The 144,179-nt window shown below is 38.0% G+C and overlaps 9 protein-coding genes and 1 long non-coding RNA gene across 11 annotated transcripts; 6 read left to right on the top strand and 4 right to left on the bottom strand.

The window, feature by feature from the left end:
- The first annotated feature begins 6,117 nt into the window (after positions 1-6,117).
- Positions 6,118-8,965, top strand: LOC116195537 (receptor like protein kinase S.2). Its single transcript, XM_031524788.1, has one exon. The coding sequence runs from the start codon at positions 6,218-6,220 to the stop codon at positions 8,747-8,749; it is 2,532 nt and encodes an 843-aa protein (XP_031380648.1). The 5' UTR covers positions 6,118-6,217; the 3' UTR covers positions 8,750-8,965.
- A 214-nt stretch (positions 8,966-9,179) lies between these two features.
- LOC116195538 (protein PHR1-LIKE 2) lies at positions 9,180-15,717 on the bottom strand. The gene is made up of 6 exons (XM_031524789.1): positions 15,324-15,717; positions 12,360-12,436; positions 12,234-12,288; positions 10,971-11,052; positions 10,814-10,883; positions 9,180-9,779 (listed from the first exon to the last, which is right to left on the bottom strand). Exons 1-6 carry the CDS (start codon positions 15,538-15,540, stop codon positions 9,384-9,386), a joined length of 897 nt encoding a protein of 298 aa, XP_031380649.1. The 5' UTR covers positions 15,541-15,717; the 3' UTR covers positions 9,180-9,383.
- A 17,520-nt stretch (positions 15,718-33,237) lies between these two features.
- Positions 33,238-34,556, top strand: LOC116197294. The gene is made up of 2 exons (XR_004155019.1): positions 33,238-33,397; positions 34,354-34,556. It is a non-coding gene; the product is annotated as an uncharacterized LOC116197294 (long non-coding RNA).
- Positions 34,557-46,078: 11,522 nt separating this feature from the next.
- Positions 46,079-48,309, bottom strand: LOC116195162 (probable pectinesterase 29). Its single transcript, XM_031524145.1, has 5 exons — positions 47,946-48,309; positions 47,562-47,721; positions 47,248-47,454; positions 46,641-46,888; positions 46,079-46,537 (listed from the first exon to the last, which is right to left on the bottom strand). The coding sequence occupies exons 1-5, from the start codon at positions 48,209-48,211 to the stop codon at positions 46,369-46,371; spliced, it is 1,050 nt and encodes a 349-aa protein (XP_031380005.1). The 5' UTR covers positions 48,212-48,309; the 3' UTR covers positions 46,079-46,368.
- A 14,519-nt stretch (positions 48,310-62,828) lies between these two features.
- Positions 62,829-64,213, top strand: LOC116194914 (F-box/kelch-repeat protein At3g06240-like). The gene has a single exon (XM_031523832.1). It carries the CDS (start codon positions 63,029-63,031, stop codon positions 63,683-63,685), a length of 657 nt encoding a protein of 218 aa, XP_031379692.1. The 5' UTR covers positions 62,829-63,028; the 3' UTR covers positions 63,686-64,213.
- A 112-nt stretch (positions 64,214-64,325) lies between these two features.
- On the bottom strand, positions 64,326-67,304 carry LOC116193770 (pentatricopeptide repeat-containing protein At1g04840; the record flags this gene model as incomplete). Its single annotated transcript, XM_031522520.1, has 4 exons — positions 64,326-64,522; positions 64,626-64,753; positions 65,269-66,706; positions 67,067-67,304. Coding segments are annotated over 2 exons (1,071 nt in total), but the record flags the coding sequence as incomplete, so codon positions are not given.
- Positions 67,305-82,010: 14,706 nt separating this feature from the next.
- LOC116194666 (PLASMODESMATA CALLOSE-BINDING PROTEIN 3-like) lies at positions 82,011-87,243 on the bottom strand. 2 transcript variants are annotated; one of them, XM_031523532.1, is made up of 3 exons: positions 86,665-87,199; positions 85,868-85,901; positions 82,011-82,583 (listed from the first exon to the last, which is right to left on the bottom strand). In XM_031523532.1, exons 1-3 carry the CDS (start codon positions 87,002-87,004, stop codon positions 82,328-82,330), a joined length of 630 nt encoding a protein of 209 aa, XP_031379392.1. In that variant the 5' UTR covers positions 87,005-87,199; the 3' UTR covers positions 82,011-82,327. The 2 variants fall into 2 exon arrangements, with proteins under 2 accessions (XP_031379392.1, XP_031379394.1); XM_031523534.1 differs by lacking the exon at positions 82,011-82,583 and adding an exon at positions 84,149-85,480 and having other exon boundaries at positions 86,665-87,243.
- A 28,419-nt stretch (positions 87,244-115,662) lies between these two features.
- Positions 115,663-117,331, top strand: LOC116193642 (small EDRK-rich factor 2-like). The gene is made up of 3 exons (XM_031522385.1): positions 115,663-115,816; positions 116,091-116,193; positions 117,025-117,331. The coding sequence occupies exons 1-3, from the start codon at positions 115,810-115,812 to the stop codon at positions 117,116-117,118; spliced, it is 204 nt and encodes a 67-aa protein (XP_031378245.1). The 5' UTR covers positions 115,663-115,809; the 3' UTR covers positions 117,119-117,331.
- Positions 117,332-127,604: 10,273 nt separating this feature from the next.
- Positions 127,605-137,083, top strand: LOC116195070 (26S proteasome non-ATPase regulatory subunit 1 homolog A-like). The gene is made up of 13 exons (XM_031524037.1): positions 127,605-127,922; positions 129,321-129,390; positions 130,772-130,877; positions 131,102-131,213; positions 131,293-131,461; positions 132,068-132,540; positions 132,645-132,780; positions 133,103-133,351; positions 133,434-133,654; positions 133,794-134,052; positions 134,606-134,838; positions 135,343-135,850; positions 136,287-137,083. Exons 1-13 carry the CDS (start codon positions 127,774-127,776, stop codon positions 136,611-136,613), a joined length of 3,012 nt encoding a protein of 1,003 aa, XP_031379897.1. The 5' UTR covers positions 127,605-127,773; the 3' UTR covers positions 136,614-137,083.
- Positions 137,084-138,504: 1,421 nt separating this feature from the next.
- LOC116198007 (60S ribosomal protein L13a-4-like) lies at positions 138,505-140,680 on the top strand. The gene is made up of 4 exons (XM_031528304.1): positions 138,505-138,889; positions 139,750-139,866; positions 139,961-140,048; positions 140,334-140,680. The coding sequence occupies exons 1-4, from the start codon at positions 138,618-138,620 to the stop codon at positions 140,475-140,477; spliced, it is 621 nt and encodes a 206-aa protein (XP_031384164.1). The 5' UTR covers positions 138,505-138,617; the 3' UTR covers positions 140,478-140,680.
- Positions 140,681-144,179: the final 3,499 nt, after the last annotated feature.

Here is a 144,179-nt window from a genome sequence, read left to right as displayed (position 1 = left end):
AAAACAATAACCATGTCAAAATAACTATTCTAACAGAAACTTGTGCCCACCAGCATTTATAAAATTTTAGTATGGTTATTTAGCAAAAGAAATTACTTTCTTTGACCTCCTCGAACAAAAGAAATTACTTTTTTTTTGTTTGACAAAAAGAAATAACTAAAGGAAACAATACATTCCTTTTCATATAAATAGCACATATACGTAATAAATAATTACAAAAAAAATGAGAGACGATATATTATATCGAGGAAATTACACTATTCGGTAAGAGATTTTGAATTTTTTCAACACATAGCAAATATCGCAACAATTTCACCATAAATCACAATATTTGAAAATTTTTCACCGGACATCACATTGTCATTTTTCCATCAATATGTGGACAGAAAGTTGACATGGCACAATTTTTTAGGATCTCTTTGTAAACGTAGACAATTGTGGGCCCCATTCACACAATTAGCTTTTTAATCTACAACACGATAATTTGACTTTTTATTCTACAACACGATGATTTGTTTTTTTTTTCCTTTTTTTACCTTGCAATATTATAATTTGGCTTTTTTTACTATATAACACGATAATTTGACTTTTTCACCGTACATCACGATAAATTGACTTTTTTCGCCATATAGCAAGATAACCGTTACCATTTTCTTTGGGGGAGATTTTCATTGTACAATATGATAACTTGACTTTTTTCAGAGTACAACACGATAAATTGACTTTTTTTCAAGGTATAACACAATATATTATGAAATTTCACAATACAGTACGATAATTTGATTTTTTCACAGCACAACATGATAGCTCTTTTGGGAAAGAGGGAATCAGCCCAAATGTCCGTGTTTGCATAAGGACCCCAAAAAATTGCGCCACACCCGCTTTTTGTCCTCCCATTAATGGCAAATTGACGATGTGCTGCATAGAGAAAAATTTTCAAAATAACATGTTACGTGATAAAATGGAAGCGATATTTGTAATGCAGTGAAAAAGTTCAAAATTTCTTATTGTACGGTCTAATTTACCTTATTATACTCTAAAAGCATAAACGATACAATTAACATAATAAATTCAAACAAAGGAAACCCACGAAACATAGAGAACCAACATCCTTTTCTTTTTGTAAGATTTTCCTTTTTTTTATATTTTATTGATGCATTAATTATTATTGAGAAAAGTATGGAAATCGTCCATTCAAATCATATCAATAACAATCATCAATACTACTTTTCTATCTTTGGTACCCTAACTATTTTTTTCAAAGGAGACCCATTAACGAATTACTGTAAAATAGAAATTTTAATTAACTAATAAAATGCTACAAGCAATCTTAATGACTAGCGATCAAATTTGAAATCTCTTGATTACCAAGCAAGAGTGTGTACCACTGCTCTCAACCCTCTCTAATTAGTCCCCAGCCTTTTTTCTAGTTAACTCTATCCAAAAGTTATACTTGGTTTGATTACATAATATACTCCCAGTTTACTCGACTTTACTTTATTTTTCTCTCAATTCAATAATACAATCATTACTTTTGGTGATTTTAGGCTGGAACGCCAACTTGTGTTCCATGATAATACAATTAATATCGGCCATTGGATCATTCAACTTTGAATTATGGCAGTTCGTAATTTATATATTTTGCCCCTAATAATTTTGGTCCTTCACATTTCATTTTCTGCTTTTTCTGTCCACAATATTATCGCGCTCTCACAATCCGCCTCACCACATGGACTAATCATATTCCACTACGTCACCAACTAATAAACCAGATTAATAAACCGGTTTAATATCTAAATCACACTTATCCGGTTTAAGAGTTGGCCAAAAAAAAGAATCCGGCAAAAAAAATCCAATTTAAGATAACAAACTTTCGAGCTTGAGTCTAACGACAGCATCAACAACAAACCCTCGAGCTCGAGCCAAAAGCCACGTCATCAAACCGTTAACTTTGTAAAATTTGGATATGACCCGATGAATATGTGACGTGATTGAAAGTTCTATGGGTAAAAATGAGTTTTTCCATATTCAGAGGACTTAAAAAAAAACAATGTTCCGCCATTAAATATAATTTGTCTTTCCATCCTATAATTTGCCTCATTACTTTTTTATTTTTTTCTTCAATTTAATAATAAATTCTCTTATATATATTTTTTAATTATTATTACAATTAAATTTTTTAATACTAAATTCTCTAAATTTTTCAATTTTTTTGGTCATTTTCTTCAATTTTATAATAATTTTTCTTACATAATTTTTTTAACAATTATTATAATTAATTTTTTAATAATAATTTTCTCCAATTCTTTTATCTCTATCTTATGGAATATACACTGCTCTAAAACTAAACGTCCACTGACTTTTTCCATTCAATCCTTCCGATAATATTTTCCTTACGCGTTTCATTTTATTAATGCGGCATCTGACGAACCTTTTGGAAAACTGAAAAAGAAAAAAGGACAAATATCTCCCGGCGCGACTCTCTTTGTGAGTTATTCCAGGTTCTTCGTGATTTCGTGCCGCAGTGAACAAACAAAACCAAAAAAAAGAGCCGTTTCTTTTTAGCTTATTGAAAAAGAAAAAAAAGGAGTACCGTCATACAATGGCCGCCTTCAGCTTTTGGGATATGATGGGAACTGCGGCCTCATGATTCCAAGCAAAATGACACTCATTTTCAATATTGGTTTTAGAGCACTAAACCTCCCTTCATTTATTTTAATCTTTAAAATTTAATTTGAGGACATGTATGGTGCACCAAATTCTTAGTCAGCGAATAGGAAATGATAGCAAGGAAATTATACATAAATGTGTTTGCGTGTGAAATATAGAAGTAAAATTGATGGGGATATATATGTCAAAGCGACCTTGCAGGTGATGCTTTGCTCATCCACTTTTGACATTGGGCAATTTAGGTTTTGGTAAAGGTTTTTTAAATCTCTAATTTCGTGGATAATTGCTCCTTTTGATATATGTTAATGATGAGATCAAATGTGAAAGGATGTACCATATGATTGATTTTCGGAACATGTATGTCATCTGTCGTCATCAAACCGTTTTAGATCAAGACTTTGTGGTGCTCTGCACCAAGCATGATAGCATCATTTTAACTACTCCGCTAGTAGAATTCTAATTTCTTTTTATTATACAAAGGAAAATACATAAAGGGGTGTTTTTTTTTTGTTCTCTTTCTTGGAAACGAGATCCCGAATCCAAAAGGAGAGGAAGGGGAGGCAATAAGTGATGCAAAAAGTTTTACTAGTGTGAATTAAATTCAGGACATCATAATTCTAAATCAAGCCTGATATTATTGCATCAAGTTACTTTTCCTTTTAAAGACGTATAAGGTATACAATGGAATAAGTAGTAAAATAGAATTATGAATATCATTAATATCATGAAGACATAACATGACTGTGGTTTGTACTTCCTTTTCATTCTTTCTGACATTCTAACTGGGCCATGGGTGCACGGAGACAGCTAATTATATATATATATATATATAAACTTTACTGTTTTCGAAGTAAATTGAGGAGAATACGATTCGAATTTCGTATTCTCACAACTGTGATTTATTTTTGTTTATTTTTTTATTATATTTTTAATAAATTTATTTTACTTACAGTGTAACGATACAAAATAATATTACAACTAGGTAATTAATTTCGATTACAAAAAATAATACACATTAAGACTAGTGGCTACGATCTTATGGGAAAACTTTTACGAAAATTACAAAAAAGAATAAAGAATGTAGGGGGCAAAGGAGCTGATTAACCAATCAACTTTTGTTTTTGTGTTAGTCTGATGAGGAAAGTAAGAGAGGGTTCGAGAGACAATAAATATATCTTTTAAATAGTTATAGATATTTTTATAATATTAAATCAACCACTAAAATAAAATAAATATATGAACGAAATTACTTATTTTTTTATCTTTTAGGAAATGAGTAAAACATAAAAAAAATTTCATAATAATATCATTAATAACCGTGCGTAGCACTGGTCATCACCTAGTTATAAATATATAGAATATTGATATATATAATTCTGAGAATCGATGAATTCTATGATAAGATGACATTTATTTAATAGTTTAGAGGGAAATCTAGCTTTTGGTGCAGTTGACAGATAGAATGGCCATGGAGGGATTATCATATTGTCATCTTTTGCTCAGTTAGATCGCTCTAGGACAAGCCAAAACTCAAGATAGAAGAAAGCATTTATGTTAAAATCAAGATGCATACTAAACTACAGAAAAAGGAGATGTTGTGCAGGCTAGCATATACGTCATCACCTTGAAATTTAGAGGTTTTAAGTTTATATAGGAATTTTCATGATCGAAATGCCACCATCTTCTCTTTTATCTATTTGATGAACAAGATCTTAAATTTACAGTAGCCCTTCCTATACACGGCTTTAAGCCCATCTCCAGTACAAATCACATTAGGTGATAAAATTTTATATAGATTCAGATATTTTCTTTTCTTTATCCGGGGCAGGACATTTGCTTTCGACTCCTCAATGCAATTATATGTGATCTGCTTGAATCGATTCAGATAGAGAATGATTGGATTGGGGTTACACTCACGAGACGACGAATCCCTGCCCCACAAATAAAAGAAGGGAAATAGATATGGGTCCAGATTATAGAGCAGAGATCCACTCTACACGAGGTCTTGATTGAGATCTCTCGGTGAATCGGCGCCCCCACCGGCCACAACCCCAAAATTTTTCTAGAAGAATTACATTTTTTTTTTTCTTTCTGTACGTGAAAATGTGCAGAGACTACTTTTCTACTGGGGGAGGCAGGACTCTGGGGCTCATGCCCGAAAGATGGGAATAGGGGAAAAGGCATAAAGTCCTTATATTATGATCCCAGCTGGGGAAGACCAAATCTGAACTTGAAACCTTATCTTTTCTTTCTTCGCCCGCCAAAACGTTCATCTGGAAAGCAGATATCACCTTTTGGTTTGGAATAGAATCTTTTGGAAGTTATCCAGAAGCTCAGGCGCCGTAGGAAGAGAATTTTGTGCCGTTGAAAATTGAATATTGAGACATGCCAACACATTGTCATCTATCTGCCCGCGGCCGGTCCTACAATGTTCCCGTTTAGCAAAATTACGAATGCTGGAATTACGACTTAATTCTTCCAAACTGATCTTTCGTAATCCTCGTAAATGCCGTGGATTTCTGGTTGTCCGAGTGTCATTTTCCTTCCTCTAGTGCGTAATTTATATTGACCGAATCTCGTTAATTAGTTTTTTTTTTCAGTCGAACGTACAATTCAATATTCGCGTGTAAAAGATTTTTCCTTGGAGTTAAAATGCCAAAATAACATTATATATATATATATGTATTTATATCTAAACAATCATCGGAACAATATGCAACCCATTTTATCCCACAAAAGTACCAAATCCAAATCATTTTAAAAGGTCCCACAACTCACATGCTAGCTTGTACTTCAGTTGGCAATTACTGACCCTTTAACATAAGACAATTTAAAACCCTGAATTTCAACCATTCTTCCAGAAGCACGAAAATGCGCGCGCGCACATATATATATATATATATATATATATGAAAGTCTGAATAAGGAAAAGTTAAAAGACAAAGCCTAGTACAAGTTGGGCATTCTTTTTTTTTAGTAAAATGGTAAGTATTTTCAATTTATCGATTAAGACTAATCATGTTCAGATATCGATTTAATCTCTAATGACTATGTAAGTCTAATCATGTTTAGATATTGATTTAGCCTCTGATGACTATGTACTTCCAATAAATTTTTAGCTGTTCGTTGAAAAAATTAAATTGGATGTTAAGTCGCATTCACTCAATTATATTGATTGTGCCATTCCAAATTATATAAGAAAGGGCACATGAGAAACGACATATATCTACATCTATCCATATATATTTATTAATTCAATAGAAGATGGGGACACGGGAATCTTCTCTAATGACATCACAAAGGGTGGGGTTAGGTTTTTAATTGGCCGGTGACCAAAGAAGAATTGAATTTTTCAAACCATATGCAACCTAATAATGTTGAAAAACCTCTGAAAACAACACAACGCGACAGGCCCACCCCCACCTCATCTGAACGCATACATTTATACTTAACTTGTCCCTCAAATTTTCCATCCCCCCTCAAACATGTTCCATTACTTCACATCATATCCCCAATCCAACCAAATCATTAATTCCCCCTAACCTCCATGCAGCTCGACCATCGCTTGTGCTTCATCCTACCGCCCGACTCCGGCGACCTCTCTAGGCTCGATGCCGAGCAACCCAAACCGTTGCCGAAGGTTGTCAAACCGAAGAAGAAGCTAGTTGAGCACGATGATCATAACCACCGGGGTTGCGGGAAGCAAGTACAAGCTTTGCTTCGGGAACTGTTGGCCCGCATCTATGACTCCAAATGGCTCAGGTTCCTCCACCAAGATGGCCGGCCGGGGAAGGACCGTTGCTCGGGCCCGTTCTTCGACATGGATGGTGTTCAGTTGTCGGACAAGGTCGGGATGGACAACCCGAGGATCTTCAGCTATGCGGAGCTTTATATTGGATCGAAGGGGTTCAGCGACGATGAGGTTCTCGGCAGCGGAGGGTTCGGGAGGGTTTATCGGACCGTTTTGCCCAGTGACGGGACGGTGGTGGCAGTGAAATGTGTCGCGGAGAAGGGGGAGAGGTTCGAGAAGACGTTCGCGGCTGAGCTGGCTGCTGTTGCACACCTTCGCCACCGGAACCTTGTCAGGCTCCGGGGTTGGTGTGTACATGAGGATGAGCTTCTCCTTGTCTATGACTACATGCCTAACCGGAGCCTTGATCGAGTGCTATTCAGGCGGCCTGAGAACGATAACACTGACATGGTACCGATTAGCTGGGATCGACGGAGAAAGATAATCAATGGGCTCGCGGTGGGTTTGCATTACCTCCACGAGCAGCTTGAGACCCAGATCATTCACCGGGATGTGAAGACGAGTAATGTGATGCTAGACTCCGACTTCAACGCTCGACTGGGCGACTTCGGGCTGGCGCGATGGTTAGAGCACGAGCTCCAGTACCAAAGTGCAGCCCCACGTGTTTCCTTGAAGAACCGCCAGTTCCGGCTCGCTGACACAACTAGGATTGGCGGAACGATCGGATATCTTCCACCTGAGAGCTTTGAGAGGGGAACCATTGCGACAGCAAAATCGGATGTTTTTAGTTTCGGGATAGTAGTACTGGAGGTGGCGTCGGGTCGGAGGGCGGTGGACCTCACTTACACCGAGGACCAAATCGTCTTGCTTGATTGGGTTCGGAGGTTGTCTGATGAGGGAAAGCTCTTGCAAGCGGGGGATAATCGACTCCCCGACGGGTCTTTCCGCCTCTCGGAAATGGAAGAGATGGTCCATCTCGGACTCCTCTGCACGTTCCATAACCCACAATCCCGGCCGAGCATGAAGTGGGTCGTGGAGGCTCTCTCCAGTAATATTGCCGGAAAACTTCCAGCCCTCCCCGCTTTGCATTCACATCCACAATACATCTCCCTGTCCTCAAGCTCAAACACTACCATCTCCACTGCTACTTCAGTCACCTCCAGGTCCACTACCACAACATCCACTGCATCATCGCAGTATCATACGGCCATCCGGGATACGATATATGCCACTGCCGAGAAAGGATATACGGATTCCAATTCCGAATCCACCACTAATGGTCTCCAACGTCGACGATCGAACAAATTTTTCATTGTTGAGACTCCCCGTGAGATATCATATAAAGAGCTCGTCTCTGCCACGAACAACTTCTCAGAGTCTCGGAGGGTGGCGGAGCTAGACTTTGGGACTGCCTACTATGGGATTCTCGGCAACAACCACCATCAAATCCTCGTGAAAAGGCTCGGGATGAACAAGTGCCCTGCCTTGCGGGCAAGGTTCTCAGATGAGCTCCAGAACCTTGGACGGCTCAGACACCGCAACCTTGTGCAACTCCGAGGGTGGTGCACCGAGCAAGGAGAGATGCTCGTGGTGTATGACTACTCAGCGACTCGCCTTCTGAGCCACCTCCTGTTTGATCATCATCACGAGCGGAAACCTGCTCGCCCTGTCCTGAGATGGCATCATAAGTATAATATTATCAGATCGCTTGCCTCTGCGATTCTCTATCTCCATGAGGAATGGGACGAGCAAGTGATCCACCGGAACATTACCTCCTCGGCCATAATTCTCGATCCCGATATGAACCCAAGGCTCGGCTGCTTTGCCCTTGCGGAGTTCTTGACACGGAACGACCATGCACACAAGTCAGCTAGTAAGAAAAGCAAGTCGGTCAGAGGAATTTTCGGATACATGTCCCCTGAGTATATCGAGTCAGGGGAGGCAACAACAAAAGCTGATGTTTATAGCTTTGGGGTAGTGATTCTCGAGATACTCACGGGGCAGTTGGCGGTTGATTTCCGAAGGAAGGATGTACTGCTAGTGCGTAAGGCTCATGAAGTAGAGCCGAGGAGTTTAGAGGAGATGATTGATTTAATGCTAATCGAAGAGGGTGACCAAAGAGAGATGGTGAGGTTAGTGAAGCTTGGGATTGCTTGCACTAAAAGTAATCCTGAGTCGAGGCCAAGCATGAGGCAGATAGTGAGCATACTTGACGGAAACGATACATGCTTCACAGAGAGTCGGGATGAGAGCATGGATGAGTGGAGGCGGAAGAACGCGACGGCTCTTTCACTGATTAGAAGCATGCAAGCCCTGGGAATACAGTAGAATCACAATGTAGGGAGTTCGTTGGTTGTGTGTTATCTTGTATTAGACAGAGATTGAGAGAATGCGCTGTGCATAATATTGTGAGGAGCATATATATGTAGATTTTTCTTGAATCCATTGCAGTAGCAATGAGCATATATATGTAGACTTTTCTTGAATCCATTGCAGTAGCAATGTTTTAATTCGAATTTGAAAGCCGAAGCACCTTTCCTCCAAGGCGTTCATTCACGCAGATTAGAAAGAACTCAATTCTCAGTTACTCAAAACTCCCCATATGAACATTCTTCATTGGATGTCTGAAATTGTAAAGATTGCATAAATTTACGTTATTTAAATCGAAGAACAAACTAATAGTCTAATATAGGAACTTGAAGGAAGAGTGTGAAGAAAGCTGCAAATTCAAAGAAAATTCTGCTAAGACAGCATTACGTGAGGTCCAAACTTTTCCCCTGAACAAAGCAAATCAATGGCGACCATCGATAATTTCAATTACCAAGTGTTCACATGTTCAGAGATCCTCTCCGAGGATATATATACACAAAGACAGTACTACAACTACGGAACTCAGAAAGAACCTAGAAGAACTTCGGATTAGTCCATTCTTGATACGGAGATGATTAGCCCGGAAAGCAATTCATATATTGTTCATCATCCACTCTACTTGTTTCTGCATACTGCTCTCAAATGGTCTCTTCCTCATCGCGGAACTCCCCAACCCGAGTCCTGTTGGGGAGAACTGGTTCCCGATTGAGCTCTCCAAAGAACAGTCACCAGTGGGCATGTTCTTGGATTCTATTGAATTTGCTATCTCAGACAAGGTGATTGTTTTAGCGGAAGGGCTCAAATGTGAGTTTCCCGAAGAGTCGTTGGGAACTTTGTTGGTTAGTCCAGAGAGGTCTTCCCCCACTGCTTCAACTCCAACCCCAGAATATGCAGCAAACTGCTCATTAAGGGCTTTGCAGGCTTTCTCCAGTATCGACTGTAGGTACTTCCCCTGTGTATCGATCCTCAGTTGGAGGCGGCGCTGGACCTGGTTCAAGTAAAGATTAATCCTATTATAAACAGTTTCTAAAGATATCTATCTATTTCACGAAATTGGCTTTCCGGGGGGGAAAACATTTTCCAATAATAGTAGCTTATGCTTCCATAATGTTAAGAGCAAATAACCAAGGCTGCTGCTGCACACTTTGCTAAGCTGAAACCACAGCTTGCTAATCTGGGACAATGGGATCCTACTGGTGGTCCCTTCAGAAATTGATTTAAGTCAGCGTAGCTCAAGAAATATTTTCACAAATAAAACCAACTTTCCTAGTTGACCAAAACGGTTGTGCTTGATTTTTGAGTTCTAAGCAACAATAACAACAGAAAGTTCAGACATGACTTCCTCTGTAGCAAAAACAAAACAGATGTATGTCGAGCAGCATCTATTGATCTGCTTCTCGAAAAGAATTAATTCTATCTGTTTTTGATTGTTAGAGAATTTTACAATGATCATCTGGCTATTACCCAAATTACAAGGATGACCCCTACTCAGGGAAATTATATTAGCTTTGTTTGTGTCAAGCTTGGCTATTACTCTTCGATAGCTTTCATTATTCATTACCCTTCACAGCTAAAGAGTGGCTTTGACAGAGACTTTCCCAAAGATCAGATTAGATTTTTGAGGTGCACGGGTACCTCATAATTCGGTAGATACTAAGGAGAACGATGGTTGCTTATTCGACAACACATATTGGTACTGAAACTATTCTTCTGCAAATTGAGCTTTAAATTCTATTGTTGTGAAGACAGTTCCATTTTCTGTACCTTGCCTAATAAATTGAATCAAAGCTCCACTTTTTATATGTATTTTTATTCATGCTTGCATCGAAAAAGACAGCATCTAAAGAGCAACCTGGGGTCCTATCATCTCATTTTTCCTAATCATTTTTCAATATTTTTCAAGAAAAAGAAAATGGTAAACCAGATTTGACAACTGAGACACTAGGGCTAAAACCAGACACACTGAGGTTAGGTACTATTACCATGCACAAGTACCACGATAGATGAAACATACAAACTCACCTCAAGCTGCTCATGAAGTCTTCGTTGGACTTCCATTTGCACTCTCAGAGCCTCGGTAACTTGTAAACCACTAAAGGCAAGGAAAAATTATTAATACAGAGACCCATGTATTGCACAGATATTCATAATAAGAATAGAAAATTACTGAAATGCCTACTCATTTGACTTTTGCTGGCTCACTCTTGATGGAGCTGAAGATGAACTCGTGTTCTGGCCTTGGCCCTCAGCATTGCAAGGAGCTGCAATCAATCAATGACATACTCTGAATAATCAACACATGAATAGCCTAATGGTTCTAATGGTCTTTAATTTGGTTCATTTACATCTAGAGGTCCATTCAAGCAAAAAGAAATGGCAGCAATGTAGAGATCAGACTTCAAATCTTATCAATTACTCCAGACAAAAAGGTACATGATTTTGTGGATACTCTTATCATATATATAAGTGGATTTTCTGCAGAGTACATCACTCAAAGTGCATCACTCGGAAGCAAGAAGTATTTGGTAAATTGTTCCTTAAAAGTGAAATATAAACAACTTTTAATGTAAACACTACTGGCTCGTAAATCTCTAATGGGAAAAAGTGTTTATCCTAAGTATTTAAAAATAGATCACAACCAATAGAGATATAAAAGAAAGGGCACATTGGGGAAAGAATAACAAATTGATCATGTGAGTTAGGATGAAATAATTGAAGAAAATTTCACGATGGTCAGAATGAAACCAAATTGAAATTACATAAAAAAAAAAACACAAAGTGAACCAGGTCATTACCTAACTTAAATATATAATGCATGTCAGCTAACGCGGTACCCTTAGGAAGAAACTTATGCTTCAACTGTTGAATAGAAGGGTAGAGAGCCACAGAGTTTTTGTTCTAGAGAGAGAGAGAGAGAGAGAGAGAGGGAAGCTAAATTGCATGTTACCCTAAAGAGCAATATGTTGCATAGGGAAATGGATCGTAACACTTTCATTACTGGAAGTACACTGCAGCAAAGACCGAAATTCTGAAACATGTTGAGCGCTGCTTTGAGAAAGCAACCCCTTTGACCATGCAAGGAGTTGAAGGAATTCAGTCATAAATAATTTATCAAAAACCATGAACTGGATTTCCAAGCATTTGCAATGTGAAAATGCAGCCACAATTTCCAAAACCCAGCTTTATACTTGTTTAGTTTACATCTGGTATGACTACAATATGAATGGAATAATAGTCACTTAAGATGATGTTTCATATAGTTATTTCACTGCAAAGTGCTCTTTCCAAACCGAATACTAAAGCTCTTAAAACTGGAAATTTTGCATGTGCATTTTGGAATCCTTCACAAATTATCAGTAAAAAGGATCTCCATTGTCAACAGAATCTAAAACCGAATAAAGTAAGTAATTACATATTTACATGACAGGAGTGAGATCTATACCGTCCTTTTGGTTGTCATTTGAGTCCTTGCATGATTGTTTTCCCAAGCGGTATTTCTGCAAATACAAGCCATAGTGAGTCTCAATGTTCTTTCAAAATGTAACTAAGCCTATGGAAGATGACAGACCTGAAGGTGTGATTTCAAGTGATAAAGTGTAAGGCCTTTCACCCCCATTGTCCGCATAATGGTCTTAGGGGTTGCTTCTGCCAAGTGGTAAGCCAGAAGGATTAGCAATTATAACACACATTAGAATGTTCAGTTTCAATTGTCTGCATAATTCCTCTTTGATGAAGAGGAATATCTTCCATTCAGTTTCTATGAAGGATGCAGATTTCCAATCAGAAGAATTAACTAGCCATCATGATCCTGATTTCCCATGTCTGCAAAATTGGATTTCCCCCAAAGGAAGAAAAGAAAAAAATATTGACTGACCACTCAAGAAGGCATACAAAGTGATGCAATAAAAACCAAAAAGAGAAAGAAAAGTAGGTTGACTGACAGAGTGATGAAGAAAGAGAGCCGTCCTGATTATATCATTTTAATCAAATTTATGTTTGAATATATTTTGCAAGCGAATGGTTTCTATTTGTTCGGACTTAATTATTTTTCAAATTTTGATAGTTTTTGAGCGAGAAGCTCATTTATTTCTAGTTCTGTATTTAATTAAAGATTGCAACCTAAAGTTTGCAGTAAGACATGAAATACAGAATAAACTCTTCCTTTTGTATATCTCTATCTGAGTTTTTCCACTTCTTGGGCATCCCTGTTTTCCAAACACGTTTCCCTCCTAAATCTTCATACCACTTACAGTTCCCTACCTCTCTACTCTAACTTTTTGCCTTCTTCTGCTGATCTATCTATTCTGATGTATTCCTGTTTTATAATTCCAATCTTTTAATCAATTATAAACGGGGTTTTTAAGCCAAATGGCCCATGGTTTACGCATTTTGTCAAATCTACCATATGTTTTTTTTTGTCAGATATATCACATGGTTTACATTTTTCTCAAAATCTATCCCGCCATTTTTGTTGTCCGTTAATGAAACGTTAGTAGGCTTCAAATCTATCCCATGGTTTCAATTTTGTCCCAAATCTATCGTATGATTTTAATTATTTCCTTAAAACTATCCCATGATTTTAATTTTTTCTCAAAACCGTTAGACGTTGACGGAGATATAACGGTGGAATAGATTTGCAGCAAAATGTTAACCATGGGATATAGCTGACAAAAAAAAACATGGGATAGATTTGACAAAACGCGTAAACCATGGGCCATTTGGGGTAAAAATCCCATTATAAACTACCATACAGAAAGAAATAGACCTGCCTAGAATTTTTTCTACTTTTGCGGTAATTACTAATCAGTATTTCACGTGGAAGTTAAAAGAAAACATCTCCACCACCATAAGAATATCTGAACAAGGATGATAAATGCAGAGAATGGCACGACTTAAGTCAGTAGAAAAATACAAAAGTTTCTCCACAACTCTCAGGAAACAAAATAAAACCTGGTCACCTTAAAAGGTGTTCAATCTACTATCTGCTATCTAGGGGTACATAAAGGGGGAACTATCCGAAGACAATTCTTCTATATTTAGTACTGGGAACTCAGTATCATAGTGGACTCTATGAAGCATGATTTAATTGCAACTGATTTTTTAAGAGATGCACTGCTCAACCTTCAATATTCTTTACACTGCTGTCTGCTTTCTGCATCTCAAAAGTCACTAGGTAGTTACATTTATATCTTAGGGAAGAAGGACTAGGTGCTTCAAGCATACAGTTCAACTTACATCAAGTCTGCATATTCAAAGTTCTGTTACATCAAACAAGTCATTTCAAATGCTTCAAAAATACCAGTTTGTCTCTTCTACTTTCATCTTTGCTTGGTTCAATAATCAAAACATATAATAAGTTCAGAACAAGTAACATTACGCATTTGGTTTATTTCAACGGGGATACTATACAAGACATAAAATCAGAATCTGCAAGTTCAAAGTTAATTGTTGCAATAATATTTGAAGTGAATTAGGTGATAACGATGCTACTGCTTATAATGGGCTAATTCATACAAAAATACCAAGAAAAGGAAGACATGTTTTCCACGCTATTTGTATTTGTCTATGCATAATTTACTAGATTGATAGTCAGATATGCAAAATTCTACTATGCAAGAAACCAAGAACAAACACGTCTGACCTCCGCCAGTTGACGTCCCCAGAACCAGAGTAAGATCATATTACACAAACAAAGAGATTCTTTAGAGTTTAGATCCCTTTTTTTTCCAGTAATACCACAGATATCCTGAACCTATTGGTTGACACTAACCCCCAACCGGGCCTAGGTTTGGCCCTATCCACGAGGCACTTCTAGTAAGTTTGGAGGGGTTAAAATCCACCCATTGGGAGATCAGTTTGCCATTGAGTGGCATCCTCGTGGTTAGAGTTTAGGGCCTTTGCTTCCCGAGGATTCCTGAGTTCCCTATATTTAACCTTTTGAGACCAAAAAAATAAAACAAAAGCCAAAAAAACAAGAGAAAGAGAGAGAGAGTAGATATTATGGTTGATTGTAATTTTTTTTCTTTAAAAACTCAAAAATTGTGGTTACCTTTAGTGCTCCAAAATTGGGGAAAAACTTAAAAGCCCAATCATTATTGAGAAAAACCAACAGGAAAAATAAAAGGGCAATATAGATTTTTCAGATAACATCCTCATTGAAGGTGGAATGAGAAGACTCTAACAAGAAACTAAAACTAGCAATAGAATAGCGGTGTAGAAGAAAACAAACCGAAGAAGTTCATCCGGGGATCAATGGAGAGAACTTATAAATGCACAATGCAATTGCAAAAAGAGCCAATAACATCAAACCAACCATCACCATGTAAACCCAGAAAGAAAGTATTCCGGCTAGACAGCCTGATAAAACAGACCAATTCGAACCACGAATGAAACCAAGAACTAAAATCGACAGCCCACATTTCAGTGATGCATCAAGAAAATGGCATGTTTTAGTCAGCAACCCCAAGTACACGAATCGGCCAGTAAATACACAGCAGGCAGAAGTTTCGGTTTTTGCGAGACAGGGACTTACTGTCGGGCCCGCCGAGCTGGGTCACAGCGTCGACGAAGCGCTCATGGAGCTCGGCCGTCCAGCGGAGGCGGGGCTTGGGGTCGGCGGTGAGGACGAGGCAGGAGTCGCTGCCGCCGCCGCCGCCGAGATGGGTCCCATCGAAGGGACCGCCGGCGAAGTCGGCGCCCATGCCGGCCCCGTGATCTAGCTGGGGCAGGGAGTGCAGTGCCGAGAACATTGAGCTTTCCTCTGCGGTTGATTAAGGGCCCTCTCTCCCCTCCCTAGAAAGTGAAGGGGGAAATCTCCAAACTGATTAGCAGTTAGCCCCCAACAATAAAAATGGGGGCTATGAAGGGGGGAGGGAGAGAGAGAGAGAGAGAGAGAGAGAGAGAGAGAGGGGAGTCCTTTGCTTTCTGAGCTCAGAGAAAAGGCATGCAATGGCATGGGGGACTCGACAGCGACGGCTTTGTATTGTCCCTGTCGGAGTTTTTTTATTTCATTTCATTTCATTTTTTAAATAGATAAATTTGCTTCTTCTTTTTTTAATCTTTTATTGGTAGGTGCTTTTTTTCTTTTAATCATTTCTTTCAGTATAGTCACCACGGCATTAATTTCTTATTTACTTCCGTGACAAAAAGAAGTTTCATACGCTACTGAGTGATGAATAAGATTATGGTGAAAATTAAACTCAGAACTTCCAGCTACGAATTGAGGGCTAGAGAGCGATATCGTCGCAATAATGTCCCTTTCTATATCGTCGCAATAATATCCCCTTCTAAGATATAATTTCTTATTTGATTTTTCTTTTTTTCTTTAAGATTATGAATATGTTCAACAAATTGATCTATCTTCAACACGGGATAGAATTATTGCGTGTTAGGCCCAATCGTTTTCTCTTTAAATATTTTTTAAATATGCAAATATGAAATATAACCGATTGACATCGTAAATAAAGAAATATTGTAAATGATAATGTATATATGTTGACTTATGTAAGAATGTTAAGTGCAAACGAGAATTTTGTTAATCATCTGAATTTATTATAGTTTTATTTAAGGAGTTGTTGTATATTTAGGAGCATATCTTTTTACATAATACTTAATTTTGTTTGAACATTTCGATATCGATGCAATATAATTGTGAAAAATTATTTCACTCTCAAGCCAAAGTTATAGTGCTATCCCGATTTGGAAGATGACATCCACTCTCAACTTGACAAAATTAAAATATGTGAAGCAAATGAAAAGTAAGTGGCTCTAACTTCTGAAAACCGTCTCAAGTAAAATGATATGAGAAGCAAGTAAGTTCATCTTCTAAGAAACGCCTCAAGCGAAATGTAAGGACATGTTTTGCATCTTAATCCATCTTAATGTTGGCAACATCAAGAGTTTATCCATATCATTCATTAAGTATGCTTCTAATAACCTGGGACATAATAAATCCTTGAATACAACAAGCTGAAAAGACTGTTGGCCCATATTAAGGAAACAATAAAATTACTTTGAATTAAAAGAACTGATTGAGGTGTATAAAGTCTTTACTTGATCAGAGTCTAGATCATTGATCTCATATAGGCTCTTCTGTGAAGTCCCCTAATAGCTTACTGCAAATTGGTAAATTGCTTTAAGGCAAAACGACACTTCTCCACATAACTTCACCTCCTATTTTGAAAGTAATGTATGAAAGACTCAATGTGCAGTTAAATAAATTCATTTATAAGTTAGTCTTTTGATCTTTCATTGCAAGTCATTTTGGTTTCGGAAGCAAGATGTCATTATAATATTGCACTATTTGTCATGTTGTTATTGGGGTCACATGAGGGGTTACGCAAGGAAAAAGCCTTTCTATCCTATGTGGTGCTTCTCGACGCGTCGTCTCGGCTTTTATTATTGTATATAGATTTCATGAGTTTCATTTCTCTGAATTGCAGTTAAAGTCCAATTAAGCATTCAGTGGACTCAACTTTAGCTTGTGGTTCAGTCTTCCTTTCTCACTAGGACATGTTCAGACGATATTGTGATCTCTAGATTATTTCCATCAAAAGGTAACGTTGTCATATGCATTTGTTTATGCAATAATTTGTATAAAATAAGTATATAATAGGAGTAGCTATTTTACATTTTATAAAAGAGCGTTGATTAGTAAACTCTTTTCTGACTTAAAAGAGTTTACTAACTGTTAAGTACCCATAATTATTTCCAACTATAAAATTTAATTTCCTCTCATTTCTCAATCATATTGGGTCACTTTTTGAATTTTATTTATATAACGATCCTAAAAGTTTTACAAATTCTTAAAACCTCGAAAATGTATTTTAGTATTTGTTTAATAGTTGCTTAAATTGAAAATTGTTCATTTTTTAGTGTTTCATAGTTGCCATGTCAAAATGTTATTATCATACTCTGTAGTATCACGCTTAGAGAAAATGTAAGCCCAAACCATGAGTAAAAGAAAACAATAAATAGCCAAAAAATAAAAAAGGACAAAGAAAGAGGCAAATGTAGAAATTGAACAGAGGGCATTTGGGGGAAGGGAAGTGGCACCAACAATACACCAAATGTTTTAAGTTTAGTAACGGAAGTTCTTTTATTTGTTTGTATCAAATATATACCTAAAAAAAACAGAGAAAACGATACGGACAATGTTAAAATAGTCAGCATATACTCTGTCTCTGAATCTTTACTGTCTTATTTGAGGGTTAATTGCACCAGTAGTCCAAAAAGTTTCATGAATGTTTCAGGTTAGTCCAAAATATTTTTTTTGTAACTTGTTGGTACAAAAAGTTTCAAAACCGTTTCAATGTAATACATTCCGTCAATTGCCCTTGACGCCGTTAACATTTTGCTGACGTGGCGCGTCCTATGTATCACTTTTGTTACATGAAACCAATTATAGTGCGTCAAGTCATTTAAGAGGACATAAAATCTGAAAAAATCCAATAAAAATATAGAAAATAAAAAAAATACTAAAAATAGAGAAAAATATATATTTTAAAAAAAAATAATTATTTTATTATATAAAAAGTTTTTAAAAATAATTTTAAATTTAAAACTAAAAATAAAAAAAAAAAAATAAAAAAGGAAAAAAAAAGGAAAATAAAAACGAAAAAAAAAAAAGGGAAAAGGAAAAAAGTTTTTAAAAAAAATTTTTTTAAAAAAAAAGAAAAAAAAGAAGGGGAAAATTTTTAAAAAGAAAAAATTTTAAATTAAAATTCTTTTTTTAAAAAAAAGTAAAAATTCTTTTACATTTAAAATTAAAATTACAATTTTAAATTTAAATTAAAATTTTAAAATTTTAAAATATTTTAAAATATTTTTTATTATTTTTCTAAATTTTTCTTTTTTTTTATTTTCTGTATTTTATTGGACTTTTTCAGATTTTATATCATCTTAAATGACGTGGCGCACTGTGATTGGTTCCACATAACAAAAGTGACACATAGGACGCGCCGCGTCAGCAAAATGTTAATAGCGTCATGGGTAATTGATGGAATGCATTACATTGAAACGATTTTGAAACTTTTTGTACCAACAAGTTACCAAAAAAACATTTTGGACCAACCTGAAACATTCATGAAACTTTTTGAACTACCCGTGCAATTAACCCCTTATTTAAATATGACTTGTCTCCAAGAGTGGCTATATATGTACATGAAAATACATAAAGAATTTACACAATATAGAAAGAAAATTAAAATGATACAAATGAAAAATAATGAAAAATTGGACAATCCTTGGGTTTCGTGACTGATTAGGCACAATTTGTCATTAAACTCAATTTCCATTTCTAGGTGTGGATATTTGTATAAGTTTCTAGAAAAGAAGAAGACAACTCATAAATTTTTTATGAAGCTATTGTGTTTGGAATTTGGAGCGATGGATTGATGATTGAGATATATAATCCAAGCCGAAAGAGTTATGATGACCTTATTAACAATATGCTAATAAAGTTACAATTGAAGAAGAAGAAGCAGACAATTCATAAATTTTTTATGAAGCTATTGTGTTTGGAATTCGGAACGATTGGTTGATGATTGAGATATATAATCCAAGCTGAAGGAGATATAATGACCTTATTAACAATATGCTAATAAAATTATAATTTCAATCCTCACATCTTTTACCAATCATCGAAGAAGAAGAAGAAGAAAAAAAAGAAGAAAGTTGTTGTGTTTGGAATTTAGAACACGATCGATTGATGATTAAGATATATAATCCAAGCCGAATGAGTTATAATGACCTTATTAACAACATGCTAATAAAGTTACAATTGAAGAAGAAGAAGAAGAAGAAGAAGAAGACAATTCATAAATTTTTTATGAAGCTATTGTGTTTGGAATTTGGAACGATCGGTTGATGATTGAGATATATAATCCAAGCTGAAGGAGTTATAATGACCTTATTAACAATATGCTAATAAAATTACAATTCAATCCTCACATCTTTTACCAATCATCGAAGAAGAAGAAGAAGAAGAAGAAAGCTATTGTGAGAATTTGGAACGATCAATTGATGATTAAGATATATAATCCAAGCCGAATGAGTTATAATGACCTTATTAACAATATGCTAATAAAGTTACAATTGAAGAAGAAGAAGAAGAAGAAGAAGAAGACAATTCATAATTTTTTTATGAAGCTATTGTGTTTGGAATTTGGAACGATCGGTTGATAATTGAGATATATAATCCAAGTTGAAGGAGTTATAATGACCTTATTAACAATATGCTAATAAAATTACAATTTCAATCCTCACATTTTTTACCAATCATCGAAGAAGAAGAAGAAGAAGAAGAAAGCTATTGTGTTTGGAGTTTGGATCGATCGATTGATGATTGAGATATATAATCCAAGCTGAATGAGTTATAATGACCTTATTAATAATATACTAATAAAATTACAATTTCAATCCTCACGTCTTTTAGCAATCATCAAAGAAGAAGAAGAAGAAGATCCACAATTGACACAATTGATAAACTTTTTATGAAGCTATTGTATTTGGAATTTGGAAAGATCGATTGATGATTGAGATATGTAATCCAAGCCGAAGGAGTTATAATGACCTTATTAACAATATGCTAATAAAATTACAATTTCAATCGTTACATTTTGCACGAATAAAATGCGATAATCTCCATTTTATGTTTTACTTTTTACTGAATAGGACCATCACATTACATAAAATGATATATAAGACTTTTTTATTTTAAAATATTTTATTTAATTAGTAAAATAAAAAATAAAAAGTAAAAATAATTAATTCTTCGAGGAGATACGAAAAAGAAAGAGGAAGGGACCATAGTGATCAGTCACCAACTACCACTTTCGCTTCTCTCTCTCTCTCTCTCAACTCTCAAGAGAGGGACACCACTACTCAAGCGAGACTATCGACAGTCTCAGAAGCCACCAACGACATCGTTTCGAATGGTGGTCATCTGGGGTGAGCCACCACTACCACTTTCTCCTTTCTTTCAAAGAGAGAATATAAATACACAGAGGAAGAGGCTATGGTGGACAATGCCCCGTTTGTTCATGTATTGTAACCTAATTAGTATTTTGTCATTCCACAAAACAATATAAATAAAATTGCCAAAAAATTTCTCAGTACAAAGGATTTTTGTTAGATTGGTACTTAGTCCAGTAGGTACTACGAAGAATAGTACATTTGAAAATATAATTAATTATTGAAGTTATTACGTCATATATCCATGATTTTTCCTTTTTTCAAATCTATCTCATGCTTTAAAAATTACCCAAAAAGGCCTATGGTTACATCTTGTTCCAAATTTATCTCGTCTTCAATTTATCCATTAATGAAACGTAAGTAAGTTTCAAACCTATCCTATAATTTAATTTTTTCTCAAATCTATCTCGGATAAAGGGCCAAAGTGACAAGAATGGACCCACTTACGTTCCAAATTAGCAACACTTGTTAAATGTTGACGGAAAAATTAAGGTCATGATAGATTTGGAACCAAATGTAAATAATGAGATTTTTTGTGCAATTTTTAAATCATGTGATAGATTTGAGAAACGGATGATACTATGAGATATCTGGAGTAATAACCTCTTAATTACTATACCCATGCATTGAGCGTTCACAAGTTTTGAAATGTGTACCATACAATTATAGTCTTACCATATTTTGTTGTGTTCCTTTTAAAATTTTATTTCATGATTTTTTTACTGTATAGAGTAAACTGTTAGTTTGATTCTCAAAAGATTTGTCGGCCATCACTTTAGTTTTCAAAAAGTTTTTGCCAACACAATGGTCCTTGAATGTTCAATCCGCAAGACAAAATAGTCCTCCGTTAGTTGGCCGTTATGAATCGCTGAGGTGGCATGTATGCCATCAAATTAATTCTTAAAAAGATCAATAAAATGAATAGAACATTTTTTTTTAAAAAAACACAGTGGAGAGGTGTAGATCGGAGGGGGACCCTCCTGGCCGGCACCTCCCCTGCTTCTCTCTCTCTCTCTCTCTCTCAGTGGATTGCCAGAAGATGCTTCCATCTCTGCCTTGATGCCCTAAACCTCACCTTGACAAAAGTTCATGAGAAGTCAATCCCGAAACCCAATAAAAAGAAGAAACTCTCTGCAGGAAACCCCTTGAAGCGGAGGACCAATGGCATGCCTTAGAAGCCCCAAACGTTTGGAAAGCGATCAAAGGGTATAGGAGGAGCACCAAAAGAAAGAAAGAAAGGTTGATTGGGAGGGAACCGAGAGAGGGCTTGATATGACCCAGCAGCCACCTCGCCCTTCCAGTTAAATGGGGAAATGTGACGAACATTGAAGACTCAGCGACCATCAACCGAATGAGAGCAAATGATAGTCTCAAGAAGCAGCTCGGATTAGGGTTGGGAGGAAATACTAGATGGTCAATGATTGGGAGAACAATTATTGGATTAACTGATGATGATTTGCTTTATGCCTCTCCTTTTTCTCTAACCACTGATCAACACTAAGTTTATAAATTGACAGTTTACTCTAAGTTATAATATTTCTTATAGGTTCCCTCTTCTTCAAATAACCGAGGCGTCTAAACTTTTGAATTCTATAATTTGATCCCGAAAGAGTCCTATTGATATAAATTGAGTTCAAGACTTCTTAATTGCAGGTCGAAGGCAATGTCAACCCCGCCTCTATCTATTTTCCTCAGTTTTGTGTCATGCTCGTCCCTTGTAATTCAACCATAACTTTTTGTTTTATTGGAATCTTTCTACTGGATTTTGTATTAGAATATTTCTTTCTGTTCACTTCTAACATTGTTCCCTATAACATGATCTCGACATTTTTAATTTCCATGTGTCCGCTAATAATTTCCTTTTATTAATGTGATCGCATACATATGTATATATATAGTTGCAATCTTTCACATTTTCCTGGTTGATATTTTATCTTTTTTTTTCATTCCAATTCTTCATTTTTTTTAATAAAATAGATCCATAGGTTTACTATAAGAAAATAAAAATCTAAACAAAGGGACCTCATTCAAGATACTAGTGATGAGAATTGAATCTGAAACGTCTTAATTTCTAGATGATGGCGCGTGCCACTGTATTGATGTCCAATTCTCAATTGTTCTTGATCTATACTTTGTTGTGTTAGATAAAATAGATCCATAAGTCTAGTATAAGAAAATAAAAATCTAAACAAAGGGGTACCATTTAGTCATACTAGTGATGAGAATTAAATTTCAAACGTCTTAATTTCTAGATGATGGTGCGTGCCACTGCATTGACGCCCAATTCTCAATTGTTTATGATCTGTACTTTGCTATGTTAGATGGTAAGTAACTAAAGTGACAGAAAACTTTGCCGTGCTAATTATTCTTCTCTTAATCAAGATTCTAAAAATTTATGATTACGATTGAAGATTAATAACTGAAAATGAGATAAAGAAAAGGATAACAAATTTATATTGATAAAGATAGAGGATAGATAATTATCTAAATACACTATATATCAATAAGCTTGTATTATATTCAAGTCATTTGTACCATATATATATATATATATATATATATCTATCGTTTTGCCAAAGAATTGACATTTGCAAAAGGACTGACCGATAGGGATGCAAAGTATGAAGTGTTTCCAAGCATATATAAAATATAAGTTGCAAAGGAAGGCTAACATCATACCATTATATAGTATATACAAGGGCCTTTTTTTTTTATACCAAATATACAAGGGGTTTCATTATAGACTTTTTTTTTCATCAGTATTTTAACATTATCATTTTTAAGTTATTTTATTATTTCTTAATGGGCCTTGACTAAAAAAAAAACTTAGACGAGTTTAGTTACGTTATCGCTTGGTAATCAAGTAATTTCTAATTCGCTATCAGTGGGACTATTCGTATCTATTTATTAGTTATTATAATTTATATTTCATTATACTAAATTACAGACTTCTCTCATAACTGAAAAGAAAAAGCGCAGACAAAATTTTCCTTCTTATTTTTGAGTATGTAGATTATAGATCGACACATATAATATAATTGATGATTGATGGTGGAATAAGATCTAATCTGGATATGATCTTGCAAATATTAAACATCGGTAGTTGAGATATACGATTTTCAATGCATGATTTATGAAGTGATGTGATTCTTTTTTTTTTTAATGATTAATCCTCAAAATTTTCATCTTGTTTTTGCCATTTTGGACCACCAATCGTTTCTTCATTCACTTCTTTGTCACAGAGTAGTTTTCGCTACATCCTTTACCAATTTTACTCGATCCCCCCCCCCCCCCCCCCCCCCCCAAAAAAAAAGTACAGTAATGAACAACTGTTCTATCCATCAATTTTGTTTCGTTCTCTCTTCAAAATTGTGTTAACTCTAGGTCGATAGTATTAGTTTTGACAACAGTCTTAGCGCATTATTCATGTGGACTAGAATTAACGAAATGGGAGTCACATGTGCCCATATGTACAAAAATTCGAGTTACGGAGCTTGAAGAATATTTGCATACCATAAGTATAAACTTAATGCATATGTCAAATTCAAGTCAGTATATATATATATACTCGATAAACTTAGAAGTACGAAATGACACAAATGGCACCTATGTAAGTGTCTAGGATATGAAATCTCCTTAAAAGTTTACTTTTACGAGACTCCAAAAATATAAATTTTTTATTATTTGGTAAGATAATTTATTATTTAATAAGAGTCTTGTTATATTCAAAATAATAAATTTTTTATAAAATAACAAACTTTTTATTATTTAATAAATATCTTGTTATATTAAAAAATAATAAATTTCTGATTAAATGACAAGTGTCTTGTTATTTAATAAATTTCTTATTATTTCGTTATCAATAACTCTAAAACAATTTGTGACGTGATAATTTATAATTGACCTTTGTAAAATCATCTTTTTAGGAAGGCACTAAATATGAGTTTATCTCATAACATATATATGTGCCTTGTGATATCAGATGAAAAATAAGACACGATCATGACTCGAAGGACTATCTGGACCCAGATTTTGTTCGGCCATAGTAACCGGCGATCTCAGTTTGAACAAATTAAATTTTAGGATGGATGGAAATTTGCCGATGCTAAGCAACGCATTGGTTGAATATCACATCCATCTCTCTCTCTCTCTCTCTCTCTATATATATATATATAAATACTTACTTGTTGGGTCAATAGCCAGAATCCGCCACGTATACCCATTCGGCGAAATGGCAACTCCTCGTACATTCGTAATTGTTAACGTAATTAATTATACACAATTGGTAACTACATATTTTGGTTGAATGTACCTAGCAAATCAAATAATCTTATTTAAATACCAAGAAATACTTAAAAAAGTAGCGCACTAACTCTCGAGTCCTCAAATTTATAGCAACCCAATATGTAGGTCCTTGACAAGAAATTTGTCACCGATTTAGTCATAACACAAAGAACCTCTAGGATGTATGGTAATGGTTATATGTAAAGGAATTTACGTGGCAAAATCACAATCTTCTATAATATCCCAATTTTTATTGGTTTTTAGAAATATCACAAAAATAAAATTTTTTAAGGGTTTTGTGATTTGTCATGTGAAATCCGTTACATATGATCTTTTTGTTAAGATTTTTAAAAATTCAGGGACTAAATTGGAGGTAAAATTTTTTCGAGGACCTACGTTTTAACTCACTATAAATTTGAGAATCCAAGTATTAGCGGACTCTTAAACAATTTCATGCTCAATTATGTAACTCATATATATATATCGTCTCAATCACTATAATCCTCCACGTATACCCATTTGGTGAGATAGGAACTCCTTGTGCATTCGTAACCGTTAACTTAAATAATTATATACAATTATTAACCACTTTCAATAAATGCACTCATAAAATCAAACAATCTTATCTAATATAAAATAATATTTTTTGATAAACAATATAAACTAATATTTAAATAATTCCGTGCTTAATTATATAACTATCCATATGCATATACATATACATATATGTGTTATTCTTTATACATATCGGTCTGGGACTTTCCAGCATGTAGTAAAATATGAAATTTTGATTAAGTTCAAAGTAAGTACCTCTGAATGAATTTACCTATATGTCTATACATCTATATACCTTTATACAAAATATTATTGTGATCTGAATATCGACAAGTATACCGTAAAAAATGCTTAAATTTTAAATTGTGAACTCCACATTTTCTTTAAATTTATATTTAATTAATCATTTCTTGCAGATATAAAATAATCTTTTATAATTAAAAATTTTAAAATTCCGATTTTAACTATAAGGACGGCTATAAATAAAAAATATTATAATCATTAATATACATTTAATATTTAAAATAATTCTATATATGATTTGTATTATTCTCATGCCTCTCTATACATAAATATATATTGGTTTTCGACTGTATTTTCTATAATAAAATAATAAATTTCGATTAAAAATAAAAAATAAGAACATATGAATGGATTGTATGAATTGTGACCAATGTTATTGGTTGTTAATAAAAGAAGTCATAAAATTAGTGATAATTAATAGAAATGGTATTACTATGGCTATTAAATTTTGAATTATTTTTTCACCCAAAAGAATTTTGAATTATTTCAGTTGCATAGATATATATATATATATATATATATATATGTATGTATGTATGTATAAGTTAGTCTTATATGTACATGGTGAGGTTATCTTGCCAATATCCATACAAGCTCTTGACTTTGACATTCCTATCTACTGGGCAAGATATTTGCATGGTAAATAATTTTTTCTAATAATTAATTTAGAATTCTAATTTAACTTTTCTTTTTTCAAGTATAGTAATTGACATATTTCCATTAGAGCCTACAGAAAATAGAGCACATTATCAAGTATAGCATGAATCAAGATTTCAAGCAACTAAATGAATCGTGTTTTTTCTCCAAAAATTAGATAATTTTTAAACTCTCTTACTTCTATTTGTATAACTTATATTTTACAGAGAGTACCATATAGTTTGATTATGTATAACTTTTTTCTCTAAATCCTTTTAAGATTTATAGTTTTCCTCATTTATTCGCTAAAAATATTGATATGATCAACTTATTCACGAAAGATATTGTCCACACCCTTTTGTCGCACTTCGCAGTAAGTTGGGCCTTCACATGTAGATGGACTGAATAAGGTCCACGAGACCTATTAGATATGGCTCGTGATCGAAGCCGATGACAAGATCTGCCCAAACCCCCAGAACAACCCGAATCGGACAGCCGTGCAATGGGTTGATAGCCAAGGATGGAAATTATGGGAAGTTTCCGAGCAAAGGCGAGAACAAACATGGATGACTTCTTCATCTTAGAGAATTTCCGATGTGTGAGGTGTGCAAGACATTTCCAAATATGGAGGATACTGAGTGTGCAATAAAATTACTCCATACATGAAAGAATATACATCCTTATATGCAAGATATTCCCACTACCAAAGATAACGTTGACTTGACGAAGGGGTCTTAGTGCAGTGGTCAAGATGCCGACTCGAGATCAATAGATTTTGGGTTCAATTCTCACAAGTGAGATGTATGTGCCCTTTATTTTGTTTAATTTTCTATATTTGTATTAGATTCATGAAGGTTCCTTATAACCGAAAAAAAGATAACGATGATTTCCATGAAGCCAAACTGGAAGAAGGAATTAAAAAGATAACGTTGACTTCCATGAAGCCAAACTGCAAGAAGGAATTATCCATGCAAGAAAACATGATATATGGCAGTGGAAATGGGAATGGAAGATATGCACAAATTCTACACTTGGACGCGCAACATTATAGAGTTTCCTTTTTATTTTGTTTGCTTTCTTTATGTTCGGTTTTACTCAATTAGAAATACTGGAGATTATTCTCCAAGTTAGATGTTATTTCTTTCTTTCATTAGTCTAGGCAATTAGGTAATAAGTGGAAAATATTTCCCACATTGTTCTAGGGTTAGCTAGTTGCTTGTTTTGCTAGATTATTTCTTGATTTCAATGTCTTGGGCGGCACTCTAGTGTTAACCTATTTAAGTCAAATCCGTCTATTGTATTTCCATTCTCGGCACATCAATCAAATACGCACATTACTTTCCTATCTTTACGTTTCTTGCACTTGCACTTTTTATATCTATTTTCCAGCACCCTTTACTTATCATGTAATAGCCTTCCGAGGCAATCCCGTTGATCCGTTGGCTTTACCCTACCTGATTTGGCTCCCGATCAAGGAGATCTCCATGAGCTAAGGTTCCAACCCGTGCTCTCCCTTTTCAGCTTCTAATAACCGAGACACAATACTTCACGTCACTTCCGGCTAACTAAATCGTGAAGTTATATCAATTCCTCACGAGCCATCTAAGCTCGTGAGCTACACCCAAAATTGGCTTCTAGCCGTCTCTCAACGCCATCCAATCTTTAGCACTCGTATTTGGAGAGAATCCTAGCAGCCAAATTCTTGAGTCACGTAATCGTTTGACCGTCATCGTCAACCACTCCAATGATATCTCTCATAAATCTAGCTGTCGACTAGACCTATGGACCTTTGGGCCGTGGCGCTACGCTCTAGCATGGTCAGGTTGGTTGGTGGTTTTGGTACCAATCCTTAGGATTGCGTCCTGGCACACCGAGCAACTCTAATCTTGTGAGAAATTCACTTAACCTACGCCGAAAGTGAGATTATGTGATTTTACGCGAAACATATATTAATAAATATTTTAATTTATAATTATTATTGAATCTTATATTCATAAATTCAATTATTTATTATAATTCTTTTTTTATAAACGCATGCATTGCACGGGTCTAGTATATAATCCATCAAAAAAACCTAGTATATATATAAAGTTGAATGCAATGTAATAAATATTGGCACAATTGTAAGTGTATATACAATTAAGATTAAATTAGTAAATGCACATAACTAATTTTATGCATATACAATTAGGATTGAATTAGTAAATGTATATAAGTTATTAAACATAATAGTTTTAATATACAAGCACATTCTTTAAAAAAAGAATTTAATCTCAAAGTTGATTTAAAAAATATATAATTTTCTAAAGTTACATATTTACATAACTTTTTTTTACATATTTAATAACTAAAAGAAAAACCTATTAATATGCAATAAGCATGTTCAAATATTAAATATTTTGAAATAGTAAAAGATAGATTTATTTTAAAATTTTTAAAAGTATCAATTTGCATGAAGAATTTATGATAATAGATAATTTGCATTTCTTTTTATTACAAAATACATGGAAAATATCTATTATAATTTTTTAGAGTTTGATACTCAAGAAAATGCAATACGTTTGCTAAATAATATCATTGTGTTCATCCATATTTGGTATTATAATTCATTTTGAATTATCCTTAATGTTTATTATATGAATTAATATTTAAAAAGATTTCAATTTAAGAATATATCACTTAATGAACATTTCGGTTGTGATGCCAAATTTTTAAAAATCCTCCTAAAAATAACAACTCTAGCTAAAAATCCGTGCATTGTATGTGCAAATAACTAGTATATAGAAATAGAGGAAATGGCTATATGTCTTTCTTGGAAAACGCTAGAAAAAATCAAGAGAGAGTCCTGGTCGTTTTTGTATATAGAAATATATCAACCCAATAGAAAAAAAAAATTCCATGTTGAAAGAGGTTTACCCGTAGTGGATTGAGTTGACTCGACTAGATTTATCGGAGCTTGATTGAGTTTCCAGTTCCAGATACCATGATTCACTAAAAAAAAAATCAAAGTTAAAAACGAATGGTAAGTAGGAAATAATTTTGCGTGCCAAGAAATAAATCATCTAATCGGGGTTATGATAAGAAAAGTCACAATCAAGAGATTGCCCTTATTAAATTTGGTGATATTTTTGTAACCGAAAAATTCAGTGATATTTATTTATTTATAATTATTCTTTTAATGGACTTAGTAATCTCAATGAAAAAGCAAATTATAGGGCTTGATTTCCATAATTAATCATGGAACCCAAGCTCTATTAAGATATATATTTGATTTAATTCTCATCATTGATATTATTTTTCTTATTTTTTGTATCTTCTAATAGGCCTATTAATTTTTCTTACTACAACAGAGGGAAAAAAAAAAAGAAGGATTCTCCCCGGACTACGAAGTTCGTCGTGGAAATATGAGAGATTCATCCTTTTATTGCATGATGTATAATTTGTTGTCTATTCTGAATACTCTCAGATGCCGATTCTCTACAATGTACTTGCAGAGCCCTATTCATTTATCTTGTGGATAATAAAAGATGTGAAAGTTAGGGAAAATAGGAGAAATTAATATAAATAGAAAAATAGGGTTGAAACTCAATTATTAGTTGGTCTTGTAGAGTGAATCGACTCAACTATCTCAAAAATTGAAGGGATTTGAGAGTCACTGTTAATTTATTTAACGACTCGATTAATTTTAAGGTAGGATAGAAATCCGTTCATTCTAAAAAAACAAGACATTGATGGACCATAGTCCTAAGATCATTATTTGACCCGTGAATTTGGGATTTAGGATATCGTATTATGTTCTTTAAGGTTCGATAAGTTTGAACATACTAAGTAGCCATGACTCTTAATTTGCCCCTTGTACTGAATGAAACGAAAGCCCTAAGTCATGCCACATCAAATTTAACATGTGGCATATGCATATTAAAGGCGTAGTTTGAATAAAATCATTGCATGCGAGAAATTTATGATGGGTGTAAGCAGAATCTATATTAGGACTGATTTGGAAATACACCGCACATTGATGGACTGACACGAAAATGCATAGAAATTTGTTAGATTGAAAATTCTGAAGTAAAGTGAGAGAGAGAAGAAAGAATTCTGAATTCAGGACCCACATGAAAGCAGTGCAGCAATAGTGCAGGATTGAAATGAAAATACACAGAAACTTCCAGGGGCATTAACCGAATATTACAGGAACTTCTTAGGGCCTAAACACTAAACCGGGCAACCAGCAATGCAATCAATGAAGCGAATGTGGTAGGCTCTGATCGTATCATGTTATGGTTGTAGTCTTACCTCTTTTTTACTTGAAGTACAGTCTATCGTGTCAGATAGTTTTGTGATCATATAGGGGTAATTGCATAAAATGACATCAATTTGTTTAAATTAAAAGCATATTGCGGCGTTACAATTGTTGCAAAAAAGATTTATGGTTCTAACATTTTGTTAACATGGGACTCTGTGACTCACGCGATCAATTTTTTAACAATTTTCTCGACATTTCAACAATACAAGACTGAGTAAAATTATGCGGAAACTATGAAAATTTTTAAAAATTTGGACGGCACATTGGCAAAATTAATTGGGATAAAACGGCCTATCTTATAAGGAATTACTTGCCACATAAATTTGTGAAAGAGGAATCTAAAGGCAGTAAATTTTGAGGCCGTTGACAGTGATCTTTACTGAGATCGGAGTGGTTGAAGGTGACTCATATTGATTACTTAGTTACCTAAAATTCACAAATCGAGATCAACGAAGCTGGGTTTCATTTTAACCAACATAGGTTGGTTCAAGCGATTCAGCATTTGTTCCCCTAAAGTAATATCTCGAGTTCGAGTTTTGTAGATGAAGAAAACTCACGCTGAAAGAGCTTTATCCCTCAGTGAATTGACCCGACTCGATTGAATTAGTCATGACCTAATTGGATACCTAGATACTAGAGTTCACACCGAGAAAAAAGTTTCATTTTATCAAAATTTTGAAATGAATAAAATTCTTTCGGGCACAATTAAAATGATGGTATTTATTAAAATATTGAGACTTTTTTTTGCGATTATCCCAATACATATATGCTACAATTAGAAATTTCACTTAGAGAAATATCATAGGATGTACTACTGGCTTTAATCGTATAAAATAATTATGGTTGGATTATAATTGTCCTGTAAATTTGTAAGGTGTTCAAGAAAATTATAAAAAATAGTGTGTCGAAATTCGAATACTTATTATTAAAAAAAGAAAAAAATATATAAATAAGAAGGCAAAAAAAGAAAAAAAAAAGTCTGCAAGTATAAAATTAAAAAACACCGTCTCAAATATGGAAAACGGGCCCACTAACCCTCTAAGGGCAGAATGGCACTTTTATCATCATCATCATCATCATCATCATCATCATCATCATCATCATCATCTTCTTGCTTGAAAGGGGAGAATGCCACATGTTTTCATTACATCTATCTGATTGTATTAGTCTTATTAATTGGACATTATTTTAGTATAAGAAAGAGATTTACGGATCTAGTGCCAAATAAAAAAATAAATAAAGATGTACAAGTAGTTTCATTAATCAAAACTAGGACTTCTTGATTTTTGAGAAATAGTGTGTGCAACTATAGTATACACGATCCCTTTCTTCGAGTCCGATAGCATTTCTAAGAAAGAAGACGGGCACGCACCAGACCTGTCGCGCGCATGATTGCTACATCCATGGGTTGGTTGGTGGATAGGGAAGGGCATGACCAATCCAACTTGGACAGGAGGCCAGCAAAACAAGGGCGGTCAATGGAGGCCCCACCAACTCTTAGCCCTTCTCTATCAAGTTGAATGGGGCAAACTACCCCCCCTGTATAACGAGATTTGGTGATTAATACATTAATTTAATTTTAAAATTTTAATTATAACTTTAACTCTATTCACTACACAATAAAAATTAACTCTTTCAATTCAAAAAGGTGAATTTCATATATAAACTCACATACAATTCTATTATACTCAATTCAATTTTTAATATTAAATTCTCTCAATTATTCATTATTTTTCAAATTTTTTTCTCATAATTCAATAACACAATCATTACAATCCAATTAAAATTAAAATTCAACTCTACTTAATTATAAAATCAAACACATAATAAATAAAGGCGCCATAGGTAAATGCAAGGGATGGGTTCGGGAAATAAATGGGGCGTATCGCTTGATACATGCCCTGACTGCCGTTGGCACGTTACTAGACAAGATTACTGGTAATTCGAATTACCACTGATATAAATTATCACCAATTAAAATATTACTAATGTAAAATTTATGTGTTTGACCGCCAAATTACCAGTAATCTATTTTCCCTTCTGTGGCACTTCCGTGGTAATCCAAAAAGTGCGACTCAGTCTCTATAATAGTGTTATCAGACCCGGACCGGCCCGGGCAGTTCGATCGGTCGGATCGGAAACCGGACCTGTGTCCGGTCCGGTTACCTAAAAAACCGAAATTGCATAAAAAAACGATGAACCCAGAAAACCGGCCGGTTTTTAAACAAACCCATCAAACCCATTCGAACCGGCCGGTTGATGGGTTCACGATTTTTAAGTGAAATCCGGATCTCCCGACTCGAGCCCGAAACCAAATTCGGTGTTCAGTCGCCCAAACTCAACAGAGCAGGATTGAATCGAAGAAAAAATCGAAAGCTGAAGTCTAAAGGTGAAAACCCTAGTCGGCGATCCTCTTCGATCTTCCTTCTTCTCGTCAGTGTCGTCACTCTCCGGTCCTATTAAGTTCAGGCATCGGCTGATTCGACTCATCAGCAACTTCAATTCGAGGCCGAGCTTCCCTTTCTCAGTCGAGCAACGCAAGATTGGAACAGGTTGGAGCTTTTCCTTTTGTCTCTTCTCGGCTTCTCTCAGTTTAATCTTCGATTCTGCATCTTCCTCCTCCTACTTCAGTATCAGCTGAGTGAAATTGGTGCTGTGACTTAGGGCTCCTTTCTTTGCCCTGCTTCTGTGAATTGGTGCTGAATTGGTTTAGTGATTGATTTCCTAAACAGATCGATGGAGGGGGAACCAAAAGTAGGAGGATTTACTACTAACCTGTATGACTAGAGCATAGAGTGGCAGAGTCACATAACTGCAAAGTACTTGTATTAAGACCTTGCATAAATTTTCCAGTTAGACCAACTTTGCATTAGCAGAGTCTTGAAACTATCGATCTCGACTTAAAAACTCACCCCATTGATAATCTGATGATGATGTCTTCGAGCTTGCTGTGGAAGTATCATTCCTGTGACACTACTAGTTTTGTGATTTTTTCTGAAGTAACATGTTAGAATTGATAGAATTCAAATAACATGCTGGTTGAATCGTTTAAGTAATTGATGAATTTATTTTATTTGAAATGTCGATTGCTTCAATACTTGAAAGCCTGCCATACTTAAATCATGATCTGACTCATTTATTATTCTTATTTTCCATCTCATCGATAATTCATCTGCATCTTAAACATGCTAATGCTTTTGGTTAGAATCTTTGAAGCAGCCATTCACTGTAGTTCACTGTAGTTCTATTCTTAATCTTAATCTTTTGTAGTTCTGTTCACTGTAGTTCACTGCTTTTGCATCTTAATCTGCATCTTAAATATGAATTTTTGCTTAACTCTACTTCACTGTAGTTCTGTTCTGTTATGCAACTCCTGTCCTCTGTGTGTCAAATTCAAATTAGCTGCTGCTTCAAATTTGCTGTTCTCTAACTCCCATTATGTTGCTGTTCCGTAACTCTTGTCCTGTTCTGATCTTTACTCCTATGAATTTTTTTTTCATCGTTATAGGCTGCTGGACAATGAGTTCTGCTGGTGCCAGCAACAACAACACACCTACTCCTGATTCAGGAAGGAGGAACTAAGGAGGAAGAAAAAGAAAAGAAACAGCTAAAGAAATGTAGTAATGTACTGAGGAAAGGTTCCTCAAATATATTTCTAATTTTTATATTATTATTTTTAAATAATAAATATTTATTTATTTTTTAATTAAATATGCGGTCCGACCCATCGAACCCCGGTTGAACCCATAAACCCGTGACCCCATACCTCGGCCGGTTCGATGTCCGGTCCGGTTCTGATAACACTGTATAATACCCTTGTCTTTATTATAAAAGATTATTAAAAAATAAAATAAAATAAAACCCTGACGGTAGCCTGCTGCCATCCGCCATCGCTGTCGCTTGAGTGGAAGCCCAAGAGCTCAGCTCCAATAAAAGAATCTAGTCTTAAGATTTCAAATTAAAACTTGCAAGTTTAATTCTAAGAACAATCCTCTGAATCGAAGCTCTTATGATTCGATTCGAAGCACATGGCTTCAAATCGGAGTTTCCGTGCTTCGATTAAAACACAGAACATCGACTCAGTTTATCTGTGGTACGAGTCGATGCACTCAGCTTTGAAATCAAGAAGCATCGGAGCTCCAAATTAAAGCATGGAGTTCAAACTCGAAGTCTAGATGCTTCGGAAATTCCTTCTCCAGTTATTTTTCATCCTTAAGTGCCTTGCCGGGGTTTCACGAGGGAAAAGGAAAATGGAGGAGAAGAAGAAGAAGATAACGGGGAGCAATTTTGGAATAACATTTTTGCTCTAGATAGCCACTTTAATGGTAATACGGATTATTACAGTAATATGGATTTTCGGTAATTTTTTTCAGCCAAACGTGGTGATATTGTAGGCCTTGAGAATTTTTTAAACAAGATAGCTGGTGATCCACGTAGATTACCAGCTACGAAAGGAAATCAAGAATTCAATTTCCGTCGTTGAAAACTTCAAATCGCTTTAACCTTTTTATGCCACTAGATAAAAACCAATGTGTTACGCAAAATTTTTTTATGAATAATAATGCAATCATTGTACAGAAAAGCACTTATTTTATACAAATATAAAAAATAATCAACATCTAACATTTCATACAATATTTTCTCATTTAAATATAGTTATCGATATCATTTATCGAAAAAATTATTATTATTGATATCCTAATAAAATTCACAATGAAAATTTAAAGTGTCTTAAAATTTTTAACGAAAATATGTAAGAAAAAAAATTAGATCCTCTTGTATAAGAAGTTATGTCATTTTCTGGTGGCATCTATGGAGTCTTCCACCACTTGAATCTAGACAAGGCTTTGTGGAGCTTCGAAAAAATAGTGAATAAATAGAAGATATTGTCATAATTCAAGGATAACGGATTGTTGCTTGTTGAAGAACTCTAATGGTATAAAACACATATTTATAGTCAATTGACGAGATATCTAAATTCAATAAAAGAAAATATAATATTTAAAATTTATACATAACTAGAATATAAATTTATGTATACAATATTATATATTTTTATTGTAATTCTGATACCATTTATATGATAAAATTATTAAAAGACATATCAAGCATACAAATTTCTTATAATTAAGATCAAATAAGAAATTTGATATTTTTTACTGAATATATTATTTATTTAATTAAACTGACGATGTGGCATCATAACTGGGTCTGTAAGAGATTACGAGGCTTCGTGAGATTTTATCTTTGGAATGTCGTTGTGCGAGAGACAGGCAAATAGTTTGTTATTAAATAAATAAACATATATATATATATATATATATTGATTTCTTAGATGGACTTATAGGTATCCATTATAACAAAAATAAAGGTGAGTTCAAGAGTTTATTCATTTTTAATGTTCTGCATTATGCAGGGGGCAGCCCAAGAGATTTTGAGGCTTAAGGCAAAACTTTAATAAGAGGACTTTTATTTATATAATCAAATTACTATAGACTTTTACTCTTTTTTTTTGAGATGCATAGTTATTAATGAAAGTTTTGTAATCAGTTTATTCTAAAAATTGTTTTTAAATTTGTACCGATTAAGTATAAATTAAAGTTTAAAAATTAATATAAATTAAGATAATAGAATGACAGAATAATAGAACCCGAGTGTAGAAATTTGTCTGTTTTGCTTGATAAAAAAAGATCGGTTACGAGCTTGTCAACTTAAAGTGCCTCTGGGCATTGTTCTTTCTGCAATGCCCCTCCACATAAGTAGAATAACTTTTTCTTTGTTGATGTGCCGATAATGTTTAAGAGAAAGAGTAAAAATATATATATAAAAAGAAGATTAGTTTACATAGAAATAAAAAATGACTGCTGGTATGGGGGCAGGGCCGCCAAATCAAGGTAATTTGAAGTCTTAAACTTATGTGGATAATAATGGATAGAAACTACAGAGTGAATATTGCGGGTTTTAAAAAAAATAAAATTGGTAAGAGATATCAATGGGATTTCAAGAAATTTCAGATATATTAGGACATTAATTTGGCATTATTGTGGGGAAAGCGAGAAATATATTGGGCATTGAGGGGGGGGGGGGGGGGGGGGGGGGGGGGGGGGGGGGAAGAATTTTGCAATTAATTAGGTAATAGTTGACTATTAATGTAAATAAGATAGATTGAAATTTATTAAGGATTAGGACCCTTAGTTATGTTGTACAAATACAATAATTCTATAAATATAATTATTTTTTATTAAAAAAATTTTATTATTTTTTTCTCATCACGATATTTGAGGTAAGATAATCTAATACGTTGTTGAAGTGTTTTTCATTGATTAAGTAAATCTACGTATATATTGGGGTACCTAATAATTTCTACCAGTAGGGACAATTATATTTTGCTAGTACATTGACATTTGACAAGACTACCTCTCCCTCCTCTACCTTAGATAGAGGACTGCGCTCTCCCTGCAACATTTCCGGTGCCTTATCAAAGTGAAGGACTTTCTCCCTTCCTAGGCCCACATATACCTATATTATTTATTTATTTTAAATCTGCCAATAATTATCTGTTTAGGTTGTTTGATTATTTGTTTCTTTATTTATGTTTTTGTTTTTTATATTTTGAAAAATAAAGGTGCTCACTGGGGGTCGTAGGCTCTCCCACCCCGGTAAAGGCCCACCGGTAGATTTTTCTCATGGCTAAGGACCACCGGGTGACAGTGAGTGGCTCTTTCAACCGGGAAAAGGGAAGAAAATTACTTGAATACAAAATCTCTTAAATTGTAATGCGGAAGGTACAATTTTTTTTTTTTGTAACAATTTGATATAAAATATATCAAATTGTTTCAATTAAGTACAATCCGTCAATTGCCGTCGACGCAGTTAAGAATTTCTAAAGTGGCACATGACTTGGCAAGCCTTATGACACGTGACTGTATGCCGTTAAGAATATCTGACGTGACACGTGACGTGACAAGTCTTATGACATGTGACTGGAAACTTTTAACATGATGTAACAAATGGGTACATAACCTTATTAAGATGTAACAAATTGGTACAAAACTTTATTAAGATGTAACAAATGGGTACAAAACTTTATTAAGATGTAACGAAATGGTACAAATAGCGGAACAAAAGACAACTACACCTAATTAAAATAATAAAATGGGAGATCCGTATTGAATGGTGCTGCGGGATCTATGCATATCTAACGGTGGAAGACCCTTGTTACGATAATATGGAGTCATATTACCATAGCGAAAAAAATATCTAGTAGTATGAATTTGCATAATAAATTTTGGTCCCTTTAGATTTCGAGAGAAGTACATAAGTTCGAAAGGAAATATTGAAAGAGAAAATAAAGGGAAGATCTTTCATTCCAAAAGTTTCTGACATGGCACGTAACGATCTCGTCGCTTAAGAATTTTGCCATTTTTCATGACAGGTCGAGTTAACCCAATTAATGTCACAATTATGGACAAAACTGAGGGATGTCCCGTTCCTTGAAGAGATGGCTCACGAGACAAGCTTTCTTATTGGCGCTCAGATAAAAAATTGACCATGAGTCCGAGTGTGAGTCATCTATTCAAGAAACGAGACATCCCCCAGTCTTGTCCATAATTGTGACGTTAATGGGTTAACTTGACTTGTCATGAAAAATGACAAAATTTTCAAGCGATAAGATCGTTACGTGCCACGTCAGAAATTTTTGGAATGAAAGATCTTCCCTTTATTTTCTCTTCCAATATTTTCTTTCGAACTTATGTACTTTTCTTAAAATCCAGAGATACCAAAATTTATGATACAAATTCATACTACCAAATATTTTTTTCGCTCATGGTAATATGACTCAATATTATCGTAATACGGGTCTTCCCATCGTTGGGTATGCATAGATCCCGCAACACCATTCAATACGAATCTCCCATTTTATTATTTTAATTAGGTGTAGTTGTCCTTTATTCCGCTATTTGTATCAATTTGTTATATCATACAAAATGTTTTGTACCATTTCGTTACATCTTAATAAAGTTTTGTACCAATTTGTTACATATTAATACAGTTTTGTACCAATTTGTTACATTTTAATAAGGTTTTGTACCCATTTATTATATCATGCTAAAATTTTTTAGCCACGTGTCATAAAGACTTGTCACGTCACGCGCCACGTCAGATAATCTTAACGGCATACAACTACGTGTCATAAGGCTTGCCACGTCACGTGTTACGTTAGATATTCTTAATAGCGTCAACGAAAATTGACGGATTGTACTTGATTGAAACAATTTGATATGTTTTGTATCAAATTGTTAAAAAAAAAAGATTTTGCACCGTTCACGTTAAAACTTAAAAGAATTTGTATCATTCAGAGTAATTTTTTCCGGAAAAGGGAGGGGGAGAAGGAGACAGTGAGGTGAGTATCAGATCTCAGGCTTTACAAAATGGCCTTATGAAAGGTGGATATACAATGATCCATCTGATATTTGTGGGTATGCATTAGGATCCCGATTCACGGCGGGAAATAAAAATAAGAGGATTGAGTAATTTCTTCTTCTTTTGACTCTTTTTCAAATTCGATAAATGTCAGTCGATCATATATTTCATTATAGTTCTATGATTCAGAGTCTCATTTCCTATTCGATCCCTTCGAATTCCATATTTAAAGTTGCGATCAGATCTATTAGTTAAAAAGAATGGATTCAATGCATTTCTTATGTACCCAAATGTGCTATATTGGATGTGAATAAGATTTCGGATCCATCTAAATTTGAGTGACCACCTCCGCTATCTTGTTGCCAACAAATTCCACTATTTTTAGTTTTGGACCTTCCAAATAATTTCCGCAAGTGATCCGAACCCATTTTTTTCCCCTGATCCTTCGGTAAAAAAAAATTCGTTCTCTTCATAAAAAACATGAGGTAGCAGTAAAGAGATTTCAAACTCGGACTTCCCATTAAAAGTCTCATCGTCTTACCACTCACTCAGCCAATATCCTCAGTGGTTTATGTTTCTCGCTTCTGTTCTATTTGCCTTCCACTCACATAAGTAAAATTCAATAACACCCAAAAGTCGGTTAGGAGGAAGTTATGTGCCACAAACTTAATAAGGTTACTCATAACCTGCTTTAGTTTTAAAAAATGCAATCAATAAACATTACAAAGTCATGCAAGAAACGATCAAGATCACAAATTCTTGAGTCCATTATTGAGGCTCTGTCTCCTTATGAATGTAAGAATCAGGCCTTTTCATGAGGTGAGTTGACGTTGCAAGGAACACACACTTATTAAGGAGCTAAAAGGTCTCGGGTTTGAATCTCACCGATAGAACTACATATACTCCTTTATTTAAATCTTTATTTTCTTTACACACACTTATTTAAATCTCACTAATAGAACACACATTTATTCATAGACCTTTTCTTTTTGTAATTGAAAAAAATTATACGTTAAAAAGAAACTTATAATTAAATTTCCAATAAATTGATTTAATTTAATAAATTAGTTACTGATACTTCATATGCAATTTAATTACTACAAGGTTAGAACACGAGAACACAAATTTTTTTATGGATAGAAAGAAAAAAAAATAATTAGTATAAGACACTTGGTTAATGTCTTCTATAAAATCTTAGGAGAAAGGAACTTCTCTCTCTCTCTGTTTATTTTTTCTTTTAATTTAGTTAAGGAAGAAAGAATTGTTAGTTACTAATAATAGTTGAGTTCTCTGTTTTTTTTGTTTTGCTCTCTGCTGAAACAATTGAGTTCGTATTTGTTTTCTCAAGTTGCTGACAAACTCATCATATCATAAAATCTTCATGGGTATTATAAAGATTGATTATTATATACAAATGATATATACATATATATCTTATATAAACCATATGGTGGAAGTTGGAGAGTCACATGGGATGCCAATAAACAAGAAAATAAAATAACTCCTTGCCTGCATTCACATGGACCCAAAGTCCTAATCACTGCCCTTTTTCGAAATAAAATACTGATTAAGGGGTCAACTATACATAAAAATATCCATTCAAATTTCAATCATTTATTCTATTCAGACTGCCCTCCACTATAATATTTAATTTCTTTTTCCTTTAATAATCACATGAATACATGCAATTCTATAATATAATCCAACGCTAGAAAGTAAGTTCAAATGCATAGGGCTGGCGAACTCTATTATATTATACATTGAAATAATTAAAATTAAAAAGAAAACCCATAATGTACTCTTGTCCAGTGGTTTCTTTGAATTAAAATTTGTTGTTTTGGCCGAACGTTCCATTAAATTATTTGAATGCCTAATAATAACTTAATAAGAGTTGAACGGATGGCATTTATCAAAAAGAGAATATACAAAATAAAGTAGAAGTCATATCTCGTATCCATAAAAACCATAAAAAAACAAGAGGTTTCAAATTTCAATTCTCATTAGTAGGACAATGTATATACTTTGAATTTCCCCTTTCGGACTACTACCAGGCCCATGGGTTTTTTCTTGCACTTTTTCCATGTTTCGTGATGTTGGAATTGCAAAATTAGCTTACCAGGGCCGAATCATCTTGATATAGAGTAGGAATTTATCGAGCTAGAGTCACTTGTAATTTCAATAATGCACGATAACCACATTACGATTGATGATAATAAATAAAAGATTAATTTTATTGCGCCTTAATAATTAGATATTAGAACAAAGAATTATTCATAATACACATATTATTATAATGCATCATGATTTATTATTTATTACTTAATCCTTCCGCGTAAAGCAATAGCATCTAAGTGACCCTTCCCCATGCATATGTATGTGGAAGAACCAATAAATTGTTAATACAAGGAAGTCAAATAATAACAAATTATTTTTCAGGGTGAAAGTCAAATAATAGCAATTGAGTGACAACCGGTGCAAGTTCAGCTCTTAGTTGCAATCTCTCTCTCTCTCTCTCTCTCTCTCTCTCTCTCTCTGTCTTTCTTTTCCATTATGGTGGCCAACCCACCAAAATTGAGGACCACAGCTGACGAAAGCCCATCTCACCAAAGCCACTATAAGCCTTATAATTACTTTCCTCGTTGGAATTTAGTAGCAGGAGTTCGACCCACCAAAAAATTTGACAAAAGAAAACGAAGACTGCAACACAATCGAATGCGGAATTGATTAATTAGCACCTACTAATACGTACTCAGTTTACGTACACGAAAAGAACTTGAAATAAGGTTTCCATTCATTGAATAGATCTTTTCATCGATGCATCAATATGTGAACACCAAATCCCTGATGTTATTCTCATGATATTGAAAATTAACGTGTTTCTCCTTATTTTTCAATTAGTTGTGTTAGGGATCGGGTTTTGGGCCCGACACTTGATGGGCCATGAGGGCCCTTAAAGCCCACTAAGGGGCGAAGCTCCCTAGGCTTAGCGAAGCCCAGCGAGGGCCCAACGAAGCATGCTTATTGTTTGAGGCGGTATGGAATCCTGAATATCTTTCCTTGTTTGACGATATGCAATATCCGATCAATATATTGAGAATCACATTAAATGAGGTAACGAGTATCTTCATGATTATCTATAAATACCAAGGTACATTCACCATTTACAATTTACGTACTATTGCTCTTGTGCGAACCCTGATTGACTTGAGATGGAAATCGGACCATCACCTAGTTGTTCGATCACAAGAGGATCGCATGTGGACTCAACCCGAATCACAAGTCCATAACATTGGCGACGTCTGTGGGAATCATGTGAAAAGTTTAGGCTTTTGCCGGTTCTTGTTGTGTTTGGACACTTCAAAGCAGCAAGGATGGTTGTGACCAGAAGTCAGGCAAATTTGAGGGTGAATTTCGGAGATAACAGGGCCGATTAGCGTTTGAATCACCCCCCGAATGATGTGCAACTCCCCAGGGCTGATCTAAGCGCAGCAGGTGGCGTCCCACCTCCTCAAGCCCCTGATTAGAATGAGCAGCTGATCAACAGCCTTCCCGAGGCTCTTAGGGCGGAAGTCCGCGCCATGATCAAGCGTTGGGAGGATGCTTTGACCAAGTTGATCATGGATGAGATGAGAAGATGGGAGAAAGACTCCTAATCGTCTTGCAAGCTCGGGCCGCTCGGCTATGCCGATCCTGAACGTCAGCCGGAACTGACCTGCTTTCCAGTTCCCCGACTCCTAAACGCCCACCTCCCATATAATGCATTACCAGATTCTGTCCACGAATCAAGTTGTCGGGTAATATTATCAAACTATGTTCCCATATGGCTCATGTATAATTAAACACCACGTCCTAACTATCCCATAGATCTGATTAGATCGATGTTTCTAATTATAGTATTTTGATAGGTGATTTATATATGTCGGAACTTGCTCCATATGATCGTCTCGGCACGGCACTATATGTCCAATGCCCGAGAAGGGGTCTGGGTGGGGGGTTGGCCTATCAATGAGATACTTGAGAATGTATGCAACGGGACTGATACGTAGGGGCCTGTTTGGACCCATATGTTGGGTTACTGGAACAAGAGCTTGACGAGGCCCGATAAGGTGTTATTCCTAAAATACGAGGAGTTAAAAATACGATACCGTCGGGAATTTGCAGAAGCTAGCAGAGTTTATGGGAGTCCCATTTTATGAGGAGGAGAAGGAAAGTGGTGTTATTGAAGAGATCGTGAAACTGTGCAGTCTTAGTAACTTGAAGGAGTTAGAGATCAATAAAAAAAAAGGGAATACTGAATCGTATGAAAACAAGCATTTCTTCAGGAGAGGCGAGATCGGTGATTGGACTAATTATCTTAGCCCTTCTATGGTGGAACATGTGCAAGGCATCATGGAAGAGATATTGAGCCCATTTGTGTTGAAATTCAAGGTGTACTAGCCGAAGCCAATCGTGTCTAAATGTTCGACCGATAATGATTTTTCGGTCATGGCGTATGAGAAGCAATCAACAATAATAAGCAGTGATCAGCGCAATATTATTACTTTGTGGTTTGTCTTATGGATCTTGTATAAAATAACTAGTGCTCACAATTACCATCTCATTTAGCTGCAATAGCTCGACTACAATTATCCTCATGGATACTAGATCATTGCATGGATCCAATAAAATTACTTCAAGCAAATTAATATGTTAATAATTTCGTCTCTGTATATTAAAATGTCATTGCACAATTTTCTTTTTTATTTTTGTTATTCATAAATTTAAAAAGAGAGACCAGTGAAAGAAAGGGCTCTCAAAAGAGAGACCGGGTGAGAGATTTTTTAGAAGGAAAAGGAGAAAAAAAAATTGCAATTAAAGGATCGTATCATTATTAATCCGGTGACATGTAAAAAGGGTCTCATAATAAATAGAGATATTTTTTTTTTCTCTTTAGTAGTCATATTGCTCTGATATAGTTTATTGAAGGATCATATCATATTAACGTGGATTAGTTTAAATGATTCGATTCTTGTTTCCCTTAAGTAAAGTCTCGAGTTCGAGTATTGTAAATAAAAAAAATTTACGCTGAAAGAATTTTACTCCTTAGTGGACCGACTAGGTTTGAATAGATTTGTCGGGATCTAATTAAGTTTCAAGATAGCAGGTTCACACCGAAAAGGATCGTATCATTATCAGTCCAACGATATGATTTGAAGGATTTATGAGATTGTGTCAACGTCAAACCAATATAACTAACATCCATAACCACATGTACTTTACAGGGATTTCCAGTCGAATTACAATTTATTAGTTTCGTTGTGGCACTACTTGGCCCATGATAGGCCCGGGATTCAGAGTGGGATTAGCACATCAAGGATTTTTCAAGCCGAACGAAATGCCAAAATCCACCTCGTTCTCGAACCCGAATATTAAAAGAAAATTCAAATTAATTTATTAAGACCATATATAAATCACCAAGCACGGGAACTAGTGCTAGTCTATAATAATGATTCTCCAATTCTCATAGCATAGGCTGCACGCGAAATTTACACAGTTGCTTTTCCCCTCACCCGACCAACTGCTGCATTAAATATTCGTGTAAAGTTAATTAAGGCTTCTTCTTGGTGGCCTAAGTTCTGCAATTGTGGGAGCCCATCTAGGCCCAATGGGCTGGCAATGCTCGTCCCTGAAAGGTCTCGTGGGCCTGGCCAACCCGGAAATTTGTTTCCCTTTTTTGTTTTTCTTTTCTTTTTCTTTCTCTACAAGGTCGATGTTTCTGGACTGAAATTTATTTATTTATTTTTTAACAAGGGATGTGTGGGTTGCCTGGCAAGAAGTTATTGGGTGATCCTACTTTGTCACATTGCGTGAGAAAACACTAATCAAATTATATGAAACTAAGGATTTAGTGCTAATCACTAGGATAATTATTCTTTATTAAGAAAATCTTATAGGTTCTTTCTCATCATGTCATTTGAGGTAGGATCATTTAAAATTTTCTCCTTACCAGACTAATCTTTTACTTGCGGCCACAAGGGAGTATTTTTCTACGTAAGTTTGGATTTCGAGCTAAAGTTTTCATCACCAGAAGAATCGCGCTCTTAGATCCCTAGAACAACCCTTTAAGTTGACTGAATTTTGTTATTTCCACACAATTTATTTTTGAAACTTTTTTAGTTATAAAATTTTATATTCCTTTTATAATGATTTTCCATTTGAACACTTTATTGGGGTCAGACAAATATTGAATATATTCTTGCCTAAATTGGGTCTACACAAATTGAAAAAAGCTAAAACAGTATAAGGAAATAATTACAAGGAGATAGCTATTAGCCAATTTGGTACCTACTCATCATTCACAGAAATTTTGAATTTAATTTATAAATAGAAAAGCAAATAAAAAAGAAAATTATAAATTGAAATATAGAAATGAAAACAATTAGGTAAGAACTAAAAAAAATGCTTTTCCAATTCATGTAGAAATTTGAATAGTGGAAAAGAACATTTTCGTAGAATTTTTTTTTTCATTTCCGTATAATTAGATATAATTTTTATAATACTCAACTTTTTAGAAAATTTCCTAGGAAAAATGAAAAATTAACCGGAAGTAAACAAGCCATAATATGGACATACATTTGTCCATAATTCGTTGAATATAACTCAAAACAAAAATATAGAAAGATGCATTTAATTAAAATTGAAAGGTTGAATAACGTGGAGTTGAGAATTTACAATAATAGTACTACATCGAAACTAACCTAAGAAAATGCACCGGACGGGTCAAAAGACGCTGAAAAGTGTTGCTATAAGATATATCAACAAAAAAATTGGGAGAGAAGAGCAAACAACAGCATATAAGCGAAAAAATACAATTTCATTTTGGTCTATTTACTACCAAAAAAGTGCAACAATGATTAATTAAGAAAAGAACCACTAAGAAAAAATCCAAGTACCTTGCCCTACGCCAAACCGATTGATTCTCCTTTTTGCATTTTTCTGAGTAGGAACTACAAACCTAATGGACACACTTTCGTCTCCGCTCCTTCAAATTGAAAATTGATAAATCAATTATATGTATGTACCGATCGGGCAGATGCAGTAGAGAAATTAGCTAGACTAGTTAAAACTTTTGATAAGGAATGGTGTAGAGCCAGTCGGCCGAGTCAATGAAGCTCATCTCTGTCAATTGCTTGACCTGATCCCAGCTAAAATTGCTCTCCCAACTAACCCGGCTCCCAGTGTTTGCTCCAGGCCCGTAGCACTCGTACTCAGCAAATGTCAGTTGATGCCTGTCCATGGATGATCCGCTGGTTAGGCTATGTATATGATATAGAATAACATCAACAATCCAAATATGTATAGTTATACATAAAGAAGAGATAGAGAACTTACTCGTTGCCGACGTATCCCCAAGCATCCCACCCAGTCGGTTCGACAACATCTGAGAAAAAGCAGCGGTAGAACAAAACCCTAGCATAGCCCCTCCATGGACGTCCCAGATAGGCTGAGCCACTCCCAAAGATGTTGCAGCCCTTGAATATAAACCCACTTGAGTCATTTGGGTCAGTCCTTCCGTGTGCCGTAATGAAACCTGGAAGATTTGGCGCGAGTGCATTCCCAAGCACTGATATCGAACAAGCCTATAATATATTGGAAGAGATCGATTCAGTGATCAGGCTCGACATATATTAGATTCCGGCAACTGAAATGGACCGTGGCCTATGGTGGTTGGTGGCCATGGCCATTAATTATATTCCGGGGAATTAATTCTTAATAATAAAGAAATTATAATTTCTGTAGTTTATTTCATTAATTCTGTCTGTTTTGGTATGTAATTTATCCCTGACGGTGCTTAATGGGTAATTGAACGTCAAAGGTAGCTAATAAGAAATCTAATCATATCATAATCAATGGCAATATAAAAACATAAAATAAGAGCGACTACTTAAGGAATGTACATAAATTAATTACTAAAGGTCAAAATTAAAGAAGTACTAACCTCATAAATTGACTGTCCGGCTCCGAAGATGAAATCTACCGCTCCTTGGATCGTACACTTCCTGAAGTAATGCCTTCCCCGGTCATCCCACAGCGTGTCCTGCAACCCGAAAAACCCAACCCGATAGAAGTACAACTTGTCCCCGGTGACCATTGCCGCAGCCGCTGGCACCCTCCGGTTCCCGTTCACAGGATTGTTGTATGAATTCTGTTTGGGGATCAATACGCATCAGTTTCAATAGACACCTACGGCAACTATTAATTAACGATGGACCGATAATATATGTAACTCTCGGTATCGATCGGCTTAAGTACCCGGAAGGTGATGCATTTGACAATGACGTTATCGGCTAAACAAGTGAAAGTGGGGCTCTGAGCAACAGTCTCGTGATCATCCCACACGACCTCGGTGGTCCTCTTCGCCTTCCCCTTCAGGATTATGTAGGGCTTGTCGTAAGGTATTGTAACCTTCTCTCTGTATACGTACGTAGGCAAATTAATTGTAGTAACACCCCATCAATCAATTAATCAATCAATGGAACCTCCTTCAATACAATACTTCATTGAACAAAGCATACGGATATAATTTAATTGCAAAAATGAAAACTGAAACTCAATTGATGAATAACCGATATTAATTAGTATAACAGCTAGGCTAGATATTATTCTCGAATGCTAGCTAGGTGACCGAGTACGTACCTGTATGTTCCTTGGTCGATCTTAATGACGACCCAATTCTGGTTGTTGTTCGGGACGGAGTCGATGGCGGACTGGATGGTCGAAAAGTTCCCGTGCTGACCCACGTGGATTTTCTGGAACTTACCGATCTTAACACCGCTCATAGTTTTCACCCATTGATTATCATCACCACCGCCACCGATTAGTCGCCCCGTCACTGAGCTTACACGAAGGAGGAGGAGGAGACAGGCCAAGATGTTGATCATCATGAGCCTACTTGGGGTCATGGCAGAGGAAGAGTTGGGATGATGAAATGAAATTTGGACGAATTTTAAGAGATTATTATAGAGAGAGGGAGGGGGGAGACCAGAGGGGGAGAGAGAGAGAGCAAGTGCACGTTTATTTTGTTATGTGTATTTAAGGCTGAAATAAAACATTTTTGGGAGGGAAACCTCGAAATCGAATGATAACTTGCCTAACTGGGATATATTCTTAATTGATTCTTCGAGATTTTCTTCTCCAATTTGATTTCTCCGCGCTTTCCATTTTAAGTTAAATTTAATGTCGTAATTATTCCACCATTCAATTTTTGCTCCATTTAATTGATTATCTTCTATATATATATGCTTTGGCAAATTCGTCGTGGGACTTGCATCCGGGCTGATTATATGGAGCATGAATGAATCCCAGCAATTATTTTCGTACCATCTATGATATGATATATATATATAGTGGGAATGTAAATATTGCCTGAATTAGACAACATTATCGCAAGTCGTATATATCTTCCCACAATTGGCTAGTCTTACAAAAACAAAGCATCGTGGTCATTTTTTAGTTATCGTAATTAAGTCGATGTTGTAACCAGCCCGAAAACTGCTGTGATCAGTCTTATCAATCTCTTGATCGATCTGGTACTCAACTTATATCTTCTAATGTTCAGGATATTTAATCAGTTCGGACTTTCAGTGCTACATTGAGACAATGTTTCGTCAACAATTCGCCTTCGGATTGCATGAATTCTTTTCTAACAAAAAATATAAAGGAATTATTATAAAATCAAAATTGAAGGAAATTAAAGAAGTAGAAATTTCTTGACTAGTTGCGGTCACAAAAATATTTAGCAATAAAAGGAAGCCGAATATATGGTGAATTTTAAGGTTGTCACGGTTGCTTATTCAGCTTTCTGTATGAAATTTATAGGCATATATTAAAATAAGAGGAACTAAGGATTTTGAGGATCTATATCTTTATTTTGGGCAATTTCCTGCAAATTTGTTTTGCAGACTTAACGTAAAATTCCATATCCTTGCACTTTAATTTTTTTTTTTTGGGTGAAGAACGTCAAAAAAACCCCTGAAAGAATCCTTACACTTAATTTATATTTTAATGTTTTCCCTAAATCTTTTCTCAAGATAGATGGAGGGGGTGGGGCAAGTTGCGTTGATCAGTGTTCGAAATTCAGGAATTAGTTGGGTTAGTTTTCAGAGTGGTTACAATTGGTGGTTTTCAGTCACAAACAAGTAGCTGCTAACTGCCGAACATTTTTATGGCGGAACTATGGAACTGCAAGAAAAACGAAAGATGGTCGAAAATATTTGAAGGACTTCTGTACCGTACGACACATTAAAAAGTAATTAATCTACACACTATGGCGTCGGCCCCCAAATTCACCCAAAAAAAAAAACTAATCTTGTTTACGTCTCCACGGTCATTTTCTTTAATTTTATCCGTCCTATAAAAAAATATGGAAATTCTAGGGATATCTGTGGATAATTTCTGCTTGTCATATTTCAGTATAGAAATCACATTCGTCCACCTGGCACCATTTATTAAGAATGATAATCTCATCTCCAAGTGAATCTAGAGCGGGACGACAAAAGAAGTCCTTTAGCGGGACATTAATCTCATCCATTAAATATTTTAATATTTAATTTAGAATATTTATAATTTATATTTACCTCTTATATTGCAGTCATTCACCTATTCATTTAGCGGTTTTTTGCCGCTACAATTTCGGGTCTTTCATCGCTCATTTGATATGTGACCCAATCACATTGTGAGGTGTGTCCACTTGCAAGCCAACCTATAATTAGGTAACGAGCGAAATCCGAACCTAATCAATCGAGTTAATAACCGAACCTGATAATCCCTTTCATCTTTTTTGTAAATCCGATTTGGTCTTCTTTTTATCAATCGATTTATTCGATTCTTCATTAGTTCATTTTATCGTTTTCAAATCTGATTACCATGTTGGTTAGCCACCTAGCCAGCCCCTAGTTGCTACGAGAAACTGATTTTGACGGCGATGGCTAATTCCTATTAATATGTTTTGCTTCACATTGTCGAACCGATATTGTCGAAAGCTTCCTAACGGTCTCATGAGCGATCGTCAATAGCACTAAGCAAGAGTTTACAAGAGAGATGGTAAATTGTCATAACATATCTCGTTGACAATGTGAAACCGCTAGCACAAGATTCTTTCGATGATCACGTTAGCAAAATTTAATGCCCATGAGCAGTGCCGAGAGTTTGCGGAGGCTAGCCATGTCGATCTTTTTTCTTTTTTCGGCCTCCCATTAGTTTTTTTTCAATGATAATTTTCTTATTTTTATTCCCTCAAATTAAGCGATATTTTTCAATTTAATTTCATTCCAAACTTAGATTTTCTTTCTAAAACTGATTTTTTATTTGCTCAGGCTTATGCATATAATAATCACGAGCTAAAACTAGATGACCCACAGATTAATCGAATGTATCATTATCAGCGTATAATTTGCCTTGTCGGTGTTTTTTTTTTTGGGTAAGCTTGAGCCAATATTGTATATCTATGCCACGCTAGTTTAATTAGTTACTTTTATTTCTTTCCCATGATGTAACGTCCCGATTTCATTCCCTCAAATCACAGGATATCTTCATGAAATAGCTCGCACGATATCTTTGGTTCCTTGCACGATAATTCTTCTTATTTTTTTGGCTACATTATTTGTTCCAAAGTTAGATTTTCTTTCTATAACTGATTTATCTTATCCACTCAGGTCCATGTTTATAGTGCACACAAGCTAAAACTAGATGATGAGTAGATTAATTGAATGTATCATTATCACCATATAATTAGTCTTAGCAGTTTTATAAGCTCGAGCCAATATTATATATCTGTATCGCGCTAGTGCAGTCAGTTTTTCCTTTTGCATGTTGTAATTTCCCGATTTTATTCCCTAAAATAAAGTGATATCTTCACGAAATTGCTCAAACAATATCTTTGGTTCCTCGCACGATAATTTCTTGTTATTCTTTTGGGCAACAATGATTTTGTTATTTTCTTTGCTAAAACTAAGGATGTTTTTCAATATTTCGTTTCACAGATAGATTTTCTTTCTAAAACCGATTTATCTTATTCTATCAGGCCCATGTTTATAAATTGTTCCAATTATAATAAACATTGGTTTTTAAGTGCAAGGGCCCGAACTAATCCAACCATTAACAATACCGAATAGTGATTTATTTTGGCGGGAAAAACAAAGCTTACAATAGTCTACTAATTATTGACTCGGGCGAGTAGCACAATCTGCTCAGGTTTATATTTTTGATATTGTATACTTTAACATATTTATTATAACAAATATAAATTTAGACATTGTGTGCACGTCATGACTACTATGAGTAGGTCGGTGGCAGATAAAGTTCATCATAAATTACTTAGTCTGAGCCGATTATAGATTCAGTCTTGGTCAATCATATGTATTTGACATTTTTTCTAGCAAGCTTGGTGTAGACACCTCATTTTGGCTAGGCACATGCAAAAGGCCGCATCCCGATGAGAGCTCGGGACCGACAATGTAGAGCAACCATAGAGAGGAGGGGCAAAATGGTCATTTCACTCATTTATTGAGAAAGTTATTTCTGATCATTACTCGATAAATTCACTGCTTTTCAACTCAGAGAATTTCTTTGAATTAACTCCAATTTCGATTTTCAAAGAAAAATACAAAAAAAAAAGACGAGAAAAAATCTCTATGGGACGTTTTCGGGTTTTACTAAGGTTTTTCTCAAAATGTTCATTCAAGCTAAAGTATCACACAAGGGTAGATTGATACAATATAAACCTCTAGTAAAATGCTCGCCCGTAACCCAGCATATAAACTACATGACATAATACGTTTTAGGGATTGGCGACTTACGCCAAATTCGATTTTAAAATCCATAACGGTACTCGAGACTGAAAAATATTTTTCTGCATAATATTAATCATTGTATTTTTCTGAATACGATAGTAGTCTCGAAATATTTTTGGATATTGATCATCAGGATAAGAATTCGGGAATAATCGAGCAATTTCGATCGAATGTGTTTCGAAACCTGAATGTCGATTCTTGTCACATTTCGGACTTTCTTAATGCAAAATTGGATTTTACATTAGCCAATTATTTTTCATATTTTTTTATTCCAAGATATCCATTTAAAAACGTTTGAACGAGCATCGAGAAATCGAATTCCATCCAACGAATGCCCGTCAAAGTTAAATAATAATAATAATAATTAATTAATTTTAAAAAACGATGTGGCAGGAGAGTCGGCCACTCGCTGCTTCTCTCCTCGCCTGCAACCAGTTCCGCTCTGAGGGCCTACCAAAAAACCCGGTGCATACTATGCCAACCCGATCCTCACTGCACCATGCCATCATCCTCCTCTTCTCCTTTTCTTATCTTTCTTTTCTTAGTCTTATGCCCTTTCCCTGCAGCTGCTATCTCCTATCCTCTCTATCATCATCTGCATGCCATCACCATCCTAGCCATTTCTGTTGCTCTGTCTTTATCTCTGTCACTCTCGCGGTATCTCTCTCACTCGGCGAAAAAGAGAAGGGTTAGACCTAAGCTCCCTCTCTTCCTTTCTCTCGTGAAAGCAACATAACCTTCACCATCCTTCTCTTTCCCATCTTCTGTTTCTTATCATCACCACCACCCCATAATCACCCTCATCTCTTCTGTCTTCACCCCATCCTAATACATAGATAGCTCTTCACCTTCTCTAAATCCCTCACAACCTTCTCTAACTTCCTTACAACCTTCTCCACCATCTTCCTTCTGCTTCTACCCTTAGTAGCCGCTCCTTTCTCCTCTTCATCTTCCCCCTTTTTGTCATCTCCATCATCATCAACATTTCCCGCTCCCATCCTTCCATCACACACAACAACCTTATATCACCTATTCTTTCCCTCTCTCGCTCTCAACTTCATTTCTTTCACCCTTCCATTCCACCATCACCACTACTTCTACACTTCTCTCTTTTCCTTCCTCTCTCGGCAGCCAACACTGTCACCAACCCTTAGCCAACATCCAACTCCATCTTTTCCTCTTATTGTTCATGCTATCAATATCTCCTCCACCCCACCACCTTCTCTCTTGGCCAACCTTTTTCTCTTTCCTCTCCTCTCTCTCGCTGTTGTGCTACTCCTCATCATCTCCTCAGCCTCTTTCTTCCTTTCCCTCATTGGTTGCAGCTGCTGCTACCTCTCATCGAGCTTTTTGAGTTGAGCAACTGACACTCCTCTTTCCCTCCAAGTCATTGCTGGTTGCTGCCGCTGCTACTACTGCTCTTCCAAGCTCCAAAGGAACGGACTTGTGAAGAGGGAGCTGATGCACAAGATCTTGGAGGCTTGCATGTTCCGAGTGGGCCAATCTGATGTGGACCTCACGAAGGATTGTGAAACCCGACAACCAACTTGAATCGATTCCCAGATCGCCAAATACAGATTTAGATAAAAATGATTATTGACCTGTTATTTATAGAGAAACAAGAACCAACAATATCAAGACAAGGATTATTGACCCGTTGTTTATGAAGAAACAAGAGCCAATAATATCAAAGTGTACCGAACAATCACAAGCTGTTACACTTGTTCGTTCGAAGGAGTTCAATGAAGAACAAATGAGAAAATCTCACCAAAATACCAGAATAGTCTACCTATGATCAGCTACTCTGCCTCCTTTATATAAGCCTAGGAGAAACTGAAAAACTAATAAACTAGTCAACTAGAATAACCTTAGTTTCCTAAAGCCAGAAATAACAAAGGAAACTAAATAAAACCTATCTAGAATAGTTGGCAGTCTTTTATTCCATGTTCAGCATCTCATGGCAAGTCAGTTGATTAAAGGCCTTTGCAGACCCAATTGAATTAGACGCCTCTTGGCTCAAAAAGCCCATAAGCAAGCTCTCCATAGCTTGTTGGATTTGTTTGGCCTTCGCCCGTGTGATTGGCCCACTCGGAACATGCAAGCCTCCAAGATCTTGTGCTTCAGCTCCCTCTTCACGAGTCCGACTTCCAAGCTCGTGTGCATCAGCCTCATTGTCATGCCCACGATCCTCATCACATATGAAAGCAAACATTACGTTCACGAGTAAATATAATTTCACGTTTTTCAGTCATATGGTGTATAAGCTTTTTTTCCCCTCAATTATCATGGGATTTGACACCATGTGTTTAAATTTATTCTCTCAATCTATTTTATCTTTTTCTAAAGAGTAATATATATGCCGTAATTCTTTTATCAAACTTTTATTCACGGACACAAACTTTCTTCTTCTATATTGTATCTTTTGTAAGTATACTAATTATATACATACTTTTGCAAATTACAGGTAATACTTTTTCTCCCTTTTTCCCCCTTTTTTCATGTGAGAAGATCCATGAACACTCCAAATTTATTGTTTAAGATATTATAATCATTTAAAAATAAAGCAGATATAATAAATAATAATTTCTTGATATTACATCTATTTAACAAATCATTTGAGAGAATTTTCGGACTTGAGGCTAAGCGCGGGCATGTTACATTATTTGCCATTAAATTTGTTGGAATAGCTCTTGTAATCACCTTGTTTTAGCCCAGACTCAGTGAAGAATCAAGAAGAAGATCCCAAGCACGTAATCAGTTGTAGACGAGTTTCAAATGATACGACTTGCATAAAGGTGACTTGGGGAAATGGCTTCAGAGCATGGTCGCAATACAAGGGTCTTCATATTCAAGATAGGCTCTCGGATGAACTCTTACAAGTTATCGTTACTTCGGTGTCCATTTCAAAATCATATTGTGATTTTTGTTTTAAACCCTACTGTCAGCACCCCATTTTGGTCCACCAGTTCAAGCAATGCACATCAACAGCAATTCAGGGCATGACTTGAGCATTGATACATAAGAAGGCTCTACAGAATAGCGAATCATTATTCATCCTCAAGTTTGCAGGGACAAGCAGAGAACTCGAGCGTACAACTGAGAAGAACTCTCTTGGTCATCAAAGATCTAGCAGAGCTACCAGAAAGCCCAAACAGCCCTTAAACCGGCGTTTACAGAATACAATACTGACAGTATTATTTTCCATCGGTTCAATGGATTGTCAGAAGATAGTCAATATTGGGTTTCAAAAATCCCTTGCGATGCCAAACAGATGAAAAGTGTCTCTAAATACATTTCACAGATCATTTGCTCTATACATAACAATTTTCTGAATATAGAAAATTTTTCAGAAGAAGTCCAAAAAATGCCAGTTCATCAAAAAAAGCTATTGCCCGATGTCAGACACATTGATACCCCGCGGTTTTACATATCATGAGCCTCGCTTCAGATTGCTTCTCGGAAGTTACTCAAATTCCTTAAATGACTTCCGATTGACAAAACAAGCATACCTTTCAACGGAAAAGGCACAACCGGAGACTGGTCTGACGAAATATCAGCAAACGAAGTTAGCCATGCATTACCCTGAAAACCATAGCGGACAGACGCAATTGGCCAAATTAGACTGCTTAATCCCTTTTAGTTTCCCGAGTGACCTCCGAGGAGCATAAAAGGTCGTTTTCAACGAAAATCCATAACTGGAGGTCCTTTGGCGGAAACTTGACGCTAGACGACTGCCCTACACAGTGCTAACCATCCCAAGGCTCAATGTGAAATCCTCAGACTGAACTGCACAATTCATCTAGACTTCCAAAACAGTGCTTTTATGGTCACAGATGCATTTATTCAGTCCTTCAAGGTTTGTTTTCAACGAACAAAGATTGCAGCGATTTCTGGCTCGCCCAGGCAACTCAGAAAGCAATCTGAGAAATCCGGATGCAAACTCCTAAGACATCTTCGGTTTCACATTTGTAATACCGGCTTAAAGGTCAACTATTCAGTCCGACTGATAATGCATGTTAAAACGACCAACGCCGAACGCAGATGCAAGTTATGCTCTCAGAAACAGCTAACTTTGCTATGTTCGCCTGAAACGAGCAAAATCAACTTTCGAGCCTCAAAACCACCCGAGCATTTCTTTAAACAAAACATGGCAATCCTTGGCTCATTTGAACCGTTTTTGCGTGCACATCGCTAATTCGACGTCCATTTGAGCCACGGGCCTCGAACACGCAACTAATCGAGACCCGAGCTTCCTCCCAACTCTCACCTTAGGCCCGTGGGACCCACGGTTAGCCTTAGGCGAGTTGCTCAAGCCGCCCCTCCCTTGGCTTCTTGCACACTATGCCCTCAAAATATTGAAGTGTTTGAAGACAACACTCCAAGCTCATTAGTGTTCTTAACTCTTCTTCATCAAGATACTTGATGGAGATTCATCCTCATCCTCATTATATTAAAAATTGCAAACAAACGTTATAAAATTTGAAATAAAATGTTAAATCAATTCATTAATTTATTAAAAGTTCTGTATAAAGTACTTAACAAATTCTAAAAATTAAATAATTTTTCAAACTCGCGCAACCCATGGCCCCAATCTAGTTTCTTTGACGTTGAAACAATTTCCTAGCTGTCCAAAGCATGCTACTCTGAGATGCTGCCTCGATCTTTGGAAAGAGAAAAAAGTCGAGCACAAAGTTAATGGAGAGGGAGGCATCCAAAATCCCGTTAAACCAAACCGGGCGCAACAAAGACCCGGAAGAATATTGAATTAGGAAACATCCTAGCTAAAGTGTGTTGGATCTGAGCTAGCTCAGATCATGAAGCTCATTGCTACCGGTGTTTGCAGCACCTTGTACTCAAAGAAAGGCACGAGATCATGCGGGTTAGAAGTGAGCAAAGGGCGAGTACTATTGACCATACTGGCCGAGAAAGGGAATCGGCTTCGGTTGGCGATCCCAAAAACAAGGGCCTTCAACCATACCATGCCAGACCTTGGAGGTGTGGCTACGACAACATCAAAGTCTCGAGCTCAGAAGTGGCATTGCAACGACAGAGTGGCCTTGATCTGCTCCGGCAGGCACCAAAAATTTTGGAAGAGATAGATTTAAGTGGTCCTCCAACCCGTTTCTTTTGGGAGTGACAGAAGAAGCTCTTTGGCCTCATTGCTTATACGCTCTTCCTCTTCTTACTCACTTGTTGAGATGAGTTTATGCTTCTCTGTGGACTGTGTGAGGGCTTTCTTGTTTAGTTCTTTAATTTCAAGGAAAGGCCAATGAATGATCAAATCAAGGTCCTTATCTACGGTTGGAAAAAGTCCACCTTCACTTAAGGATCATTTGATTTCCTTCTTTAATGCAAGGGGTAATTTAAGGGCTTGTAACAAGATTTGTCCCTTTTGAAGCCAATTTAAACAAGCCAAGTGTGTCGGTCAACTATATTGAAACAAGAGCGGTTCTAGGGATGTCTTTGTCGGAGGGAAAATCCCTAACCGACTTCAAAAGGTTTTAAAGTTAGATTAGATTGCTTTACCTTGGGATCCGGGCTTGGTTGGAGGCACCACTTACCGCTTTTATAGGATGGTGAGTCACATATTAATCCACTATGAGATCAAGATACTAACAAGTTAGGGACTTATTTGTCGGTCTTTGAACTAGTAATCCTAGTTTGAGGCCCTTATTACGATCTTATCACTCGCAAACAATAGTCTCGTCTGAAATCGATACCCATCCACTGGTTAAATTATCTAACTTGTCAATTCTAGAAATTAAAGTCCAATTATTGGGCTTACGAGTCTAGGTCTTGCTCATGTACATTCGCGTTTACAAGTATGAAAATTTATAAGTACATTATGAGCTCACATTCGGCCCCATATACATATATTCATTCATTCATTCATCCATTCACCATCATTCATCATATTTGGGGCAAGTGGGCCGTGTTTGACCTAATACCATCACCTAGGTCAAGTGGGCCTAAAAAATGGGCTTAGAGCCCCGAAAATAAAAAATGGGCCTAAGACTCCTAACTTAGAAAAAGTCTAAATCCATTATCCTAAGTCTAATTGTTTTTATTTGCAGTTTGACTTTCTTCTATTTTTCCAATTTTATGAAAGTAATATTTATGTAATTTTCCAATTCATCCCGAAATTCTAAAAAAATATCTTAGAACCCTCAAGGTCATTTGACCTTCCAATTAATCCTATGACTCTTTGAATGAGTGGATTATCCCAAAAATCATGGAATTAAGTGTCGAGTTTAAGTGATTAGCCGATTTTAGTATTGATTAGTCAATGGGACCACACAAATTAGACAGTCATGTTAACTAACGCCCCTTTTAGCCAAATAAGATTTAAACAGATTAATCGACGACTCTAAGAGTCCTAGTCCCTCAAGACCACTTGGATCGTTCAATTGATCCTAGGACATTTATCTAAGTAAGTGATTAATTTCTCAAATCCCGTGAATTAAGAGTCGTGTATACATGATTATTGGACTTGACACTCAAATTGACCAATTAAATTCAATCTAACACTTAGACACACAAGCTTGCATTCGGCCACTTCAATTTCGACATCACAGAATGATCAAATCATCATTTCCTAGGCAAATTTAACAAATTTCCCCATTCTAGCCTAAAATCCCATGTGGTCTTGACCTAAGCTAACCAAAATCACCTAATTAACGTCTAATTAAACAAGATTGGACTCAATTGACTCCCTAACCCTACTCAGCCGAGAGTAACCATGCATTACAAGGGCGGACATTCACAGGATTAAAACAAAATGAAGAGTATATGACATTTAAAGCCTAATTCTACATGACCGTGGCCTAGCATGCCCAATTTACCAAATTCAAGTTCAATTAGCCAAGCCTAGTCTATTCTAGCACAAGTCGGGATGTGACCAAGCCTAATCATGCCACTAGAGGGATTATCAAGCAATTTATTAAGTCAAGTGAACACAATTAACCGGTTTAAAGCAATTAAAACCATTCGGCCATCCTTATACTTCTAAGACCCGAGAGCAAGGCATGGGAGATCAAGCAAGATTTGAACATCTATACATTATACTACACCAGTTAAACTAAGGTTCGGCTCTAGCAAAATTAATAACAAGCGAATTCGAGTTCAATCTATCCTACATGCATATATTAAACAATAATATAAAGAGCAAGGAACAAAACTAACCGATCCTCAACATCCCGATCTTCATTCCTCTATCTGGAATCCCGACATCAAGAGTTCTCAAAGGGGATGGTAGAGAGGATGAAGAGAAGAAATAAAAAAGAATGTATAACTAAATACATGAATTTATGCATAGAAATATATATATATATATATATATATACACGTATATATGTTTATTAATTGAAAGATAATCGAGTGAGGACACTCGACATCCTCTCCCTTGCCGAATCTCGGCATCAATGACCACCATGGGAGCATCCACACGAGACTTGTCATGAAAGAAAAGAGTAGTATAGTACTATATAGTTACATAGAAGTCAAGAAATGAAGAAGAGAAGTGTAAAACCAACCCAAGATCGAGCTAAGGAGCTCGGAACCCAGGCTGGACAGCAGCCCAAAAGGCCTTTACTACCTTTTGTTCAAGTCGTTTCGGGTGATTCGAGCTTCAAGGATCAGAATCGGGTAATGCCATTCGATTCTTCCTACTCCTCTAGACTAGAGTTCCAGCACATGGAGATGCCAAAGGTTCCGTTCAAATGAAAATGGCTCTTTATTTTTGGAGGAAGGGGAATCGGAGGTCATTTTGTAACGTTTTAAAAGTTTCAGGGTCGAAAATTGATTTTTTCTATCTGAGGATGACATCATGGGCACGATACTCCCAACGGGTCGTTTTCCTCCGGTAGTCTAATTTGCAACTTTTCTAAATCTAATTTAGATCATCTATCTGAAAATACCTTTTTGCTCCTAGAATAAATAGGAAACTCGTTTTCATCCTTTTCAGTGTATTTTTCTGTGTAACTTGATTAGAAAATATTTTTTAAATCCTGAAAAATATTTTTTTTTTTCTCTTGAGAATTAATTTGAAAATATTTTTGGCCATGAGAAATTATTTTTCTTTTACGTCATTCTCTCCCGAAGAGTGGCATAAAAATGAGGAAAATTTTACTTTCCAAAAGTACCCTCAAAGAATGTTTTTCGCTACACGAGAATATCGATTTCTCGGTCTTGAACTCTTCCTCTATAAGATAAAATGTTGGAATCAAAGGCATTTGAGTTTTTATCAGCCAAGAATAATTAAGGTGCCGCAATTTTTAAGGAGAAATAAAAATAGTCGGATTTTAAAAATAAAATTTTCGGAAATTACATGCTATTTTAGGAAATAATTTTTTCTCGTGCGTGGGCCCGTGAAAAATGTTGCGGACTACCGTATTGATTTTAAAAAGTGGCATCGAATACAGTAAATGCTTAAGGATAACACTAGGATTTATATGATATGTCTTGAAAACCCACTTATGTTGTTGTCCTTTTGCACTTTCTTCCTGTTCAAGTCCGCTCTTAGACTGATAATGTACTCGGACAATGTTCCTGGTAGCGACCGAGCTTGGGCCAGAAATGGGTGCTTACAGTTTTCATTTTAAAAAAAAATCATGCTTCATGTAATGGTTTATTGAGAAAATAAACTTATCGGTAAAGTAAATTAAATTGTACCCTTTGTTTCGATTTCTAGATTAAAAACTGGGTTTAAGCCGGATTCTAATGACCCAGTCTAGCCTGCCATGAAGTTCGAGTAAGTATTTCAACAATTGCCGCCATTATGTTAATCTCTCTCAATCGTAGCCTTGGTAGGTCGAGCGTGCCTCTCTGCCTTGACTCAACTAGCCTTTCCTTGGTTCACCTGGAATAGGCAGCATGGCCAGTTGAGTCAATTCATTGACCTTTCTAGTTTATACTGTTACCTAGACCAACCAAAAATAATGTGGTAGTAACCCATTCTACCTATGAGGTGTGGATAACGATACCACAATCAGGGAATCGACACTGAACAAACTGATGTTGTTTTGGGTGGAAAAACATTAAGGTTATGTTTGGTGGTCGAGTTAGAGATAATAATAGGACTGGGATGGAATGGGATTTGAAATCTCTAGAATATTTTAATATCCCGATTAAGTGTTTGGGGTATGTCTAGATTTGAGATTGGAATATAAAACCTAAATGTAAATGACAAGTGTGCCCCTAAATTATCATTTTCTAAAAAAATTCTAAAAGTAAAAATAATTTTTCAAAATTAAAAAAAAGGGGAAATGGTCAAGCACACTATATTGGGCGGTGGTGGCCGGAGGTTGCCAACGAACCTGTAAGTCGCTAGCAATGTTGTCTAGGCAGCCGCCACCGCTGTAGAAATGGCCTCCAGCGTACCCGTAAGTCGCTGGCAACGTTGTCTGGGCAGCCACCGCCGCCGTAGAAATGCCCTATCTCTCTCATCGACGAGAGAGATGGGCCATTTTTGTGACGGTGGTGGTCCGATTCCGACTACCACTGCCTAGTCGAGGTATTCTGTCTGCAACAGTCGACGACCTCGTTGGGTCGGTGGTAGCTAGAATCGGGCCACCACCGCAGCTCTGCGTCTTCTCCCCAATTTGCAAGTTTAATGGCAAGTTTTGAAATTTAGAAACATAGCTAGTGGTATTTTAGTCCTTTCATTAATAATCATATCCTAATTCGGGTTTAACCCACCCCTCCCCTTGGAATTAGTTGCTTAATGTTATATCCCGACATATATCCTAATCCTAAACCCAATCCCGTCCCACCTCTAATCGGGCCTATCAAACATGGACTAAGGGCCTAGAATGATACACTAAAATTATATACATCAATATCTTAGATATGTATGGATAGAAGGGTCGTTGTACGGGCAGTGGTGTGGTGGTGATTGTGGCAGTCGTTACGGTGGTGAGAGGTGTTCTCCAGTGAGGAACTGATCGGGAGAGAGAGAGAGAGAGAGAGAGAGACAGCTGAGAGATGGGTGGCTTTAGGAGGGAATGAGTTCCTCCCCTCTACTCATTAACGTGGCCCTATGTATAGTAAAAGCTCCGTGGGCTTGTCCCATGCATTGGGCTTTATAGGGCTTGTCAGCCCGATCACTTATTAATTCTTTGCTCTTTGGGACCACTTCCATATTATGTATAATTTGCGATAATTTTCGGTTATTTGGCGGCGATGGATATGAACTAGTTCGTTCAATCGATAAATATATTCCCATTAATCGTTGAGAAGGTGAGGGGAGTATCTAGATTCCCATATTATAATTCGAAATCTCTCAATTTTACGTGGAAATCAACTACCACTTATAGAACCTTTTAACAAGGTAAATAATTCTCAATCGAGAGCGATTCTCTTCTGGTTGTTGAAATGTTTAACAAAGTTTAGGCTAGTTTCTTAGAAAGTTAGGAATAGCGTTGTACTTGAATCCCTAGTTTGGAGAACCGACTAGCTCACTACCTGGGTCATCTCGGCTTCATATCTCCTTTTGAGGTCATTTCGAGGTCATTAAATAAATTACTGTACTACTCATTAAAAAAAAAAAACAGAGAGAAATTTCAAGAGTACTCAACAAGTTGCCTTGTCCTTGGTTCTTTGGTACAATTTGGCGCCTCTTCACAAAAGAGAAGACTTTGACTAGTGAGATCAAATATCTTCCTTCATTATTTCCATGGATTATAAAGATAGAGACTTATGGAAAGGCAAGGAATCAAATCCATGCAGTAGCTCTCCAGCAAAAGGAACAAAGCCATCTTAGATGATTTCCCATCCGACGTTTTTCCCAAAACTCACCTCGGACGGGCAACCCCAGGTAGCCCATCCAATTGCCTGAAAATTCTTCGGACCAATCCCCTGCAGTCGATAGACTACGAAGTGTTCGACGGTTTCGGTGATGATAAGGCTGCTGCGACGGATCTCACCTACCCAATGAAGTTTCCCGACGGCAAAGTGCCCGAGATCGCAGGGTCATGCGATGGATTGGTCTGCTTGGCAATTGATGAACATGTAGTCGTGTGGAATCCAACTACCAGGGAGTGCAGGCAGTTGCCAAGTCCTTGTTCGGTTCCCTACGACAAGTACTTCTATGGTCTTGGCTATGATTCTACATCCGGTGACTACAAAGTCCTAAGGGGCGCTTACTTTGCCGATGCCAACGATGGCTCGGCGAAAAGAATAGTGGAGATCTTCGCGCTGAGAACTGATGCTTGGAGAAAAGTCCAGGACGTCCAAATGCCCGAGGGACTGTATAGTGCAGGGGCTTTCTGCAATGGATCGGTCTACTGGCTTGTGAGACGTGCGAAAGGTGAATTTGAAGTGAATGCGATTGCTTCCTTTGATCTCACAGAGGAGAAGTTTTATGAAGGGATGATACCGCAACCCGACGTTGACCAAGGCATGCTGTTCGAGGGACTAAGGATCCACCGTGGATGTCTGATGTTATATTATGGTCACTGGGATTTCCACTTTCAGGCTTGGACTATGACAGAGTACGGGGGTGAAGTCATCGTGGACTATATTATTCAGTGTCTCGACAGATGGTTTGCCCGGGAACATGTTCTCACTCACGCCACTGTCTATGACTAAGAAAGGCAATATCATGGTAGAAGTTGATAATTGGGACATAGTTCTCTATGATTCGACAGAAGGGAACTACTAGGAGCTTTCCGATCAAGAACACTTATGATTGGCTCGAAGCGGTGGTTTATACCGAAAGTCTGGTCTCACTGTATGGTCGACGCGTAACTGCTGACTGAAACAAGAAGGGTTGTGCGCTTTAGGTGAAATTGGTGATGTTTTTCCAATTTCCCAAACTATTGTCCCTTGAAAGTGCTTTGGTTTGACATTTGTTCTTCGACGGAAAATGAGAGAACTTCATTGAACGTTCCTCAGAAAATGAATATGTATCATCCCATACAAGTTTCCGATATCTATAAGATTAATAATCTTATATACAAGTTTCCAATATCCATAAGATTAATAATCTTATCTTTAAAAGAAGATCATTTTCACCAACTTCCCGATCTAAATTCTCTTCAATGGCGAAACTGCATCAGCAGAGGGGGATCAAATTCACCAGAAATGCAGCTTCATATGGAAAAGGAGCTTTCCATGTTTAATAATAGCAGTCAATGCTGGAGAGAATGTTAACGACCGAATTCTGATTCAGCTCAGAACTCATACCGGTCCGAGAAATCTATAACTGCATTATTTGAGGAACACAATCTACCATGGAAACTCGAAAATTGGATCACTGAAGCAAAGATTATTCATTGAAATCATACAATGACATTGGCGGTTTATCTGTTGCAAACTTTATGGCAAAAGGCTTCAGAACGGCTCTACCTTAGCAACCCAAGTCCTCAACCGAATCTCTGGTCACATCTTTCCGGGGAACTTTGTCAACCTCTGTCCAGATTAGTGCTGAAAAAGACAAGGGCGTTGCTTAGATTCTTGGAGAATCTATGAGCATTGAGTTCAAGGTATTTCTCTTCAATAATACTAATGGAGGACTTTGGCAGCTTACTGGAACCATGCGTTCCTCGTACCACTCGTCCAATAGCTTCAACAAGGGGTTTAACACTCTCGTTCCTTCATTTCATGAGCATTGACCAGTGGAGGAGTACGTGAGATGGTCTGACACAGCGTTCCCATCTGCAGATTCATATTCATTAATCTTAAAGAGTCAACATTGACCTTCCTCTAGAGGATGCAAAAGGAAATATATGCTCAACGTCTCTGTAATCGATCATCAGGCAAGTCATGACCCTGAAAATGTGAAAAGTCTACATGGGAGAAATTGAATTAGAAATGCACCGTAGCAGAACAGGGAATTCAATTTAGTAGAGTATCGACCCATTCATTTCCCAGTTACATAAGCACGATTTGCTGCAGGCAAAGAGTACTAAAACGAGTTCCTCATGAGCAGAATCTGCACTAACTAATTGATACCTAAAGTTCTTGCATTGCCTAGACAGAACAAACAAATGAAAAGAAGGCAAAGAGAATGTTTTAAATCACCAGACTGCTACCATCAAAATTACCAGATTTGCCTCAGTTATCCAAAGAACAGCCATCGGAAATCAAGACAAGGTAGCACAAATATTCCAAAATAAGACACTAAAACAAAATATCGTGCAGGAAAATGCAAAATTGAAGAATGTAACCACCTGCAAGTGTCCTCACTTTTTCTAATTTTCCTTTTTGGATAACCTTGCAAGTGTGTTCGTGCCTCTTGAGGGTGCATCCCTTGCTCTCAACAGGATCAGGATTTTCTTGAAATGCTTCCCACCAGTCTTTTTTCCTTGACTCTGATCAGTGAAAACACTTTCCTTGCCAACAGAAAGGCTGGCGCATAGAATATAGTATAATACATGTGGATGTTAAAAAATTTCAGCACCCCTAGGATGTGGCTCTTCACCCCAATACCATCAATCTTTGATTTAACTCTGATATAATGCAGCTGCATATCCCGGTATGAGTTCTTATGAAGTGGCATTCCCTTTCACTGGTGCACGACTTGCAAAATTCATTTCAATTATGAGACCTCTATAATCCACTATGCACGAGGTGCCATGAGCCTGTTGTCTGCATCAGGAAAGAACTCGGTATAAGATCTAAAAATGTGAACTGAAAGCCTTCTGTCTAACACTTCTGTCATATCCGCTGTAAACTGACCTTCCAGATGCAATGTGAGCTTTTTTCTAACACTTTGGTCTAAATTTGGTTTCATACTTTCTCTGTTGGTTTCATCTATCAATTCATGCTCCCTTTGCTACCAATGATCTCTGCAAGGGCAACACCCATCCTTGAAATGATGAAAGCGCCTTACATCCCTCACCATGATCTCCCTTTTACTCACTTTACTCGCATGCTTCACGATAGAACGAGAATCTGAGCAGATTCTAAGGTTTTTCATTATTCTAATTAACATTCCGGGAGGAGTTCTAATAAGCCCAAAGGCAAGGGCCCATTTCTCACTATGACTCCCTAGATGCTCTTCCTTCTCTTCCTCCTCAATATTGTGAAGCACCGACTCTGTCTCGGGCATATATCCATGTTCTTTCGCACCACTTACTATCTCCTCCAACTTAGAGTATATCTCCTCCACATTCTCATGAGCCCTATCACCAGCAACGAAACTGTGAATTTGACCATTGACCTCAATATAACTCCAACCGGGGTCTTTTTCAATCTTCAGATTCTGCATATGAGCCCGAACTCTATCCACATTTTTCCATCTCCCAACACAGGCATAGACATTCGACAAGAAGATATATTTCCCAGGATGCTTATGCTCAAGCTCCACGAGCTTCTTGGAGACCAACTCAGCCATTTGAATATTCTTGCGGGCCCTGCAGGCACAAAAGAGTGCTCCCCAGACCATGAAGTCTGGACTTATAGGCATGGACTCTAAGAAACGTAGAGCGGGATCTAACTTTCCTGCTCTCCCATACAGATCCACGACTAATGTGTAATGTTTCAATGTTGGCTTGATAAAGTATTCGTGCTGCATGCTATTGAATAGTTCCAATCCAGAGTCCACCTGTCCCGAGTGAGAGAATGCTGCAAGCATGGCAAGGAAGACAGCTCCATCTGGTTTTATTCCTGCAGGCATGACAAATTTTTTTTAAATGTGCGGATGCAATATTCAAAATAAACACAAGAGGACCCATTAGCAACAATATCCTCCAGTAATTAACTATGCTGAAAGAGTAAGAATATGCACCAACAGCTGCAGATATCATCTGATAGATCTAAATATCTACCAAAGCTATATAAACTTTCATTTCCTCGTGTACCTAGTCAAGTCAACCTAAAGGACCTTCATTTATGACTTAAATCACATCTTTGTGGCAAAGCATTGACAACCTTCCTCCACAGAATTAGTTACATGCATGAATTTCACCCTTAGTTCAGAGAAAATGAAGAAACACATTTGAAGTCCCACATTACAGGATCCAGTACCTGTAGACTTCATCTGTTCAAAGCACTCAAGGGCATTTTCCAAGGATCCATGGAAAGTCCAACCCCATATCATGATGCTCCAAGTCAGAAGGTCCCTTTCACTAATCTCGGTAAATGACTGACTTGCAGACCCGATATCACCACACTTTGCATACATGTCCAAAAGAGCATTGCTGACAGCCCTACTGATCCCATTACGGGCTCTCCTTATGACACATTGATGGATATAAGCTCCATTATGATATATTGCGGCGTGTATATAGATTGTAGGAATTTTTTTTATAATTACAAATCAATTATAATATATATTTCTCTATTCTCATCTTATTCATTGAAAATCAGTGTGCTTTATATCGAAAAAAATGATTAAATTAAACCATAGAACATGCCCATATAAACATAAATGGATGAATAATTGAACCTCAAAATTACAAAAGATCAGTGGATCGATGAAGTTTGAGTACCTTGTAATCGTAGAAATTGAACTTTGAGAATTTTAAGGCCTCTCATCTCTTGGATTTGATGAAGTGCTAAACCCTAGAATTCTTTCGGATTTGCCAAAGGAGAGGAATAAAATCCGGAAAGGAAAAATAAAAAGAATGAAAAAGGATATATAATGATTCGGATTTAGAAATAGTACCTTGATTCATAGAGACAGAAATTTGAGACGGAACTTTCCGTCTCATGTAGGTGGAGATGGTAATTTGAGACAGAAATTTCCGTCTCATTAGCTTTGAGATGGAATTTTTCATCTCACTATCCGTCTCATGAAAGAGATAGAAAAGGAGATGCTATTTTCCGTCTCTTCATATTAAGAATTTTCCGTGTCTTGATCTGTCTCAAGGAAAGAGATGGAATTTTTCATCCTCTTTTCCACCTAATTAGTGATAGACGGAATTTTCAGTCCCAATTTTCAAAATTTGCGTCTCAAAATAGAAGCAGACCCATTCCTGATGGGACCAGCTCAGCACTGGAGGTCAGGAGGAGTCAATGCCGAGCCCGTCCGAACCCGCAATACGCTAATTAGGCACTTATCCATTTTATTGGTATTTTTAGTTATTTTCTATTTTCGTAATAATTTCCTATCATTATGATTGACAGTTGATCTTGCGGCTAAGATTTGATCTCGCAAGGATTTGGGTGCTTTGTTATCTTTTGTTACCATGCTAAACCTTCGAGTATATACTGGGAATTAGCACATTGTTGGAAGGGGAATAAAAAAACTAATATTTCCTTCTTATTCTTGATCGACAAGAGCGTTCGATACCGTGAGATCGCATCAATTGGTATCAGAGCGAGGTCATGATCGTATCGGGACCCAACTCAAAGCGAGGCGGAGATTGCATCAAGGTCTCGGCAACGACGATGGCAACGAATCGGGAACAATTCGAAAGGCTCGAACAATCTGTGGAGGAGATAGGAGGCGGCTCAACCAGCTTGTCGCGGTTGTGCACACCCGAATTTTAATCTCGTCGGGGCACGCATGCGCGCGCCTATGCTACGCGGCTTGGGAGTGTCCACCTTCTCGGGGACGCTCGACGGACGCATGTGAGAAGGAGTCGCCACTACCTGTTTACAACCCGAAGGTCAAGGGCCGGTGAGTTGCCCGGGTCTAGGGGTACGGGGTACACCTAATTGCTAGGCTTATGGTCTGTACGGAACCGAAAATTCCGAATTCGGGGGTTCTATTATGTGTGAGCCTATATCCCACACGCCCTTTCGGTACTCTAGCTTGTCTAGGCTTGCAATTTTAATTTAATTACCGCTTAATTAAGTTTCGCTTATCTTATGCGTTTTGACACCGTAAATTCGAAGAAACACTCTGACCGGGATTCTTACATGAATGAATGTACAATATAAATCCTTACATTGTCCTCTCAAATAAATAAAAATTACAACATCTGAATCCCGATTGGTTCGCGCTCGGTCATTATCACACTCGTGCTCATCGTGTGATTTGAAAAGACTGAAATGGAAATTAAGATGCGCACTCAGTGTTTAGGGGAGTAGATCCCGTAATCTATGATTGGAGTATTTGACCCCATGTGAATCGTGTCCTAAAGGATCGGGCTCGACCCGCATAACAAATAATTGTAATAACGTAACAAGCCAAGATCAAATAAACAAACAATGGGGTTTTGAATCGCCAAATATGTGTGTATGAAAAATCAAGATTACGTAGAACGTATCTCGATACTTTTGAAATTGTGAATTTAAAAAAGAGAGTGACTAACAGTTCTTGAACTGTTGACGCGATTACAGATTATTAATCGGTTTGTACAATTTATTTAAAAGAGTCAACTGATTTAATTTAGCCAAATTTAACGTCCCGATTGTCCCGTATGTAGAATTTTAGGTTAATTAGAAATTTACCGAATGCTTTAGTCAACGGATTTCGAGCCGTCGAGATAGCCATTAGTTGACCGCCCGATAAACTCTAATTTCCAACATTGTCACGTTGTACACATATAATTATAAAAATAAAATATTTAAATGGGGCACATACATTATCGGTGGGTGATCCAAGTAGGAAAGGGTCGGATATTTTTAGAAAATGTCCATGGGACTGAATTGAATGATTTTAAAAGAGCAGGGACTGATTTGAAAATTTTGAAAAAAAAATTGGGGACTGATTTGAAAATTCTAAAAAAATTGGGGACTGATTTGAAAATTCTAAAATAATGGGGACTGTGTAAAAATTATTGAAACTGCCCTAGGACTTATTTGAAATGAATTTGAAAATCTGGACTAATCTGAAAAAAAAAAATGGCCCCAGGACTAAACTGAAACAATTTGGAAAGTTCTTTGGGATGCTTGAAAAATTCTGAAAAATCCAAGGACTGATTGGAAAATAGTAAAATGACCAGGACCTGATTGAAAATAATTTTTAGAGTTCGGGGCAGATCTGAAAAAAATAAAATGCGTCCTCTGGACTGAAATGTGACAAAATGGAAAGTTCGTAAAATCGAGTTCGGGCTAAATCCGATCACCCACGCGACCCAAGAACACTCATTTCACATTATATCCATCAAGCAAGCATTAATATTCAGGAAAGGACCCCTAATCATGCCACTAAGTCCAGAATTTACCTAGTCCGGAAAGTTGAGGGGCTTCTCTGTAAAATAAAAAAATAAAAAATCGCCGGACAATCGAGTCCGATCGGATTGGCTCGCCCGAAGGAGAAACCGCCCGGGAGAGACGCTGGGCCGAATTGGAGCGTTGGGCCAAATGGGCCGAGCTTCTGGGCTGGACCTGCGAAGCAAGAATTGGGCCGAGGCCCGTTAACTGAAAGGCGGTTGGGGTCTGAGGAGGACGGCGGCGATGGCGTCGCAGGTGGCGGTTCTCGCCCCTGGACGCCGCAACGAAGGCACGAGAGGGCTCGGGAGATGGCTCTGGACACCGTCGACGCTTTGTCGAGGTCGATCTGGGCCTCACCGGAGTTAAAACGGTCGGGATTGGGGAGAATTTTGGGGTTTTCCGGCGAGGGTTTCTGAACTCAATCGATCTTCCAATCCGCCAAATCGAGAGCCAATTTCTCGTTTCTTTCTTTTGGGTTTTGTTCCCCTCCATCCGAATTGTATTTCTGTTTCATTTAATTGCAATTCCATCCCTTTTTCCGTTAAGATTTCGACCGATTTGGAGGAAAATCGTGGAAATCCGCGATATTGGGGATCCTGGGCCGGCGGGGTCGCGGGCAGCCGGCGAGCGCTGCCCGGCCCTGCTCGGCCTGCCCGAATCGAATTTTTTTTTTAAAAAAGGCCGGCGGGTCACGGGCAGCCGGTTAACGCTGCCCGACCCCTGCCCGGGATTTGAAATTTTTATTTATTTATTATTTTTTTAAGAGGGTAATAAATTGGAAAAATGATGATTTTGCCCTCCTGGAGCCGATGGACCGAAATGGGGGTGCTGACAGCTTGCCCCTCTTTGGTTGTGTGCTCGGATAGAGGATACAGGCAAAGACCATAAGAAGCACCCCGTCTGATCTCGGCGACCGTCTTGGCGTCTTTCCCCGTAGCCACTTGTTCTATCTGGTTTTGGATTCACGAGAGGGAGTTGGATAAACGTATGTACCTGAAAGCAGTGAAGAGGTGGTTTATGGATCCAAAAGCAATAAAGATGGGCTTATGGCCCTGAAAGCAGTAAAAATGGGTTTACGAGCCCAAAGAAAGTAAAAAGGTGGGTGTCCAAACCCAAAACAGTAAATGGTGGGTGTCCAAACCTAAAGCAGTAAATGGTGGGTGTCGAAACCCAAAGCAGTAAAAGGTGGGTGTCCAAACCCAAAGCAGTAAAAAGGTAGGTGTCCAAACCCAAAGCAGTAAAGGTGGGTGTCCAAACCCAAACTATTAAAAGGTGGGTGTCCAAACCCAAAGCAGTAAATTGTGGGTGTCCAAACCTAAAACAGAATGTGGTGATAGGAAAGGGTAGGAAATGTGGGAACAGAGGTCAGTGTTAGGAAAAAGCACGGTGCCTGAATTAAAATTATGCTTGGATGATGCAAAGATAGGCGTGGCCTGCTGATTTGCTGTATAACTAGCGCATGTTGGATGTACCGCATCGCCTGCTTGGCGGGGATGGTTCGGTTGTTGTGTTCACCAGGGTTGCCCCCTTTGTTTGTAAATGTTGCAGCAAGGTAGCGCATTGACTCGGCGCTTGGGACCGTGACCCATCTTGTCTTGGTGAAGAGTGAGAATTGTGGGTGGTTCACCCTTAAAGGTGAGCATGACTCTCCATTAGTCGTGCGGATGGCGGTGTGCTCTGAGTGTGCAGGGCTGATGCTGTCCCAAAGGCGCTGATCTACCAAATGTCGGCATCGCTATTGAAGAATTCGTGCAACTTGGTGGAATCTGGCCCTATTGCAACGGTGGTTGGGTATTGATCTGCCTGAGGTCGGCCACGCCGTTAGGATGGTTGCTCGTTGTTCTGCCGGATGCTGGCCCTGCCGCAGAGGCGATTGTAGCTCACTAGGGATGCCCCGGTCGTATGATGAGGGACTCGAGCTCTGGGGTGGAGCGCCTACGTATCCCAAGGGGTCGAAAATCAGAGTCCGCCGTAGCTCTTGCGGCTTGTAGTACCTGTGATCCTGTTATCATCAGTAAGTCACGGGTAAGTTACTAGCGATGTGTAAGCACAAGCGTAAGGGAATTTTGCGATTAATGCTCTTCAAATTCGAGTCGCCCGCGCAACTCGTGAAGAGTTTTTGTATTGGCGATGCGAATGGGATCCCGTTTTCGAAAGCCTCGATACGAGGCCCCCTAGGGCTTCTGCCGGCCATGCATGGGCATATCTAGATGTTCTCAATGATTCCCCATCGGCTCTATTGGTTGTTCAACGTGGCCGTCAGCCTAGGACCCTTCTCATCAGGGCACCGTAGGGCGGCTGCGTTTGTAACCCGCATTGGGATTTCTGTTCAAATTTGGTCAGACCTTGGTCTAGTCATTTCCAAAGTGTTTTGACTAGACTCCCGGAAAGGAATGTTTGGGGTTTTGGCTTTGTGATAGCCGATTGGAGGGTGGCTGTGACCCGTTTGGAGTTATGCGATTGACAAAGAGAAAAGAGAAAGCTTAGGGAACACGCTGCCCCAAGCTAAAAGGATACACGAGTTCACGCCTGCCGCGAGATGTACCCCCATTTTCTTTCGACCTCTTGTCCTGTAGGCTATTGCGAAGTGCTCGGATGGCGTGCTTGCTTGTGCACCGTGCTTGAGGATGAAACCGCCTAGGACGGTTGAGCCGCATTAGGGAGTCGATTAGTGATTGTGTTGGAGTAGATAACCTGATCATTTCTCTTGGGGATCCCTAGTCCGCGCAGTGTGCGGAGGCTCAGGGTAACTGTTTTGCTCATCTCTCATTTTACTCTCCTTTTGCTATGGTCACCCGCCTCGGTGTCGTACCTCTCAACCTAAAGGGAATGAACTCTCTTTTTGTCACGGCCGCCCACAAGGGGTTTTCGGTCGTGCCTCTCTTGTGCCCTAACTTTTTCCTAGGCCGTCCCAAAAAGAGTTTTCGACCTAGCGAGCTCGACTCTTTTGTCTCTCGAGTTTGCAAGGGCGAAGGGTTCGAAGGATTCGACCTCCGAGTGCGTTGTGTTCCGTCTCTATCAAGGAGTTGCGTCTGCTGCTCCCCTTTTTGTAGGGGTTTGTTGATTTCTTCTTTGAATTGGCGGCGCCAGAGTTTTATATCTCGGCAGTGCTTTGTTTTGTTCATTGGCGGGTTTTTCCCACGTTTTTTCTCTCTCTCTTCATTGGCGGATTTTTCCCACTTCTTTTTGCTCTTTTTTTTTTCTTGCAGCTAGGGTTTGTTTTGTCCCCTGTGTATTTATTGGAAACTCCTCGACTTTGCATTGCGTGGCCGCTTTGGTGTGCCTTACCCTATTTCGTAAGGGACGGCCTTTTATGGAAGTTTGGCTCTTGGATATTCGGAAGCCGAACTTCGCGTTGCTCCTCCTTGCAAACTTTACAAATGATTTCCTCTATCATCTAAAAAGAAGAATAAGATTTGCCCTGGGGTGCAGGTGACAGAGGTTGCCCCGGCATGAGTGTTGAACGCAGATGCCCCGGTCTTCGTGGTCTGCGTCGGACGCCATTCCCGACCGTGTCTTGTCGCTCCCGTGGAGGGTGCCCCTATGAGGATAGGTGCTCTTGAAGTCGACATACGTGCTTTGCTTCGAGGGCCTTGCTTGCTATCGACTGAGATGGTTGGGTTGACAGCATGTGGCTCACTCAGTCGTTTTTGTCTTCGGCTTCGTTAAAAAGGGGTACTTCCGCATCAAGCCTCTTTCCTGTCGAAGTATAGGGAGAGAGACCCGATAGGAGTTCTCGTGGAAGTGTGAACCCGTGTATCGCTCTTCGCTTGTAGCCGGCGTGCCCCTGTGAAGGATGACAAAGAAGATGATGTATTAGGTGATTATTCGGTGAAATATGTGGTAAGAAATGTAAGGTGGACCCATGGGAAGTTCCCTCATCCAGCGCGCGACCCATGGGGTGCCGCGCGTGGGGGACATTCAATTCCGAGAGTCCGGTCATCGCCACGCTGGAGCTGTTAGACTGTGACTGGGAACCGCATAATTGTACTTTCCCCGATTGCGGGTTGGCATGCGTAACCGCCCTAGGGAAGGCTAGAGGAACCAGGTCCTAAGAGGCCAGGCGAGTCGATTAGATCCGACAGAATCAATAGGGCGTCTTTGGGACGGTTTAAGTGCCCCTTGAATGGGTCGTTTATGCCGAGAGCTTGTTTGGAAATGCGAATAAATGTAAAAGAGCATTTGAAGGAGAGTGTGTGTTGCCCCGGTAGCAGGTCGGTGGCCATAGCGGAGGGTGGGTTGGGCCCATTCTTCGATCGGCAGTGTGATCATGCTGGAAGCCCCGTGGCGAGTGGGCTGGGACATGCTATGTTCGTTGGAGCTGTCGCATGTGATCTTTCGTGGAGGGAAGGTCGGTCCTTAGTGTTTGGAGTCCGAGGAGGTAGCATAGAAGTGTTTCCTGTCTCGATTTTTAGAATTCATATTGCCTTCTTGTCGATTATTTCCTGCAATAGGAAACAGGGAACGATGAAGGAACAAACTATGTTCGCAATTTCAACGTAAGGGCGCAGGGGATCAAACTAGCCTGGTAGGCGTCGTGCGAGCACGCCGGAGGTATGTGCATGGGTAAGGTGGAGGCATGCTCGCACAACGCGGAAGGACGCACTCGGTTGTGCTGGTGGATGTGCTCAGTTGCGTGAAGAGACGTGTGCTCTTGATCACGCGATGACGCTTGGTTGCGCGGGGTTAGTGAGAAGGTAGCTTTGCCAAGGGAGGTGGATCGGCCCTCGGCTCACGGCTTGCCTTGCCGTGAAAGTCGTGATTGGTCTACCTGCGAAGAAGGTCTTCACTCACTTGCATGGTGGGACGTTAGCTGTTATGCAAAACAGTAAATGAATAAGATACATGCGATGCGTGAGTTTTTCAAAACTAATGCCGCCATTCACATTGACTCAAAACGATCAAAGTACAATGTAAATTTTGTAAAATAAAGCCCTAAACCAGTCTTCCACCACACTTGGAGTTTGAGCGAGCGCGGCATTGGATTTCTGTAGTGAGTCTGAGCGAGCTCCCTCTGAGGTTGTGGTTGGCCGACTAGTTCCTCATCTTTCTCAGCAACTTATCGGCGAAGGTGATCGATCATGTTGTTGGTGAGGTCGAGTATAGTAGTTGTGCCTGAAGTGGGGGATGTTCTGGTAGATGTGCCGGTCTTTGTTTGTGGAGACCCGGTGGGACCCTCGTGTGTTGATGGACTTTGTCGAGGCACGAGCAAGAGTCCGAGCAAGGCGTCTCTTACCTAGACGAAAGGAAGACTGACTTAGGACTCGTCCATATGAATGACACCCTAATTTTGAAAAACAGATGATGCATGTGTGCGAAGAAAGTAAATGCCCACGGCTTAGTACAAATTATAAGGTACATCGCTCTTGAAACAGAAAAGATTCAAGTGGCAAGCAGGCCGACTCGATGGACTGTTCGTCGAAGGTGGGTTGGAGAATGGCATGGAGCTCCTGCAGAATGCATGGTTTTAGTCCTACATGGATCGTGCTACGTAAGGATGGAGGCCCCCGACTCAAGGGTGTCAATTCCTTGAAATCGAGCGGGATTCTTTTCAAAGCCTAAGCGGCAGTCGAACTGCGCGCCGTACCCCTACTTCGAACCCCTATCTAACCTATGCTCCTATTATTGGTCATGGGACACGACCCATAGGTACCTAGAAGCTAGTATGATATGCAATGCGTGTGCGAGAAATAAAAGTGCGTAAAGTAGATAAGCGAAAAATTACAGAAAGCGATAAATAAACAAGCAAACAAAGCAAGCGAGAACAAGCCCGAACCCTATAAGTGTCCCCAGCGGAGTTGCCAAGCTGTGCGCACCCGAATTTTAATCTCGTCGAGGCACACATGCGCGCGCCTATGCTACGCGGCTTGGGAATGTCCACCTTCCCGGGGACGCTCGACGGACGCACGTGAGAAGGAGTCGCCACTACCTGTTTACGACCCGAAGGTCGAGGGCCGGTGAGTTGCCCGGGTCTAGGGGTACGGGGTACACCTAATTGCTAAGGCCAATGGTTTGTACGGAACGGAAAATTCCGAATTCGGAGGTTCTATTACGTGTGGGCCTATATCCCACACGCCCTTTCGGTACTCTAACTTGTCTAGGCTTGCCATTTTAATTTAATTACCGCTTAATTAAGTTCCGCTCATCTTATGCGTTTTGACACCGTAAATTCGAAGAAACACTCCGACCGTCCACTCTCCGACCGGGATTCTTACATGAATGAATGTACAATATAAATCCTTACATTGTCCTCTCAAATAAATAAAAATTACAACATCTGAATCCCGATCGGTTCGCGCTCGGTCATTATTACACTCGTGCTCACCGTGTGGTTTGAAAAGACTGACACTGAAATTAAATACGCACTCAGTGTTTAGGGGAGTAGATCCCGTAATCTATGATTGGGGCGTTGGACCCCATGTGAATCTTGTCCTAAAGGATTGGGCTCGACCCGCATAACAAATAATTGTAATAACGTAACAAGCCAAGCTCAAATAAACAAACAAAGGGGTTTTGTTATCGCCGAATTTACGTGAATTAACTGATTATTAACCGAGATATCTTGGCATACACAAATCCTACCTTAAAACAAACAAAAGGAGTGATAGATAGGGCATGTAGCATTCGACATTATTTTAACGGACCCGACAGACATGATGTCCATAGTCAAGTCTCGAATGTGTGGGTTGTTTTTAGATTATTCTGTATCACGATAATATGGCTTTTACAGATTAAAAGTATTTTCACCTAAAACCCCAAAACCTAACCCTCTATTTGACTATTGCCCATGTTTGATTTAAGCCGAGTTTGAGATTAATCTGTTTTTTTTTTCATGTTTTAACCCGTTCTAAACACAAACCTATACTAGAGTGACGGCATGACAAAAACCCGATAGTCATCCCCCTTGAATCGAAAAATATGTGTGTGTATGAAAAATCAAGATTACGTAGCACGTATCTCGATGCTTTTGAAATTGTGAATTTAAAAAAGAGAGTGACTAACAGTTCTTGAACTGTCGACGCGATTACAGATTATTAATCGGTTCGTACAATTTATTTAAAAGAGTCAAGTGATTTAATTTAGCCAAATTTAACATCCCGATTGTCCCGTATGTAGAATTTTAGGTTAATTAGAAATTTGCCGAATGTTTTAGTCTACGGATTTCGAGCCGTCGAGATAGCCATTAGTTAACCGTCCGATAAACTCTAATTTCCGATATTGTCACGTTGTACACATATAATTACAAAAATAAAATATTTAAATGGGGCACATACATTGTTGGTGGGTGATCCAAGTAGGAAAGGGTTGGATATTTTTAGAAAATGTCCAGGGGACTAAATCGAACGATTTTAAAAGAGCAGGGACTGATTTGAAAATTCTGAAAACATTGGGGACTGATTTGAAAATTCTAAAAAAATGGGGACTGATTTGAAAATTCTAAAATAATGGGGACTGTGTAAAAATTACTGAAACTGCCCTAGGACTTATTTGAAATGAATTTGAAAATCTGGACTAATCTGAAAAAAAAATGGCCCTAGGACTAAACCGAAACAACTTGGAAAGTTCTTTGGGATGCTTGAAAAATTCTGAAAAATCCAAGGACTGATTGTAAAATAGCAAAATGACAGGGACTTGATTGAAAATAATTTTTAGAGTTCGGGGCAGATTTGAAAAAAATAAAATGCGTCCTCTGGACTGAAATGTGACAGAATGAAAAGTTCGTAAAATCGAGTTCGAGCCAAATCCGATCACCCAGGCGACCCAAGAACACTCATTTCACATTATATCCATCAAGCAAGCATTAATATTCAGAAAAGGAGCCCTAATCATGCCACTAAGTTGAGAATTTACCTAGTCCGAAAAGTTGAGGGGCTTCTCTGTAAAATAAAAAAATAAAAAATCGCCGGACAATCGAGTCCGATCGGACTGGCCCGCCCGAAGGAGAAACCGCCCGGGAGAGACGCTGGGCCGAACTGGAGCGTTGGGTCGAATGGGCCGAGCTTCTGGGCTAGACCAGCGAAGCAAGAATTGGGCCGAGGCTCGTTAACTGAAAGGCGGTCGGGGTCTGAGGAGGACTGCGAAGATGGCGCCGCGGGCGGCTGTTCTCGCCCCTGGACGCCGCGACGATGGCACTAGAGGGCGCGGGAGATGGCTCTGGACACCGTCGACGCTTTGCCGAGGTCGATCTGGGCCTCACCGGAGTTAAAACGGTCAGGATCGGGGAGAATTTTGGGGTTTTCCGACGAGGGTTTCCGAACTCAATCGATCTTCCAATCCGCCAAATCGAGAGCCAATTTCTCGTTTCTTTCTTCTGGGTTTTGTTCCCCTCCTTCCGAATTGTATTTCTATTTCATTTAATTGCAATTTCATCCCCTTTTTCATTAAGATTTCGACCGATTTGGCGGGAAATCGCGAAAATCCGCGATATTGGGGATCCTGGTCCGGCGGGGTCGCGGGCAGCCGGCCTGCCCGAATCGAATCTTTTTTTTAAAAAAAAAAAAGTTCGGCGGGTCACGGGCAGCCGGTCAACGCTGCCCGGCCTGCTCGGGATTTGAAATTTTTATTTATTTATTTATTTATTTTAAGGGGGTAATAAATTGGAAAAACGACGATTTTGCCCCCTTGGAGACGATGGACCAAAATGGGATGCTGACAGCGGTCGTGTCGTCACAGCAGTCCGGCTCTCGGCGTCGGTCGGGGAGGTCGGGAGGCCATCGCCGCAGAAGGAGCAGTTCATTGTCATCAACGGCAGCTACGAGTCACGGATCGGAAGCTAAGGACCGAGACTCGGATTCTGAGGCAGAGGGCTCGATTCGAAGCTATAGGTTGAGGCACAGGATGGAGAAGCTAAGGCGCGTGAGGATGGAGTTTCCATGATTTTCGGGGGAGGACCCGTGCGTTTGGTTGGACCGCGCAAGGCAGTACTTTGCGGCGTAAGAAGTAGACAAGGAGAAACACGTGAGGCTGGCGACATTCTACCTAAAGGGAGAGGCAAATCAATGTTGGCAATGGTTCAACCATGTGAACGCTGAAAGAGGATGTCGTGGAGACGGTTCGAGAAGGGATTGCTGGTAAGGTTCGGGTCTTCAGAACATGAAGACGCCAATGAGGCTACGAACAAGCTACGACAGAAGGGGGCCTTTCAAGAGTACCTGGGGGAGTTCGAGCTCCTAATGAATACTCTCCCTCATTGGCACCCGAGTGCGCTACTCGGTGCATTCATGACTGGGTTAAAAGAGGAGATTGCAGGAGAGCTGCGAATGTGGAGGCCGAAGGATTTGCAAACCGCTATCGAGCTCACAAAGAGGAGGGACGAGCAATGGCAACGTGCACAGAGAGCAGGGGACGGTTTAGCTCGATCTGGTTTCAAAATCGCAACTGGAGGAACTGGCGCACAGGCTGTCCAGCCTCCACCACGAGCTAATCTCGGACCAACGTGCTGATTAACATGGGAGGAAATGCAGCGGCGTAGGGAGCAGAATTTATGTTTTAATTGTGACGAGAAGTTCGTTCTTGGACATAGGTGCAGTGGAATTAAGGCGATGTTAATCGAGGTTGTCGAAGAGGACGAGGGGAAGGCGGTCGAGAAGCCACTAAAGGAGGAAACCGAGCACATATCGATTCATGCATTAACGGGACAGGTAAACCACAAGACTATGCAATTTGGTTGGCGAATCGGGCGACATAAGGTCCAGGTGCTTGTGGATAGCGGTGCAAGCCTGAATTTCATAGGCCCACCGGTGGCCGAGCGATTAAGGTTAGCCGAGACAGGGCAGCAGCCTTTACGGTGTGGGTAGCCAACGACGAGCGGCTGGTGTGTAACCGGCGATACGAAGGAGTAATCCTCGAGGTCTAGGGGGTTGAGTTTAAGGTGACTCTTTATGCCTTGCCGTAATCGGAGTAGAGGTAGTTCTCGGGATGCCGTGGCTAGAACAATTGGGCCTGACACTCACGGATTACAAAGAGATGATGATGGAATTCGGGACGGAGGGTAAGAAGCACATTTTGAGGGGAGCAGTTCCGGAGGAGACGAGGGCAGTGGAGGCCCTATCAGTAGTACGAGAGGAAACGTCGGGGGCGCAGTTATTCATGGCTGTCAAAGCAAGGATGAATACAGTAGCTGAGGGCGGAGCGGGAAAGCGGATAGCCAAGGCATTCGTTTGGGGGATTGTATGGCTACACGGCATTCCAGAGTTGATCGTCACGGATCGTGACTGCATCTTCATGAGTTCGTTTTGGCAGGAGTTGTTCAAGCTTCATGGCACAACGCTGAAAATGAGCTCCGCCTATCACCGCAAACCGACGACCAGACGGAGGTAATTAATCAATGTCTCAAGCAATATTTGCATTGTTTTGTCTATTATCAACCGTGGCTATGGGAGCGCTATTTGGTATGGGCAGAATATTGGTATAACACGACCTATCAAAGATCCATTTCTATGACGCCTTTTGAGGCGGTGTATGGGAGATCAGCGCCGATATTGGTGGGGTATGAGCCTGGTTCCATGGTTGTCAATGAAGTAGAAGAGCAGCTCCGTGCTCGGGATGCGATATTGCGGGAATTAAAGTCCAACCTCGCAGCAGCTCAAAACCGAATGAAGGCAGCCGCCGATAAACATCGCTGGGATGAGGAGTTCGAAGTCGGGGATTGGATGTATTTGAAGCTCCAACCATACCGGCAACACTCAGTGTTCAAGAGAGCTAATCAAAAGCTCACTAGCCGGTATTTCGGGCCATTTCAGGTTATTGCGCGAGTCGAGGAAGCAGCCTATCGGTTAGACTTACTGAATTATGCAAAAATTCACCCCGTGTTCCATGTTACCCTGCTGAGGAGACGGGTAGGCGAGAGGCAAGCCGTACAGCCCACACTCCCTCCATACGCTAGTGACGGCCTTCCTGACTTGGCACCTGTTGATGTTCGGGACTACCGATGGGTCGCACATAGTGGGGGGCGCACCCGGGAAGCTTTGGTTTGATGGAATGCCTTACCAGACGAGGAGGCGACATGGGAGCCGGTCAAGGTCCTGAAGCAGCACTTTCCAACCTTGAACCTTGAGGACAAGGTTCGACCTGAGGGGGGAGGAGTTGATGGGACCAGCTCAGCATCGGATGTCAGGAGGAGTCAACGTCGAGCCCGTCCAAACCCGCGATATGCCAATTAGGCACTTATCCGTTATATTCGTATTTTTAGTTATTTTCTATTTTCGTAATAATTTCCTATCATTAGGATTGACAGTTGATCTTGCGGGTAAGATTTGATCTCGTAAGGATTTAGGTGCTTTGTTATCTGTTGTTACCATGCTAAACTTTCGAGTATATATTGGGGATTAGCACATCGTTGGAAGGGAAATAAAAAAACTAATATTTTCTTCTTATTCTTGATCGACAAGAGCGTTCGATACTGTGAGATCGCATAAGTTCCGTCTCAAAATTCCATCTCAAAATTCCATTTCTATGTGCCATTGTTCCCGTAGTGGGGACATGTGTACTGTATTTGTTACGTAGTGGACTTTGCTCGTTTACGCATGACTTTTCCCTCCACGGGAAGAGGGTTTTTGACATGAATTCCCTTGTCATTCCTTATCATTCTTCTTTTATTATTTTATTCAAGAAGAATTTCGAATTTCGTCCAACTAATTCTCATTGTCCACGTAAACATCCTATATGCTGAGAGGATAGATAAGTCTAGGCACATGGGTCGTATATTCTTCTACGTGATCTCATGATCTACGTAAACATTCTAATGATTTGAATTAGGAACTTCGAAATTCACTCTCTTTAATTACCAAATCAATTTCATTGGGCCATTATTATTCCAATTTAATTTCTTGATTTATTAATAACACTACTGTTTAGTCCGGGCGCAACAATAAAATTGATGCAAAGTGATATAAAGGACTTCGCATGATTCAATATTCAACTTCTGTGACATTCAAATTTTGTTAAAATTCAGAAGAACTATAACATAGATTAAATTTCCTACCAACCCTAGCCCAGTGCCAACTCGTGGATCTAAAGTACGATCTTTTGCGACAGCAGCTTCTATCCCCACACATCTCATATGCTACCAAAACTGACAAAGCCCCTTCTCCAGAACAAGCTGCAAGAATTAAGGCAAGTGGTCTTGTCTCAAATTACGATCGACTGCCCTGAAATTTGCAAGCAGTTCCCGTCCACGTTAATTTAGAGCACTGCCGCAAGGGACATAGTAACCGCTAATATCGTCAACGCCAAGAATCTGCTTGACAAGGTTGATCCCGAGTATGGCACTCCCCCGTAGGTTGTTGAAGTTGGAGGAGTCAGAGTGGATCCCGTTGGGACGGTTGGGAAGTTGGTGGTCGGTGTGGATGTAGTTGTGCTTGGAACCGATGGACTCCCAGTTCCGGTCCCCGTCCCAGTCCCGGTTCCTGTCCCAGTAGATGAGCTCCCTCCCGCTGCACTGAAATTGGCAGCATAACATGTAATCTATAAGCGGACAATGTTTTTTCACTGAGGCTAATAACGTCACTAATCGAGCAACAATAAGGTTAAATAAGAAAAATTGCAGGTACGACTTTGCTGCACAGAAAGAGATGATTGAATTCGAAGGTGATTGATGTTCTCGGAGACAAGAAGATGTTATGCTTCATGGAAAAAAGATCCTAATGAAACATTCTTTTTTTGCTTAAACTAAAATTTAATAATTACGGTGATCTTAATATAGTGACATAATATACTGACTCAGAGTTAAGAGATTCTGGATTCGATTCTCAACCGTAGGATTTAGGTACCCTTTTAATTCGCTTTATTTCTATTATTATATTAGTCCAATTGTTCTCCTTTGTCACCAAGAAAAAGCTAATAATTCCTGAATATGAATATTTTATTCTGATTTTGTGAATGGAAATTTGTGAGCTATAAAGATGGGGGTCAGCTCAAAAGAAAAGGAGTCCAAAACTTCTTCATCAAGCAATTCCCTCTATTTTTCAAATTCCTGCTCTTTCGAACAGAACTCTTGGGAAAAAAGGTAGGCGACCCACTATAACAAACTAGATCGATCCTACCATCGAAGTCGAGATATTTTCAATTTATTGTAAAAGTGACTAATGATTCTATAAAAAATAAATAAAAATAATAACGATCTAAAAATTCTAATAATGATAATTGAATTGAGAAAATTTTGGCTTTAGGGCAAAGTGGATGTATTTAACCTCATTTCTCGTCCAAATCGAGTTTTAGCATTTTAAGAAAACTGTCCTGAGCAAATCAAACACCAAATAAAGAAGGCTGAAATTATTAATTAGTATTGGAAAAGAAATTTTTGATCTTATTAAAAGAGTATAATATAATGGCACCTCTCTTAGCAACTTAAAGGTTTTATATATTATTTATATCAGCGAAATTACCAATATTATTTTAGTCTTTGTTTTTTTCTTATTCATAATCTTTCTTGTAAAAAAATAATTTTTTTTGTTTGAATAGGGAAGGAGTGGGGGTGGGGAAGAACCAAATCGGCCCGACAGCAAGTCAAAGCAACTCATAAAACCAAAATCTGAATGGGCCCACATGTCACCAAGTGCGGGACAAACCTGCTTTAGGCTGAGGAAAATAAATTTTATTCGATGGGTGTATTTATTGGGTAAATTACTATTTTAAAGATGGGACGTTATGAACTGAACTAATAATTATTGATTACATAAAAAATTTCACATAATTTTATATCAATCTAATATTAAATATGTATTAGTATAGGACTGGTCGGAATTATATTAACACTTTTACATTTGTATTAGATAAATATTAAGAGTATGTTTGGATTCACAATAATTTTCAACTCAACTCAACTCAACTTCACTTATTTTCAATTCAACATCACAATCATAACTTTTTTTTTATTTTTTAAATATTTTTAACCATTCAATTCAATTTTTAATATTAAATTCTCTCAACTATTCATTACTTTTTCACAATTCAACAATACAATCATTACTTAATCATTATTTTCTCTCAATTATTTATTATTTTTTCACACTTTTTCTCATAATTCAACAATACAATCATTACAAACCAATTAAAATCAAAACTCAACTCAACTCAACTCTCAATCCAAACACACCCTAAGTAATTTAAATAGAGGTTGCTACTCGTGCCGAATCGGCATAAGCGAACCACTCAGAGGTTGCACTTTTGCAATTTTGTAAAACTTTTGAGGCAGTTTCAGTCATAGTGGAGCTCGGCAGATTTTCCTCCGAAATTTTTCTGAGGAAAAATCTTTTCCCATTCAAATATTAGGTGACGGCTTACATTAATATAATAATGTCTCCCATCAATGGGAATATAATTGTGAGGTTTGCAACAATTAACAGAGACGATTAATTGAATTTTTCATTTTAATTACTTCTCAATTTGATTTCATTGTACCCAAATAGCCACCAAAATAAATGGAGTGAGGTTGTACTTCTAATATAAACAAGTAATTAATAGTTTTAAAACATAAATTAATAAAATTAATACAATAACATTTACTCTCGATCTAAGACTTAAAAATTCTAAATGTAATATTTATTAGTGGGATCTTCTTTATTAAACAATATTAAGCTCTCTTAAAAGACGTGTTCAATAATTTTTCTAATATTTAGATTTATTAACTAATTCTTAGAAGTTGTGCAAAGTATAATTCATGTCATTATAAATAGATCTTTTTATTAGAAAGGATTACTAAATCGATCATCGAAAGAGTATAGCAAAAGATTTAAATTTAGAATTTTGTGGACCTTTCACCAGGCGTATTCACATTCCCACCACTTCACGAAATTCTTTTTTTGTTTTATGTATAAATGTATTTTTAAAAGTTTTAGGAAACTAAAACGAAAAGAACTTGGGGAGACTACTGGGCAATTTCCTAAGTTGCTAATATCTATAAAGAAAATATTAGTGTTCACTTTGTTTTCTGAGATATAGTCCAATTTTCAATCTTTCTCCTAAAATTATCACACGTTTTTTTAATTTTTATCTCAGATGTTGCCCATCATGTGATTTTCTAGAATTTTATTCATGCCTACAAAAAAATATGCACAAAATTCATATAGGCACCGAACCAAATCCGACGAATCGTTAAGCGATATCTATAAGTGCACAGGCTTAGTTACCAAACACACGAGCAGGTCCTTTTAAGAGCATGCGAAGGTTTTAATAGAAACTTCTCCAACTTTTGTAGAAAACTATTCCGACTTTCTGCGAACCGTTGAATCAATATCTTACGTGACATCCCCGTCACCGGCCATAAACAGTTTGACACCATAAAAACACAATTTCCGGATTTTTGACTCGTGAATGTGTTACTCGACAACACTTGACCTGAAAAAGAGACAATAACAATTAGATGAGACAGTTCTCCCAGTCGTCCATGAACCAGAAAACATGTCAGTGACCAATCGCTCTCTCTCTTGAACAGACAAACCAGCTGATAATGGAAGGTCGACATTGGAAGAACTGAATCAATTGATTATATATATACCCACGCACATATATAGTTGCACCTTCTGTGTCGAAAACTACTTTTCAATTTTCCACAGCTACGAATAATTTCTATGTTTTATATATTGTCGATTACGATGATTTATAAATATATATATATATATATGAAAGAATAAAAATAGCCTAGATTCTTTTTGGGTACTTCTACCCAAAAAGAAAAGAAAAGAAAAGGATATTACTAGATATTAAAAGATAGGAAAGACGTACCTTAGAGACGACGGGTACACGCAAGAACCATAACCTGAACCCAAAGAGCATCAAAATCAAAACAAGGATCAGAATTTGGTACATAGATAATTAATTTTTTGGTGGACAATCGGATGGTTAAATTCAATAAAATTTTAGAGGCGTAAATTAATTCAGAAAAGAAAATTATATTAAAAACTAAGAAAATAATGCAAATTTTCTCTAGATGTTCCAAATCACGTAGAGAAAAGGATAGGGTGGTAGTAAGTAATGGCAACATAACCATTGGACAATAATGAAAAATTTCGATGATTCTTTCTCATTTCCGCCCTTTCTTCCCAATCTGAGGCTTCTCTCATTTTTTATATACAATGGGTGACGGTATTCTGCCTAAATATTAAAGGCAGGAAATAAATATAAGAGAATATTTAAAAATTTGATCTATAAAATTTCTCAATTCTGACCCAAGAGACATATTAGATGGGATGTCAGATCTGATAGAATTATTTTTCTGCATGCACATCTATTTCATCCAATCATGATTGTATCTGCTATTTTGATATTCAAATATAGAGATGAAAATAGGAGGTGGGTGGGAGGAGAAAAATTTTCTTGGAAAGGAAAAATAAGTTGGTCCTACCAAACTAATAATAACACAGTAAAAAAAAAATAAAATATTTCCAGTATCATGATTGATCCGACCTACAAATTAGATAAATACCATGCAGTGACTACGTGAATTGCCCTAATGAAATAGAGAATAAACATCCAGAGGCAAGATCCGATCCGGCATAGGAGTATAAGGAACGGAACATTACTGGGATCAGAGGCGGCCACGGTGGCTGTGCCAGCGAAGTCGCAGCTGCCGGGTGCCATGGCCTTGCGCTGGTAGTAGCTGTTAAAGGCATATGAGGCGTGCCCCTGCATCGTGTTCGGGAGGAAGCACAGCCCGGAGGACTGAATCGGGGAGCAGTCTGCCCCGGAGGTGCAGGCGTAGTCGAGTGCCTGCTGCAGCGCCTGCTGGGTAGCATCACTCCTGGCCACGCACCACGATGCGCCTCGCACCTCGGTGGCAGCGGCGGCGGCAAGGACCAGGAGCAGCAACAGAAGAAGAACGCTGGGAAACTTCTGCGGCCTGGCGCGGCGGCGTGGAGCCATGGAGTAGTCTGGAGGAGATAAGAGTTATAGTGAGGTGGGAAGGAGTGTGGGTCTAAGCTAGAAGTTGGTAAAGGCAGAGAGAGAGAGAAAGAGCTTAGAAATTCATCAGAATAAACCAGACCAGCACAGGCACGTCGACCTTTCGCTTTTTCTTTTCCCTTTTCGCCGTTATATTTATTTCTACTAACTCTTTTCTTTCCGATGAAACCACGGCTCACGGTGTTGGCTCATTGGTTTGTCGCATGCTCGGTTCCGACTACGAACGATATACTTTCATTAGCCTTTGAAACCCTGCAGTGTGGATAAAATTTTTCTAGCTGGAAATTTAATCTACCATTGAAAATCAAGTTCTCGTTATTTATTTGCTTGAAAATATATATATGTGTGTGTGTATACTTTCTCCCGGCAAGAAAATACTTGTAGATGGTTTTGGGGTCTGAGCCCTTGATAGGGGTTCCTTAGGAGGTCATACCACCGACCGTCTTCGTGGAAATGGGTGTAGTGTCTCTCTTCACAAAAATCAATTACTTGAATTTTACATCTATGTCATGTCATTTTTCCCTCCCGCAAGTAATGCAGTTATATCTGCCCATTCGGTAGAGTCGAAACCCACCCTAGCTGTGACATTTTTCGTAATTGGGTTGAATAGGAGGGGCATTTACTAAGGTGAGTTGGTTCAAGTAATTTGACACTTGTTTTATTTAAGTAAGATATCGAGTTCGAGTTTTGTGAATGAAGAAAATCTATGTTGAAAGAGATTTACCCCTTAGTGAACTCACTCAACTCAACTGAATTAATTGAGGCCTAATTGAAATTTCGGATATCATGGTTCACAAAAAAAAAACAAGGGGCATATTTTATTAAATAGAGGAAATCGAATGATGGTAGTAAGATATATTTTGCGGGAAAAAACAACTTAATTTTTTAGTGAGCTGACTCGGCTTGAGATTCGTTAGACTTTCGGATATCTGGATACATTAAAAAAAGAGAGAGAGAGGAGAGAGAGTAATTTAATTCCTTCGCCCCAGCACATATGAAAATATATCGTTATCCACACTGTACAGCATGACAACTACTAATCATTTTTTTAATTTTTTTAATTTTTTTTAGGCCCTTCAGGTTCCCATTCCCGCAAAACTTCCCAAAAAAGTTGCTACATTAAAAAAACCCTATTGTATAGTGAAAAAAACAGACGAAATGATATGGGATGAAAAAATAAATTCCGTGTTCTATGGTGAAACTATTTCAATTTGTGCTGCATTGTAAAAATATAAAAAAATCGTATCGTATAATGTTATTTTCTCTATTAGTTACTATAGATTGGAGAAGAAGGTAGTAGTGTAAATATTACCTAAGAAATAAATTATAATTAATTATGAGCTATTGATTTAAGAATTATTAGTAAGTTTAACATTACCTCTAGTTACCCAGTATTCGAATTTTGTAACTGTTATTTAAGCAAAAATACAATTTTAGAACTACTACTTTATTTTATGATGTGGTTAAAAAGTCGAAAATACCAACTATCCTTACTTTAAATATGATATAATTTAAAAATAAAACAGGAATTGAATGATGACAATATTATCACTTAATATTATTTTTCTTTCTCTTTCCTCCCACGTCTCAACCCTAATTCAACATTCTATCTTTTTTTTTTTCAAATTCTATCTCCATTCTTGAATTTTTGTTTTAATTCGGACAAAAAGTCCAATCAGAGAATCAAAGACAACACTTAAATCAAAGAGGAAATGATATCTTCAACATCAATGCCCCATATATAACCTAAAATTTGCCCGAAACTAGCCCTAACAGTCATTGATGGATATGCCCGTTTAGAAGCTCTCCCCTCTGAAAAATACTCTCTCTCACTCCCTTTTCTCCTTTCAGTCTGCTGCTGCTGCTAGACTGCCCTTCCATTCAGACCAGCGGTCATTCCTGGTCGTCCACGGTCGCCTCCGCTGACTCCCCTCCGACACGAACGCCATCTCAACTTCCCCTCGACCTCCGCTACCGTCTCCCGGTGGTCGTGCAACAAGTAGAGGCCCCAGCCCACCTGGATCCTTGGAGAACCGAGGGCTGCCCGAAGAGTTTTCTGCCCGGATCTGTACCAGCTTTCTTCTCCTCTCTTTATCCTTCTCCTTTTCCACTTTGTAGGTGATCTTAGGGACCTGAGGAGCTCATGACCAGCACAAGGGAGACCGTGACCAAGCAGCGGCGAAGCTCGAGGGTGCGTGGGACTCCCAGTCCACCCTCGCCTACGGAGACCCGAGAGCCCTTTGGACCCTCTTCATCGACTTTCTCTCCTTTTCTTTTTCTTCTCTTCTTAGATGCTCGTGGGGACTTGAGGAGCTCGAGACAAGCTCGAAGGCACCGTGGAGGTTGGCCTAGGCTTAGGCTAACCCCGCCTTCAAGGCCGCCTGAATCCGCAATAGTTCCCGGTTCTTCAAAGCTAAACTATCCCGCGAATCTCTCGGGATAAGGTATAAACCTCTTAACCTAGATATCATGCTTAGGACTCCTTTAAATGATGATTGAATGATAGATCTAATAGATCTTGATGTGGCCGCCCCTTTGATAATGAAATTGGATGAATAAACTCACTTGAATCGACAAAACTAGAGTTATTTGTCCAAGACCGGTTACATATGTGTATAAGTTGCATGTTCACTTGGATCTACAACGCCTAATCATGTTAGAAACCTACTGATCTCCATGAAAATGAACTAATGATGGTGGATTGGGTCTCCTCCCTACTTGGCCGAATATGTAAATAGTAGGAGCTTGATTGTTTCATCAGTTCCTAGTTCAATATCATGAATAGATCATGTTCATTTGATTGATCCCATGGAGAATAGACAGTTGGTATGTTAATGAGTGAATGTGCAAGCATATATCATGAATGGGTCGACATGTTGATGATGATTTGCTTGTTTGAATATATGTTCACGTTGATTGCAAGTTGTAGCATGGAATGAACCCACATGAATTGGTAAAACAAGTAAACAAGGCCGAAATGACTAAAAATATGGATTTGATTATGCATGGGATCGAAGTCGAACACGTGAGCATGATGAACGAGGCAAGAGACTACCCACGAGCACTTCACAAACCCCGGAACGGGGCTGTGGTGTTACCATAGACCCGAATAGCCCGTTAGTGACCCGAATAGGCTATTCGTGTAGGTCGTGAGCCCACGGGAGAGCCGAGAGGCTCTCGGGCTCACGGGTTTTGGTCGGACAACCTAATGGGCCTCGGACCGGCTTTCAATCCCCTCCCGATCCCTTTTCAAAATTAAAATGTGAAAAAACCATTCATTGGTACGATGAAGAACCCATTTTACCACATTTTTTTATAAAAACAAACACGTTTGGCCTATCAATGAGAAATGAGCGGGAAAGTTAATGTCGGGTCGAGTGTACTCGTGATAATCGTTAATGAGAAGGATTCATTTGAGCATATTAGGATTAAATACATTGTTTGAAATGGATACATAGCATGAAAATGTTAAAAAGAATAGTTGGACTTTAATGTAGTGAATAAGGGGATGTGGGCTCATTTAAATACATTGTTTGAAATGGATAAATAGCATGAAAATGATAAATAGAATAGTTGGACCTTAATGTAGTGAATAAGGGGATGTGGGCTCATGTAAGGCCCATTCCCATTAGTTTTATACATATTCACATGTTAAATGTATCATGCATAGAAAACCAAAGAAAGAAAAGCATAAAAGAATAATGAATAAAAGTTTGAAGGAAAATTAAAATAGAGTAAGTGGGCTTAGGCCAATGCAATGCCCATCCCAAGTCAAGAGTACATTGTCATACATGTTCATGATATATATAGACTTGGGTTTAGGAAAAAACTCATTTTAGTTAATAGTAACTTGATCCATGATAGATTCATATATAAATATATATGATGCGATTCCCACCAAGAATGACGAGACTCGACAACTAAAGGAACCCAAGATCGTTCCACAATCAGATTTTATTAACGAACCCTCAACTCGTTGTTTACAACATAAACAAGAACCTTGGTATAACTGACCTCAACCCGTTGTTTAATGCGAAATAAGAACTTCGGTATATAAGAAGACGCCACAAACGGTGATGGAAAGCCATTTGATAAGTCGATGAAAACGCCACAAACGGTGGTGGAAAGCCGTTTGATAAGTCGATGATGAACGCCACGGAAACTTCCGATAAGTTCGAATTAGTTCTTCAAGAACCAAAGAGAATACTCTCACAATTTTCTGAATATTCCTTTTTTAAAAAAAATTGACAAAGATGAATATATATAGACATAAACTAATCCTAATCTGGCCATATCTCCTCCTAAAGATAAGGAAAATAAAACCTAGAATATCGATAGAGATATGACATAATCTATAAAGATATGAAATCTAAATACCCCTAGAATATCTCTATGAGATTTAAACTTTAAACAAATATGATGATATCTTCTCTTGATCATCAAATATTCTAGAAGCTTCCTCAAACACTTGCTGAATTTAGCATTGTTTGGAATCTTCTATAACTTGAATCATGTTGATGGATTTTTGTTGATCACGTGGTTTATGTCCAATGGGCCTCCACGAATTTGCTTGAGCCCAAACCTCTTGAATCAGGCCGTTGAGTTCATCTTTAAACTTCTTTGCTCGTGCTCGCGTAATCGGTCCAATTGGAACTTGAACTGGATCCCTTGAAGTCGTGCTACGATTTGCATCATTCCCCTCCTCTTAAAAAGGATTTGTCCTCAAATCATCACCTACATCAAAAGGAAGCAAATCAGCAACATTAAAAGTAGCACTTATATTGTACTCCCCAGGTAAGTCTAGTTTATAAGCATTGTCATTGATGCGCTCCAGGACTTGAAAAGGACCATCTCCTCTTGGAAGAAGTTTGGAACGTCTTTGCGTCGGAAATCTCTCTTTCCTCATATGCAACCAAACCCAATCTCCGGGTTCAAAAATCAGCTTATGAAGGCCCTTGTTGAAGTGTTTTGTATACTGCTCCGTTTTTCGCTCAATGTTGAGTCTTGTTTTCTCATGAATCTGTTTGATAAATTCAGCTTTCTTTTTGCCATCTAAATTAACATGCTCAGTCAAAGGTAAAGGAGATAAATCCAATGGAGTTAAAGGATTAAATCCATAAACAACTTCAAATGGTGAAAATTTAGTAGCAGAATAAATAGATCTGTTATAAGCAAACTCAACATGTGGTAAACACTCTTCCCATGTTTTGATGTTCTTTTTTATGATTGCCCTCAACAAAATGGACAAAGTTCTATTTACTACTTCCGTTTATCCATCAGTTTGTGGGTGACAAGTAGTAGAAAACAACAGCTTAGTACATAACTTACACCACAAAGTCTTCCAAAAATAGCTCAAGAACTTAGCATCTCTATCTGAAACCATTGTTCTAGGCATGCCATGTAACCTCACAATCTCTATAAAGAACAAATCAGCAACATGCAAAGCGTCATCCATTTTGTGACATGGAATAAAGTGTGTTATCTTAGAAAATCTATCCACAACCACAAAAATTGAATCTCTCCCACGTTTAGTCCTAGGTAATCCTAACACAAAGTCCATTGAAATATCAATCCAAGGCTCACTAGGAATAGGTAAAGGAGAATACAAACCATTGGGCTGCACTCTGGATTTAGCTTGCCTACATGTAACACATCTACCACAAATTCTCTCAACATCTCGTTTCAAATGTGGCCAATAGAAGTGTTATTGCAAAATAGATAAAGTCTTTGCAGTACCAAAATGTCCCATTAATCCTCCACCATGAGATTCATGCACCAATAACTCCCTCAATGAACAATTAGGCGCGCATAACTCATTCTCTCGAAACAGGAACCCATCATGCCTAAAGAACTTACCACAAGGTGTTTCCTCACAAGCCCGATATTCGTCACAAAATTCATGGTCATCAGCATATAAATTTTTAATGTGCTTAAAACCAAGCAATTTTGCATCGAATGTAGAGAGTAATGCATACCTGCGAGAAAGTGTATCGGCAACGACATTCTCCTTACCTTGCTTATACCGAATGACGTATCGAAACGTCTCAATGAACTCCACCCATCGGGCATGTCTTTTGTTTAGTTTGCGTTGGCCCTTCAAGTGTTTCAAGGACTCATGATCGGTGTGAATCACGAACTCCTTCGGCCATAGGTAGTGCCGCCACGTCTTTAAAGCTCAAACCAGAGCATACAACTCCTTATCATAAGTCGAGTAGTTTAAGGCTGCCCCGCTTAATTTTTCACTGAAGTAAGCAATTGGTCGTCCTTCCTGCGTAAGAACTGCACCTATACAAACACCTGAAGCATCACATTCAATTTCAAAAGTTTTAGAAAAGTTAGGTAAAGATAATAAAGGAGCGTTGGTCAGCTTCTCTTTGATTAGCTAAAACGCCTTCTCTTGTTCTTCTCCCCATCTAAATCCAACGTTTTTCTTGATCACTTCAGTAAGTGGTGCTGCTATGCTACTAAAGTCCTTCACGAACCGCCGGTAAAAACTAGCAAGTCCATGAAAACTACGAACATTACTTACACTTATGGGACTAGGCCACTCTTGGATTGTACGTACCTTCTCCTTATCAACCTGTATATCTTGTGCACTAACAACAAATCCCAAAAATATAAGCTTATCAGTGCAAAAAGTACACTTCTTCATATTAGCAAATAACTTGTCATTTCTAAGCACATCTAAAACAGATTTCAAATGTACCTTATGATCATCTAAGTTTTTGTTGTAAACGAGTATATCATCAAAATAGACAACCACAAATCTACCTATAAATGCACGCAAAACATGATTAATAAGTCTCATAAAAGTGCTCAGAGCATTGGTCAAACCAAAAGGCATAACTAACCATTCATACAAACCATATTTTGTTTTAAATGCAGTTTTCCATTCATCTCCTTCTTTCATTCTAATCTGATTATAACCACTCTTTAAATCAATTTTAGAAAATACACAAGAACCATGCAGCTCATCTAACATATCATCTAAACGAGGAATATGATGACGATACTTTACTGTTATCTTGTTGATTGCTCGGCAATCAATGCACATTCTCCACGTCCCATCCTTCTTAGGTACAAGTATAACCGGAACGGCGCAGGGGCTCATGCTCTCCTTCACGTACCCTTTCTTTAACAACTCACTTACCTGCCGTTGAAACTCCTTTGTCTTCTCAGGATTGTTCCTATAGTCTGGTCGGTTTGGAATTGTTGCACCGAGAACAAAATCAATCTGATGTTCAATCCCTCAGATTGGAGGTAACCCATGTGGTGTTTCCTCAAGAAAGACATCCTCATACTCTTGCAAAAGAGAAACAACAGAACTAAGAAGAGCGATATCAAGTTCGTTAGTATTGAAAAATGCCTCTTTGTACAAAAGTACAATCATCGACTAATTTGAAAACATTGCTTGCCTAATTTCTCTCATTTTTGCATAAAAATTCTTTTGTTTTCTCTCTGATTTTCTCTCAATGGCCGAATTTTGATTTTCTTTTTCTCTCTAATTTTTCTCGGCATCTCTCTGAGTTTTACTCTTTTTCTTCTATTCACTCTCTTTCTTTTGATCACTCTCTTTTTGCAATCTCACTTGATCCGCATATACTTGCTGCGGTGTCAATGGTACAAGAGTAATTGATCGTTGATTAAGTACAAAGGAGTATTTGTTCGTAAAGCCATCATGCTTCACATGCTTATCAAATTGCCATGGACGTCCTAGCAACAAATGTCCCACTTGCATCGGTACTACATCACACAACACTTCATTTTCGTATTTACCGATTCTAAATGCAACTAACACCTGCTTATCCACCCTTATCTCACCACTATCATTTAACCATTGCAATTTGTATGGCTTAGGGTGCTTCAGCATGGGTAGTCTCAATTTTTCCACCATTGTTATGTTTGCGACATTAGTACAACTACCACCATCAATAATCACACTACATACCTTGTCTTTGATGTAGCACCTAGTGTGAAAGATATTCTCCCGCTGCATTTCTTCAACTCCTTTTATTTGCAAGCTCAATGCTCTCCTTTCCACCAATGTTAATGTATCTGGAGCTAAATATTCCTCCTCGGGAACGTCCTCCAATGGGGGCATGTCATCGGGATCACTCTTTCTTTGGAACGATGGGAATTTCATCTTAATACTACCCAAGTTATTGTCTTCCCGATTCCTATCTTCTCTAAACCGCCCTCCATGTTTCCTATTACTAACAACCGAATCTCGATCATTTTCTTCATCAAAACCAGCCCCATAATTCTCTTCATCTTCAACCCTCACTTCCCTCGATTGAACTCGTTCCCTCCTACGTGCATTAGGAGCGTTTCGTGGCTGCTCTACACGTTTATTTTCCATCAGATCAATTCGTTCATGAACCTGCTCAAACTCCAACCTCATCACACGCCTCATCTCACTCATCATGGCCTCTATAAGTATTTTTAAATCAGCCAATTCCGTAGCACCTTCGGGAATACTCTTAGCACTGTTGTGAGACATGATTGCTGCAAAATAAAGTTAGAAAGAATGTACCTCACAATTCTCTCCCTTACGTGTTTACACTCAAGAATGTGAATCACTCTACACTCGTGTTTTCACTCAACAAAATATGTGGCTTTTAACCCTCTAATGTTCTCACCGCTCTTACCATTTTCCACTCGACAATTCTCTTTCAGTTCTTTTGGAACTAAACAAACAACTCCAAATTTTCCAGCAACAATTCACCAAGAACTCATCAAGGAAAATTAATGGTCAAAGGAAATTTTTGGAAGAAAAGAAACAAGAGAAAAAGCAACCAGAATGAAGTATATCAGAATGTTATATGAAATTCTAGAATCAGAATCAATGTAGATCTCCAAGTCCATATAGATGTCATGTGCCCAAGTGAGCCCGATCCATTTGATTTGACTAGGATTGCATGAGAGATGCGGAATGACCTTAATCGAACACGACAAATAATTAAAACTTGCCAAATCTTAGACAAGTTGTAGACAAGTTGAATACCGAAAGGCACATGACTTGAAAATCGTGTGTAATAGAATAGAATCTAATCTCTGGTTCTAGACCTAAAAATAAAGACTTTGAAGGTGTAGAATTGGACACATTCTGAGTCTTTGACAACTCACTGGTCCAAGGTTTCAACGACCCCAAATAGGTAATGGCGACTCCTTTGATTACGATTATCTTGTCAGTGTATAACCCAAGTTCCATTCTATGTGCGAATCTAATGTTCGCATAATAAGGACTCGAACCCGAAACTTTAATTAAGCAGAACAAGTACCGAACTACTTGAACCAACCCACGATGGCAACACTTGATTTATTTTTTATCCAATTATTTTAACCTAAGTCTAGCGAATTTCATTCATTTTTTTATCTTCTTATTAGATGTTCCCATTTTATTACAACTAAGTTAAGGTGATTAATCAATCAATCCCCGTAATCTAGGAAAAAACAAAAAGTCCTAATCCTCAAGGCAGTGAGAGCATTATCTGATTACTCCTTGGACTCTTTCTAACTAGTATATTAAATGCCAAATCTCTTGTGATTAAGTATCGAATTTACGTGATTTGCCGGTTTTAGTCTCAATTGACTAATTAACCCACAAATTGACAATTCAATTAAAACTCAATTCGGCCCTGACAGTTAGCAAAATAATCTAGTAAGACTCCATATCACAGACCCGACCAAAATATACAAACCTAACCCTTAATCCCTTTTAACCAAATTGACAAGTTGACCCGTGAGCTAAATCTTGTGATTAATGCCATATTGACACCAAATTGTTTAACTTAGCCACAAATTAACACATGCCATCATTGTTGTTTTACTGAACATAGAACAAGCCAATAATTTCAATCATTCAAGACCTATCCCTTCGGATTTTCACTAGCTCAAGAGCAAACAAACGAATTCTAGTCATCTTAACTTCCAATTAACACCTAGAAACCGACATTTCCCCAAGATCAGAGGGCAAAAAGAAAGTGGTCCAAAACATTCCAGCTGGTTGATCTGGTACGATTGACCAGCTGGAGCATCTCACATGGTTAGTAACCACGCAGCCGTATGTTCCGCATGGTTCGAACTAAACTAGTTTGGGATGTTTTATTTATGTTTTCATCTCTGAATTTCGTAAAAAACTTCGTTTTGACCCCTTTATGATAGATTTGGCACATTTCTAAGGAGAAGATTTTACCGAGAAATATTTTCATGGTTGAAGAAAATTATATTTTTTACAAATGTCCCAAAAATAAATATTTCTCACGACTGAAGAATACTGATTCTCCATTCCAAACCCTTCTTCTATTGAATTAAATGTTTTCTTTGAGAAATTCGAGAATTTATTAATCGAGATAGAAATGGCATCGATTTTATCGGAAAAATATGAATGGTGGGTTTTAAAACAAAAATCTCCAAAATTGCAAGTTGTTTTAAAAATCTCCGAAATTGCACGTTCTTTTAAAAATATGAATGGCAGGGTTTAAAACAAAAATCACAGTATGATTTTGAAATGGACACCGAAGTAACGATAACTTGCAAGAGTTCGTCCGAGAACCTATCTTGGATATGAAGGCCCTAGTATTGCGACTGTGCTTTGAAGCTATTTCCCCAAGTCACCTTTATGCAAGTCGTATCATTTCAAACTTGTCTTACCGAATCTGGGCTAAAACAAGGTGATTACAAGAGCTATCTCAACAAATTTAATGGCAAATAATGTAACATGCATGCGCTTGGCCGCAAGTCCACTCAAATGATTTGTTAGACAAATATAATATTAAGAAATTATTATTTCTTATATTTGCCTATTTTTAAATGATTATAATATCTTAAACAATAGAATTGGAGTGTTCATGGGTCTTCTCTCGTGGAAAAAGAGAGAAAAGAAGAAGAAAAAGTATTACTTGTAATTGGAAAAAGTTTGTATATAATTAGTATACTTCCTTACAAAAGATACAATATAGAATAAGAATAAGAAAGTTTGTGTCTGTGAATAAAAATTTGATTAAAAAAATTAGCGCATATATATTACTCTCTAGAAAAAGATAAAATAGATTGAGGCAATAAATTAAAACGCATAGTGTCAAGTCTAGTGATAATTGAGAAAAAAAGAAAAAGAAAAGAAAAGCTTATACATCATATGGCCGAAAAATGTGATGTTATATTTACTAATAAACGCCAAATGTTTGCTTTCATAAGTGACATTATTTGTATATATAGTACTAGTAAAAGAATAAAATGGAAGAACCTGCATGTAATAGAGACAAATCTAGATAAAAGGGGGAAAAAAGATTCTTTTAAAAAATAACTAGTTTAATCATAATGATCAAATTATTTGACTTGATCGATCAATCGTGTTACATCGCTACCTTGTGTAGACGGGTTCAAAAACATTGGATGAAATAAGGGGGCAAGTCAATCAATCATGTTACATCACTACCTTGTAGGAACAGATTCAAAAACATAAAAATTCAAATTTCAAAAATAAAAATAAATAAAATAAATAAAATAAAAAGTGGGGAAAAGGCCCCCCACTCACCCCTAGGGCCTAATTTGGGACTCGATATCACTTCCTTAGAAAAAATCCTTCTACTAATAGATAAAAATATTTCCATGGCTTTTATATATCTATGTTGGTAGCTAAATTCAGCCTATACTGATTATTTTTTTTTAGAGAAACGGGGCTAACGCCCAGTTTTGATTAAAGAATAATTAGCATATCTTGTTATACTTACCCATTAAGTTTTGAATCTTTTATCCTGAAAGTATCTATTCGTATAAGTCAGATTTTGTGTTATATACAGTTATTTTTATTAATAGCGATGATTAAATTGACCATTCTGCTCTATTATTTTTTTCATCATGACTTTCTTCTCTTTTAATTTCTCACCTTTAACAACTAATTTCTTTCTACTTAAAAGAAAAATAAGGTATTGGTATTTTAAATATTGTGTAGATTAAATTTTCAAATCCTTACTAATAACAAAATAACTGTTATATTGAAACTACCAAATTTCCTCACAATGTCTCTTCTCGGTGTCCTGCGTTTCATAACTAATTTTTCTACTTAAAAGAAAATTATATTTTGATTTTGGGTTAATTACCTTAAAAAGCACGACATTTGTACTTTTTACTAAATACAGCACGATTTTTAAAAAATATTATATAAAGACACGACATTTATATTTTTTTTTCTAAATATAGCGCGACCTTTGGAGAATAACACAGAAAGACACGACCTTTACACTTTTTTTTTAAATATAGGACGACCTTTAAAAAAGCATAGAAAGGCATAGTCTTCAAGTTTAGCTACGATTCTAGTACGTTAAAAAAGAAGACCATGCCTTTCAGTATTATTTTTAATTGTCATGCTATATTTAGGAAAAAAATATAAATGTTATATATTTTTGTGCTACTCTCCAATGGTCGTGCTATATATAGGAAAAAATGCAAAAATCCTGCCTTTTGTACTATTTTATAAAGGTTGTGATATATTTAGGAAAATGTGCAAAAGTCGTGCTCTTTTAGGTTATTAACCTTTCGATTTTCTTGATATTCCTAAATTTGATTTTCAAATCTTAAAATAAAAGGTAAAGTACATGTGCGGCATTCAATGTTTAGGTGGCATTTGGTACATGGGAATCTATGTGAATTCCCATGAAAGTTGATTTAAATTTTCTGGATCCACAGGGATTCACATCACAATTGGACCATGACAATTCACATTTTCACACTCACATTCGCACTCTAACAATAATATAAATTACCGCAATGGGGGATTTGGATTTTCACTTTAATGGAAATGTGCATTACTAATAATTTAATTGTCAGGATCCACCAAACTCCTCCTTAGTGCGGTCTTCAATTTAGTCCTTCTAGATTTTTTTTTTAATTTCATCCTTATGTTATAATAAATGTTTTGCTTAGTCCTTTTGGCAATTAGACTCTTATATTTTGGTGCCACGTGTACTTATTTGCTTACATGGCTATTTCAACTATATTTTAAATAAAAAATATGAAAACTATAAAAAAAAAATTAAAAATACAATAAAAAAGGGATATATGGCTCTCCCTTAAATTGCATTTATTTATCCTAAAGAGCTTGGTCAACTATTCAATCAAATGATATTGAGCATATTTCCCATCTCTTCTTGAGTGGTGGTCCCCCCGGACCGCTCGAATCCACAAGTGAATAGAAAGTTAGATCTAAATCATTTCAATTTGGAATTGAAGATGAAAAAAATTCCTCATTGGTAACAAATGGTTATCCTCTATCAGAGGATTGGATTTCTAAATTCTCATAAGGTCATCTTGGAATTCCTTCCAAGGCCTGTCGAATAATTTTTGTAGATTCTGTCATTTCACCGATTCAAACAATAAAGTTTATATACGAAGTTTTTTTTAATCTTTTTTGGTATTTCTTTTTCCAAACGGACATCCCCATAAGGTAATTTTAATGTGGCCACAGTAGAGTGCTTTCGCCGTTGGTGCTTTTCCGATCTCGATGTGATGTCAAGGCCTAAAAGATCGAAGGGAAGGACGCCCCCTTTCACACCCGAGGGAAAGGGAGAGACCACAAATTTGATAGCAATAATCTTCCCTAAGCCAGTGTCGCCACCAGCGAGGTCGACGGGAACCATAACGGCCATCGACGACCTCAAACAAAGGAGCAATGGCCTGGTGCAAGACACCACCACTTTTGTCCTCCCCCTCATTTCTCTCATTGACAAGTGATTGCCTGTCCTACTTCAGGTCATTGTTGGAAGGACAAAGGGATCAATGGTGGCCTGTACCAAGCTAATGCTCTTCTGTTCAAGGTCACCAATGGCAGCTGGAGCTTCTAATGACCTTGATGTTGGCGACGGTGGCTCTAAGGTGAGCCATTGCCACTAATGTCGTCCCCCCCCCCCCCCCCCTCGCGATAGAGATTAGGTTACATATCAAGCGATGGTGGCTCGACCCTGAATCACTTCTGCTGCTGACGAGGTCGGCGGAGGCCCCTTGGCCATTAGCAACCTTACCTAGGGTGGTGATGGTCAACAGTTGGCCACCACTCCCCTGTGTTCCTCTTCAATGGTTTGGCCTTCCAAAAATGATTCAATTTTTTTATTTATTAAAATTAAAATTAAATAATTTACCAAAAAAATAAATGTAAATAACACTAAAAATCGCTACATGAGCAGATAAGTACATGTGGCACCATATTATTTTTAGATTAGTATTATTTAATAGATTATTTGTCTTGAAAAAAAATGGAGATTCTACAGAGGTTGACATCCAAAAACAATCACCACGATTGTTTCATTCTTGGCCTTCAAATCCTCTTACCTAAGATCCTGACCTACACGTGACTTAGATTCTTTTTTATTTAAGATTCACCCATCTTATTTTGACTATTCATATTTTCGGCCACGTATCTTCTTGTCAATGCTTGGTCTCGCCTGTGAACGAGGCGGATCCAATTCGATATTAAATCAAACCAAATTGCACCGGATCAATCAAATAAAAAATAATTTAATTACTTTAAGAAAAAGAAAAAATAAAGAAATATTGTACAACATAGTCTTCTCTTCCTTTTTTTCCAATCGAACTAGAAATAATTGAAGCTAGCATACAATCTCATTAACGATGGTCATCGCTTCGAGAACACCCTCCCTTCCCAGCTCTCTCTTTCTCGCAAAATTTTTTACCGCCAACGCTTTGAATATATTATTCATACATAGCCAACCCGCTTATACACTCCCCCTCATCATTCTCTGCTATAGCCGATCCTGAGAGCATCCACGAATTATCGAGAGCGTAAATTTAGTCCTAAAAAGTGAGGAGAGTTGCATCCAACATGGCATATTGAACAGACCCTTCTGCCTCATTCAACTGCTTGTCATGCCAAAATAGAGGAATTAAAATGAATTATTGACTAAGTTAATATGTTACGTCTAAACAATGAAAGGTAATATTTGATCAGATAAAGCAAAAAAAAAAAAAAAAAAAGAACAAACTCGTCAAAACAAAACAAACTGGACAAATTTACACATTGAGGGAGAGTGTGTTGGCTATGTATGAATAATATATACAATGCGTTGGCGGCGAAAAATAGTTTGCAAGCAAGAGAGAGCTGGGAAGGGCGGGTGGTCTCGAGTAGTGACGATCGTTGACGAGATTGTATGTTGGATTCAATTGTTTCTTGTTCGATTGGAGAAGGATAAGAGCAGACGACGTTGTACAGTGTTTCTTTATTTTTTTCTTAAAGTAATTAAATTATTTTTTATTTGGTTGAAATAGTGCAATTCAATTCGGTTTAATATCATAGCGTATCAGCCTCGTTCACGGGGCGAGACTGAACATCGACGATGTGCGCACCCGAATTTCGTCTCGTCGGGGCACGCATGCGCGCACCTAAATGCAACGCCGCTTCGGAGTGTCCACCTTCCCGGGGACACGCGACGGACGCACGTGAGAAAGAGTCGCCACTACCTGTTTACGACCCGAAGGTCGAGGGCCGGTGAGTTGCCCGGTCTAGGGGTACGGGGTACACCTAATTGCTAAGGCATATGGTCTGCGAAACCTGAGGTTCCGAATTCGGGGGTTCTGTTACATGCGAGCCTATATCTCGCATGCCCTATCGGTACTCTAGCTTGTCTAGGGTTGCCATTTTTATTTAATTACCGCTTAATTAAGTTCCGCTCATCTTACTCGTTTTGACACCGTAAATTCGAATAAACACTCCAACTGTCCGCTCTCCGACCGGGGTTCTTACATGAATAAACGTACAACATAAATCCTTACATTGTCCTCTCAAATAAATAAAATACAAATTACAACAACTGAATCCCGGTCGGTTCGCGTTCGGTCATTATCCCACTCGTGCTCACCGTGTGGTTTGAAAAGACTGAAATTGAAATTAAGGTGCGCACTCGGTGTTTAGGGGATTAGATCCCGTAATCTACGATTGGGGCGTTGGACCCCATGTGAATCGTATCCTAAAGGATCGGGCTCGACCCGCATAACAAAAAATGTAACAAGTACGTGCAAATAAACAAACAATGAGATTTTGTTATTGCCGAATTTACGTGAGTTAATCAATTATTATCCGGGATATCTTGGCATACAAATCCTACCTTAAAAACAAACAAAAGGATGATGGATAGGGTATGTAGCATTCGGCATTATTTAAAACGGACCCGATAGACATGATATCTGTAGTCAAGTCTCGAATGTGTGGGTTATTTTTTAGATTATTCTGTATTGTGACAATATGGCTTTTACAGATTAAGAGTATCTTCACCTAAAAACCAAAACCTAACCCTCTATTTGACTATTGCCCATGTTTGATTTAAGCTGATCTGAGATTAATCCGTTTTCCTATGTTTTAACCCGTTCTAAACACAAACCTACGCTAGAGTGACGGCAGGACAAGAACCGGTAATCATACCCTTGAATAGGTAAATATGTGTGTGCATGAAAATCAAGATTACGTTGTACGTATCTCGGTATTTTTGAAATTGTGAATTTTGAAAAGGGCATGACTAACAGTTCTTGAATTGTCGATGCGATTACAGATTGTTAATCGGTTCGTACAATTTATTTAAAGAAGTCGAGTGATTTAATTTAGCCAAATTTAACGTCCCGATTATCCCGTATGTAGAATTTTAGGTTAATTAAAAATTTGCCGAATGCTTTAGTCTACGGATTTCGAGTCGTCGGAATAACCATTAATTGACCGCCCGATAAACTCTAATTTCCGACTTTATCACAATAATTACAAAATAAAATATTTAAATGGGCACATACATTGTCGGTGGGTGATCCAAGTAAGAAAAGGGGCGGATACTTTAAAAATGTCCAGGGAACTGAATTGAACGATTTTAAATGAGCAGGGACTGATTTGAAAATTCGGATGAAGTTTTAGGGACCAATTTGAAAATTATGAAAAATTGGGGACTGTGTAAAAATTACTGAAAATGTCCCAAGACTTGTTTGAAATGAATTTGAAAATCTGGACTGATCTGGAAACGAAAAAAATGACCCCAGGACTGAACTGAAACAACTTGGAAAGTTCCTTGGGATGCTTGAAAAAATTCTGAAAAATCCAAGGACTGATTGGAAAATAGTAAAATGACTGGGACTTGATTGAAAAGAAATTTTGAAATTCGGGGCAGATCTGAAAAAGGTGAAAAATGGCCCTAGGACTAAAATGAAACAACTTGAAAAGTTCTTTGGGATGCTTGAAAAATTCTAAAAAATCCAGGACTGATTGGAAAATAGTAAAATGACCGTCACTTGATTGGAAATAATTTTTAGAGTTCGGGGCAGATCTAAAAAAAATAAAATGTATCCTCTGGACTGAAATGTGACAAAATGAAAAGTTCATAAAATCGAGTTCGGAACAAATCCGATCACCCACGCGACCCAAGAACATTCATTTCACATCCATCAAGCAAGCATTAATATTCAAAAATGGAGCCCTAAACATGCCACTAAGTTGGGAATTTACCTTGTTTGAGAAGAATAGGGGCAAATCTGTAAATAAAAAAAATTCGTCAGACAACTTGGTCTGCTGGGGTGTGGGCCGAACTGGGCCGAAGGGCTGGACTGGGCCGACGGGAACGAACTGGGCCGAACTGGGACGCAGGCCGAACTGAGCCTTTGAGATCCGGATTGGGCCGAGTGGGCTGCTGGGCCGAATGGGCCGTTGGCTGCTGGACTGGACCACTGGACCCGGGCCGAATTGCTGGGCTGATTCGCTGGACTTTCACCGGCTGGGCGCACGAATTGGGTTGCTGGACAACGTGTGTTCAACCCGAAAATCACGGCAGACCGATTAGAAAAAAAAACACGAAAAATAAAGAGAAGGGGAGGGGTGGTCCGAGCGACGGTGGCGACTGGCCGGGATTTCCGACTTCGAGGGGTTCCGGTGGTCTGTTGAGGAATCGGGTCCGGGATTCGGTCCGGATTCGTACGGAGGAAGACAAGAATCGCGGCGTCCGAGCTGGGGGCACCGCTGGAGCTGGAGGCCGAGAAACTCGAGCTGTGGGGTGTTTTTTTTTGCGAGGGCGAGCTGTGGGAGGAGCTGAGGGATTAGGGGATGAACTGGTTTTTTCGATTCGAGCTGAGGGAGAAATTCTGGATTGTCGGCGTCTAAATCCCGGGTGAGCTGGGGGTTTTTCGGAAGCCGATCTCCCTCCTGAGAGAGCTAGGGTTTCTCCTTTTTGAGGGAGTCGATGCTAGGCTTTTTTTTTTGTGCGTCCGATCCGAGAATCCCGAAAAAAGAATCGTCCCCTTCCGGATTTTTTTCTTTTTATCTTCTCTTCTTCCATTTTTTCTTTATTCCTTTCCTTTTTTTCCGAGAAAGAAGAAACGGAACGAGGAAGAGGAGTGCGGCTAGGGTTTTCGAATCGGAGATTGCGGAGAATCAGGTAAGAAGAGGAAAAATCGAATCCAAAATTTTATTTCCTTCTCGGTTTTTTTTTTTTGGCTCAGGAAGAAGAAGAAGAAGGAAGGAAAGAAGAAGAAGAGAAGAAGAGAGAAGAAGAGGTGCAGAAAAAAAACAAAAAATCGGGAGGAAGGAGGAAGAGGAGGCAACGGTCGGTTTGACCGTTGACTCTGACACTTTTTTTTTTTAGAAAATTAGAAAATTCAAATTTAACACGCGTGGAGATTAAAATTCTCGTCTTTACAATTGAATGTCCAAAAAATGTTCCGGGACCGGCATTGTTTTTCAGAAAAATTTACTAATCAATGTTATGCAATAAAATATTTTTCTGATCTTCAGTTTTCTTCCCGGATTTGAAAATTGATGTCGATGCGCGTGAAATTCAAAGACACCTTCTCTCATACGGGGTGACGATTTTGTCACTTTGGAGTCGGTGGACCGAAATGGGGTGCTAACAGACGAGAAGATGTGTAGCCGAAAATATGGATAGTCAAAATATGATGGATGAATCTTAAACCAAAAGAATCTAAGACACGTGTACGGTCATGATCTTACGTAAGGGGATTTGATGGTGATAATAAAATAAACGTGGTAGTTGTTTGTGAGTGCCAACCACTATAGCATCACCAGAAAAAAAAAACAGTTTATTTGTCAAAATGACTAAGTAAACATTTCTTATGACGTGAAGGGTAAAATTAAAAAAAGAAAAAAAAAGAAAGGGAAATGCAAAATTGAACATTGCACGAAACGTAAAGGACCAAATGTGTGTATTTTATCAAAAAATAAACTATATTTGAACTGCCAAAATTTCCTTACTGGTACTATATTCAAGTTTTTGTAAGAAAAATATTGGGGTCCATGTCTCCATGTAAAAAGAGATATAGATACTCTTACACCAAAATCTTTTTTAAAAAGAGATATAAGTAATCTTTCACCAAAATCTCTTAATTTCAAATTGAGGGTACTATTACACCAAACGTCCACTCTCATGTATGTCTAATTAATTACTCATTTAAGTTGTAAGTAATTAATTATTAGCCCTCTATACCTATTATAGATTGTCCAAGAGAGGGCTAAAAAGACTTATAAGCTGCATATGGTAACTCTAATTCAACTTCTAATTAAACGATCTCAAGTCTATCGTCTTTTTCCCTAGAATCACACATGATTTGGTGATGTGTAATTATTCCTACACTCGAATTTGTTGCCTATGGCGTGCAATAGAGAGCGTGGTTTTTGACATTGGCCTGCGGTGGTGCTGGCAACAACCCTAATTTGTAAATGGATCTGAGAACTAGTAAAAATTTTCTTATAAAGCCTAACAACTCAAATTATAGTATTGCTCCACTAGGATTTTTAAATTCTATTCAGAAACCGCGCAAAAAGAAAACGCCAACCTCTCCGTAGTCATTCTTAATCTTCATTCAATAAATATTTGTAAATTTAATTTACAAAGTATTTGATAAGAAAGCAAATACAAACGCCCGTGCATCTTGTGGATTATTAAACTAGTTGGCTACAACATTTTAATGAGTGGGCTACACCCGTTTAATAAGACCCACAAAGATGGATAAAACAAAACTTTGAACCCAAAAAAAATGATTTATGAAAATTGTAGAATTGTTATGGCTACACCGCTGTGAAGTCATAGTCCAGACTGGGGCATAATTCTCCAAAATAATTGGAAATTGTGGTTGCGGTTTTTTTATTTTTGAAAAAAGACAAAAACCCCATGTGATTTGGGGTCGAGACAAATCGCACAATTTTCTTTTGCTTGGGACAATTAACCCCCCCTGTGATTTGCTCTGTTAGACATAGGGGGTTACGACGTTAATTTTTTTTTCCATTTTCAGTTCTCAATTTTTAGTCTTTTAATCATTTTAGTTCTAAATTTTTTTCTTTTATCATTCTTATTCTCAACTTTTCATTTTGTTCCATTTTAGTCTCTTAAAGAAAATCGAAAGGGAAGGAAGGGTCGGGGCCGCCAATTGGCGACCCTGACCCTTCCACCAAGGTCGCCGGTACCCACAGAGGATGCTGGCAACCTCGGTGGAGGGGTCGGGGTCGCCGATTGGCGGCTCCTACCCAAAATCGACTGAGGACTCCGAGTCGAAGGTCCCCGGTCGATTCGGGGTTGTGGTCGCCAACCGGCGACCCCGACCCTTCCGCCGAGGTCGCCGATACCCATGGAGGACGCCGGTGACCTCCGTGGAAGGGTCGGGGTCGCCGGTTGGCGGACCCAACCCCGAATCGACCAGGGATCTCTGACTTAGAGTCCTCGGTCGATTCTGGGTTGGGGCCGCCAATCGGCGACCCCGACGCCTCCATCGAGGTCTCCGGCGTCTTCTGTGGATGCCGACGACCTCGGTGGAGGGGTTGGGGTCGCCGATTGGCAGGCCCCTACCCCTCCTTCTCTTTCGATTTTCATTGTAGGACTAAAATGAAACAAAATGAAAAGTTAAAAATATGAATGATAAAAGAAAAAGATTTAAAACCAAAATGATTAAAAGGCCAAAGATTGAGGACTGAAAATGGAAAAAAAAAAATTAACGTTGTAACCCCTATGTCTAACGGAGCAAACCATAGGAGGGCTAGTTGTCCCAAACAAAATAACATGGTGTGATTTGTTCCGGCCCCAAACTACAATGGGAGTTTTTATCTTTTTCCCTTTTTTTTGGGTTAGAGGGTGTTTCGTGGCACTTGCATTCGCCCCCGCCCCAACATTTTCTCCATTGGAGGAGGCATGGTGCCTCTGCATAGGCACCGAGCCCTCTCGGTGCCCAATCAATCGCGACAGGCCACGTGGCCTCCATAGCCCGTATAGCCTTCCGCTTATTCACTTTTACTTTTTAATTATAAGGGCAAAACAACCCTTATTCACTGACTTCATATTTTCGTTTAAGTAGAAATTATGAGGTCCAAAACGAGTTTTCACCATTAAAGTGAGGAGTATCTTTTTGGATGCCCTTATCTCTTTGAGTGATGTGACGTCAATGTGAAACTGGATGGGCTCCAAATGGCACCAAAGTGAGTGCCTTTCATCGTAGGTGATCTAATTCCTACCGAGGTAGAACGTTGACTTTTGGGAAGCAGCAAGGGATGGGTAGAAACATTGAGCATTATTTAATTCATTCATTTATTCGCCACGGAAGGATATATATTGTAGTGGCACAAATTTTCTACTTCTTAGTTTCTAAAAGACAAAAACCCCATTGTGGTTTGAGATCGAGACAAATCGCACCATGTTCTTTTGTTTGGGACAATTATCCCCCTTGTGGTTTGCTCCGTTAGACATAGGGGTTACGGCGTTAATTTTTTTTTCATTTTCAGGCCTCAATCTTTAGCCTTTTAATCATTTTTTGTTCTAAATCTTTTTCTTTTATCATTCATATCCTCATATTTTTATTTTGTTTCATTTTAGTCCCATAAAGAAAATCGAAAGGGAAGGAGGGGTCGGGGCCACCAATCGGTGTCTTTTGTGGATGCCGGCGACCTCGATGGAGGGGTCGAGGTTGCCGATTCTACCCATCTTTCCCTTTTGATTTTCTTTGTAGGACTAAAATGAAACAAAATGGAAAGTTGATGATAGGAATGATAAAAGAAAGACTTAAAACCAAAATGATTAAAAGGCTAAAAATTGAGGACTGAAAATGGAAAAAAAAAATTTAACGCCTTAACCTCTATGTTTAACGGAGCAAACCACAGGAGGGCAAATTATCTCAAATAAAAGAACATGGTGCGATTTGTCCCATTCACAAACTACAATTGGGGTTTTTGTCTTTTTCCCTTTTTTTTTTTTGGTTGGGGGGTGTTTCGTGGCACTTGCATTCGCCCTCGCCCCGGCATTCTCTCCATTGGAGGAGGCATGGTGCCTCTGCACAGGCACCAAGCCCTCTTAGTGCTCAATCAATCGCGGCAGGCCACGTGGCCTCTATAGCCCGTATAGCATTTCGCTTATTGACTTTTAATTTTTAATTGTAAGGGAAAAACAGTCCTTATTCATTGACTTTATATTTGCGTTTAAGTAGAAATTATGAGGTCCAAAACGAGTTTTCACCATTGAAGTGAGGAGTATCTTTTTGGGTGTCCTTATCTCTTTGAGTGATGTGATGTCTATGTGAAACCGGATGGGCTCCAAATGGCACCAAAGTGAGTGGCTTTCATCGTAGATGGTCTAATTCCAACTAAGGCAGAACGTTGACTTTTGGGAAGCAGCAAGGGACAGGTATAAATATGGAGCATTATTTAATTCATTCATTTATTCGCCACGGAAGGATATATATTGTTGTGGCACAAATTTTCTACTTCTTAGTTTCTCAATTCCATCCTCATTGGACTCTGATGCTCATAGTTTCGTATAGTGCGGGGGATCAATGACTTGGAAGCACTGTATGCTTATAAGTAATCTAATCCTATGACCTTAGTCACGTACTACATAAGTAAAAAAAAATATTTCAATTAACATATATAAAGGTGACAAAAATCAAGATTTTAATCACGATGAGTTAATTCAAATTGTTCGACGCTTGTTTTCCTTAAAAAAATTTGGTGTCGAGTATTATGAATCAAGAAAATTCATGACAAGAAAAGTTTTATCCTTTAATGAAGTGACCGGCTCAAATTGAATGCTAGAGTGTGAATGAAAAAACATTTTATTGAAAATTTTGACGTATCAATGAAATAAAAAATTAATTTAATACTTTTAAATTCCTCATTGCATTATCATACTTTAAGATTTTTGTATGTACGTCATCATCAATGTTATTGAATAACCATTTTCAAAGTAATTAATTGCTTTTATGTATGGAATTCTTATTTGAATTTTTACTCTATTCTTAATCTTCATAGATAAAAATCGTACCCATGGTAGTAATTTCTTGTTCTAGAGATGTCTAATCGATTAGACTATGGAGAAATTAAAAAATAAACGACACCAAATATGCATAATAAATCCTTCAAATTGAGAGAAACATACATGGACGAAGTAGGAGTATCCACAAGATCGAAAAATCGAAGATTATAATCAAGTTATTGCTCATGTTTCCCAAGCCTTGCCAACCCAAACCCCACCGAGGATAGTCTTCCCCACCTCTCAATTCTCTCCCCTTTTTCACTCTAAAACCTTGGAGTTACAAAGAAAGAAACCAGAGGAAATTCCTAAAAGATTTCACCCAACACTCTTGCGACTATTCCTTGCAACATTATTTCTTGAGTATAAAGACTCACTCCCTTTAAATAGATACAAGATCCCTCATATCTCAAAAATATCTTAAAATCCCTCTAGAATATTCTTCCCATTTTAAATCTCCTAAAGATATCCCTAGAGATATTTCTCCCTTCAAATATTCAAAATATACAACGAAATCTCTAAAAAATAGAAAATATAATATCAATAGAATCCGATATTATTGCCCCTTTCTCTTTCAACCGATCATGTCGTCACCTATCGAGCCTTCGAGTCCTCAGGTTTTCGGACTTAATGTGACATCTCTAAAATTCTTTACATTGGCTCACATTCGACCAAGCACGATTAACCTCCTACTCGAATGCTCTGCCTGCTCCCTTTCAGGCTCCACTTCACTTTGCACGTCCCACTCGAATGCTTTGCCTGCTCCCCTATCGAGCTCCAACTCACTTTGCATGCATACCTCTCAAGTCCAAGCCACCCTTAGACTCCTCTATGGTGTTAGGCTTCCTCAGCTTTCTTTTTGCGCGCACTCTAAAGCTAACTCGTCTGCAAGTCGTATCCCCGACTTCAGCATTACCTACCAACTCCGCAAGCCTAAAACGTTCTCGCGGTCTCATATGCTCTATTTGCCTATCCTTTGGTCGTGAACTATTCCATAGAGAATGTTGTCTCCCTTTAGATGTTCCCATTCGAACATCCTCTACCACTACAGGTTGAGTCTCAGGAATTTCCGAGTCTTCAACTATGAACCTCACCTTCTTCATAGGTTTCTCCACCTGTCCTCGGCTCCTGCTCTTGCATTGCTCCACCAAAGCTGCTTTATCAAAAGCAATAATTCGATTGATGAGGAATTTTAAGGACTTATTGATCGAGTGCATTGACCTGCACCCATCCACCTTGTCAAGGCCGAGATCACCCAATTATTATTTTCTGGAGTTGACCTCTCGAGCGTTGCCGTAGCACCAGTTTTACCTTGAAGAACATATAACTCGTTCCACAATACCCCTTTCATCACCACGAGAGCTCCCTTCGAGATCCTCAAAACTCTACCTTGGCCCTTGTAATTGTAACCGGAGCATCAAGACTTTCTAACGAGATCAAATATTTCCTTTTACTTGGGACATGCCTAATGTCTGACAATATTATCTCATTAGCATCATACATCCCATTCCTAACTCTACTACCTCGACAATATTACATGTCTGACCATCAGTCATAAGAATTCTACCACCCTCTATCAATTGATAAGCTGTAAACAATTCTCTATCATGAAATATATGGCAAAAGCTACTCGAATTTAGAACCCTTTATGTACTTGACTAACACGATATAGTAAGAGTCCTTGTCCCTACATCCGCTGCAACCGAGAGAATGTCTCATTCTCCATTGCTTTGTTCCGTCACCCCTATATTCTCCGATGCCTTGACCTTTTGACTTGGAAAATCTCGCTTGAGGTGACATTCCTCACTGCAAATCCAGCAGGTCCATTTCCGATGCCTTGACTCGCTTCTACTACGAGACCTCTTCTTGGTCGACTTGCCTCTCGTGATAAGTCCCTCACCATCACTTACCTAAAAGTCGATCACATTCTTCTGCAACTCATTCGAGTTCAACGACGCCTTGATGTCTTCCAAGGTGATGCCTGTCCTCCCGTAGAGCATGATATCAATGAAACTCTCATAGGACTCCGATAGAGAGCATAACAGCAATGAGGCATGATGCTCGTCTTCTTTCTTCACATCCACGTTGGCAAGATCAATCACGATCTAATTAAATAGATCCGCGTGATCTCCTATGAAGATTCACGGACTCAATCTCAACCGGTACAGCCGTTGCTTCAAGTACAACATGTTCATTGGTGACTTCTGCAGATATAGCAATTCCAGCTTCTTCCACACTTCTACTGCGGAGCATTGATGACACGCCTCTAGCAAGACTTCGTTTGACAAGCTCAGTTGGATTGTGCTAAGAGCCTTCGCCATGGCCAACTTCTTTTGGTCTGCCGTTAGGGTTGAATCCAGCTTGTTCTCTTCTTCTAGTGCTCTCTCCGAGCCGTGTTGTACCAGCAAAGTCCTTATTTTTATACACTACAATCCAAAGTTGTTTGTCCAATCGAATTTCTCAATCTCGAATCGCACAATTGACATCTTAAACAATTCCAAGACTTGTGCTCTGATACTACTTGTTGTTCTAAAGACGTCCAAAAGAGATTAGAATAAAGAGATTCGAAAAATAAACGACACCAAATATATGCTGTAAAATCCCCAAATCGAGGAAAACATTCATAGACAGAGCAAGAGTATCAACTAGATTGAAAAATCGGAGATTACAACCGAGACACCATTCGTGTTTCTCATGCCCTCTTACCGACTTGAACCTCATTGAGAATAGTATTCCTGACCTCGCAATTCTATTCGCTTTCCCACTCTAAAACCCTATAGTTATAAAGAAATAAACCCGAGAAAATTTTCGAAAGATCTCACCCAACACTCTTGCAACTGTCCTTCGCAACATTATTTCTTGTGTACAAAGACTTACTCCCTTTAAATAGGTATAAGACCCCACATCTCAAAGATATCCTAAAATCCCTCTAGAATATTCTTCCCTTTGAGATACAAATATTTCCCCTTCAAATATTCCAAAGATACAATGAAATTCCTAAAAAATATGACATATAATATCAATAGAATCTGATATTATTGCCCCTTCCTCTTTCAATCGATCTTGTTGTCACCTACCAAATCTTTGAATCTTCAGATCTTCAAGTTTAATGCGAGACATCTCCAAAATAATTAATAATAGGGGGATAAAAAAGATTACTTTGGTATTCAACCAAGGTAAGTCCTTAAATTAACATTGAAACTGTGTCTGATAAATTGAGTTCTTAATAAATAACCTTTTAATTGGTTAAGTTAAGAAATTTATAGGAACAGGTAGCGGTGTACGGGTTCAGGTACCCATTTTTTCACGATACTTGGACCCTACCCAGTGATGGATGTGTTCCAAGATTTTGGAACTGAACCCTACCATGTTAAGTCCTGGAGCCAGAACCTACCCGGAACTTGTATTATACCACAGGTTCCGGGTACTCAGTTAGAACCTGTAAATTTTTTTTCTTGCTAAACAAAATCGAAAATATCTCATCCATAATCAATAATCACGCAAAACAAAATGTCGACATAGATGTAAATTTTTTAAAAAATTAGTGACTATATTTTTAAAATATAGGAACATCTGAATATAACTATATATATAATGGGAGAAATTATTATTCGAGTTTGGGTATCGGTTTCGGTTTTAGTTCTAAGTACCCTATATGTAAGAACGGGATCCGGAATCTATTTTCACCAGTTTCGTATTTTAATATCCGAACCATATCATATTTTCAATACAAGCTACCCGAACTTTACTCTAACGGGTAGATTCCGACCGGTTGCAGGTATTCCCGATATCCGTGCACACCTCAAGGAACATGGAGGAATGAAAATGATGAGAATATGTTCTGTGAGAGGTAAAGAGCACTAATAATAATTAAAAATGGAGTAACACAGTGACGCACGCCCTCGCTTGTCAACCAACAAGTTACAGGTTTCATACTTGTGTTGGGACTACTTGTACGTCTATATTGAAAAGGTGTTTGATAAATTAAGTTCTTAAGAATTAAGCTTTTAAGTCAAGGTAACAAATGTATAGGAAAAGGGAGGGAATGAAATGAATGAGAATATGTTTTATGAGTAAAGAGCACTAATAAGAATTAAAAAGGGTGTAAAACAGTGACTCATGCCCTCGCTTGTCAACCAACAAATTGCAAGTTCGATACTCGTGTTGGGACTACCCGTACCTCCTTATTAGCTATTTTAAATTGTAATTTACTTTTAAACACGTGTTTAATTAAGTTGTAATTAAACACAATCTTACTTTACACAAATTGTATATATGAAGAGGTGAGATTTGAGGTTAAGAAGAGTTCACAAGAATTCAGATTTCCTTTTTATAACTTTTCTAGCAAAGGATAGTGTGCGAGTAAACGGAGGGGAAAAAAAGATGAAAATAGGCCAAACCTCGAGAGAATCGACAGATAAATTTTGTAGATTGACCTCAGATTTTATTTGGGAAAAGTGCAAAAACCCACTTGTGGTTTGGGGTCGAAATAAATTGCACTATGTGCTATTGTTAAGGACAATTAGCTCTCATGCGGTGTACTCTGTTAGCTATAAGAGGTTATGACGTTAGTTTTTTTTCATTTTTAGTCCTCAATCTTTAGTTTTTAATCATTTTGGTTTTAAATCTTTTTTCTTTGTATCATTTCTACCCTCAACTTTGATTTTTTTTCATTTTAGTCCTAGAAAGGAAATCGAAAGGGAAGGAGGGGTTAGGGCCGCCAATGGGTGACCCCGATCCCTTCACCGAGGTTGTCAGTACCCATCGCCAGTACCCACAGAGGATGCCGCTAACCTCAGTGGAGGCGGCCCCGATCCCTCCTCCAGTTTCGATTTTTTTATAGGACTAAAATGAAAAAAAATGAAAAGTTGATGATAGAAATGATAAAAGAAAAAAGATTTAGAACCAAAATGATTAAAAAGTTAAAAATTGAGAATTAAGAAAAAACTAACATCGTAACCATCTATGGCTAACGGAGTACACCATGGGGGGCTAATTGTCCATAACAAAAGCACATTATGCAATTTGTCCCGATCACAAATCATAAGGAGAATTTTAAACTTTTCCCAATTTATTTTTCACGTTTTAGAGTGAAAAGAGTGAGATCCTCATCATATTTTGCTCAGTTATTTGGGTTATTTTGAAAAAACCGGGTCAAGTTATTCGCTAATTTTGATGCATTTCTTGAGACTCTTTAAAATTAAATGGTCAATTGATCCCTCTAACAATCATAATTGAGAAAAAAAAAATTTATTCACCGGAATTTTCAGTAAAGAAACTTAAAAAAATAAATGAATAAATAAGATAAAAGGTTACCCGAGCCGAAATACTTCGCCCTCCCAATTTCCAAATATATATTTTCCCAAATCCCACCCACCTGCCTGCCCAAAGAAGCAAAGACTCGCCTTCATCTCTTTCATCTCTGAAACAGAAAAACAAGATTTTCCTTCTCCAACGACTTGTGGACTTCCTTCTGCATCTCCAACCATGACTCATATCCTCCTCCTGTCAAATCCAATTCCTCTGCTCTTTGATTTCCTTCAATTTCGTATTATTATGGTTGATCTTCTCCTTCTCATCTATTGGGTCGATTGTTTGTTCTTCCCTTTCCATGAGTTTTTATTGTTGCCTTGCTCGGGATTACGTCTCTGTTTTTTGTCGATTCGATTGAATTGATGAATTGCATACATCTGTGTGTGGAAAAGTACGGATTTTTTGTGGTGGGTCTCTGGTTTCTTTCCTTGACTGCTGCTGGGGGTCGATCTCACGCGGGAGCCAGAGAGAGCGCGATCGAGAGCGGGCACAGGCAAGGGGCGGCAAGAAGGGCAATACAAAGGACGACGGGTTGACTCCCGAGCAGCGCCGTGAGAGGTCGGTTGATCGGCTCTTCTTCGATTGATTCGATCTCAATTTAGGGATTTCTGTAGTTGGGCAGATTCATAGTCTTTTTACCATTGTATGCCTTAATTGCGTAATTACTTTTCGTGTCTTCCTCTTGATTGAATGGAATACCTGACTGATAGAGATTGATTCGTCTCCGATATGGTGCTTCCCGTTGATGCTAGTTAGATGGTTTGGGATAACCGAGGATTCTGTGGTTATATTGAGAGAATATGATTGATTTATGGGAGGTCGGAAATTATGGCATGACCGAGATTCAAACTCGGCCGTAGGAGCTCCCTGAGACCGTATTTGTGGAATGTTGCCTGTTTATATACAACGATTTCTTCGGAGGAATAGAAACAAGATAAGACTGGATGGTTTCTCTGCACCCTTTGTATCCTTGTCTTGGCATTGTTTCGGCCCAGACTTAAGCTTTGGGATTTGCACATTATATGTGGTTGAAGGGTGATGTTGTGGGATGATCTTGGACCAGGCATAATACCAATGGGAAAAGTAAGATCGAAAGAAGACGGGGGATAATCTGTGGATTGCAATTCAACTATGTTACTGTGTGGTAGCCTGGTCCAATTTTCTGTTCAAGGATTCGGGCAATGTGGAACAGAATTTAAAACAATAGGTTAAACTTTGGGCAGAGGATGATCTCCATAGATGAAGTTGATATCATCATCATCAAATTTAAGAGGGAGCACAACCTTGATAGTTTCCTTGGAATCTATTTATAAATCCAAGCGTGTTTTACTCCATCATACAGACTCGTACTAGAAGAATTTTCATCTAATTGCGCTTTTTCCTCCACAGGGATGCCAAGGCGCTTCAGGAAAAGGCAGCTAAGAAGGCAGCAGAGGCAGCAGCGGGGGGAGATGCAGGAGGTAAGAGCAGTAATAAGAAATAGAGGCTCGTATCCGTTCAGAGTATAAATTGATGTCGACTTAATAACCTGAAGCTAGTTTGCATTCGGGATTTGTGCCTTTTTTTTCCCCTTGCTAGTTGTGCATTTTGTTGGCTATGTGGTTAAAACAGTGACTTGTTTTGTTTGACTGTTGCTGTTGGCTTGTATCCTATCCTAATGATTGATTTAAATCTGATCTCAGTATGTTCTCTTGATTGGATCTGGTTGTTATAATTCCTTGTTTAGATATCTGTTCTAACCTTTTCGCTCTCGAGATCATTTAGTTCTCAGATAACGGATAGGTTAATGTTTGAGCTTGATTTGACTAATGCATTAATCTAGTGCGACGGAACAAGGGAGTGTAATGGAATTATATCAACAAAGTTCATGATTTCATGAATGAACTGGATAAATTCACGGTATAAACTTTATTTAGCAATGTGGAATTTATTGAATTCAAGGATAAGGGGTAAAGCCTGCCGTGAGCTTGTGTCCAGGTATCCTAGTATATACGATTTATGGACCCTACACTATAGAAAACCGGTTCCTAAAATTTGGTTCCGGAATTTACCGTGTTATGTTAGGGAACTGGATTCTACTCGGAACCTATATTATACCACAAGTTTCAGGCACCCATTTAAAATGTGTTCTTTTTTTCTTTTACGAGAGATCGAGTTAAGTGTTGCAATGTTATACAGGAAGAAGAGAAAATAAAATAATTGTATGAGAGGGAAATATTTTCAAGTAATCTTTAACAATTGCCACATATGATTTTTTAAAAATTGAGTAAAAAAAATCGTAGGAGTGAAATGGAATTGAAATAAATACAAGGGAATCCAACCTTCTTGAATCCATTCGACATGTGCAATTTCTCTTTTGTCGATAGTCTATATAGAGTGTGAAGCCAACCTTCTTGAATCCATTCGACATGTGCAATTTCTTTTCCGTCGATAGTCTATATAGAGTGTGAAGCTCTTACCCTCTAAAGTTTGTTTGGATAGAAGGGAAAGGAGGGGAGAGGAGAAAAGCTCTATAGAATTTTTAAAAACTCTTATACAACTTTTCCTCCCTTTTCTTTCCTTTCCTTCCATTTTCCTCAATCCAAATGAAGGATTAGGATCTCGAGATATCTGCCCCTAACTTTTGAAAATTTGCAGGACACATCCCAACCTTATAAAAAATAAGCACTTCTCCTTTTGGCCACTTTTCAAGCCAAAAAGAGCAGTATATGGCACAATATATTTTCAAGGGGGCAAAAATAACATTTGACCAAATAAAAAAATATTAAATTAAATTAAAATATTAAAAATATATAAAGGAAAGATGGAGATGAAGAAGGGTGTGGAGGGCACCCTCGCGGTGGCCACTCCTCGACCAAAGTCGCGTCGAAAGTGACTAGCGAGGGTGCCCCTTCACCTATTTGAGAAGTTACTCGAAATTGTTAAAAAAAAGAAAAAACGGATGAACATGTGACCAGAGAAGGGGGTGAGGGCGCCCCTAGCAGCTACCCTGCCCTTCGATCAAGGTCACCTAAATAGGAACCGGAGTAGGAACCTATTTTTATGGATTCTAAATTTCAATATTTGGAACTTATCCTGTTGTATAGTTTCAAATCGGTTTCTAGTCTTCCATACACCCATGCAAACCCCTAGACAAAGTATTGTTGGTTTAGTAATGCAAACTGGTGTGATTTCCATAATATATTGGTGGTTCATTAGAAAAATCACTTGGTAAAAAAATTTAAAATATTTCTTTCATAATTGGGTTTTTGACACATTAATTTTATGAAGTTCACACAAATTTTAATTTTTTTATTAATTTTACTGGAATACGAATTTATCAAAAAATAGACACTTCAACTATAATATTCATCTTTTAAATATTTTAATACAAATTTGAATAGTGTAAATATATCAAAAGTCCTTGCATTGAAAGGTTAGTAAGCTAATAATTTTCTTACGATATAATCATTTTTCTATTCCTTGTCATAAGTCACTTGAAAAATTCTATCATGATCTAATAAATATGAATAGATCATGAGGACCCCATCACCACTAGATCGATCGGCTATACATTGTCAGATGATAATCTAATGGTAATTGATGTCTTTTGAATTGTCCATGCTATAAACGGTAGCATTTTCCCTAAAAAAAAATAGAGAGGACAATTTTCTTTATTTTTAATTAATTTTATTTATATCGGTGTCCATTATTTAGGTAAATTGAAACGAACTGAATCGAACGAAAAATCCAGTTTGGTTCTTTAGTGAATGGTTCGATTCAATTCGATTAGGGAGATTTCTTAAAAATTTCTACTCTCTGTCTTTCCTCTCAACAATCCTCCTGTGACGGCCGAAGGCGGTGATGTGAGGGGCCCATAAAGCTAGGCCCATCTACGAGATCCAAGCCCTCCTGGACCTTCATATATGTCGCCCATGACAGAGGCGAGAGCAGTTGCGATATCCTGTTAAAAAATGTAACTGCTAATAATTGCATCTCCCTTTGTCTTTGTATATATATATACTTATCGAACAGTAGAGAGAGGATATAATAAGAGAGATGAGGCACTACTCATTCTAGGGGTTGTTAGGCCCGCTAAGCTGCTTGGGAAAAAGGTGTTAGATTAGTATGTGGTTTGAGACTTCAATGGGTCGCTCCTACATCGTTTTGGATTAACCGGTGAGCCACCTAAGTCTCTATTGAGGTAAAGATACTAATCACCTATGGAATTTATTTGATTCGGTCTTGAACAAGAAATATGGACTCTTGTTACGATATCGACGCCCACAAGTGAGTACACTACCCGATATCGGTACCTCTTAAGTTTTGCTACCTAACACTTGTTTTTATTTTATGGTCAAATTGTTTATCCCATGAGTCTTAAATTGGGGGATCATGGCTTGGGTTGGGTCAGTTTCGGGATAAAATTTTGGGCACTGCATAAAGCCCATCCACGATAATTGAAACCGAAAGTAAATAAAAAAAAATCGACCTTTACGGTTACGATTTTTCACGAATCGGTTCTCGGGTTACCCAAAAAAACGACATAAGAACAAAACTAGAAGGCAACGGTGTAAAGAGTAGAGAAATGAAAAAGATCTTCAAAAATTGATAGTTGTCTCTTGAGGCCCTCATGATTGTGAGGCGCAATCGCGTAGCAGAGGTACAAAGAGATAAAGAAAGGTAGGTTTTAAAGTGGAACTGCGAATGATATAAACTATCAAAGGTAAGGTTTGATTGGCATGGTTGGGCTGGGATTGGCCTGAATTTATATATTAAATAAGGTATATTGCACCATATAGCTTAACATTGACATATATTCTTAGATCTATCCCAACGTCAATTTTTTGTCTGAGGTATCCCAACGTTGTTATTTTTGTTTCACCAACTATCTCATATCTGTCAACGTTAGGTTATATGGTGTAATTAACCCCATTAAATATTAAACATAACATATTGTAATATTTTTATATATTATTTTGTAAACTCGGTTCGGATTGGGGTATTCAGGTATGTAATTTCCAAACCCGAACTCGTAACCGAAAACGACAAAAGGATAAGAAGCCGCCCCAAGAGCTAATTCGTGCTCTAGAAGAACCGAAATTTTTAAGGCATTTCGACTCTGGTCGGATTAGGCTTTCGAGGCAATCAGTTTTTTTATCAACCTTAGTCTTAGGGTCTTATTCTAGTACATATACTTATATACAAGTATGAAGTTACAAATAACCCGTATGCCACACTCGTACCCGTACATCCATTTGGGTATACATCCATCCATCTCATACATATATGATCCATCATCCATTATCCATCCTTTTTTTTTTGATAAGTAAGATTAAGAATATATTAATTAGATGATAACGGTACATCGAGAATAGGATAACCCTCAAACATACAAAAAGATGAAAAATTGGACTTGTCGCCATATTGGCTTAAGTCATGCGCTTGAGAGTTACCCGATCAAGGAATCCAAGTACATTTTCAGTCCCAGAAAAGAGCTAATAATCTAACGATATCTGAAACGATGCTTTTAATTTCCCATTGAGAATGATGTGGATAGATGATAGCATCGACAAGCAGAAGAGCATTAGATCGAATCCAAATCTTGCGCCATCCGTGATCAAGTGCTAAAGTGATTGCCAGTAGTACTGCCTTGGCTGCAGCTTGTAGGGGGAACTCGTCTCGGCTTTGGAGATCCATGAGTAAGATGGGCATGTTTGGTTGGCTCCTGGTTCCTACGAGGCTAAAGTTCTCTGTAGTCCAAGCAGAATCAGTGTGTAAGTAGGTCCAATCGTTAGAGAGGCTGCTTGCTTCCTTCGAATGCTAGTATTGTCCAGATTTTGGCTCAAAATGTGGCAGTGGTGCATGGCAGGTGTTGTATTCTGCAAAGGCACGCTTGATACAGTGAAAGTAGTTGGTAATGCATCCTACAAATAAGACATCATTTCTTAATGACCACAAATGATATAAGATGATGGATCCATACAAGGTAAAAGGTAAACTATCAATCAAAAAACAGGTAATAAAGGCATGCAGATTTGCAATGAAATTCACAATATCAATTGGTGTCAGGCAAGGGATTGCTTCAGAGCGTATATCCCATGGTGATTTCCTCCAAATAACACGATAGAATATGCATTCTCGTAAGAGATGTGCAAAGTTATCGAAACTGGTACGACAAAGCGAGTAAAGTGCACCGCTTTGGAAGAACTAGGGGAGGCACTCACTCGCAACTCTCAATAAGTGGATTTTCAAACAGTCATGGAGCTTCAAGCACCAAAGATCCATATATACATCATTCATCCGTAAATTCAACATGGGTCCTCAACGGGCCATATTGGGCCAAACACAAATAAATGGGTCGAGTGAGCCTATAAAGTGAGTTTAAGGCCCAAAAAGGTGAAAATGGGCCTAAGACCCCTCACTTTGGAAAATCTATGTCAATTGTTGTATGTCTACTCATTTTATTTGCAAATTTTACCTTTTTACAATTTATTCCAATTTTATTAGGTCAAATGCACATGAATATCAATCTAATTATTCAAAACTTCTAGAAAAATTATCCTACGGCCCTCAAGATCAAGATGACCTTCATATTTAATTCCTAGAACTCCCTTAGTGAGTTTATTACCTTTATCCCATGAATTAGAGTCAAATACTAGTGATTATCCAAATTTAATCATAATTAATCCATTATCACACAAAATAGATATTTATTCAATCTAATTCCACTTTAAAACCAAATGAGGACTTTAATTGGTTTAAATCCCCGACTCTAAGAGTTCTACCGTGAAGGTCAGGTGGACCTAATCAAGTTAAACCTAGACTCTTGATCTAAGTGCGTGATTAGCCCGATTTCCTAAGATTTGTGGTCCAGTGCACGTGATTAACACTCCAATTTACCAACTAAACACACAAATGACACTTAGACGCATCAAATTACACTCGCCCGTCACCAAGCATGCATACAGAGTCGGCCATTTCATTTTTCTATCTCACAGATTCACCATTTTCCATCTCTTGTGCCCATTTGAACCAATTAATCAATTTGGACATCAAGTCCCTAATGGCCGAGACTCAATCAAGCTTAATTCATCTAATAGTCACCTAATTTAATCAAAATTAAGCCATTGACTCCTAATCCCACTTGGCCATGTTGACTTATCACTAATCATCACATAACCATGAGTATCAAGCATATCTACAACTATCCTAGGACACATTAGCATGAAAATGGCTAACCGAAAGTAAAAGCTCGATTTTTCACTAGATATTCACATGGAAGCTTAAGAAATGAGGAAGAGAGGTGTGAATCAACATCAACTCGAGCTAGGGAACTCAAATCAATGTCGACCTGCCTCTGTAAAATTCGGATTTATACCTATTCCAGCCTAGTTCGGGCAAAGTGACCACTAATGAGTGTAATCAGGGCTTCCTAAGGGGTCCTCCTTACTACTAGGCTAAATCTTAGGCAAATTTGGGAATTTTGAGTCAGAGGCTAGGCAGAACCTCAACACATGAGAATGGCCAAAAAGTCATATAATCTAAAAAATGACCCCTTATAATTTATAGAGGAAGGGGGCTCGGTGTTGTAATTTCGTAAACTACAAGGGTCAAAATGAGAGTAATTTTGAAAATTCAAAGTTCTGATGGGTGCCAGCTATCCATTTAAATAAGATCGGACAACTGGACGTTGGGAGCGATTAGTACCAACACCCACTGCCCTGGACACGGGTGGCACTTGTGCCACCGTACATTGGTGTGGGTATTTTCCACGTTTGCTCCCCTAGTATTCTGCAAAAGACGGAGTTGAGTTCAACTAGTTCAATCTGAACTAGTATGGTAGGATCTAAGTGCACCTCAGCCCTAAACTTTTTTAAAATTGTCATTTTCACTCTTTTTGAAGATTTCATGCACATTTGAGGAGAGAAAATTTATGAAAAAATATTGTAAGTTCAGGAAATAATTATATAATTGAAAAAACCCTGAAATAAATATTTTTCGCTACATGAGAATATTGATTTCTCCATCTCGAATTCTTCTTCTATTGAATAAAATATGATAATAAAAGGATTTTAATAAATTATCGATCAGAGAAAATTGAGGTGCCATTTTTACTGAAAAATATGGTTGACAGGGGTTTTAAAACAAGGTCATGAGGGATCACACGTTATTTTGAAAATCATTTTATACACATAGTCCCTAGGAGGAAAATATCACTAATCATGCCATATTATCTTTTGAAGTAGGCATCGAAAAATAAATACTTAAGAGGGGATACTTGAGGACTTATATGATATGGCTCGAAAATTTGTCTTCTGAGTTTATTCCCCGTACGCTCTTCTACTTAGCCCATTCTCTGACCAGAGATGTGCTTAAAGGATCCTAGACCTAGCCTGAGCCAGAACGAGGTGCTTACAATCACATCATTGGAGCTATCTATGGCAACTGTGGTATTTTAGTCTAACATAAAGGCCATGGGAAATTCGAAGGTACACGCAGTCGAAGGAGTCATAGCAAAAATGCTTTGTTGTTTCAGAATCAGACAATGAATGAGCAACGGGCTGATAATCCCCATGCAGTGATGTTAGAACAACAAGAAGGCTTGGGAAGAAAGGAACCTACAAATCTCGATGCAGTTCTGGCATCCCTCTCCCTTGAAGAGCAAGCAACTGTGGAAGCGTTGGTTATCCAATGAGAATCTCGCCCTCCTGGTTGGGGACGTGAGGAAGGCCAATCACAAGCAAACCCCGCATCAAACCAAAGGGAAGTAGATGTTCATTCAAGGCTCACATCGCCTCAGCTTAGTGATGGGAAACATGAAAGACAACCCACCATGCTACAAGGGACATCAACCCTGACTTCAATTTCTATCGAGAAAGTGTAAAAAAATGGTATTGGAGGGCATACTTCAGGAATTGGATATGATGAAAATAGGAAAATGGTAAATGCCGAACATGAAGTTTGGGATGCCTATATATAGGTAAATCTTTGTTCTTTTTGTTGTACTTATTTCTTTTATTGCATTGGATTGATCATTCTTTCGTAGTGTTTAATGGGATTTGAATGATTTGTTGTCGGCTTTAATATAATGATAGCTATTTTAGTTGGATTTAAGTGGTTAATTGTTGACTTTAAAAAATGTGTTTAAGGTTGAATTGGGGTTGTAAAAAATCATTATAACATACAATTATTAATAATTAGTGATCAATTTTCTTTATACAAGTTCAGAAAGATGCTGGTCAGTTCAGGGTGCGCACCCTCCATCTTTTTGAATAACTGACAAACATATGTGGCAAGATCGTGCCATGGGAAGGATGCACGGGCTGAGGATATCCTTGAGGAGATGGAATTAGAGAAAATGAAAATCAAGGACAAAGTATAGAGAAAAACTTTAATTCGATGTTTGGAGAATCCATTCATGTTAATAATGATGGATGTTCACAGACAAATCAACCATCAGAGAGCACGTCATCGGGAAGGAAAAGGAAGAAGAGTGGCTACGATTTGAATAACATTGTTGATGCAATGACAAACGTGGTAAAGGAGTTTAGAGATGCTTCAAAGATGTTGGCAAATACCTTGGCTATGATAGATAGTATTCAAGAGAAGTTTGTGAGGGTTATATATGCTCTTGATGACATTGATGATTTGATTGAGGATGAAAAGTTCCCTACTTCTCATAAGTTCTCCAAAAATACAAATGACGTACTCATATTATTCGGTTTAAACGAGAGAAGAGATTACAATGGGTAAAGAATTTCCTTTAATACGATTGATAAGGATTTTGTGTTTGTTGCTTTCCAGTATGTACCATAGTATCCGGAAGCTCATCCAGCCCCGACTAATTTAGTTCGAGCAGGTCGGTCTACTAAGGAATAAAGCTTTCACAACATGAATGTTCTCCATTTATAAGACTCGAACTCGAGATCTTACTTAAGGGGTGTCGAACGGCTTGACCTCACCAATTTTAGTTGTGTTTGTTGCTTTTAAGGGTGACGATTGGGGGAATGAGGTAATTCAATTGGTTTTTGATTGCTTTATTTGTCGATGTATTTGGGAAGAAATAGAAGGAAACATTTGATTTTGGGAGTCGAGGCAGCTCTAATGTCAAACGAGCTATGTGGAATAATTTGTTGCTTTGATTTTGGGAGTCTTCACCATATCTCTCTATTTTATTTTCAATATCTGTTATGTTGCTCAGAGTGTCCTGAGCTTTGTTGAGATTTCTCATTTGTGTTTATTCACGTTTCTTTCCCTATTACTTTGTGGGATATGGTAGACACATTCTATTAGGATGAGCTCATGTTCTTTGGCTTTTAGTTTAGATTTGATTTAGCATACTTATCATAGTTTAATGTTAGATTTGATTTTGCAAATGTTCTTATGAATTTTAGTTTTATCTTATGTTCTCGTATCAATAGATTGCATTTGTATTAATTTTTTTTACTTTGTTTAACTTTATTTTTTCAATTTTACCAGATTTGCATTATTTTTATTTTAAAATTCATTTTATACTTATTAAAATCTAAAATAAAAATTAGAATGATTTAAATTCAACTTTTTCTGCTAGAAACTAATTTTTCAAATAATATAATAAAAGAGTACAATATAACTTTTTCAGATTATTTTTTAAATAAATTTTGATGAAAAAATTCACTAATTACATATTAATTTTGCAAATTCTGAAAGGAGGGTATTTTGATCATTTCAAGTTAAGTCCATGTCATTCTATCTTAATTCCTTATAAACAATGACATTGACTAATCTTATCTTATTTTCCTCCAACTCCTTTCCTCATCTATTCTCATTCCTTGCCTATTCTCCATCAATTCCAGTCCTCACTACCAAACATTTCGTTAGTTTTCGGTCTGTCGCTCGCCCTCTTGTATATATTAATTCGGACTACTCTCACGGGATTTTCCCTTTTACATGACGAGTCTTCCATATAAACATTTTGGACACCTCAGTTTGTAGTTGATTGTCCCTTCAAGTCTCCCCATCAATATATACCACGACTTTTTTTAAAAAAATTTCCATGAATAATTTTCAAATTTCCATAAAATGTTCATTTAATTGGATGTTTTTTTATGAGAGTTTTATTCTTTATCCTTTTGTATACACGACAATACCAACAAATTTATATAAAAAAAATCAATCTATCTATATCTATATATATAATAAAAAAGTCTTGAGTTGAATTCTCATGCCGTCACAACGTCAAAAATATAAAACGGAATTCCCTCACATTGCCGCATCATGTTTATATATAAGGAAATATTTGTACTTTTTTTTATTAAAGAAATATGTGCAACTTCTATAATGGCAGCTATATATATAGAGTGATATAATGAAACATTTCACTAGGATTGATCAAGTTTTCCATTTACTTCCACTAAATTTATTCATAGTGTTGTTTCATCCAACTAGGATTTAATTATTTTTCTATGCTATTGCGATCAACTTTAACTGTTATGAGTTGACACAACTGATTATTAAACATTTTGCTTTGCTCCTGTTGTACTGTTGGTTTGCAAAATTTTTATTCTTCGAAAGAACTGCGATCATCTATTGCGATTTAAAAAAAAAAAATCGTCCCTCACCTAGTCTAAAATAAAAACCGCGAAAGCCCTCACAATGAGCAGGTTATTAAATATGAGAACAAGAGCCATATAAGATAATGGGCTTTTTATTTAAAACGCAAAAGCAGTTCCTAACGAAACCGAGTTGGAAAATATCTAGATCTAAGAATAGTACACCCGAGAACTCGGGATTGATTGGCTCGGGACGGCTCGAGTTTTTCGGGTCGGGCGGGTTTTCCCACAACCATAATTCTGAACCGAAACTGCACTTCACAGTTTTGTGCGAGCTCCGCCCTGATTTGTTTTTCTGGCTTGGAGGATAAGCCAACTTTTTCCTTTTTTTTTTTTTTTTTTTAACTCCACAGCAAAAAGATATAAACAAACAACTTATAACAAAACCCCTCTCAAAGCAAAGACAGTATTCTCTCTCTCTCTCTCTCTCTCTCTCTCTCTCTCTATCTAGGGTTCGGAATCAGAGTTTCCATCCGAAAATCCGAACTCTACTCCTGTCCGATCACCGACGGGAGATCTTCCTGATTGATTCAAGGAAGCCCTTGCTCCCGTTCAAGTCTACGCAATGGCGGTGGCGACAATGGTCAGCTCGGCCGGCGGGCTGCTCGCTATGCTGAACGAGAATCACCCTCGCCTGAAGCTCCACGCTCTTTCGAACCTCAACAAGTGCGTGGACTACTACTGGCCCGAGATTTCCACCAGCGTCCCCATTATGTAAGTCTCTCCCCTCTCTCTATCTCCCTTAGGGTTTTGGCTTGTGTCTTGTTGGGTGTGGTGGAATTAGGGTAAGCGTTATATGATCTGCTTGGTTGCTTATAGTTTGAATGGCAAAAACGTGATATTTTCTTGAAATTCGAGTTCGTGTAATGCGTTTTTCTTGTAGAAAGAATGGATTTGAGGTCGGTTTTCTTGAATTCTGGTACTACTGCTCAATCGGTTATCGTTATAGTGAAATATAGCAGGGAGCGACTATTAGAACAATTCGCAAATTTAAAGTTCTTTTTTTTTTCCCCTTCATTCAAGAATTCCCTCAATCCAAAGCTTTTGGATTTTTACTTGGACGTTTGTCTATATATTTTGGGCAGCTCATGTTTAAGAGGAGAATTGGCCTATTGGCTGATGTAAGAATTCTGGTATTTCAAACATGTTGTTTTCGGCACTAGCCTTTTGGGGATTTCTGCTAGTTAGGTTGGACATTGAGTGAATATTGAATATGTTGACCTTAGCTGGAAAGGGAGGGTAGTTTCCTATGGATTGTTTGCATTTTACCGTTTGTTGGATCTTTGTGGAGGACTTTTTCTTATATATAATCTTCAACAAATGCATTTGAAAGGATTCAGTGAGACCTTGACTGGGCAGGTATTTTCTAGCAGGTTGGGCAAATTAGCTATCTTTTCTCCGTCTTGTTCTTTGAAGCTTTGCTTCTCTGTCATCTTGTGTTTCTTTTGGCATATGTGAAGGAGTTTGCACCCCTTGATGGCTCTTTCATTGAGATTATGTTAATCTTCATTCAAGAGGGAGCAATTTGATTGAATACATTGGAATTTTGCAAAATGTTATATACTGTGCAACCATGAGGAGCCATGATTTTCTGTATGGCAAATTATGCCATTTTATGGTCACATCTGCTCCGATTAACGACTGTTTCAATAAGTGATAATTTCATTATATTAGTACTAGATGCATTTTCCCTCTAAAGGTGCTAGTTACACGGATCCTTCTTCGTCCCTTGGTTTACCGGCAACTCTAATTGCCGCACCTTGTAGTATTATTAGGTACATTGGGCTGTGAATGTGGCCTAGACGCTCCTTCTCTTGCATAGATTTTATTGTTCATGCTCTTTTGTCATGAATAGTTTGTCATAATCTATGTTCTAGTGCGCAACTGTTAAAATTTGTTGGAGCAATTCATTTTAAGCCATTCTTGGACACTTGGGTGCTATGCCTGGTTTTTGTAAATTTGCTTTTTCATGAAACTGAAATTTGTTGTCAGTACTTGATTTTTCCCCTCAATCCCCATCTTTGTCTCTGAAACGCTATGCACATCGAAAAGGAAAAGGAGTATTCTGTTGCTGCTTTCAATCTCTTGAAACTGACTGTCCATGTTATCCAGAGAGAGTTTATATGAAGATGAGGAGTTTGATCAACACCAAAGGGAACTTGCAGCACTTCTCGTCTCTAAGGTGGTGACTCTGCTCTATTAGAGTTCTCTATGCATTTTGCCCTAGCTTTCCTTTCCATTTTCTTTTGGGTTGGGAGAATGTCCTTTTGTAGGTGCTCTCTGTTTTGTGCACATAATTTAACTTATTTCATAAAGAGACACCTGGTCAGACAAGCTTTTTCTCTTTTTGCTGTTTCTAAAAAAATGTAGAGTTCTTAAGCTGTTGGGCATGCTTATGTTATTTATGTTACTCTCATATATGAGCAAAGTTGTGGGCAGAACTGTATTGTTTGATGCCTGAAATAGCATTGTGGGAAAGAGTGATATGATATCTTAATGTGGAGTAGCTAGGTATCTTCTATGAGACGATTATCGTCAAATTTGCATGAGTTGCAGAACTTTTATCATTCGATGCCTGAAATAGCATTGTGGGAAAGAGTGATATGATGTCTTAATGTGGAGTAGCTAGGTATCTTCTATGAGACAATTATCGTCAAATTTGCATGAATTGCTAGGTGGTCAATAGCCTAAAGAATATATTGGACCAATTATGTTGAAATTACATTTGGAGAAAATTCTTCTAGTGGGACTTCGTCTATTCGTGAAATCTATTGTTGACTTAAAATAGTTGCTATCTCATATTTGTGCTGGCTGCAAGATAAGCTTAAAATTGTCTAACGTTTTCTTAAATAAAATTTTTGACACGATAAAGAGGATATAATTCAAGTTCAAGTTCAAATTCGAATATACTGTTTAACCTTTGTACAATTTTGAGAAAAAGGACTTAATTGTTTTAGAAATGTTGTTTTTTTGGCCAAAAAATTTTCTATGTTTTACACTGCTCTCAGAAATCTCTTTGGAAAATTTTGTTCTGATCAGAACATTCATTTATGATCGCTATTAATATTTAAATATAATATAGATGTTACATGCATACTCATATCATCAGTTTGTTGGGTGTAAACTTGGAGAAAAACAAGCCTGCTTTGAGGGCCTGATTCTACTGTGTGTATACCTATTTATTTGAAGTGAAGTACTTGCTTGTATGTGATTGGTTAAAAGTACTACCTCAATTGTGCAAACTCATGCTCTCTCATGTGAAGAACAAAGAAGTGGGAAAACTAGGGTAACTTGAGTTTAATATGGGAATAGTGTATGATCTGCAGGGTGTAGTGGATTAATCGCATCATAGGTCTTCTTTCTAAGGACTTGTTGGTTCAATGCACACTTTTGGAAGCTTCTTGGTGCCTTCGCTGATAATATATCTATTTAACCATTCGAATTAGAAAATGAAAATTGTCCTGCTTTCCTGCATGCCCGAAACAGGTGTATTCTAGTGATTTGTCGTCATCTGTTGTTTCTAAGTTCTTCACTTGGCAATCTGATCTTCCTTTCTTTACCAGGTCTTCTATTACCTGGGCGAGCTTAATGATTCACTGTCTTACGCTCTTGGTGCTGGTTCATTATTCGATGTCTCGGAGGATTCAGATTACGCTAATACCCTTCTGTGTAAGAATGACGTCACTTTTGCTCTAAAATTATGTATTGTTTACGATATTATTTTTGGTGAGAAGTAGTTTAAAGTTGTTGATATCTGGTGTCTTTGTAAGAAACAACTCTTGTTCATGCAGCAGCAGCATTGATTTGTATTAGAGGTGTTAATGAGGATTGAGTTTATGTGCTTAAGGAATTTTAATATAGTGATCATTGTTGTTGGATTTTCATTCGTCCAGCTAAAGCAATTGATGAGTATGCAAGCCTCAAGTCTAGGGCAGCTGAATCCAATAATGAAACAGCTGAAGTTGATCCGCGTTTAGAGGCCATTGTGGAGAGAATGCTAGATAAGTATGTAATTGAAATTCTTTTTTATTATATTTTGATGTGCAACCATTGTTCTTTTGCCTGAGATGCTGTTCCTCTGTAGGTGCATCAATGATGGGAAGTTCCAGCAGGCCATGGGCATTGCAATTGAATGTCGAAGATTGGATAAATTGGAGGAAGCAATTACAAGGAGTGATAATGTCAATGGCTCTCTCTGTTATTGCATAAACATCTCTCATTCTTTTGTTTATCGCAGAGAATATCGGCGTGAGGTAAGGATATTGATTTTTCATGGTTCTGCTCATGACGTAAATTGTCATGAGCCATTCACAGTTCCCTTTGGTAGTGCTCCCAGTGTTAGACCACACACTAATTACTATCGATACGCTTTTTTATCAAAATGTGGGCCAGCAGTTATTTCTTACCTGTCAGGGAATAATGAGAACTCTTTGGGCTATAGTGGAAATTTATTTAAGATAACTATGCATAACGTTTTGCTTATTCAGCAGTGTAAATGAATTATTTGTCATGTAGATGCTTTAATTAGAAAGGACTCATCAGTTTCATTGGACTCCTCTGCAGATCTTCCCATATGATACAAACACCAGTGCAGAGTATTCTGCTTTAGATAGATATCCAAATAAATAATGTAGACTTTCCAGAGTTTTAGCCTCTGTTTGACTTTTGACTTCTCTAGTGTATTTCTGATTTTCTTGATTGCCTGATTACTGGGGACCAGAATGCTAGGAATTTAACTGAATTTCAAATTCATATAGTTAAAAATACTTTACTGAAATTAATAAGTTTGGTCATGAAATATGCTACATATATTGACTTGTAGATTTCACATATTTGTTTTATTTCAATTCTCTCTTCAGGTGCAACGCCTTTTGGTCAATGTGTATCAGAAGCTTCCTTCTCCTGATAACTTGAGCATCTGTCAGTGCCTCATGTTCTTAGATGAACCTGAGAATGTGGCGAGCATATTGGAGAAGCTCCTACGATCTAAGAAGGACGATGCCCTTCTGGCATATCAAATAGCATTCGATCTCGTGGAGAATGAACACCAGGCTTTTCTTTTAAATGTGAGAGATCGGCTCTCAGCACCCAAGTCTGGGTCTCTGCAATCTGCTCAACCTGGATCTACAGAACCTTTTTCTGCAGAAAACGAAACTTCTGCTGTGTCTGAGGATGTTCAGATGACAGATGGATCTCATGCTACCGATGGGAATGTGCAACAGATTGATCCATTGGAGAAGGAGTATGCAGAGAGACTGACAAAGATTCGGGGAATCTTGTCAGGAGAAACATCGATTCAATTGACTCTTCAATTTCTGTATAGCCATAACAAGTGAGACGACTAATGTCTTTCTTTCTTTACCATGTCGAGTTTTGGTTTGTTTATCTCATTTCTTCAATTGCTCACATGTTTGAAAATTTCGCTTTTGCAAATAGGTCTGATCTTCTTATCTTGAAGACAATCAAACAATCTGTTGAAATGAGAAATAGTGTCTGCCACAGTGCTACAATCTATGCTAATGCAATCATGCATGCTGGTACAACAGTTGATACTTTCTTGAGGGAGAATTTGGTAAGCCAGTTACCTTACTCTTTTACTCCGTTTCAATATTATTTAGTTATTTTGTTAGAAGGAAAGGGAAAAATAGGAAAAAATGAAAATGAAAGAAGACTGGTTGCTCCTCTTGTTTGGGTGATACTAATAAGAAAGTAGAGGACAAGTAAAGAGCAGGAATGCAATTCTCTTACTATTTGTCTTTTAAGTTTCTCTCTCCAATACTTTTCAAATAATGGAAAATGCACTCTTTAAATGCTTTTCAAGTTATTTCAGAGCCAACTTTTTTGCTTGATTTTCGATTTTGGGAATATTTACTTCTTGCTCTGTATATTCCCAGGATTGGCTTAGCAGAGCAACCAACTGGGCAAAATTCAGTGCCACAGCTGGGCTTGGAGTTATTCACAGAGGCCACCTGCAGCAGGGAAGGTCATTAATGGCCCCATACTTGCCCCAGGGTGGGAGTGGTGGTGGTGGCAGTCCATACTCCGAAGGTGGTGCTCTCTATGCTTTGGGTCTCATTCATGCGAACCATGGGGAGGGCATTAAGCAGTTCTTACGTGACAGTTTAAGAAGCACTAATGTGGAGGTACAGATTGAATTAAGGAAAGAATAGTCAATTTTATCATCTGATTGAAATTTCCCGTCTTAGACGTAAATTTTATGTGCAGGTCATACAACATGGAGCTTGCTTAGGCCTTGGTTTGGCTTCTCTTGGGACAGCTGATGAAGATATATATGACGACATTAAGAACGTTCTTTACACTGATAGTGCTGTTGCTGGTGAAGCTGCGGGTATTAGCATGGGTCTCCTCATGGTTGGAACTGCAAGTGAAAAAGCAAGTGAGATGCTTGCTTATTCTCATGAGACACAGCATGAGAAAATCATCAGGTAAAGTTTGTTACTATGTAAGAGAAGGTGGACATTTTAGCTTTGACCTTAAGTCTTACTGAGTTTCTTGCCTTACTGCTATTTATTCTGTAGGATTTATATCGATTTATTGTTTTCTTTATATTTTTTCTTGTGACAGAGGGTTGGCACTAGGGATTGCCCTTATGGTTTACGGCAGAGAAGAAGAGGCAGATACCTTAATTGAACAGATGACCCGTGACCAGGATCCTATCATACGTTATGGTGGCATGTATGCACTGGCACTTGCTTACCGTGGAACAGCAAACAACAAAGCCATACGTCAACTCCTACATTTTGCAGTCTCAGATGTCAGTGATGATGTTAGGAGGACTGCAGTTCTAGCTCTTGGGTTTGTCCTCTACTCAGAACCAGAGCAGGTTTGTTGCTTCAATCTGTTCCGCGTGTTCTCATAAATTTCCTGACATTGCATGTGACCTCTGTTTCCAAACTGGGTAAGGGGTTGAATTGAAATGGCTTTCAATGTACTGAACTTGTTTCAAGATTCAGCTTATACCTGAAAGTAAATATAGTAGTTGCAATTACAAGATTTTTCTGGTTAACTTGAAGGAATAATAAGTGTGTTAGAGAGGAAAGAGGTATTTGTGTATTGTCTGATGTGATATGCATTTTATGTGGTTTTTTGGTGTACCTAAACTGAGGGTAACCTCTTTTCCTCCCTCCTCCTATGCCACGGTAAGTTGTAACAAACAAGTAAATCAACTTTTAAGCACTTAATTTAATAGGTTTTATTAAATGTGTCACCCTAGTGGATGTTGGACCTGTGGGTGAGCTGGCTGGGCTGCTACTCTGTCCCTGAAACGACGGTTGTTTCTGTCCAGTTTAACAAATGTGGTGTCTGGATCTACAACTTGTATGTGTTTGTGAACTTTCAATGCACCTGGTAATCCAAAATGCAATTCTAAAATGCAGACTCCTCGGATCGTCTCTCTGCTATCTGAGTCCTACAACCCACATGTTCGTTATGGGGCGGCTCTTGCAGTGGGCATATCCTGTGCTGGCACAGGCCTTAGCGAGGCCATATCCTTGTTGGAACCTCTGACATCAGACGTCGTGGACTTTGTCAGACAGGGTGCACTCATTGCAATGGCCATGGTTATGGTCCAGGTTAGTGAAGCCAGCGATTCTCGTGTTGGAGCTTTCAGGTACTAAAGTTTGTCCTAATCTGTAATTCATCATTTGTTTCTGTTTTCTTAGTAATTTCTGAACCAAATTAGAGTGTGTTTGATAACAAAATCAAATTTTACTTTATTTTACTTTATTTTTCTCTCAATTCAACAACACAATCATTACTTTTTTTTTATCTCTCTCTTCAAATTCTCTCATACCTTTTCTTATCTATTATTTAAATTAATTGTTTAATACTAAATTCTCTCAATTATTCAATATATTTTTTGCTCAGTTCAACACCACAATTATTACCTTTTCATTTTCTCCTTCAAATTCTCTTATATACTTTTTCCAACTACTTTTGTCTTCATCTCCTCAAATCAAGCTAAATCAAATTAAATCAAACTTAACTTCATTACCAAATGCTATGTACAACAGCTAATGTCAACTACACATTTTTAATTGATCAATTGATTGAACCACTGCCAGTTTTTGTATGTTGGACCGGTTTTAAAGCTAATGACTTTATCTGCCTTCAGGCGGCAATTAGAGAAAATCATCTTGGACAAACATGAGGATACAATGAGCAAGATGGGTGCTATATTAGCCTCAGGGATCCTTGACGCTGGCGGAAGGAATGTGACCATTAGGTTACTTTCCAAGACGAAGCACGATAAAGTGACAGCAGTGGTCGGTCTCGCCGTATTTAGCCAGTTCTGGTACTGGTATCCTCTCATCTATTTCATCAGCCTGGCTTTCTCTCCCACGGCCTTTATTGGTCTCAACTCTGACCTCAAGGTCCCGAGGTTTGAGTTCCTGTCCCATGCAAAGCCATCGCTATTTGAGTACCCGAAGCCCACCACTGTGCCTACTACAACTTCTGCTGTAAAACTTCCCACTGCGGTCCTTTCTACTTCAGCCAAGGCCAAAGCTAGGGCTAGTAAGAAAGAGGCAGAGCAGAAGGCCAACACAGAGAAATCAGCTGGGCCGGACTCATCGTCTCTGAAAGGGAAATCACACAGCGAGAAGGATGGGGATTCTATGCAGGTAAATACTCCTGTATTTTTTTCAAAAAAGAAAAAGAAAATAAAATGATACATCTAATTGATATCTTCTGCATATTTTCTTCAAGTTATTTTTTCATCCTTGAGTTTGGAATACTTCTCCAGTTTGATAATTTGCAGTACTGATTTGGACATGCTATGTGATCACCAAAGAACAATTCTAGGGGAACTTAGGTTGCTTTTAGAGCTTGTGATTGAAGAAATCTTGTCTGTCATGTTGCCTTCCATAATGTTCGAGATCAGCTCAGTGGTCGAGTATTTATCTTTTCTGCAGTTTGCTTGCATATAAGATTTTCTATTCCTCAGTAGGATTTTTCTAATTTTGACCGAGAAAAGTTAAGTTTCATGGTGTGTCCATATACTATTATTTAATGCAATTCTGCTCACAAGGTTTAACACTATTAATTAATTTCAAATAGGTTGATAGCCCACAAGAAAAGAAGGCCGAGCCTGAGCCATCCTTTGAAATTTTGACCAACCCAGCTCGGGTGGTCCCTGCACAAGAGAAATTCATAAAGTTCTTGGAAGAGAGCAGATATGTACCCGTGAAACAAGCTCCTTCTGGGTTTGTTCTGTTGAGGGACCTTCGACCCACAGAGCCTGAGGTGCTCTCTCTCACAGACACCCCGGCATCCACCGGATCGAACCCCGGTGGGACTGCAAGCGGGCAGCAGGGATCCTCCGCATCAGCAATGACAGTGGATGATGAACCTCAACCACCTCAGGCCTTCGAGTACACGTCATAATCACGAGATCACGTCTCTGTCCAGTTAATTCGCCATTTTCAGGGTCGGTCTGGAGCTCGAAGAAACAAGGCTTGCAGTCTGTAGAGAAGACCTTTTGAACCTGTCTAGGTTCGAGCAGGCAGTCATGGGCCATTACAACCTCTGATCAGAGCTTCTCATGTGATGTCTTCCCCTTCTCGAAGCGTTAATTTAAGATTCATGTACGCACTATTCATTTCGGAGTTGACGTAATTTTTCCGACTTTAAAGACTCAGAAGGGGGAAAAATGGGGCATTGTACTTTGAAAACTTTTGGCTCATAACACAGTTGAACCTGAGATGAATGAGGGGTCCTATCGTGCCATATGTTTTAGCTCGAGCTTAGATTGTTTCCGGAACTGTGATAATTTGTTGTTTTATCGAGGATAACGATTCTGAGAGGAGGCTAGAGTGTGTCGGCGTTCACATTTGATAACAGAAATATTATCTGAATGATTTGCTTTTTCAATGTCTTTGTTTTGAGTTGGGTGCCTTGATGTCTCCAGAAAGTATATTTATTGGCTGAATGCACTCGAAAGATAAACCCCGACAGAATGTTCGGAGTTGGAGTTGCATAGCATTCAGGACCTATCTTACTGTATATATATCATCGTGTAAGATGCTTTCGTTAAGTTCGGATGCGGACTATCTAAATTGCCCACGCTATCGCCTAAGGAGTGACCGCATAGGCCATGACCGCATAGATGTAACTTCAACACTATAAAAACTACTTCTAAGTGGTAGGGGACGAATCATTGATGTGAGATGAACCCAGAGAAGGGAGTTCTAGTTATATATTTTAAAGAAATGGGAAATCAAAGTAGGCGATAGGATAATTGCTCTGGTTGATTCTAATAAAAAATAAAAGGAATAGACCGAGAGTGCTAATAATACTCGAAATTCAGAGATCAAAATTCAGCTTGACGATCTAGTAACCTTTAAAAAAAATGCTAAATCCTCTCCCTCGAAATTAGCCTAATGATCCTCCTAATCACCCTAAAAAAGACACATGGCTGACTTTGGGTTTCTATAAGTCTCTTTAGTACTTCTCACTTTTCAATATCTCATGTCAATTGGAAGAATCTTGAATCTTGATGGGGTAACAAAAGCACGAACTGGGCACTGAAAAAAAGATGAGATTACAGCAAATATAACCATGGCGAACATCTGTTGCTTCATTTTGTTTTTATTTAGGATTATTCTTTCCAACTCAACTCTATTGATTAAGTTCATTACGGGTAAAATTCTTCTTATTTTTTTTTAATGTTTTCGTATTCATTTTTTTTTTGTCCATTTCAATTCCTATTTAGTGTCCTTCGTGTTTACGGTTTCTCCACTTGCTTCGGGCATTTGATCTCTTTTTCATTTTTCAAAAAGTACAAAATGCAAGATTTGTACTGCATTTAAAATCGGACCAATATCAATAAGATTTTAACAAAAGTTTAATTCAATTGGAAGTCACAACTTCCATTTAAATTTCAAATTCTTATGCAAATTCTTTTTTTTTTTTTTATAAATAATAGATTGCACGTTTTAAATTGCATTCCAAACAATATAATTCATTTATAATTGAATTGAATTCAATTGAACCTAATTGAAAATGGACTGAATTCAAATCAGTTCTGACAAAAAAATGGAGTCCAAACAGGTGAAAAATAACTTATGGTTGGGTCCAATAAATGAAATCAAACCTAAAATGATTTCTGTTATTATATATATATATATATATATATATACACACACCAAAATGCAACATTGTTCTTCAAGCCCAATATATATATATATATATACACATACTGGGAGAAAGAAAAGAAAAAAACTAAAAGCCCAAATAAGAAATTCTTTTTAAAGCCCTGATCTCATATATATAAAATTAAACCCTAATAATCCTCCTCTTCTTCTTCTTCGGTCCACCCACCGCCACCCCTATAAACCCTGAAATCAGCCTCTGCTGCTGCCGAAGAGGGAAGAGAAGAAGCAGAGAACGATGGTGTCCGGCTCAGGTATCTGTGCAAGGCGCGTGGTTGTCGATGGCCGGAACCACATGCTCGGCCGCCTGGCCTCCGTCCTGGCCAAGGAGCTGCTCAACGGCCAGAAGGTAGTGGTGGTCCGCTGCGATGAGATCTGCCTCTCCGGCGGCCTCGTCAGGCAGAAGATGAAGTACGCCCGCTTCCTCAGGAAGCGCATGAACACCAAGCCCTCTCACGGCCCCATCCACTTCAGGGCCCCCTCTAAGATCCTCTGGCGTACCATCCGTGGGTAATTGATTCGAACAAATTCTCCCATAACCATACCTCCTCCCCGCCTTTCTCCTCCTTTTATGCCCGCGGAAAATTATTCCTTTGGCTCAAACTTTCCGGAAGATTACGTCTTTGCCACTATCTTCACAGTGATTGATTCAGTGTTATTCATTCCGATACACGTGGTTCGTGTACATTTCGTCATTTTCCGATTAGGAGAAGACTGGGTGAAAAATGGGAGAATATGTGGTTGAAATTATTGCTGCATTGATTCAATTCTGAAGAAGAATTTTGATTTGAGTGTTGAGTATCTTTTGGGCTTATTGGGGGTGTTGTTTGGCATTTGAATTTCGGATATGACACTGTTTGATTCTTCTCGAAGGTTTTCGAAGAAACTGGTTTGGGGGAGTTATAAATTAAATTAAGAAAGCTTGGAGCTGTGCTGAAGTTTTTTATTTCTCTGTGTGTTCTTCTCTTAAATGCTGAGGATTTACTAATGTTCGATTTGCTTTAGTCGTAATGCCTGCCGAGGCATTAGTTTATCATCAGTACTGTTCTTGCCAGGCTGAGTTGCACGTCGGGAGATACTGAGAACCTGTTGAAACTTTGCCTTTCTAATAATGTTCACTTGGGTAGCTGATCATGATAAAGATTGGTCACTGACATTTTGTATATCACTCTGCCGGTAGTCTATGGTTTATAGGGTCTAGTTTGAACTGATGAGTTTTAACTACTTAAATCTCGATGATGAAATCCTGATAACTCTTTTTGCATTTTCTTTATTTGGATCAGATGTGCGCGTACTATATCTTTCATATTAGTTTATTGCATACATGTTTTTAGTATAACTAAATTATCTGGATTTTGTTCTTCTGTTAGGATGATCCCTCACAAGACTAAGCGTGGAGCTGAAGCCCTTGCCCGCTTGAAGGCATATGAGGGTGTTCCACCACCATATGACAAAATGAAGCGGATGGTCATCCCCGATGCTCTCAGGTAAGCCCTTTTGATACATCAATCTTGGTATATTCTATTCCCATTAGTTGGCTTTGTCTACTAATAATGTTTTTTTTCCCTTTTGAATGGTAAGGGTTTTGAGGCTCCAAGCTGGACATAAATACTGCTTGCTGGGTAAGCTTTCATCCGAGGTTGGATGGAATCATTATGACACTATTAAGGTGAGAATTTGGTGTCTCAGTCATCGTTCTCTCTAGCATGTGGTTTGTACTGTGAATCTTACAATCGAAAAAAAAATCCATGTCTTGGCTGTCTTGACCCTGGAAATTTGCTTGTTTATTGTTTGTTTGCACCGTGATAACGGTAACATTGTTACAAATGCTGTGCAGTCTTCTGTTTTGAATCCGAATGTGATTCCACTGCTAGTGCTATCGCTCTGCTCCAGGGCACTACTGGTACTTGGCAGATCTCATATTCAGGTCTGTTTCCTGCTTCTGCCTTTGCAGGAACTTGAGAGGAAGAGAAAGGATAAAGCCCAGGTTGCCTATGAGAGAAAGAAGCAGTTGACGAAGCTGAGGGTTAAGGCCGAGAAGGCTGCCGAGGAGAAGCTTGGTTCCGCGATGGAAGTCATTGCTCCTATCAAGTACTGATTCAGTGATGACAGAAGTAATTGAAGGGAAGAGGATTGCGTCATCTCTGAAATTTTTGTTTTTCAATTTTGATTCCCAGCTGTTGGTTTTTGCTTATTCACACTGAAAGATTTTTTTATTTTAACATTATAGGGAAGTCATTTCCTTTTTCAACATTATTGATTTTCTATTCTATGCAAGGACCCAGTGCTGCTTTTTCAGTCCTCATAAGCTAAATTCACCTCGAATAGATTCTCCCCCCCTTCTCCCTGTGGACAGAGGGAGAACAAATTTGGGCAGTAGTGGCTGGTCGAGGTTGGTGGCGACCCTGGGGCCAGGAATGGCAATGGGTCAGGTCAGGGCAGGTATTTGACTACCTTGACATGGCCTGCGCCCTTGGGCCTCATGCCCCACCTGGACTGTGCCCTGCCTTGTGCGGGTTGGACGAGACACGGCCTGACCTGTTTTGCAGGGCAGGCAGCATTTTATAAAAAGGAAATGATGAAAGAAAAAGGGAAAAGCTTAAGCACAATCTGCACGGAAGGTCGATGACCAGATTAAAATAGTTTCCTCGGTTTCTTCTGGTGCGTTTGGTTTCAGAGTTAAAGTATTTTGATTGTAACGTTCGCTTACCGACTGGAATTCTTCCAGAATGAATGTACAGAATAAAATCTTTACAATGCTCTCGAAAAATACAACAAAATATAAATTACAAATGGTCGAATCCCAGTCGACTCACATTCGGTTATTATTCCTCTCCAACTCACCGTGAGTTTAAGGAAAAAATCGAAGAATTGAAATTCGATGTACGCTCTCACTGAATAGAGCGTTGGACCCTGTGATCGATGATTAGGGTGTTGAATCCTAATATTATTCGGCCTAGGGATCAGGCTCGACTTGTATGGCAAACAAGTGCAGAAAGATAATACGCAACATGTTAATAACAGATAAAGTATTTGTTATTGTCAAGTGTACGTGATTTAACAAGTTGTTAGTCCGGGGTATTTTAGCATGCAAATTCTACCCTAGACAAACAAGTACGTGTCAAGGTTTTAGCATTTGACTTTGGTTTGAGAACTCGACATCCTGAGTGTCCGTAATCAAGTCTCGTGTGTGTGGATTGATTTTACAGTGATTCAGTGTTGTGACACTGAAGTTACACTGAATTCATCTAAACTTGTGTTTTGACTCTAGATTTGGAACCTAGAGTTCCACCTAACCATTTTCTAGTGTTTGGTTAGGTCGTGTGAAATGATTAGTCGAGTAATTGCATTTTGATACAGAATACCCGACTAGCACCCTAAACTATGCTAGGATGATAGAAACTCATTCGTGGGAATAAGAAAGACTATGCAGATGAACCTGCGCCTGGACAGATAGCCCGTTCCTATTCCGATACCGTCGTGTTTCTTTCAAACTAGCCCCTGGGGTGTCGCCAAATCACGAAATGATGTTATTGTCCTTGATTGGAAAATTTGTTTTGAGAAACAGGGAAACAACACAATGCGGGCCACCTCGGCTTGTAACTGGCGTCGACCAATCCTTTGGATCTCTCGGGGTTATATGAGAACCCCGTGAAAGCCGAAGATTTGGTCAATCTATTCGGAAGCAATCTAAAAAGAACTTCTATATTCCAACTTGAATTACCTGAAATCAGGTGAATTCAAGTCAAAACACACAAATTTCTCCTAGATATCCATGTTACATCACGTTGCGCGTTTTGAATTTAAAGTATGTGTGTTTTGAAAAAGGGCACTAACATCATTTTGTAATTCGTCGACGCGAGTTACAGATTAATGTTCGATTCGTGCAAAGTTGTTTAAGATCGAATGAATTAACCGTGTGGGTGTCCCAATTAACCCGTTCGTGAAATTAATGCTTAAGGGTTGTGCTGAATGCATTAATTATATATAAAAAAAACGATTCGTGACTCGACTGTCAGCACCCCATTTTGGCTCACCATTCCAAATAATGATATCAGTAATGGTCCATACTATGACTTGAGTAGGAATACAGAAAACGGCTCGGCGGAGCAAGAAATCACTATTCATCCTCAAGTAGGCAAAATTGAGCATATGACATATGCATACGACAGAAAGACTCTAGGGGTCACAAAAAGGGAACAAAGTTACTAGAGAGCTCAACAATGTCCAAAACCGACATTTTCAGTGTACCACATGGACAATCCTATTTTCCGATAGTTCGCTTGTCCATCGGAAAATAATCAATATTGGACTTCAAAAATCCACATCGATGTCAAACAGATGAAAAGTGTCTTCAAGCGCATTTCGCAAATCATCTGCTCTATACAGAACAACTTTCTATATACAGATAACTTTTCAGTGGAAGTCCAAAAATGTCGGTTTTTCGGAGAAAAGTTAATTCCAAATATCAGATGCGGCCATGCCCCACAAGCATACAAAGCACGAGCAGTACTTCAGATTGTCTTTTGGAAGCCACACAGACACCCCGAATGACTTCCGAGAGACCAAACGGACATACCTTTTTTCGGAAGAGCATAACCGAAGACTAGTCTGATGGAATAACGGCAAATGAAGTTGACCCTGTATTGCCCCGAAAACTCCAGCGGACAGACGCAATTGGGAAAATCAGCCAACAAAACCCTTATTGGTTTCCCGAGTAACCTCCAAGGAGCACAAAAGGCCATTTTCAGTGGAAATCCATATCCAAAGGTCCTCTTTGGGGAAACTTGACGCCGGATGCCTACCTTACACAGTGCTAGCCTTCTCAAGGCTCAATGTGGAATCGTCGGAATAAATCACACAACTCATCTAGACCCCCAAGCAGTGCTTTAAGGATCTCAGATGCACTTTTCATGTTATTAGAGGCCAAATCTCAACAAATAGAGATCACAGTGATCTCCGGATTGCCCAAGCAACTCAGAAAGCAATCTGAGAAATCCAGTTTTGGCCTCCTAGGATATCTACGGCTCCATATTTGCATTACCGGCTTAAGTGCCCACGTAATTTGACAATTTATATCAAAATGATCGACGTGGGATGCAGATACAAGATATGCTGTCAGACGTGGATAACCTCGCTCTGAATGAGTAAAAGGAGCAAAATCGACTTTCGAGCCTCTTACAGACATTTGGCAATTTCTCACGGAAAATGCCAATCTCGGACTCATTAAATCCGTTTCCTCGCGTATATCGACAATTCGACGTTCAATTCAAACCACGAACTTCGAATACGCGACCAATCGAGACCCGAGCTTTTCCCGATTTTTTTTCTCTTCGGCTGTGGGACCCCACGGTTTGCCTAAGGATGGCCGAAATTTGCCAAGCCTTATCCTCTTCCACTCTTGCTCACTCTTAGCCCAAAATATCCAAGGAGTTTGAAGACAACACTCCAACTCTTCTTCAATGCCCATTAATGCTTTGATATATTCTTCATTAATGCAAATGGAAGAGGATAGGGCTAGATATTTTCCTAATCAAACCGCCCCCCTAAGCATGCCCACTAATGATGCTTTGTTTCACTAATTGTGTCATTAGATTTGCCTATAAATTGCCAAAAGTGATTAAGTTAATCACTTCTCTTCTTGCACACTCTCTCCAAGCTTTCTCCCTCAAGAAAAGCTCTCAACTCCATAGCCAAAACCAACAAGCTCCAACACTTCAAAACCAAGAGAGAAAAACCAAAGAAAACTCGAAGAAAGCATTGAGTTTCTTAAGTCGGAAGCCGATGTTCATCATCCCGA

This window comes from Punica granatum, chromosome 2 (genome assembly GCF_007655135.1).
Source record: "Punica granatum isolate Tunisia-2019 chromosome 2, ASM765513v2, whole genome shotgun sequence".
Lineage (NCBI taxonomy): Eukaryota > Viridiplantae > Streptophyta > Magnoliopsida > Myrtales > Lythraceae > Punica > Punica granatum.
Note: the sequence above shows the minus strand (reverse complement) of the source record. Positions and strands in the feature narration are given on the sequence as shown.

Coding starts and splice junctions, on each gene's coding strand:
- LOC116195537 (XM_031524788.1), top strand. CDS start 6,218: ATGCAGCTCGACCATCGCTTGTGCTTCATCCTACCGCCCGACTCCGGC.
- LOC116195538 (XM_031524789.1), bottom strand. CDS start 15,540: ATGTTCTCGGCACTGCACTCCCTGCCCCAGCTAGATCACGGGGCCGGC. Junction 10,884..10,970: donor AGCCAGCAAAAGTCAAATGA/GTAGGCATTTCA, acceptor CCTTGCCTTTAG/TGGTTTACAAGTTACCGAGG. Junction 9,780..10,813: donor GACTTCATGAGCAGCTTGAG/GTGAGTTTGTAT, acceptor TACTTGAACCAG/GTCCAGCGCCGCCTCCAACT.
- LOC116195162 (XM_031524145.1), bottom strand. CDS start 48,211: ATGACCCCAAGTAGGCTCATGATGATCAACATCTTGGCCTGTCTCCTC. Junction 47,455..47,561: donor TCAAATGCATCACCTTCCGG/GTACTTAAGCCG, acceptor ATCCCCAAACAG/AATTCATACAACAATCCTGT. Junction 46,889..47,247: donor CCGGACAGTCAATTTATGAG/GTTAGTACTTCT, acceptor AATATATTATAG/GCTTGTTCGATATCAGTGCT.
- LOC116194914 (XM_031523832.1), top strand. CDS start 63,029: ATGAAGTTTCCCGACGGCAAAGTGCCCGAGATCGCAGGGTCATGCGAT.
- LOC116194666 (XM_031523532.1), bottom strand. CDS start 87,004: ATGGCTCCACGCCGCCGCGCCAGGCCGCAGAAGTTTCCCAGCGTTCTT. Junction 85,902..86,664: donor CGTGGCCGCCTCTGATCCCA/GTAATGTTCCGT, acceptor CTTTGGGTTCAG/GTTATGGTTCTTGCGTGTAC. Junction 82,584..85,867: donor GTGTACCCGTCGTCTCTAAG/GTACGTCTTTCC, acceptor TGCCAATTTCAG/TGCAGCGGGAGGGAGCTCAT.
- LOC116193642 (XM_031522385.1), top strand. Junction 116,194..117,024: donor CCCGAGCAGCGCCGTGAGAG/GTCGGTTGATCG, acceptor TTTCCTCCACAG/GGATGCCAAGGCGCTTCAGG.
- LOC116195070 (XM_031524037.1), top strand. CDS start 127,774: ATGGCGGTGGCGACAATGGTCAGCTCGGCCGGCGGGCTGCTCGCTATG. Junction 129,391..130,771: donor CAGCACTTCTCGTCTCTAAG/GTGGTGACTCTG, acceptor TTTCTTTACCAG/GTCTTCTATTACCTGGGCGA. Junction 133,352..133,433: donor TAAGAAGCACTAATGTGGAG/GTACAGATTGAA, acceptor TTTTATGTGCAG/GTCATACAACATGGAGCTTG.
- LOC116198007 (XM_031528304.1), top strand. CDS start 138,618: ATGGTGTCCGGCTCAGGTATCTGTGCAAGGCGCGTGGTTGTCGATGGC. Junction 138,890..139,749: donor CTCTGGCGTACCATCCGTGG/GTAATTGATTCG, acceptor TTCTTCTGTTAG/GATGATCCCTCACAAGACTA. Junction 139,867..139,960: donor GTCATCCCCGATGCTCTCAG/GTAAGCCCTTTT, acceptor TTGAATGGTAAG/GGTTTTGAGGCTCCAAGCTG.